Source organism: Netta rufina, assembly GCF_964035555.1.
Source record: "Netta rufina genome assembly, chromosome: Z".
In the NCBI taxonomy this organism is placed as follows: domain Eukaryota; kingdom Metazoa; phylum Chordata; class Aves; order Anseriformes; family Anatidae; genus Netta; species Netta rufina.
The window spans coordinates 68,826,288-68,970,136 of NC_140126.1; the positions used below are offsets into that span (position 1 = coordinate 68,826,288).

General features: G+C 42.1%; 3 protein-coding genes across 3 annotated transcripts in view; 2 read left to right on the top strand and 1 right to left on the bottom strand.

Annotated features, from left to right (window-relative positions):
- The first annotated feature begins 12,424 nt into the window (after positions 1 to 12,424).
- SVEP1 (sushi, von Willebrand factor type A, EGF and pentraxin domain containing 1) lies at positions 12,425 to 113,457 on the top strand. Its single transcript, XM_084305623.1, has 49 exons — positions 12,425 to 12,527; positions 13,712 to 13,888; positions 36,329 to 36,487; positions 36,731 to 36,910; positions 40,928 to 41,107; positions 45,758 to 45,955; positions 48,380 to 48,498; positions 49,919 to 50,048; positions 50,478 to 50,585; positions 50,807 to 50,938; positions 52,684 to 52,878; positions 54,039 to 54,160; positions 56,348 to 56,456; positions 58,342 to 58,533; positions 58,808 to 59,041; positions 59,574 to 59,735; positions 60,454 to 60,615; positions 61,411 to 61,572; positions 62,147 to 62,241; positions 63,446 to 63,542; positions 64,266 to 64,379; positions 65,215 to 65,328; positions 66,190 to 66,391; positions 67,974 to 68,131; positions 69,284 to 69,485; positions 70,133 to 70,308; positions 71,428 to 71,552; positions 75,239 to 75,362; positions 75,897 to 76,067; positions 77,964 to 78,137; positions 80,547 to 80,666; positions 81,303 to 81,479; positions 82,252 to 82,336; positions 82,656 to 82,847; positions 83,731 to 83,898; positions 85,611 to 86,283; positions 87,388 to 90,167; positions 91,381 to 91,606; positions 92,419 to 92,574; positions 94,193 to 94,256; positions 95,334 to 95,507; positions 96,497 to 96,670; positions 98,000 to 98,173; positions 99,686 to 99,862; positions 101,380 to 101,550; positions 106,379 to 106,474; positions 108,644 to 108,739; positions 111,214 to 111,307; positions 113,321 to 113,457. Exons 1-49 carry the CDS (start codon positions 12,440 to 12,442, stop codon positions 113,349 to 113,351), a joined length of 10,389 nt encoding a protein of 3,462 aa, XP_084161749.1. The 5' UTR covers positions 12,425 to 12,439; the 3' UTR covers positions 113,352 to 113,457.
- Positions 113,458 to 127,364: 13,907 nt separating this feature from the next.
- Positions 127,365 to 134,671, top strand: LOC311221421 (thioredoxin). Its single transcript, XM_084305438.1, has 5 exons — positions 127,365 to 127,517; positions 131,438 to 131,542; positions 132,181 to 132,240; positions 132,987 to 133,052; positions 134,457 to 134,671. Exons 1-5 carry the CDS (start codon positions 127,494 to 127,496, stop codon positions 134,517 to 134,519), a joined length of 318 nt encoding a protein of 105 aa, XP_084161564.1. The 5' UTR covers positions 127,365 to 127,493; the 3' UTR covers positions 134,520 to 134,671.
- Positions 134,672 to 139,264: 4,593 nt separating this feature from the next.
- The window catches only part of PTGR1 (prostaglandin reductase 1), a 10,469-nt gene continuing 5,884 nt past the window's right edge, over positions 139,265 to 143,849 (bottom strand). The window contains exons 6-10 of the mRNA XM_084304988.1: positions 143,307 to 143,424; positions 143,003 to 143,158; positions 142,040 to 142,145; positions 140,866 to 140,984; positions 139,265 to 139,874 (exon numbers count right to left, since the gene is read on the bottom strand). Coding sequence (XP_084161114.1) covers positions 139,764 to 139,874; positions 140,866 to 140,984; positions 142,040 to 142,145; positions 143,003 to 143,158; positions 143,307 to 143,424 — 610 coding nt within the window. The 3' untranslated portion in view covers positions 139,265 to 139,763. The remainder of the gene's footprint in view (positions 139,875 to 140,865; positions 140,985 to 142,039; positions 142,146 to 143,002; positions 143,159 to 143,306; positions 143,425 to 143,849) is intronic.

Genomic DNA, 143,849 nt, shown 5'->3' on the forward strand with positions numbered 1-143,849 from the left:
TTCACAAGATTAATACAGTGGGGTCAGAGCCAGGACACACATCTGCACACTGTTCATTGTCTGTGGGCCTAGCCTGAATTGGGCCTACCTTAGAAATTTATGAAATAATTACATTTCTCTCTGCCTTACTGGCCAGGACTGGCAAAAAGTTCAACGTTTAACATCATTTATGAAGCTAAGTGGAATTACCTGGTGGAAACCTACTTGTCAGAAATTGGTCTGTTTCTGCTCCCAGAATTGAGTTTTGCTTCTGTGTAACCAGAAACGTGTGGTTTGCAAGTCTGGTATTTAGCAGGCTAGACATTTATTATCTTCCCTTTAAGTGTAATTTGTTTTTAAAAGGTTAAAATAAAGTGTCTTGAAGAAGCACTGAAGGATACTACTACCTACGCTTTTGCCTCATCAGTTCAACAAAGTGGAGTGAGTTGATTGGTGTGAGGCACAGAAGAGAGGCAGCCTGATTTACAGCACAGACTCAAGCCTGGGAGTCTGACATCCCGACAGAGGCATTTCAGAGAACGCAGGGTCATTCCCACCAGCAGCACCTCCATACAGCATTGCTGAAGCTCTTTATTCCAGCATCTCCCTCTCCATTGGGTATAGCTGCAGGTGTATAGATAGACCATGTAATTCCAGACTCTGAACTGATGTAAGCACCTGCTTCCTCTCCTTTATTCTCCATGATCTTCCCTCTCCACTATCCCTAAATGCAATAAACTTGTTAATTCTGACCCGCAGCAAAAAATACTAGTGATCATTCTTCTGTTCTTCACTGCTTTTCAAGGAATTGTATATCACAGCGTGCGAGTCACTTACCAGTTCTCTTTAATCCTTTGAACTGCATGCCCTTCCAAATCACAGTTTTTGTGGCTTTGAATATACTCCACCAATGCATGCAAGTATTGCAAGTTAATGAAAGTATTAGAGGGTAAGTAACAGCAGTGCAAAATGTTAGAAATACATAAATTGTTACCAGAACCTGGCCTGAAAGTGTGAAAGTTTCCATCTACTCTTACACTTCTGCACAGCTCTTGGCCTAGAAATTTGCTTACACAGCTTTCTCTGAGAATGGCACACCAGTCCACAAAAGAATTTGGAGTCCCCTTTTTCTTTGATTTTGAGATGCTCATTGTGGAATATTGTTTGGTTTTTGCTTGGTGCACTGCTACGAGTCTGGGCAGTGGTACTCAAAGATGTTTGTGGTTATAGACAGCACAAAGAAAAACTTTGAAGCCGAGTGATACTTAGTCTTAAGTCATAGGCTTCATGAAAATCCATGGAAAGCACATCAGTTTTTACTAGTTTCCAGTTGACTGTGTTTCCTGAGTGTCCTTCATAGAGTTTTAAGGCGGAAAAGACCCTTATGGGTATATCACTTCATCACTCCTTTAGCTGCATAGAGTGCTTTGTGACTTCCATTTCTGAAGTGTGCCTCGTGGTGGTGCTGCATAGGGTAGAGGTGAATGATGAGCTGATGCTTTATGACTTTCTCATCTGCTTTGAGTAGGGGATTACTTGCTCTTGGATCCTTTCTGAAGCAGAGAAACGGTTATGGTGTTTAAGAGAGGTCCCAGGGAACTGTGCAAATAACCAGTATGTTTTAGTAATGGTACAGATTTTGCTGAAGTGGTGCATATTATTCATCTGAAGTCTGCTTTTTGTTTCTGTGAGAGACCCTTTCATTTTTACCTATTCCACCAGTGTTGTTTTATGCTAGTCTTGTTGATGCTCTTTAGTTATTATGTACTAAGCATAAAAAGACAAAGTCAAAAAAGTACCACTTTCCTTAAAAAAGTGGGCAACCGTAGGAGAATGTGCTCATTTCAGCACAAAGAAGGGTGTTCTGTCATGCTGCTGGGTCAGTACCACCAGGGAGTTTGGCACCACCAGAGCAGAAACCCACGTTACTAGGTATTTGTTTCTTGCCTCGTGATCATGGACCTGCTTCAGCTGGATTCCCTGCAGAAGCTGATCTAACTCCAAGCCTTACAATGTCTCGTGATCAGGACACATTTAACATTTGTCATAACTTCTAAGAATTGAGGTGGATGTCCCTGCCTGGAAGGACCTGCACTGCACAGTGTACAGCGGTTTTCCTGAACTGTGTTGTGTCAACCCTCTAGGTAAGTGAGGAGGAGAGGAGGTTTGGGAATGCAAAGAGAGGTGTGCCAACACCCACTGTGTTGCTTGTCTGCTAAGACAAGCCTCCCTTAAAAGGCAGACTCATTGTTTACAGCCTCTAGCCATTGCCTGGTGCAACAACATAAACAGGTGGAAGAAAGGTAGGACACATGAGATACTGCTGCAGGAATCGGCACAAGTCTCATTAATGCAACAGCAGAAGTAACAGGGCAATTAAATAAACCTTTGATTGCTATAGCATCTGGATTATCTTTTCATAAACGTTTCAAGAGTAGGTTACTTTTCCTGAGAAAAACATTTTCTGTCCTTTTCTCTCAGAGACTTTGCTGGAGTGGCCTGACACTCAGTACTCTCTGATCCACACTCCTTTAGAGTTAGCAGCTTCACAGAGAAATTAGTTGTACTATGTGCTTTTCTCCAGAGACACAGCCAAACCAGAAACATTACTAAGTGATTTGTTCCTAGGATAGGAAAAACATTATAATTTTGAAGAGGTCAAGGGGAAAAAAAGTTGTTTTATTTATAATACGTTTCCCAGCCTTACAAGAGGTCTTTCTAGCAAAATACATCATTTGTAGCAGTACTTCCTGACATGAACCTCCGCGTTAATATTCTGTTTGTAATACATTTTGCATGTTCTGTGGCACATTTTTAGCCTCTCTCCTCTAGTTCCACTTGTTACTGGTATTTGGAAGTTAGATTTTACAAGCAGGACAGAAGAATGCTCATGGCTCGGAATTTTCTGACTGTCCTAGCTGCAGAAATTAAAAGCAGTGTTGCTCTTTAATAGCAACAGCAACCTTCTGCTCACATGACGCATGTCCTTGAGAAAATCTGAAAGATGTTCTGTTAACAGAGAGATGAGGTTGGACATAATTACTATTTGCTGCTGTTATTGTCTTGTCTTCCTGCTTCCCCCGGGCTGTTTCGCTAGAAAGACCAGGGGTAAGACCCAGTACACCAAGACTGGAGTGCTAAAATTCTCAAGCGTAGGCTTTGTATGGGCCCTACTCAAGTTTTTGAGCTACTTCTCTATGAAGTGAACACAGTTCAAAAGAAAAGCTCATGTTAAAATTAGACTGTTTCCCAGTCTCACCTGGTAACTTCAACCGAGAGGATGAAGAACCTCCGTGAATCTGACGGGCAGCCTATAAAAAGCTTTAACATGCGGGTCTGTGCTGATTTGCTGAGCATGCACAGTATAAACAGTGAAGCAGGATGTCTAGCTGTCTGTCTTGTTTCTCTATCAAATACTCCCACACACCCCGCTGGGCTGAGACAGCTCTTACCAGTGATAACTGTGTGCATGTTGCTTGATTCCAGCAGTCCTGAAGCAAAAATTCAGAAGATAATTAAGCAGTGACAGCTGGCAGTAGATAGGATAGGTCATGAAATGTGTTTGTCCTCTTGGTATTAGTTATTCTGTTCAGCTTCTTTGCTGTATTTTTAGAGAAATTAATGTTTAAGACAAACTCAAAAAAGTATTTGGCAGATGCACCAGTCAATAGTGGTGTGAATACTTGTCTGAAAATACCCGAAGATTAATCATGTATTCAGTAAAATATTTTGGAGTCCCTTTTTTTAATTACCAGCAAAAGACTGGAGCATACCAGAGAAATCAAGTAACATCTTGGTTATATTAATGGTGACAATTGCTGAAAGACAAAGAGCATTAGGAAAATCTACATTTTTCAAATGAAACTCAGGTCTATTAGTTACTGTCTCCGGGAGAACAGGTGTATTGTGTTTGCTACAGTTTGGAGCTCAAAGCTGCAAGCCATCCAGATGTCCAGGTCATCAGACCTAACAGTCCCAGCACTTGCGTAGAGCTGAACCTAGGTCAAAAACTGCATGTGGTGGCTTCTGTGATTGCACAAGCAGTGGTGGTTTGTGGATTGTGGTTTTTGGTTTTGTTTGGATGGTAGGGGAAAGAAATAGTCTTTATACAAAGACGAAATCAGGTTACTCAGGACTGTGTCCATTTAGGTTTTGAATACATCCAAGGATGGAGAACTTAAAATGCTTCCGAGAAACCTGTGTGATCACCTTTAGAGTAAAAATACTGTTTTCCACTGTTCTAGTGAAATTTCCTGTATTTCATTTTGTGCCTGTTGCCTGGTGTTTGCACCTACTGCTACTTCTAAGAAGAACTATTGTGAGACTTGCAGACTTCATACCCTGCCAGTTACTTAGAGATGCTGGGCAGTTAGGTACTGTGGGTAAGAAATACTAGATTTTTTTTTTTTACAAAGATCTGTTTAAGATCACCACTTCCTTTGTTAAGATTCTTGCAGTGTGTTATTGACGAGAGATTACAAAATACATTCTCAGATACTCAAACAACACATTTAAGCTGGAGAAGTTTAAAGGATGAAGGAAAGATGACCACATGCCATGAGAGTGACCCAGTGCGTAAAGAAAAGGTGAAAGTTGAAGACGGTGAAAAAGGATAGGAAAGACAAAAAATGCATGCATAGATTACACACATGATTTTGATGACCCATCAATTATGGCCTAAAAGAATCATGAGAAAATAATTGATAGCTCTAGTATATTGTTTCACTGAAGGAAAAAACATTGAAATGCAAGGCTAGACCAGCACAAAATCACTGCATTTAAATAACTTTTTTTTTTTTTGTCTGTTTGTTTTCTTCATCAGCCTATTAGTTTTAACACTATTTAAATATCCAGATTCACCGTATAGTTATGTATTTTCCCTAAACTCTGGATGCAGTTCCTGCTAGACAAATATTCCAGAAAACCTTTTCTGATAATTTCTTAAATGGAGGTAAAAGCTTATTCTCTAGAGCTTGTGTAGCAGTGCAGAAGAAGGTGGCAAAAGGTACAACTGGGAAGCAAAATCTCTAACTACAGATTTTTTTTAGTGCATCTCCTGAAAGAAGTAACGAAAGCTAAAGGGAGGATAAGATTTGACTGAGCAGAGCAATGGAAGTAGCAGTGTCCAGTGACCTAAAGAGATGCTGGTGAAATGAGATGTTTGCTGTTTTAGAGAGGGGGCACAGGAGATGTAGAGGAACAATATCTGTATCGTGATTTAGAGGACAATATTTTTGTTGCCACCTAGGTCTGCATTACTCCTGTGACATGACCAACTTGGGATTCCTCAGGATCTCTGTGATGAGATGCCTCAGCTCCATCAAAAACTAGGGTTGATCATGGTAGTGATTTTTTTTTTACTTTCAGAATATTCATTTAGATAAAATTTCCTGCCGGGCTTGGACTTTCTTCTTGCAGGAAGAATGAAAGCAAAGGAAACTTGAAACACGGTGAGATTCACAGAAGGATTTAGGTTTACCATGTCCCTTTGTGAATGATACACAGCTCCTTTTCTGAACCCATCCCTAAGAAATTAAGACATTTTTGTATTTGTAATTATAGGTCAAATCTGTACAGTTGTGCGTTTTTTTTTGTTGTTGTTTTTTTGTTTGTTTTTTGTAGTAAAGAATACTTTTCTTATTTTAGTATACATTTAATGGTGATTACATTGTATTATATATAGTTAGTAATATTTTTAAATGGGAATTTTTCTATTTTAGAGTAAATAAGTGATCCTTTGAGAAAAATAATCATCTAGTCCTGTTGAACTCTCATCCCTTGGTTTGTGGCTTCTCTGTAATTCCTAGGGTGAAAACAAATACAATGTAAGTGGTCTATTGGTACAGCAGAGATAAATGGCTTTGTGATAAGGGGCTTTCTGCTTCACTTCTGAGGCACAGCGATGGTTCTTCCTGTCCGACAACAGATAACATTCCCTTTGTAGACCTGACGTAGGTTATTCCCTGCACGGTGTACAAGGAGCAGCATAGTTTTTGTGATTAATCTTGGATAATGTGATTGTGAAAGCTAGGTTCCAACTTAAACCTTTTAAGGCAAGCTCCTCCTGGCAAGGATCCTGGGTCTGACTGATGTTATCAGTTAGTAACGGCTTAGTTGTGTAAAGTGAGACAGATTAACCCATTTCAGTTTGTTTCCCTGTAGACATATGTATTAGCGGCAAATTCTGTATGGTTAAAATCCTCTTTAAAAGCCAAATACCGAATAAGGATGGGGATTAGGCCCAGGATCAAATGTTTATGGATTAGATGCAGAACGTGTAATTGAGGCGGTAACAAAGAACCTCGACACTGTCATTGCTGTGGCAGTTAGGTGGCTGAAGAAGTCTTTGGTTTTGATTTGCTTTTACAAACTTAATATTAGAAGCACAGAAACTGGAGGTTTAGAGGTGTTCGTGACTGTAGCTTTAGAGTTTCATTTTGCCTTGGAGTAGTGACTTTCTACAGCAGGATTTTGTACGATAACTTTTTATTGCACAAGACTTCATTTTCTAATTCTAAGGGCTGTTATTGGCACAAAGGAAATGGTGTGTCTGCCAGATATTTGTACACACTAAGCACAGATTGAATACAATACAGATGGTAATAACTTTTTGCTAATGTGAAAAGAATGTTTTATTTAAGATCTGGAAGAACTGCTGAAACTGACTGATCTGTCCTCTGAAGGAGGTGTAGACAGGAAAATGGGTACTAAAACAATCAAAGAGAAGGTGTTTCTAGTGGCCCCATTTTGCAATCATCATGAATATTAATTGTTTTCTTTTGATTTTACTTATCCCTTAATGCTAATTTGTAGTAGTGATCAAAATTGGCCGTGTTCTCAATCATGAAGGTCATTCGGCACTTTATTTCCAGTTATGGCTGGTGCTCAGTGTTTCTGTTAAAATCAGAAGCAGATGTGGATCTTCATACCGAAGAAGCAGGTTTCCAGGATCCTTTTAACCTCCCAGTACTGTTCAGTGGGCTCTTAAGCTTTACTTATTGAAAAACCTGACAATGTATGAAAGGCCTGCAGAGCCTGGTCATGCAAGAAAAGCATCATTGCATTGATATGCTCCATGAAGTTGATGGGAACTGGCTAAATACGTGGAGCCACTGCATGCATGCTTGAAAGTTGAGGGGTTAAGTGAACAGAAATCTAAAAACAGATGAAATTTCTGTATAAAAAAAAAAAATGTGTTTCAAAGGGACTTTCCGGAGAGGAAAGAGTAGAGGTGTTTTAGAATAGAGGAAGGTATTAAAGTCAGGGTTAAAGGAAGCAAAAATGTGGAGTGCCACACAGACATTGGAGAGAGGGGGCGAGTGATGCATCTTTGTAGTGACTGTGCATAATGCAAAGGCTTTTCAGAAGACGTGACAACAAACTTCTACTTGGATTGTTAGCTGCTCTGGATGGTGGCCTGCTCTTTATGCCACTGTACATTCTCAGGGAGAAACAAAACACCATCTGGGCCACCAGTCGTATACAAATGATGTAAAAAAAGACGTCTCTTTTTTTTTTTTTTCTTCAAATGTTGAATGCTTCTTTCTCTTGTTCTTTTCCTCTGTTGTTATGCAGCAGGGAATATGTATCTAGAGTTACAGCTGCAAGACTTGTGGGCCAAGCTATTCAGTGGCTTTGATTTGTTTTGATTTCTGGGGTCAATATGTAGCAACCCTGCCTGTCAGTTCCTGTGCTCAGTTCCTCTGCTCAAATCCGTTGGTGCCTGAATGCTTTAGTACCTCCAGTAGCATCAGCACAGCTTCATCGCTCCCTTACCCACCAGCTCTGTGTGTGACAGAAGTGCTGCCCCAGAGAAGAGGTTGCCCTTTCAGATGAGGGGGACAGAAGAGCTACTGGCTGCTTGCCATATCTCAGGCTCGTACAGCTAAGGGACATTTGACCCGTAGTAAATGGTCTTTTCCTGACACTTCCCACTTACTGTAACCCACAACGTTCATTTTTAAAGAGGGCTTGATAAGCTATTGCTCATGGGACTTACAGCCCGTGAACCTTTGTGTACTCAGCACAGGATTTTCAGAGGGTGGCTGTGTAGTTTTATGGAGCAGAGATCCTTGCTAATTTAGATAAGTAGTCATTTCTAAGATACCTGTTGCCCTGGCTGTAATACTAGGAGTCAAGCTAGCATGTTTATTGGCCATACACACATGTCCCTCAATTTGGGGAAAATACAGAGGTTTGGTTGCTACCGCTTATGAGCAGGACTTGCCGAAAATGTGGTGCTGTGTATAATGCCATCTGCTACCTTCATATGCAGTTTGTGCAGCTTTGTGCTTTGCACGGAGGGAGACGGTGCTGAAATGATATTACTGAAATTAAAAGGCAGGTCCTGCCAAGACTGAGCTTAGTTCCCCCTTCTGTGCATGTTATGACATAATCGTGGGTTGAAATGATACTCTGCTAGACCAAGCTGCATGCAGGTGGGATCTTCCGAGAATTGCACTAGCAGCCTCCAGAATGTCTCTTAACCCTATGCAAGTTGTGGTTTCTTCCCCAGTTACACACATTTCACCACTTATACAAGCTTAGGGACATATTTTTTTCCATGAGGGTGATAGAGGCCCTTCATTTTTATAAATGCAATTGGCAGATTGAAAATTCATGCTGTCTAGAGATGCTACTGTTGGAAAAAAAAAAAAAAAAGAAAAAAAAAAGTAAATATGGTTGGAACATATGTTTTTTCTCATCTTGTTTTCAGAAAAAAGAGACATTTTTACTGAAACAGCTTAAGACAAACATCCTGGGGGGGAAATTTCAGCCTGAATAGTTAAAAGGTTGATAGAAGTTTAAGTTGCTTATGTTCTACTATAAATTAGCAGTTTATACTCAACATGTTAATTGAAAGTGTTAATTATAAATATCACTGCATTATTCTCTGCTTGCAACACTGCTTGTTTTATAGCAGCTCTTCCAGAACACATTGTGAAATGAGGCATTTGTATTTTTTCTTACTGGTGGTCTTCATATTGTCTTTTGCTTTGTCTTATCTTCCTGATTCTTTTCATTCTACTTTTCCACTTCATTCTTGTTTTCCACTTATGACACAGGAAAATGAAGAACAATGGGTTTGGTTTGCAGAGGATTGTATCTGCAAGAGAATTTGGTTTCACTCCCTTTGGGTTTTGCATACAGTTAGTAATAAAATCAAGCCCAACAGCAACATTTCACCTGGCAGTTTTTCAGACCACAGTGCCAATGGTCTGTGCTTTGATTTACCATGCATGTGTTTGGTTTTGCTTTAAAAATCTACCTGAAATCAAGGAACTGCAAAGTCAAATTGTTCTGAAATTTGGCCTGGCTTAGTGAGAAAGTTGTAAAATCTCTGCAGGTTCTTTGGACTGGCCTAACGTGTGAACTGGAATCCGGACAAGTTTCATTTTATAAGTCTTACTTTAAGATTTTGTAATAAAACATCATAAAATGATAGAACTATAGAATGGTTTGGGTTGGAAGGGACTTTAAAGATCATTTAATTCCAATTTCCCTGCCATGGGCAGGGACACCTCCCACCAGACCAGGCTGCTGAAAGCCCCATCCAGCCTGGCCTTGAGCACTTCCAGTGTTGGGGTACACCTTCTCTGGGCAACCTGTGCCAGGGCCTCACCAACCTCAGAGTGAAAAATTTCCTCCTTTCCTCCTAACTTTCCTCCTTGTCCTATCATCTCAGTTCATCCCCGTTTTCGGAATTTGTGTTTGCAAGAGTGAGTTAAATACACTTACTGCTCATCATATGATGACGTGGGTTTTGAAACATGCTGTTGATATCGTTGGAAGGTTTACCATACGGGGTATGTTTTATCGATCATAGCATGGTAGAATGTTATTGAAATGAACTGGCAATTTGCATGCTACCAATTTGAAAATCACTTATCCCTACTTTTACCTAAGTTCACAGAGAAAGGAGAGAATACACCTTCAGAATCACCTGCTTTAGGGCCTCAGACAGCCACCGGGAGAAACTAATGGTGGTCCCATATCTACTTACTCTCTGACAGTCTGTGGCTGAGTACGAGACTGGTAACTCTATCGGGTGGTTTCTGGTCCATGACACATTAGCACAGCACTTTTGGAGATGCTCTGCCTGTTGTCCAAGAACAAGCATAGGGTGGGTAGAAATTACCATTTGTGCACAGTCAAACTGGAAGGGTGAAGTGGGCAGGAGCCTGCGGGGCATGTTTTCACTCAGGCACTTTTGAGTATTGTTGTGAGTGCTTTGTATGAAGTATTAGGGAGTGATCCTTCAATCTGTGGATTGCAGCACGGTGAGAGGGGCTGTGGGCAGTTTTTAAGGCTGTGAGAGATGAGCTAATGTGTTATTGGCAAACCAGTAAGAGAGAAAAGGGCAACTCAACAGGGACAAACATAGCGTGTTACACTAGAGTGGAAATAACCAGCAGTCCGAATGCTTGTTAGGGAAAGGCTAGCAATAAATCAGAAGTGGGCATTACAATTTTGTGGATCATAACATAATAAGATGGCATTAAAATATGTCAAATCATATTTGTAACCTCACACTTGAAAGCAAAGCAAAAATGACCACCAACAGGAAAGCAGTTACCATTGCGGGAGGTACATGTGGAAGGGTTTTGATCCTTTAGGAGCAAGCAGTGTGCACAGAATTAAGAATACTGGTGTAGTTTTTGTTTGGTTTTGTTTGTTGTTTTTTGTTTGTTTGTTTTAAGCCACATAGCTGTTTGTTGTCTTTGACTTGGCATTCAACTCCTAAATGTATGGCAGTATAGTGATTATTGTCACTTCTGGGCTTTTGCTTTCCATTGATAAAATCACAGTTTCAAGGACTGCTTATTTCTCCAGGTTTAAGTTTGCTGGTGTAGTTGTGCTGGTAGTGAGGATTCTGTACCCGACTGCAGGGGCACACTGACGGTGCATTTAGAAAAGCAAGCCACCTGTGTATGTTCACTCTTTTGAAACTTTTTTAACAGCAGTTGTACCCATATTCTTTCATTTTTATTTGTTAATTACTAGCTTGTCAATGACTAAGAACTTGTTTCTGACCAGTCCCAGGTTTTTGTCTGTATCTGGAACTCTCCTCCGTAGAGGGAGACTTACGAAGCCTCATTAGCTATAGATATATTTTTGCATTGCACATGAGGTATCCAAAATACTTCGTTTTCAAGACTATTGTTTCTGACAGTATCTCTTTGGTCTCGCTATCTTTTCTTTCATACCCATACCTGTGTATGTACATGCTCTGTGGTGTGTTCTCCATTGATGTGTACACTGTTAAATTGCTTTTGGGCTTATTGGGGAAATCAGTCTTTCTCATCTGCCTTAGGTAGGAAGAAAACAACATAGCCACTGTTTTGCTTTCCAGACACTCAGTGGATTTCACTTTTTAGACAATGAAATGGTAGAGGAAGGGCGGAAGGGAATGTGTGGGAAGACAAAATTTCCAGTGGAAGCTTTAACCATTCATAGGTTATTCATGTGAAAATTTGCTGTTGTATGTGAGAGCTCTTTTCAAGATTTATATCTGGTTTTGGCCAAGTCTTCAACTTTCATTGATATGCTTATCCTTACAAGATTTCTAGTAGACCCACTGGGGGAGGGGGGGGGGCATGTTTTGAGCAAAATAACACTTAGTAAAATATTTGTTTTTCTTAGTTATCCCTTACAAACTGCAGAAGATTTCTCCATATATCACATACTGAAAGTCATGATAATGAGGGTGGGTGTGCCGTGGTATGCAGGACATTTTCAAGGTGTGGCTTGGTGAGAGATTCGTGTCTCTGTCAAAATAAGCAAGTTGGGAACCAAGTGGCATTCATATGCTGAACAGAAAGATAACACTGACCACACTGCCAGCTGGTATGTGTCTACATCACTTCCATGGTGCTGAGACAGCTGGTAGCGTCTGAACTTCTGTTCTTGGACTTGGTCTTGGACTAGATTTTCATCGTGTTATCTATTCAAACTGCAGTCTGAACAAAGTTGCTGAAACACTGATCAGTATCGTTGCTGTCTAACACATGGATGACTTTTATCAGCCAGTGTGAAAGTGTCTCATTTCAGATCATGTCATGATTTCACAGCTGTTATTGGGAAGACACTGACCATCTGAAGTGTGAGTCAGTGTTTGGTGTTGTCTAACCACAGCCTCTGCTTGCAGGTGGTTGTTCTTTGCAATGGTGAGTAGTCTTGCAAAGACTTAATCCAGCTGTGTAACCAACTAAAAGGAGCTGAATCAGGGATGAAAGTAGATTAACTGCTGCTAACACTTTGCTGAGGTGTGCCATTTCGTTTTCTCTTCCAGCAAATACTGCGGCATGCGCGTGGCAATTCCACAAAGGTGATATTTCTCATTACTGACGGATATTCCAACGGTGGAGACCCAAGACCCATTGCAGCATCCTTGCGTGAATTTGGAGTGGAGATCTTCACCTTCGGGATATGGCAGGGGAATACCCGAGAACTGAATGACATGGCTTCCCATCCAAAAGAAGATCACTGTTACCTTCTTCACAGTTTTACTGAGTTTGAAGCACTGGCACGCAGGGCTCTTCACGAAGGTATTAACCTACAAAGTCCTACAGACAGCACAGGGCTGAATATAAAGTACTGCCTTGTAACTGCGTTGCATGTAGTGCAGATTCCATTTTTTTTGTTGATATTTCCTCTTTCTAGCAGAGGTGTCCATTCCTCAGGTAAAAGAATAAACTATTAGTTAGACTAACCATCAGCAAAATGTAACATAAATTCTCTTCCCTGGTATATCCATACTTCAATTCTACTCTACATTTTGCCCAAGGAGAACATAATATGGTCTTGGCACAGTGCAACTTTTCTTTGAATAGATGAACCTTGTTGTCTGAAAGAGGCCCCCAATACGCATCTTAGGACTAGCCTTACTACCTAGTGTGTATTTTACACACCAACAAAAGCTAGCCTATTCAGAAATAATTCAGATCCCTGTTTATAAAGGTAAAGACAGTTTATTTTAACAGCCTTACGTATTCAATAACACTGAAACAAGCAAGGGGTGGAAAGAGAGTTTGAACTCTGCTTTTATCCTTTTTCAGTCTACTTTATTGTAAAACAGAATGAAGGTTCTACTCATGAAGAGCAGAAGAAATTTAGCAAGTGACAACAAATGAGTAGACCTTCATACGTAAGCCAGTCCTGCTTGAATGAGACATAACACATGCGTCAGACTACCAACTAGCATTTATTTGCAGTATTTAATTTTTAAAAGCATGCTGCTTTTACATAAGTAGTATGCTTTACTGCTGTTCTGTTTATTCCAGTTAAGGTTTAACTTTTTGTGTAAATGCATGAAAGGAAAGATTTTTTTTTTATATGACCAACTGGTTGTACATCCCATAACCAAATGCTCTCCTGATGCCGGTGACAGCATCCACCACAGCAAGGATAGGCTGTCTCAGCAGCTTTGGCAGGGGAGGAGGCTGCCTTCTGGCTCTGTTAGAATCAAGCAAAAATTTGGGATCTTTGCATCACTGGTTTCAGCGAGCATTTTTGCAGAATAAGAACACCATTTAATTTTATTATTTATTTATTTTTTTTTACATTTTATGTCAATAAGTGTTCTTCATGCTGCCATCACTACAGTTTAGAACTGGACATGGAACCTGTTTTTTTCTTTGTTTGTTTTTTAAATATTACACTAATGACATAATGTGACACTGGGGGGGTAATTGGGGTTGGACTTTTTGTTAATAAATTGATATAATTTCAGACCTGCCCTCTGGCAGTTATATCCAAGAAGATATATCACATTGTTCGTATCTCTGTGAGGCAAATGAAAACTGCTGTGACATCATGGCAAGCTGTAAATGTGGCACTCATACTGGCCAGTTTGAGTGCATCTGTGAAAAAGGATACTATGGGAAAGGACTACAGCATGAATGCACAGGTGAGTCTCATGTCTCAGTGCTTGTGTTTCTTCTCTGTGTGCCCTGGATATGTAGCTAATTCAGTCTAGGGAGGCCAGCTCTTTGGGGGATTATGATTATCAACCTGAATCAGAATGGGTTTCTGGCTTTTGGAAGACTTTCTGGCTAAAGGTGTATAAGAGTTGTAGCAGTCAAACTCCCCTCCAGCAGCAGCCAAAAGAGATATCCAGGAAAGGTAAGAGTAGGTCAAATGTTCGGACACATTAAAACATCCCTAAAATGGTTATCACCAAAATGTTTTGACTGCAGATTTACTGAGTTTGAAGTAGTATCTTCTGCATTTAAGAGCTCCTGGTGACTTTTTCCATCATGAATTTTACTGATCACATTTTGAAATTCCATAAACTTTCCTGTTTGGAGAGGTGCTGTCTATGTGCATCTGTGCAGGATAAATACTTGGTGAATACTACAGTCAATTAAATGTCCTTTAATTCTCTCATGTTGTCTTTCAGTAACTAAGGAGGAAGAAGGCATTTCAGTCACTGAACAGAAAATTGTCATCAAATTTCGCTAAGATTGTTCTTGTTACTGCTTTTGGAACAGTCCTCTTAATAATATTCATTTACAGTGTACAGTTGAAAAAAACAACATCTTACAGCTCTTTATTGCATGCCAGGATAAAAACATGGAGACAAAATTCTGGCTCTCTGAGTTCCCTGAAAAGTTGTTCATAGGAAAGGTGAAAGCAAGGCTATATTACTAGGCAGATGACTTCAAGCTAATTTATTTATTTTATTAATAGATAGGATTTCCTAGGGAAGTAGCAGAGAAAGTTGAGCCACTGGTCTTCAGTGGAGTTGTGTTTCAGCTCTGGGGGATACCAGATGCCTTTGTTTAATAAGAATATAGATAAACAGATAAATATCAGGTTTCAGTATAAAGTTTCTTTTTACAGACATTTATGAGTTCAGTTGAAAGCCTTCATGTAGTCAAGATAATCTGATGAAATAGTTGTTCACATACTGCAGTGATTATAAGAAGTGAAGGGAAGCTGTGCTCGTAGGAAAAGATAAGCAGGTTTTGTCCAACTCCATTGATGCATATGGGACAAAAAAATGCCAAAACTGTCAGCATATCTGAACTCTGTTATATTTGTTTTGTGAGCTGGATAAAAGGAGTACGTATAATCAAATATTTCTCATCTACAAACAAAATACAGTGTTTACATTGATTTTACATCCTCATATTCTCACTTAACGCGCTTCATGCATAATCACATAATCTATGGATCATGGTTGTATGGCTGTGTTTGAGTGCTGTGCGACTTACGTTGAATGTGATTTTCATCACATGCAGAGGGCTTCTTCATGTAACTTGTAAGAGCTGATAGCTCTGCTCAGACAATAGACACAGGCAGGTTTGTGACTAGAAGCTGAGGAATGCCTTCAAGGAACATTTCAATGCAAGCTGTGATGGCTGTATTCCTGCGCTAGGAGTAGTAACGAATACACTGGGGGAATCAAGATTACACCTAAGCATACAATGAGGAAAAGCTATTGCCAGCCACCAGTGCAAGAAAGGACTGAGATGTTACAATGTTTGTGTTGGGAAGTTTTATCGGTTTTATTTTGCTCCTTATGGATTATCACAAGGTAACTGTTAATTTTCCTTGTGCCTCTGGGTCATTTTTACCATTTTCTGATTAAAAATGAAGTAGGTAAGTATTCAGGAATCAGTAGGGTTTTGATTGCAAGATGAGCGGAGGAATTTAGCAGAGTCACTGGCACATTGGATCAGAATCTCGCTTTATGTAAGTGATAGAGTTTACTAGTGAGTTCACTTAACTCCAAACAAAGATAAGCTATTACATTCTGCTTATTTTCAGAGCTAATTCTATTTTTTTTTATAAAGTCAAATTTTCATTTTAAGTTTCTTCTGGAATTCCAGTCCATTTTGTTCACCTCAGCTGAATGTCCTAGTAACCTACTGAACAAAATAAACTCAGCATTTCTGCTTCTACCAATAGCCTGTGTCATTAAATACTGTTCTGAGCTATTCCTGAAGACAGAGGGACTATCATTAGAGTTAATGTTATCCTTTGTATACAAAAGGAACTTCTGATGGGGTAAGCTTACCTTTTGAGTGCCATTAGAAATGGTAAAAGTATGACTTATGTTTATGGATATTTGACAACTGCAGAAGAAAAGTTTCATTTTATTACAATCAGCAGGTTTTTTTAAATTAAGTTTTTAAAGGGGATTGGTATTAGATACACTGAAATAAAACTATGATTGCAGCCATTTGCTTTCTGTGTGAAGATAAAAGGTGCGTATGTGTATTTTGTGGAGAATTTGACCAGAGTAGTTCAAGCTTGTTCTTTTAAATATGTCTGATCAATTCAACTATGGTATTCTTCCTTAAGAGAGACAGAAACAAAAGGCAACATGTGTTCTTTACATAAAAAAGACATTCTGAAATCTTCTTTTCTGAAAAGGATTCCAAACCATTTTTTTAACATTTCCCAGCTGAGGATAGCTGTGGATTTGTAAAGGACAAGGAATCTTAAGAATGCCTCTTAACTTTTCTGCAGTGTATAATGAGCAGGAGGACTTCTGGCAAGTTTACATTGTCAGAACTTACTTTTGATTGGTTAAACATGCAGATACCATACTAGCCCATGTTTACTTAATGAAGTAAAATATTTTTAAATGATTTTTCATTAAAGTGGGAAATTGTTCTTATTCTGTAGTATATCTGTTTCTTTTGCTATATTAGTTATTTTCTGTCATTATTTTCTGTATGGCCTTGTGCTTTTGCGTTATGCCACTTTATTGATGTTTATGGTTTTAAATGTGAAGCACCAAAATAGCTATGTACAAATCATAACAGGACTTTAATTTCCTCATTACCTGAAAAAAATACCCTAGAAAGCTTCCATAAAATAAAATAGGAGCCACGTGCTGTGTGCTGGAGAGCAGAAATTGGCTTCAGTGACCACCTCCTGTTCTTTGCAATATTGTTGATGATGTGCCACAGAAAGAAGAACAGAGTGACTGTTCTCTGCTTTAGAAAACAAACCAAACAAAAACCTCTTGGCCCATATTATGAGCCTTATGCAGCCAGGGACATCTGTGACAATTATCAGAAAAGGAGAAAGAGGAAGAACAGAGACCGTATCATAATCAATCACAATTATTGTATAGTACATAAATACCTTTTCTTCAATGTCCTCACTTCTTTTTTTCCTTCCTTTCTTTGCTTACAAATGTTACGTTTCAAACTAAATGCAACCAAACAAAAATACAGATGTCAGCAAAAATATATGTGACCTTCATGGTCTTCCATTCCATCAATAAAAAGATGAGCTATTAAAGGTAACTGCTTGGTCCATGGAAAGCTAAAATGTCCAGATGTATCTTCTGTCCATTTGTATCTTCTCTGTCTTAGGAAGCTAGGTAATATGTCTTTTACACAGCCTTTTTCCACATTTTTCAGTGATACTCTCCAGAGAACGAGGTTCTTTTCTGGCAAGTGGTCTGATGGATCTAATGACCTTATAGGTTCATGATGGGGAAACTAAAGGATGACAACCACAGGTATCAGGGAGGGCAGGGAACTGCTGTCTTACAGCCAGTCATTTCCTTTATTGAACACATGGACCACATAGTTCATAGCACAATGTGTTCATGAAGATGACTTACAGTTGGCAGGGCAGAATTAGTAAATGTAGTACTTACGTGGTATGCTAGTTATTCCTTATTTTCTTTAATTTTGGTCCACTACATGTCTATAATTACTGAAATGTAGAATTTCGTCATATATATAAATATTCAGTAGCTTACCTGGCCTCTGCAGTTTTTATGAGTATATAGTATTGTTGGTTATCATCTGAATAGCCACCAGGCCAGCAGTTTTGCTTACAAAACAGGACATCAGTTAGATCTGTAAAAAACTTTTCCAGGGAAATGTGAAATCATGTGAACTGTGACCTTTTTCTTCTCTCTCTCTCTCTTTTTTTTTTTTTCCAAATTTTAACTCAGAACACATTCACTTAAAAGACTGAGAAGAATTTCAAAAAAATGCAGGAGGTCCAGCAAGGCAGGGGGTCTACATTTTGCATTTTATGATTTCTTGGATTTTGGACCCTATTTTCATGTGAGCTTTTTTTTTTGTTTTTCTTGGTTTTTTTTTTGTTTGTTTGTTTTTTTCATGAGATTTCCAGAATGTTCCTTTTGAGAATGCAAAGCAAAACCTGATGTTCATGAGTTGGACAGCTCTCCAGTTAGGAAAAAAAAAAAAAAAGAAAGAAAGAAAGAAAGAAAAGAACACAAGTTGTGCATAATATATTACTAGCAGTTGTTTTTTTTAGTGAGATAGGAAGAACTATAATTCCAGTAGTGATTGGAATGGTCCATTCAAAGAAAGCAAAACATCTGTTCTGCCATTATGTGTTTTTCTTACCTCCCTTCTGTTAGGAGCTTCACCCTGCCTGGAAGCCGCGTCACCCTTTCTCCTCTTTCATTTTGTTGAAGTGTTTCATTAGCTATCCTGCAGGTGTTCTGGCTTAATGAATCTTTGTCAGCCATATTGCATTTGTCATACTCTGTGTGGAAATTCTCTTTAGAAGTTGACAGAGCTGCAGATTTTCTGCATCTTAGAACTTAGTTTCTTGCTCTCTCACACAGCAGTGCCATTTCATTCTGTCATCCATTGAATCTGTGTCTTAAAACAGATAGGATGTTGTTCTGGTTCTTTTACTCTCCTTTGTTTTTAAATTCTGAATCAGAAAAATACTCTTCTAGCATAGCTTACACTGAAAGTTTCTGCTGAGGCCCAATGAAAACTGACAAATTGAAGGAGTATCTCATCAAGGGAAATGTCATATGGCTGCTGTTGTGCTTCCTTGTGCCATATAAACCTGTAAATCTGCATAAGTAAAAAGAAGCAAACATTTTAAACTAGATGAGCTGAAGGAACTGAGATTACAGCTGGGTAAAGAAGTTGAGATATACATGCTTAATAAAGCATTCATTAATGTTTACAAAACCTGGACAGTTTGGAGAGACTTGGAGTTAGACTCATCTACTGTAGAGACAGAACAGCTGGCCTGGAGAATCCTTTCTCCAAGTGTAACGGCTGTCAGGGATATGCTCCTGTAATTATTACCTTACAATCACAATCCCCTTTCTCTCACCTATGGGGGATGGGATACCTTCGTGTATGTTACTCTGTAACTTGTAATTTATTCTTTAAAAAATACTTCTCCCAGGTGGAGCCTTTTGTTGCAGCCTCTTTTGCCTTGGATAATACGCAGAGTTTCCGCTGTGAGTATATTGTGTTAAAATCACTGGCTGTCATGAAAGGAGAAAACAAGAAAGCAGGGATCTAAAACAAGGGAAAGTTGCAAAATACCAATGACTAAGCGACAGTGAATTGATGTTTAATTAATACTGGCAAAACTATTCCTCGCTGGCATTCTGTATATTTTTTCTTTTTGTTATGAACCTTTTTTGGCTCTTTATGGGTAACAATTTGAGCATAACATCACGATGGATAAATACAGAAGAAAAGTAAATGAGCTTGTTTTTCTATTGAAGGTATCATAACATCGTGATGGGTAACTACAAGAGAAATGTAAATGGATCTGTTTTTCACATCTGCTGAAAGACAAGTGGAAGAGAAGGGTGGATTTAGGAAACAACAAGTACTATAGGCAATGATATGAAAGTTTAGGAAGTTAATTTTCTTTAAAAAATATTTAAGACCAGAATATAATGTAAAAACATTCATCGTTATTATTTACATAAAGACTAAAAGAAATGGCTTTTATAGATAATTTATTTGGAAGATAAATCTGGAAGCATGCAGTCATGCTCTTTAGAATTTTTAACATTAACATCTTCTTTCTCAATTTTTTTGCCCCTGAAGTCCAATATTTCCTGCTTTGCTTTTGGAAATTCAAATGCAGATTCTCCTGCTTGGTATGGTACAAAGCAAAGGCTGAGGATGAAAGGATTGAAATCTTCTAAGATTTCTCAGAATGGAGCACACAATGGAGATACAGTACTTTGGTTAGGTAATTTAAAAGCATTACAGCAGTAAATTCTTGTCAGGAGGGGCTTCTTTTGTAGGAGTGACTCCAACAAAGATGAATAGTGTCTTGCATGATGGTAGAGTAGGTTTGCATTTTACATGGATTCCAGCACCAAACTAGTTTATTTCTGACCTGTACAACCTGCATCATGAATGTAGGGCAGTGGAAGCTTCTTTTATTGAATTCAGTCCTTCTGCAGAGATACAGTAAAGGTTCATAAAACACAGTAGGTATGAAGTGATAACAGGTTTTGTCAATTATAAAGTCAATTATTATTGTCAATTATTTAATTCTTATAGTAGTAAAAAACCTTTGATCTGCTTTCCCCATGTCTTTGAAGGCAAACAGTAGCAAAAATTTGGAATTTTAACCCAGATTCAGTCCACCAGAAAAACTCTTTAACACTTAAGTTAGACAGTGAGCTTTCCAACCCACTGTAGAAATGGGAAAATTTTAACATCTAACCAATGACTGTGTAAAAAGGGCGCTTTCCTTGATCAATTTGATACAAGGTTTTTGAGTGAAACAAGTAACCTGTGCAGCTACGGGTGCATTTTATCCATGTTCAGTTTTAATAAACTTATTGAAATTAATTAGGATTATTTCCAGTAATGTTAATGAGTTTGGGACTGAGTCCGTAGAAGTGGGTGACTTATTTTTTTCTTCATCCCTAGGTCTTAGGTACCAACTTATATAAATCTTGTTTTGCAAAAGTAAAAATTTTAAGTAACACGATAGCTAGTGTGGATAATGGTGATTAATTGGTACATAATTTTTCTAATTCTGCACCACGTAGCTTGTTTCCTTTGCACTTCCAACTGAACAGTAGGAAAGAAACACAACCCTAAAACTAAGCAAAACCCACCAACTTTAAAGTTTTCTTTGTTTCTGAGGGAATTCTTTAAATGTGAAGTTGTAGGGTAAAGGTGAAACCCCCAACTGAATTTTGGCTTGTACAGACCAGAAAAACAGAGGTAATTTCTAAGTCTTCATACAACATTAAAAATGTATCAACCTTTCCAACTAGTTGTCATCTGAGGCATTAGAAAACAAGTTTCAAATTCAAAACAGACTCTTTTGTATTGAGTATGGAGATATTTCTGAAATACATGTGGCAGAAAATTGGGAAGCAATGCACAATTTTCCCTTATTTTTCTTACCTTGGAAGTGGCTTGTCCTGGTCACCTCAGAATGTCATGCAAATAAAATCTCTGGCCAAAGTTTTACATGCAATTAGAGGAGAAAAAGCTGCCATATGTAGGGCTTGGGAAGAGCAGAAGCCATGCTCTGAATAGACACGTTATAGAAATAGACTCCAGCTTTCTGTGCTGCCCCAGCTTAGGCTGCTTCTGGAGTGCCTGAGCTGTCCTCTCGCCACAGTATAACCAATACAGGTGGCTGTCACAATGAAGGCTCCAAAGTGTAAATACTTCACAGGTAGCTTTATCCTTTAGTTAAAAGACTGTAAAAGCTTTAGTGTTAAGCCTAGGCATGGCCATGAGTCCCTAGACAGTATAAAAAGCAGGCTGTCTTACCTCCACTCTGATTTTACACTGTTCACTGTTGGAGATTTTATGGTGGGAAAAAATCCTAGGTTAAATGGGCTCCGAAGCATCAACTTTTAAGTACTTGGAACATTACCAGGACTTAATTGTGCTACAAGTTACTCATGAGATCTAGCCTTAGTTTTTGTACCTATGAGGTTGTGACAAGGTGTCAGGATTCCTAGCATCTTTAAGTTGCTCTGGAAAAGCCTTACCAAAACTGATTCACTTAACCAGACTAGAACATAGAACTGTTACTGTGACAAAATCGGGCAGTCTCTGTGTCTCCGGATCTGAAGTTGGTTGAATTGCATATGGTGTGTTTGTTACTTGGTCAAATGAATTTGACATTTAGCTCTCAGAATGAGTTTCCAATAGAACATGGAGTGTGGGAATATTTTCATTTTATTTTTAAATCCTTGTCTTGACTTGCACTGTGATTGATGTTCACCGTACCTAGGCCAGTGAATATTGAAAAGTATTCTGTAACAACAAGCACTATTCCTTGTAGCATTTTAAGCAATATTTTCTACTTCTCTTGCAGTATTAAGCTCATATATTGTCTAAAACGTAGTTCAAATCATTGTGCAAGTATTCAGAAATGGTCTTCTGATAATTGCTCTGGAGTTACCCAGTTGCAGCTAACAGGAAAAAGAAAATATAAAAGCAAAGCTGCACAAAGCTCATAAAGTGATAACACACAGCTAAATAAATCATTTTTTGCAGATTTTGACATAAACAAAGTCTTTCGGGGGATATTTACCCAAAAAGTGGTAGAGACATTCCTCCCACTGTCTTCTCTGCATCTGAGTACCACCATCATAAGAGAAGAAAGTTGGTGGAAAGAAGAGATGGGATGGCTTTTCTCTTGCCTCTCCTGTTCAGGCCTGCCCCAATGGCTCTGTGTCTCTGTGGAAAGTTATCTGGCAGGTTCCTCAACTCATTTCACAACCACTTCCAGGGAAGAAATCCTCTGTCTATGTCTTCCACAGCTGTGCTTCTGCCTTCTTCCCATTGCACACATTGTCTGTTCCTTCAGCCATGCTCTGGTTCTACTCCAACAAAGGCAGCTGGCAGCAAGAAGAGTGTGCTGCAAAAAACTCTAGGATAAAAAGGGGTAAAAACCCACTTAACTTGGAGCAGAATTAGGGCAAATAGGTTGCAGACACTTCATAGGCTTAATTGGTCTGTCAGAAAATCAGCAGCCAATAACAGATGGGAAGTTTGGTCTGCTGTCTTGTAAGCTGCTTTGTTTTCTTCCGTCACCCCAAAACCCGCTGCAGATGACCCAACCTTCCCACCCAGAAGCAGTGCTGACTGCATGCAGGAGTGTGACAGGGCCTCTGGGGAACACGAAAGCAGCAACACAGATCAGTTTCATCAAACAGGAAACTGGTTTCTCCTGGTTTTGTTGGTGTTTTGATGAAAACAAAGATCAGGACTCTCCACAGAAGTGGGAACCTCTTCAGGCCAAAACCCTTGGGTTTAATTTGTTACCACGCAAAACAAAGCCAGACCAGCAGCTCACACTTCCAATGCAGATGTTTTAGTAGGGATCACATCTGAAGGTAGTTTGAACACTTGATTTTTTTTCCCCCAGTCTGAATTTTTTAAAATTAGGAAGCATTTTCCTCTGTTATTCACCTTCATAAAAATGAGAAGAATGATGAAGGTATTTTTTAGTGTATATGGGGTGTTAAGTTGAGCAAGATTATTTTTATAGAAGTTTAGTTAACTATATAATCTGATTGTAGTTACGTGATTTATTTAGAGTCTGAAACTGACGAGTTTGAAGAAAAAAATCATCAAGCACTACATTACAGTTACTCATTAGTGTCAAGTGTATAAGACTGACAAAATCTCCATCTGTGTAGGTGTGTGCAGCTGCACTGATTCTGTGCAAAGCTGCACCCCTTGTAATAACGAAGATCTGTCTCCTTCTCCTGGCCATGAGGAAAATCTACCATTGTTTTTTTTGTGTGTTTTTTTTTTTCCTTCTTTTTTCTTTTTTTTTTTTTCCATGACAGCAAAAGAAACATTATGAGGACAGCTAAAAAATAAGTGGATCTTAGGCCCATGAAGTTCAAACAAAGGATGTTCCCTTGTAAATGCCGTAGTAAACACCCATGCAAAGCTTCCATCTCCTTGTGGGTTACAGTTTGTTACTCAAACAAGAATACCAGAAGATAAAGTATGAGAACTTTCCTACACTGTGGCTGTTAATTCCACATGTTCTTTTTTTTCACAGCAATTATTGCTATTAGTTCCAGTCTGTGTGCTGGTTGAGTGCTTCACAGAACAGTGCACAGTGTAATGTTCCCAATCCTGAATTCAGGCTTCCCTTCAGCTACGTTTTTCATGGTTTTATGGCAAAAGAGTGCTTATGACATTCTTACTGTGCTCCCCCAGAAAAACTCTTATCTTGAAATACGCACAGGTGGTATTAAAAACTATCTAGGGAGAGATAGGAAACATCAGCATTCAACTGGAACAAGGAAACATCTACGCCTTTGTGGACTGGGAACACCTTATGTCACATTAATTTAAAGACATGTATTTATATTCTGAGTTTAATGTCTGCATAAAAACCCTTGGAGCTCTGTATGAAAGTGTTGGCCTCTTACTATGTTTTATCTTCCTGACCCTCATTTCATGCCGTGCCCATCTGCTGCCTGCAGAACATCCTGTGAAGCCTGCATAGGCCTGTGAACTTTGGTCTGCTGCAGTACTTTAACACCATAGAAGACAAGCCCAGAGCATGAGGTGCTTCAGAAATTGCTCTTTTGAGTAACTCAGCTCACAGGATTGGATTTTTTTAAGTACAAGGAGTGTGGTAGGCTGGATAGCCTTATTCTGTCTTGGTGTCAACACAGAACCTAAGGAAAATTTCCTATACCTCATGGATGTACATCAGAAGAGCTACGTATAGTTGAGCTGGTGTTCCTTTTGGTCTTCCGTTCTTATCACATGGAGTCACTGACTTTTACACCTCTGACAACATCCCTTTAATGAAACTGAAGTATATTAGGTAGCTGGGGGTTACTTCTATTCCTGTCTCTTCTAGTACATGTCAGGGATGCTCCTTTCCATACTTGTGCACTGTAATGGCAGTCCTAGCCATGGTGCCCAAAGGGTTTGTGTAGAACCCCTTACTGTCTTCTTGTCCCCCTACTTCTCTTTACTACCTGTCCCTCAAGATGTAGGTGATGGATTACAGCAGTTACTTGTCTGTTTTTTTCCCCTGAGACTGAAATACAGGCAAGTATTAAAGGTAACACGTCCAAAATCTGTAATGTGATACTTCATTCACAAAACTGTCTGTAAGGTCTTAAAATTCGCCTCCAGTGATGTTAGGAATTGATTTATTCTCATTACTTTTAGGGTCTCTTTAGGGAAGCTTCCCATGTTGAAATAGAAGGTGCAGTGCTTTATGCATCCCTAGGCCAGAGAAGAAGTTTGCTGTCTGTCACTTAGATCCCTCAGTCGTTCATGTGCAGCAGAAGTGCAAGACGTTAGTGCAGAACACTTGGCTTCAACTCATAAAAAACAACAGGATATTTTTGGATAGCATTGATTATTATGTGAACTTGTCTAATTAAAATCAAATGCTGTTTAGAAGTAGATCTTGCGGCTTACAGTCAGTGGTGTAATAATCATAAGTCGATTAGGTCCAGTAAGCAGCAAAGTAATCATGCTTATGCCTTTTTTTTTTCTCTTTTTGCTTCAGATTGCAGTTAAGAATTCTTGTTCACCAATGTGCAGATAACCTTGTTTGTGGCAAAAGTTATCAAAAAAGAGCATGCAATTAGTAAGGAAGGTATGACCAGAAGCATGGCAGACCTTTTTCCTCCCAGAATGTACATTGGACCTTGCTGTCCTTTAGAAAGGGAACCAGTGATTCTACTTCCTCAAGGTGGTAAAAACACTCTTGAAACAGTGAAGAGGCTGGATAAGTAGGATACAGAGCACAGTTTCACTTTCAGGCACAGACAGACTGAGTACCAGGCAGTTCTTGAAAGAATCTCATTGTTGGCTGCTCCTCTTCTGGCAGCAGCCACAGGCTGTGTCAGGCTCTTTTAAACAACTGCACTTCAGCAAAGCCTCCAGATGTTACAGGTTGCTGCTTCAGCACGTGTTTGGTTAGCTCTGATGGCAAGAAGGGATCTTACAAACACATAAACTCACTATCCAGGGATTTCTGCTTTATGGGAGAACTCCTACATTGCAGAGGGTTACATTTTTCTGGAGGGGCTAAGGGACAGAGACCAGGCAAGTGCTGGTTAGGGAGGAAAAGCAAAGTTGGTGGTCAGAAGTGGCTTTGTGAAGGTTCTTGACAGAACAGAGCTTTGTTAAGATTGATTGCTGAGGCTGTGTATGTGGTTGTGCAACACACTGCAACAATATTTTTTTTTGCCATAGCTTTTGTGGTTGGTAGTAAAGTGTAGTTGGCTGGTGGGGCACGCGACCAAGTGCTTAAAACACAATTCTTCAGTTCAAATGCTTCAGCAAGGGTCAGATCCATCCTTAAGGAAGAACTTCCTTCCTATCTCATATAGAAATAAGAGTGGAGAGGGACAAGGAAAAATAGGCAAAATGGGATGAAAAGACTTCTTTTTTCTCTGAATATCTTCTGAGGAAGCAGCAGTTAATACAAAGTTATGTAGTTGTTCTCTTAGCACTGTCATGTTCCATAAACAAGACTCTGTTTTGATCTACATAGTTCAGATCATTTTGAAAGAATTCAGGGGGTCCATAAGCGTTTTGCACGAAAATTGGTCAATGGAATTTATAGTATTTTTCACAGTAAATCACGGGTACCGGTAATAATTCCAGGAATTAAGTAGAAACTCTAACATTAGGGGTACGGCACTTTGCTGAACTCTACACAGGGATAGCTGGGTTTGTTTCACAATATGTGGAAAAAAAAATTGGCAAAAACATCACTTTTTATTGTCTGATTATTGGCCTGAGCCATTGCATGTGCTTCAGTTCTCTTGAGTTAACCAAAAGCTGTCTGACTCTCACCCTGGGCTGCTAAGTAAATAAACATGGAAATAGTGACATATGTTCTCCATCTGCACAGTCACGTGCTGTATCTTCTCTGCTCAGAAATGTTACTTAATAGGAGTATAATCGCTGTTGTTGAAAAGTGTATTTAAATGATAAAAATAAGGGATGTAGAAAACAAGCCAAATTTGGCACCTAATGTAGTAGTGACACTTTATTGAAGGTCTGGGCAGAAATGGCTTCACTTTCCTGTTTATAATAACTTTTACTTGCTACATTCCCCATCTGTGATTCAGCAGCTGGAGCTACTCTGATCTTCAGACAAAGGAGACAGAAATAGGTGTCTTTTTTTTTTTTTTCCTTGATGATCACATGCAGCAACAACTGCTGGGAGTGGTGTTGGAGACAACAGCAACAGGGGAGCATTTCACACTGGATGAGTAAAACAACCCAGGACTACACAGGATTCTGTTAATATATTTTACTGTGAAGCAAATTTGTGATTTCTGCCTGTATGAGGAGAAAAGCTGAGGACTTGGTGTCTCTGGCTCCTCTTGGGTTCCTTATGCAGCTTGCAGCTCTCAGGAAAGCCAGTTGGCTTGTTCAGTTTGAGCAGTCATATTTTAATCATCCTCTTAAGTCTGAAGAATAACTGAACACAAAACTGTCAGGAGGTGAACACGGTGGAAATGGATCTTTAACCACGAGGGGTGTTCTTCACTACAGAAAGACACCGGCTCTGGGAAGCCCGGGGTGCATGTTTTGTCAGCGTCTAAATCCCAAGCCCTTATTTTAGTTAAAATTACCTTTCAGAAATCCCGGGAGAAGGTGATCTGTTGGTTTAGCCCTGTAACGTGTAACATGAGACTCTTGCTCTCTGCTTCTGGAAGAAAGCGTAGGCTGTGCTGAGCAAGTGCTGGCTGAGCTGCGATGATTTCAGCATGTCCCACGAGCCGCAGGCACTGGAGTGGATGCTTGGTTCAGCTTCTTCTGGGTATAGCACATCAGGAGTTGTTAAGGAAACATTTTTTTTTCCCCAGCCCCAGGTCAGGCTTCTCCGTTTCCAAGTGCTCCCTCTTCCCAGTTGTGCATAAAGGAGGACTATTTCGTGCTTTCCAGCGTGTTTCTCATGCAGAAGTTAACGGAGCAGAATGTAACGCATCCCAGGCAGAGCTTTTTCACTGCTCTGATATTTCCACTATCACTCGGGGTTTGGTCTAAGCCTAATTTTGGTCCTTTGGGCACCTAATACCTGTTTATTAATCCTTATTAGGGAAGTGATAGATTGATAAATTTATTGGTACAATGACAAGGAAAGGTAACAAAAATATGGAGTGACTTTTCTCCCTGCATCTGATTTTAATCCCCATCTGCAAGTGTATCTTGGTCATCCCTTTTTGCCTTCTGGCCCAAAACCCTTTCTGTCAAAAAAGTGAAGAGAGGATTTATTTGATATATTGTCTAATGGGTAGACCAAGCCTAGGAAGAACTGGGCTTCCAGTGCCTTCAAACCAGACATTTATTACATCTCTGAAACAGTTATTTGCTCACCTGTTTGTAGCAGAAATTAAATAAAATGTGGGGTTTTTTGTTTGTTTGTTTGTGTGTGTGTGTGTTTTTATTGGTGGTGGTGGTGGTGATTTTTTTGTTGTTGTTGCTTGTTTGTTTTTTTTCTTCTTCCTTTAACAGAACCTGCTTTACTTCAGCTGGTTTGTACTTCTTTACAGCTTGGAAAAGCAAAGGTACAACTTCATAGCACATGCGTCAAAATGGCAAATAAGTGCACCCAGGACAGGAGGATAATGTTCCTTTTCAATGTTTATTAATTTAAATAGTAGGAAGCTATCCAGAGACCAGGGCACTTAGAACAGGCACTTACAGTAGCCTGTGCTCTCACATCAGCAGTGATAAAGTTTTACTGAGGAATGTGTGTCTGTGATTATGTGAAGACCATGTCCAGAGAGGCCTCTGTTCTGAGTGAATCATTTTCAGACCTGCTATTATCTCCCTTTTTAAGTTTGATTGTGTGCAGAGTTTTGGACACAAAATTATCACTTGCACAGAAATGATTTCATAAATAATTCACATGGTAAACTTTACACAATCAACTGATTCAGTTTGCCAGCAACTTTTTAGTACTTCTGGGGTTTGTTGTTCGCTTTTATCATGATACGTGTTAGAAATGTGCAGGGGCATAAGGACATAGATCAGTGTCCACGTTCTGTAAGTCAGAAGCTGGCATGGTCTGATACCCATACCTCATAGGTACATTCATACTTGGCTTTGTGTGTGCTCTCCAAATGCATCACCAAGACTACTTCTTTGATGTCTATACAAATGGCAAACTTGTGACAACTGTCTAAAATGCCACTCAGATCTCGACCAAAAGAGCTTTATTTTAGCACATGAATGCCATTTCTGTTTGTAGTTAACCAGCAAAGTTCCTAAGCTTCACCATTAACTTTACCTTACCTCTGTAAGCTTAGGCTCACAGTTCTGCTTCTGTAGATTGTTTTGGTTTGGCCCTTCACTAAATGCAGGCTGTCTTCTACCACAGCTAAAGCAGAGCTGCCTCAGTACAGGTTATGTCACATGCTGATTAGTGACTGTTAATGCACCCTGCATTGCTGAACGGGTTTGTAGAAACCACAGCAGTGTGTCTATGCACTAGTGTTCTAGTGTTTCCCAAAAAGATTAAATGGACTTTTCTGTTGTGAAAGTGTGTGAAATGGAATTTCTTGCAAAATTACATAGATTGCACAAGTTGTCTCATATATCTGGAGAACTTGTAGCTTGAATGAAGCACAAGTAGGCTTCTTTTTGAAGATAAGTTGCAAGGCAGAATCAAGATTTTCTTTTGTATTCCTGGCTAAGCCACATGCTTTGAGACAACTAAGTTACTGTTACTGTATATATGGTAGTCTTTATTTTTAACTTTGGAGGGAATCAGTTTTATTTTTATGATCGTAAAACGTTTTAAAACACTTTTAATAGCTGTGTCCTTGCAATGCACATGTATTCTTCAAATATGAATTTACTTAAGACACTCACTATGCTTTTGACTTACGATAATTGTTCTGATCTAAAAATGTCTTTAAACTGGATGAGAATGGATTTTCTAGATGTTCTCAGTACTACTCATATTACAGTAGGATATTTTGCAGTTAGAAACATTGCTTTGAGGTAATCCTATCTAAATACGCTCACCCTGAGCCTACGCAGGAATGCTCAGCACTGTTGTGGCCCAGGGCCAGACTTTCCTGTGAAAGTAGATCCTTGTAAGCGTCATAACTTTTACAAGGTGCTATCGCTCTTGAGCTTTCATTCTTCAGTAGGGAGATTATTCCCCCATGCTCTGTATGGTCGGGGTGCTGAGATGGGATGCTAGCCCAAGGGACTGCATTTTCTTTTAGGCGCCTTTCCAGTTCTCTTGCCCTATGGGAGAGGATCCAAGACTCTCATTTTTATTGTGAACACGTTACTTCTGATGAAACTTTGTTAGGGTTGTTTGAAGTGCTTGAAGATCTAGAGCTAGATCATCACAAAGTTTCATTCCAGATGCTGCAGCCTACTTGGTAGTGCAGTATTGCATTTCTGATGTCTCTTAAACTCAATTAAAAGGTTTGGGTGAACTTGTCTGCTCCCTGTGTATGATGTGTAAAAGTAGCTGAACTTTGGACTTGATTCAGCCTGCTTCCCTCAATGAGAGGAAATTTGTAAATCTTATAAAGAGATGGAGCAAAATACATCAAATGAGAACAGAGAAGACATCTAGCTTGTTAAATTGCTAATCACATTGCTATGAGAAGAGATGTGTAAGGAATACTGACAAAGAGCAGATGGATGAGCAGGTTCAGAGCTGTCTGAAATTAATGCAGAGCACATGCTGAGGATAACAGGAGGTATTAGAGCTGGAGAACACACTGAGACTTAGTAGAAATCCTTTTCTGATCCCTACACTTAAAGGTAAGCACAAGGTTTTCTTTTGCAGTCTTTGTACAAGCCATACATGTCAAATGTTTAACTAAAGCCACTTCCTTGCATATTTCTTGTAATACTAGCATGCTACTGGCTCTTTTTTTTTTTTTTTTCCTTTTTTGACATCATACGTGTTGCAAAATGCAGAACAGTGGATTACAGTATCTGCCAAAGGTTTCAATTTTTTATTACTCATTAGCTTTCCAAATGCACTTCGTGGGCACAAAGTGCCTGATCTGACGTACCTTTCTTACAGAAGATTTTAAAAAAGAAAAAAGGAAAAAACAAACAAACAAACAAACAAAAGCTGCAACTTCTAGGACCAGTCTCCAAGACAGGGATGCAGGGTATGGTAAGTCTTTGAGAAGCAAGCTTAAAGATCGTAGTATACAGGTTCAGAGAGGTACATTTCAATGTCCAGAGAAGTCTGTTTTTATAGTAGCCCAACTAAACATTTTTGAATACAAGGAAAGAAATCCACAACCCTAGTTTATTGTTTGGTTTAGTAGAACGGACCTGAAAATGACAACATCTCTGGCCATTGGTGCCCTGAGTTTGCAGAATACTTTGGTTACAAGAGCAGGCAAGAAAGATTACTGCAAAACATATGGAAAAGGCAGGGGACTGGGGAGTTCTGTGCCATCAAGGCTCCCATCATATGCCTCCCTTGTTATGCATGTTCTCCCTTTGCAGGAGCCACTCAAAAATGCAGCAGCAGCAGAATGGTTTTTGGAGGACGGATGGAGGGCCAGGTAGCACTACGTGTTGGTCCAGTGAGACATCCCACACCTGATGTGCTGCAGCAGCAGGTGGTGGGAAAGCATCAGGAATTCTGTTTGGTGTGAAACAGGGATCTCCATTCGCTCCACGCAGGTTGAATTGCAGCCCTAGGCACCTCCTTCCTTCATTGTCCGCCTTAAGCTGACGCCATGTGTTTCCTAGTAAAGCATATTTTATTTGGCAGGCCATTGTCAAGGGACATACAGCCCTTCGTTCCCATTGTTTCTTCTAATGGAGGTTGTGCCTGGGTCAGACAGTACTTAGTCGTGATGAGAGATGAAGATACCAGTGTGGAAAGATTCAGCACATGATGATACACTGTGAATTCTTTATACTTGCTTCTTCATGAAAGTTTTGACTTTTATTTAGTAAAATAACTAAGCTTTATAGTGAGGCCCTATCATGCTACCCAAGTTTAAAAAATAAATGATGTCAAATATTGCTACCACAGTACTTATTTCGTAAGCGAAAGTCAAGGTGACAATTTTTTTAATTTTCATGTTCATTTTGATATCACCAGGGCACAAGAATCTTAGATTAGGTAAAGCAGTGAGGGGTAGCCCACATGCTCAGGCTGAAGTTCTTCTCCTCCAAAGGCGTATTTGAGTTTTAGGTTGTCCTGGTGTTGTGGACTGTAATTAAAAGTAATTCTAGGCACACAGTGGATTTTCCCTGTAGCTTCCAAAAAACGAATAAAAATGCAAGACATTGTGTGCCAGGACAAAGGTCCGCATAACCAAAAATCTCCTGTCTATGTACGTTCAGTAACAAAAATGGAGGAAACAGGAAAAAAATCGTATAAACATCCAGCAATCACTGTTGAGAGATCCTGTGACATATGATTGCATTACTTTTATTAGACAGCAGCAGAACAAAATCAAAATAGATGTTCATGGTATACTCTGACTCTGGGGCTGATTCCGCACTTCATTACGCTTCATACTTATCCGTATAAACAGTGTCATAAAAGTAATTACAGTGGCATACAACCAATGGAACTGGAAAACTAGGTTTGCTTTCTTCACTTAGGAAGTTCGGGGATTAAGCTAAAGTCATTTTTGTGTTTGTGATTTGCATCGGAGTATCATTTCATTTAAGCTTTACATATGCAGGGAAAAATGAGAACTACAACTACAGTCAGTACAGTATATAGAAAATAGAGCAATAGTGTATACAAATAGAGCTCAGGTTGATGTGGGAGAGAGCAGGATATAGCCTGGCTGATTCCTGCCGTATCCTGCTGAAGATAAATCCTTAATCGGATCCTTCATTAGCATGAAGGGTGGAAAAAACAGCTCAAGCCAGAGATTACTTACTAAATGTAGTTAGTGGAAGAAATTATGCATTGAGAAAAATATGAAATCCCTCAAATTAATCTTTCAAATACCTGGAGTTTGACTCTCCTCTCTCTTACACTGGGATAAATCAAGAATAATTCCATTTCAGTGACTTAGACATACTAGCATAATTGGAGAATAAATTGAGCTTGCCTGCTCTCCCAGGATTTTAAAAGATTTACATTTTTAAGGCAAAATTATTTGCACTTCAAATTTTTACTCATACATTCAGAGGAAGAATCATGACCCCATGTCACAGACTGTGACCCTTTAATATATGATCTCTACCTGCTTAAACCCTGGCTGGAGTCTTCTTGCCACTCTGTGGGTTCAGTATCAGTTGGCTTAAGTTTGTCTCTGGTTTTAGTATTCACTGCTTAAAAAAAGCCAAACTAGATCTTCATGTTAAGTGATCAGTGAAGCTCTGAAACGTACCTCGTTCTATGTAGTCACTTTTACAGTGTTAAATTCGTGCTTGAAGATTAAAACATCAAACTAGTCATTATTGTATACAGGCAGAGCAGAGTTCCTACTGAATTTGAAAATCTGTCTTTTGATTTTTTGAGGATTTCCCAAACCTTCCACATCCATTGTTCAGCTTCACACAATGCCTTCACATATCTTTGTACTGTCCGTGCACCTCCATTGACTGAAATGTTTTTATGCCTGCCCTGTAGGTTTTTGTTTCTAGCAAGCCTATGTCATAGTTGCTTTCTACTGATTCTCTTCTACATGCAACTGAATATATTTTTTGATATATAAAGAGATAAAGTGTGTTGCATTGGTAGCCTAAGTCATCATGCCGTATAATATTCCAAAACAGAACAGAACAGTACCGGATTTTCTTACTTTTTTTTTTCAGTTAGTTGTATAACTCAGGAGAGCATAACTGAGGAGGATAATGCAGGAGGCATGCTACAGTAAGCATTTATTATTTTGTTCTCATTTCCTATGAGAAGATGAATGCGCTGACATTACCACAATAGAAAATGCATATGGTTGGCAAATGTCCACCATATTCTGAAAGCAGGTTGTTGTTGATGGCAACTTCAATGTGAGCCGTCTTTGTGTGCTTGGGAAGTGTAAGATGTGTGCCTGTTTGAGTTATCACACTAATCCCTGCTACCAGATAGCCTTTCATTCCTGTAACAAAAACGTAATCCTCTGCTGTTACTCGGTACTCATTGTTCTGGTCTGAAGAGGGAATTAGATTAAACAGAAGGCAATTTCTTGTTCCTCCCCTTGCTTCTGGACAAAGAACAACATGGTTCCCATCTAGGCAGTACTTAAATCTTTTGTTGAGAAGATCGTGCATGTGCATGTGCATATTTGCACATTTCATGAGTGTCCTCTCCCTTTAATGGCTGATACAGTTAAAATTGTTTCCATATTTCTAAAATTCCTGCCTTTTTTGTCATTCTTGAAGGTGCCAGATCAATGTTTGTTTACACTGGGGAACGTCCACACACTGTTTTGAACCTTTTTCCACCATCGTATTGTTGGCAAGGGAAAGCAACCTTTAATAAAAAATGTAATTGTTTTTACAGATTAGCACTGGAGAAAGGTGATCTTCAGGCAGTTTTTGTGGGTATAGAGGGTACGTTGTTGAGTGCGGACTGGTAACTAGAATTCTGGTACAATTTGGCACTACTCAACCCCAGAGAGGTGCCTGTGCGATCGATCAGTCACAAATGGGACCACTTGTATTCTTCAGATGAGGTTCCCTGACAAGTTCTTTCTCTTGCTGATAAACGCGTCATTGTATGCAAGGAGAAGATGCCTGCACCGAAGAGAGGAGAGTAGTAACTGTCCAAGAGGAATGTCTTTGAGGGGAAGAACAGGTGAACTGTATGAAGGGGATTTTTTTGCAAATGCTTTACTGAAAGTCCCAGAAGAAAATTTAAGAATTCCCAGCTCTAATTCTGCTTGGATACTTTTCCCTTTTTTCTCCTGAAAAGCTGTCACTTCTATTTATACGCTTTACTTTTGGGGCATTTTTGTACTTTTTTTTAAAAGTGTATTTAAAATACATATCTGTAACATTGAAGCCAATTTATAATGCTCATAGTCACCCCTTAACTTGTAACCACTATGACTGCTTTCTTCAAAATAAAACTGCAAATTTTTCTGAAAGTGAAATAAAAATATTATCTCTGGAAGCCATGCAAAACACCATGCTTTTCTTGGAAAGAAGTGCTAACTGTTCATACAGGTTGTTCTTTACGACATCATTCAGAAAATTTGATTTATTATGGTTGAATCTCCCTTGATGGGTTGAGGAAAAGGAGGCTAGAGTTTCTGTTGGTTTTGGGGGGCTGTTTTTTGTTGTTGTTGGTTTTGTTGTTTTTTTCCTTTTCAGTTGCCAAGAAAGCAGAATGCTGTTTTCATTACTAAGACAAATGTCAGAGTATTTTAGCATATAGTTACATAGTTTACAAAACAAACATAGCTGGTCCAATATCTACCAAAATACAAGACTGATAATGCCATAATCTTTGAAATCTGGGAAATGTAGTTCAACAGGAGAAACTAACTTTAGAGACAGATTACATCTTACCACATAACGGAGAAGACACTTGAAGGCATTTATGGTCAGGCTCAGTCACCTGATGGCTGTGGAGCTGTCCATTGCCAGTTGTCTGTACCATGCAGAGGTTCCTCAGACGGTGAAAAGTGTCTGCACTTAGGGCAGGAAATGAGAGACTGACTTACCTGCAGTCTGCAAGTGAACGTATGCCCATTAGAAAAATTTATAGACAATGAAATTAATGAAGTGAGAGGTTCACTAGTAAGTAACCTCAAAGTATTTGCTGAACTTTACATCGGGAGATATGTTTTTCAGCTCAAGTACCTTTGAGTTCTGTGTCAAATGGCAATCTAACCAGTCAGCACTTCACTTTATTAGCACCTGGTAAATAGTCACTCTCCTGTTCTCACATCAGTTTTGTAAAATAAATAAAGATAATTATTGTAATTTCCTGAATAATGGAATTCAGAACAAAGAGAGACTTATCCCACCCATCTGAAATTCTCATGTGAGAGGTCACTTTTCTGTATGCATTTTCCCTGTCTCTGAAGATATCTGTAAATCTCTTTAAGGCTTGTGCATTGGAGTAACACAGAGTTACAAATGTTAAATGGGATATAAATGTATAGAAAAGCATCTGGGAGCAGTTACTTTGATTAATTGGTTCATTGTTTGTGGTTCATACATTACTGAAAGCACAGTGTGTAGATCATCTATAAATCATAATGTGTAAATCAAGGGCAGGCATATTTGTGAGCTTCTTTGGCTAGTTTGGTGCTAAGAATTTGTGTGCATTAAATTTTGGTGTAGTTCTTCTGTAGGCTAGGATTTTGTCCGAGGTAACTTTGTACAGCTGTAAATCAGGAGTGTCTTCATGAGGTCAGTGCAGGTTTTATCGGTGGAAATCTGGTGTCTTCTGGGACTGTGCATCTGTTGAAGAGGATAATTCATGGACTTAACCTCAGTCCTCAATCAGACATTAAAGAGACCTTCAACAGGTTCAGTGGGCTTTAGTTCATCTCCGTACAACTCTACAGGCTTTAAGCTGAGAACATTCCTTCCCTAAGTGACTGGCTCTATGAGGAAGGATGGAGGAATGTAAAAAATGTAAAGCAACACATTGGAGAGGTAATACAAGCTGTAAAATGTGGTATCCTGAACTTCTTTTCTTCTTGTTTTATTTTGCTCAACAGCTTGTCCCCCAGGAACATACAAGCCTGAAGGTTCACCAGGTGGAATCAGTACTTGCATCTCCTGTCCCGACGAGAATCATACTTCTCCACCAGGAAGCACCTCCATTGAGGACTGTACATGCCGGGAGGGATATCGTGTCGTAGGACAAACCTGTGAAGGTAAGTGTTTCTAGCCAGAAACTGAATGGTCCTGTAATCCACGATGCAGTTCTGGGACAGCGTCATTATTTATCTTTGAAAGACGAGTCAAATTACATGCAAGATTTTGTGTGTCTCTCCAAAACAGCAGAAGTACCAAGGTGCAACTAGAATTGGAAATGGAAAAAAAAAAATGTTTTCCTTCAGTAGCCTGCTACATTCCAGCTGGTGTGATAACTCTGTTGTGGTTGTTTAATTATTTAGTTGTTCACTGCCCTGAACTGAAGCCCCCTGAAAATGGTTACTTTGTCCAGAATGTCTGCAACAATTACTTTAATGCGGCCTGTGGGATCCGGTGCAAAGCAGGATTTGATCTCGTGGGAAGCAGCATCAGGCTTTGTCAGCCAAATGGCCAATGGTCTGGATCAGAGGCTACTTGCAGAGGTATGGATGTGTGCTTGAAAAGTCATTTTCTTTTGGGATCGTTTGTTCTTAATAGTGATTTACTCTGATTGATCCCTGGTTAGGTGTGCAGGTCTGACACTCTTAGATGAAAGAGTCACCTCAGTCATTCTGTTTCCCTCCTTCCTAAAATGATAAGAGGATGTCTACAAAAGAGAACGTAGAGCATTATTTACTAGGTAGTTAGTCAAACATACAGCAAGACCTTGCCACACAAGTGTCTTACAACGGCCATCAGTCTTCTCACATAGCCAGGCATTGGCTTACAGTTCCTTCTTATGAAGAATTAAAGTAGGAAGGCCTTGAGTGTAGTCCTCTGAAGATTTTTGAGTGGAGTTTCACAGGGAAACAACTGACAGTATCCTAGGAGTTTGCTGTAAGGGAGCATCTGCTGGAAAAGTAATAAACAGAAAGATTGAAAGGGAGAAGACATGGGAAAGAACATGCTTAAAAGCATTCTTTATTTGTAGAGCTCTTACAAGTACGTAGGAAGACAGTTTGTTTTTTTTCATCACTTGCTTTTGCCTGAGGTTCTTGGTTGTTTAGAAGAAGGTGCATCCTCATGCTGTCCTGCCTGGTATTTCCCCCAAGGAGGGCCTGAAAAAGCAAGTAGCAGCCTTCATCTCCTCAACAACCACAGTTTATAGTTTAACATGTTTAACTCAAGTTGCATACACTTGATATTGGTCTGCACACCAGAATCTAGTAAATGAGAAGCAATCACCTCCTACAACTCTTGTCCTGGCCATGAATTTTGGGGAAGAAGTGGAGTAGGTTCTTGGAGGCTTTAGCACTTTATGCTACTACCAACACTGCAGCCCTTAAGGAAACAGCAACTGACGATTCTGAAAGTAGGGATCTGAGGTGCAGTTCCTTGGGGCGTTCTTAGAGCAGTTCACTTCTACTTACATTGAAGAGCTGTTCTTCAGATAATCTGGGAAAACTGTCTTCTTATATAGCTTCCAGTAACAGAAGACAGAAAGGATAAGCTTAAAATAAAAAATAAGCTGCTGTCCTGTACCTCTAGGGTGCCTTAAGAAGGCAAAAACAAAGAGATCAAAACACGGGTTGAAGATTCATACCACTTTAGGTAGACTTGGGTACTGGAGAATAGCTCCTGCCTGTCAAAGCTTTTGTTGCACAGTAGTGTAGAAAAGCGGAGAAAGCTGCAGTCAATGACAAATAAAGGATCCTTTATCTTCACTGTCTTTACTCAGGTGGAACTCTCTAGTACTTGGGAAAGCTTCTAGAGCAACTAAAAATATACACCTGCTGGGTGTAGGTGCATGATCTTCCTTTAGCTGGGGTTTTGTTTGGAAAAGTAAGGGAAAAAACTGCTTCGAGGTATTGTCTTGATGTTGAGTCAATTTCATTTGAAACATTGAAAGGACATATTTTTGCCTTTCTCGTGCCCCTCCATCATCCTGAAGACTTCCAATTAAAAAATATATATATTAAAAAATCCTACCTTTACATGTGCTGGATCTGCTACTCTCTATTCATTCGAACTATGGAAGGGAGCAAGATCAAAGACACGGTTTATAGCTGTCTTGTTAATCCCAGGGGTATTTTATCACATAAATTAGGACGGGACCTTAAAGGAAAATCCCTTCTCACTGCTTTGGATTTTGACATTAAACACTCCTCAATTGCTCTGCTAACTAAAATCTGCTGTGCTATTGGAAAGCAATTTATGCAGTTATGTCTTGCAATTAACTGTGACCCATGATAAAAAGCCCTATGAAGTGTGTATGTAATCCTGATAAATGTATTAGGAGAAAACACAGCGCAAGCAGAATATACCTTTGTTGTTGTTTTCCCTGACTTTAAGGAAATTTTTACTGGTCATGGAAAGTGCCTAATTGACAAGAGGATGGATTTGTGTTTTAAGACATGAAAACATAACCAGGATAATGTGGGCTCAATTCCCAGTTTCCAGCAGAGCCATACTGAAACTCTGAAAGAAAGTGAACACAGAAACACTGCGGAGGCAGGAGCACTGGGGAGTACAGCTAGCGTGGTCAGAAGAGGTGACTAGGCTTACCGAGTAGTGGAAGCACTCTCCATAGACATTACGTTGCTGAGGTGCTCCTCCTCAGTGCTCATAATTCATTCAGCCTTCCTCAATAATAACCACAGGGCTTCAGGGCTTGGTAGGATTTGCTTCCTTGTACCACAAGTTGGTTACTAAATGCTTCCATAGAAACAATGAAAGAGAAAGCCTATTCTCTTCTGCATGAAGCATATGTGATTCAGCTGCAAAATGTCATTCCTATTCACTGCACTGCAGTTAAGGTGCAGCTTATTAGAAAGCTGCTCAGAAGTGTTGAGTGTCACTAGCAAGATGGAAATTTCAAGGTCTTTTTTATACTCTTTCATGCACTCTCTAGTGACTGCCTGTCTGTATGTGTGCATGAGAGGAATAGTATTTTTAAAGAGTGAAGATGAGACAGTGGTAATACGAAGATGTATCAGATGCATCTGAGTGCCTTTTTTTTCTTTCTTTTATATCCAATATACCTAGGTATTCCTGCAGATTTTTTTTTTCACTCAGATTTCCTATAGCTATGTTCACATACAACATTATTTAATGAGTTTTTTTTTTTTTTTCAGCTTTGAGGGGCTTGTGGTTATTGCCATTTGTACACATGATTTCATTTGAAGGAGAGGTCAGCATATTTCCCCTTTTATTCGTTTTAGGGAGTATCATGCTCAGTTCAGTCCACATGTCCAGCTGCCGGCATGTCTTGTCTCATCAGTATGCACAGTAAACAACTACTGGGAAGACGAGAGAAAGTTGCCAAGTTGGCTTACTTTCAAGTGTCTTTGGAGAGGAGCTTGTGGTCTGCCTCCTACCAAGCAGCAGCTAGGATGGTTTACTTGGTAAAATTGGCATTCCTACCGCAGCAGAGAAGCCGTCCACAGCTCTGAAGCCATACATTGTGAGAGCTTGCCCCCTGCCTGCAAGGTCAACAGAAGCTGTGGAAATAGTCCTGAGAAAAGAATAGTTTAGGGAGCTGCAGCCTGCTTGATTACATTTTTGATCAGCCACACTGTTTGCCTTTATGTATGCTTTTCTCCCACTAATAACTTTTGAACCAGTATCCTCCAGCCTTGCCTGAGGATAGTTTTCAATGATACAAGTTTTCCATAGCTTTGGAAAATCAGCAGCTAGTTAGAGAAGAGAGGCATGAATTGTTGAGGGGAAAGGTACAGTAGAACCTCAGCAGGCATCTATCTACTCATTTCGGCTTGCTGTCACCCTGTCATGTATATATATTATCATCATCATCGTATAATTATGTCCAGTCAATGGGTGTGTATGGCTCAGCTGTTCAACGCAGGTGACCCCAAAGGTGTGTGTGTACAGAGGGTAGCAAGGGGATGAAAGGAAAGAGCCAGGTACTGGCTGAAGAGGAGAAGGGGAGATAAAGAAAATAAATCGAGGCCTTACCAGTGCCTGCATCAATAAATTAAGGAGTGCCTAAGGATGTTCCCAAGCACTGGGACACAGCCATCTGCTCTGTTAAGCTCTTAGCTTCTTCCCTGGCATGCCCTCAGCCCATACCAGACTGGCAGTTTGGAATTTCCCAAACTGTCAGGCACAGCTGGGGAATTAGAAACATAAGAAAGATCCAAAATTTTCCATAGGATTGCATTTGCATGCAATCCTGGAGGCTGATAGACTTTACTAGAATAGGTTACCTGGTGCCAAATGTCTCCAAAGGTTGGGAACTTTCCTGGGGATAACGAATTTGCTAACTTAATCAGAATTTAGGATGGTGTAGAATTGTGTTCCTAACCTCATACGTGTTACATAAGACACTCTCTCAAGAAAAGGAAGGCATCAATCGTTCCAGCCCTAATCCGTAACTCTGTTCCAACTTCTGTAACTAGTGTACAAAACAGTACCTTCCCTATCCCTGAAAACCTTAGGACTAGAGTTACTCCCTGGGTTCTCAGTGTTGCAGAGTGAACTTTTTTTTTCCCCCTTTGCAGTTCGGACATGTCCCAAACTTCGGGCTCCTGAAAATGGTCAAATTAATTGTTCAACAGCTGACGTCTCCTATAAGACAGTATGTTTACTGACCTGCAATGAAGGCTATGAAATAGAAGGAAATGCCAAACTCACCTGCCTGGGAACCTCACAGTGGGATTCAAAGGAGCCAAAGTGTGTGGGTAGGTATCTGGTTGCACTCAGTTCATGTCAGAGCAAAGCCTTTCCTGATGTGCTGTCATAAGTGAGAAACTCTAACAATTTCAATAGCTGATGAAGCCAAGGTGAGAGTGAGAATTTGTTTATGGGTGTTTCATACAGATTTTAAAGTTTGGGAGGGGTGAAACCATTTGTAAATGGAATAAGCAGGAAGATTAACATTCAGATCTAGCACAGACAACCAATAGCCAAAAGGTTGTTGAATCTGGCGAGTCACTGTGATGTGATAAGTTGTAAGAAACACACATCTTGTAGACTTACACCACAGATTAACTGTGAACAAAGAGGTTTGAGTTACCCTCTTAAAGCTAAAGGCTCAGGTGTGTCAGACAGGCATTGTGAGTGCCAAACAGAGTTGTGGCTGTTGTTTGTGATGAACTCACAGCAGGAAATAAGTTGAGAAATATTAGGAACCAAAACACTAAGGCAGAATTCAGAGGTCACACCAAATGTGCAGCAGTAGGTAGGCATATATTGCTGTTCAGACACTTTCAGTTACACAGAGAAATAAAGGATTGTAGATTTCTGAAGTACCCAGTCGAGACTACTGACAGGTACTGAATTCACTTAGAAGCTTAAGAGGAAGAAATAGCAGCTAAAACACTTCTGAGGTTAGACTGCAAGAAAAAGAGCACAAGCTTAAAAGTCCAACATTTCAAAAGCTGATCTGGTGCCGACTAAAGCTTGAGTTAAGTACATGCCACCTGGCTCCAGTTAGGGTAATGCTGGCAGGGTAATTTGGGTTGAACCTGTGACTATTTTTGAACTACAGTCCTAAAGATGTGGACTTTGCTTGAGACAAGAATAAATTTCTAACTGTAGATATGTGTTCTAAAATCAAAAAGTATTAATTTATCAGGAGAGTTCATTAAGAGATCCTAATCTCTCTTCTGTTGAAGTCAGTGTAAAAACTTCAATTAACTTCAAAAGGAAGGGACCTTGAAATCCTGTTGGAAGATTATAATTGGAAGATTAACTATATTCATCAGTTGAACTCATCCTTCCTAGCTTAGCATTTTGATTATTAAAATCCATCTCTTCCCTGTATCAGATTTCTTCACACCATGCAATTTTCCTTCCGTGCCCGGATTACCCTTGGCAATGGCTTATTTTTGCTGAATCTGAAAATCCAGTATAAAAGTAAGCTTTGGTTGTCCCAGAGGGAAACGTGTGAGCTAGAAACAGCCTCTGCCATCAGGCTTCCTGAGATTCCTTCTCAGTACTGGTGTGTGGAGTTTCATTCAGAGAAAGATATAAACGAGGAGACTCTTAAGAGCATGTCCCCTTCAAAACGTATCCTTCGTACTCATTTTCAGAACGTTCATCATTATCATAGAAGTGTTCCCTATTTATTTTTAATCCAAGCAGTTTCTAACTATTATTTGTCATCTGCTGGATGAAAGAAACCAAACATCCTTGTGTATTTATGCATATGTAGTTAATAACTTATCTATTTCCAACCCTTCTGTTGACAAAATGAAGTGGGATTAGGGTCGGTCTCCTGCCTTGGAACAGATCTCTTGGATCGCAGGGTACACTTGTAGCTGTTTTTCTGAGTGCTTTCCAGTTTGAGTGGACATCAATGCAAAGTTTACCATATTTAAAAGTTAACTCTGTAAGACTGTACTACAACCGTCTGTAAACATTATTGCCACAGTGTCATCACATAATCTGGATTGTTTACAGGCACTTCTGTGAGGTCTGTTTCATATACGTTTTTTTCCAAGAGAGTGGAAGTTAATGCTTATTTGCTATTTGCATGTATTTTTAAGTCTTTTTTTTTTTCATGGTGTTTGCAATTAGCTAGCTTTGCGTAGGTTGCATTACATTACAGACTGCTTAAAAACGAAATACTTGCTAAAAGGAAAGGCTTTATCTTCTGTCCAAATTGAAAAAAATATATTTCCTCAGTCATGTTCTTGTGTTTCTTCACCCTGTGATGAAGGCCTAATATTAAGCACATTAAAATTAATGAACTTTGCAGGATACCGTTCCCCTTGCTTTGTTCAAGTGTCCATGAAGAAAGATAAAATCCGGATGGCATCCAGGGTGTTGATGCCATCTAGTGTTAAAAAAATTAGTACTCCACAATTCTAATAGCGGTTGACCGATAACTTTCCCTGAAATGTCTTTGTAAAGGGGTTGAAGGAAGGAAGCGTGATTTGCTTGGTAATCTATTTGTTAGTTACTGTATTGAATCATCTTGGTCTCTTAGAATCATAGACCAGCCCAGGTTGGAAGTGACCCTGAAAGATACCATCACTCTGTTCCTCAGAGTCCGGACTTCCTGGTCAGCTTTATCAGACCATGTAACTGAGCACAAATAAAAAAGCCAAACAACAATAATACAGCTTATTTGTTTGTTTGTTTGTTTGTTTCTGGTAAAAACCTGTCCCACTTTAAACAGATTCCCTGTGGCTAGATATGCCAAAGGTTATCCTGAAACTTTGTTATTTCAGGATTGTGCTCTGCTAGGGTCTTGCTAGTACACTTGGAAACATCTTTATCAGGACTGTTACCACTTAGCCAAGAGCTGTAGTTTTCTTTTTCCTACACTGTGCCTTTTACAGCCTTGCTTCTACTTATTCCCTGAGTACCATTCATCTTAATGCTTTTAGCTTGTCCTTTCAGACATTGTTTTTTTCCAGTTCGTGATCTTTCTTCTATTTGTCAGTATCCTTCCATGGTGACCAACCAAAGATTAGATTTTATTTTTTTTCTGATGGAGTTGTTCTGCATTTCACAGCCAAAAGCATCTACCTGCAGTGAATGTGTTAACATTTACAATCTTTGCAGCCTGTTGAAATATCTGTTCTGAAGCTGCAGCCTGTTGCAGTTATTAATTGCTTAGACTTAGACACATTTTCAGTATTGCGAGTTTAGAGGACAGGAAATACTTAAAATGCTTAGAGTATTTAAGATTTGTTTCATGCAGAAGAACCAGTTTTCAGTGACTGCTGCATATATGGGGAGAATATATGCCCCTTCTTTGGGAAAGAAAAAGGATATGTACTGTTTTGAATGTGAATCACTTCTGTGTCATTAAACCATCGCTAAGAGATGAACAGAGCTTTGCCTTCTGTAGCTGTGTTGTTTTGTTCTGTGTGTGTGCCTTTGTGTAGAAACTTTCCTGCTTTCTTCACCAAATAGCTAAAGAGTTACAGTTCTTCTCATTTGCTATAGTCAATGAAGCATTTTTCTTGTGTCTTTGTTCATTACCTGTTGGAAGAATCACTCCTGAAAGTCTTCTTATCGGAATTAATGTGATAAACATTTTTGTCCTGTTTGTTAATGACTGCATGTTTGAAGTAAAAATAATACTCCTTGTCTCACATGGTAAAAACAACAGCTCAAAACTGAACAAGGCTGTGAGAATTGGACATGTTTACATACATTGCATTGTTTGGAAGTTTACACTTCAGTGCAAATATTCTTCAGATTTTGTATTGAATTCTAGTTACAAAACAGTTCAAAACCTCAATTCTAAGCCTCAAAGCAATCATCATCCCTTCTTAACATTGGAGGGATGTTCAGCTGCCTTTTATTGTTACCCTCAATCTTTGCATCTGGGTCTGAACACAGTCAAGACCAATCCTAGCTTCACTCAGTTTGAAGTACAGTAGGCAAAATCACATGCCATATCTCTGATCTCAGGTCAGCTCATGGCATGGTGTCCTTTTCTGTCTCTCATCCTTATTTACATTATTTCATTTAATGTAAAAGCTGTACAAGAAGGCAACAAATGCAAGACCATTGCTCGAAAGAGCTGATTTCCATAGAAAGCAAGGGAATGCAACTTCAAAGTAATCATGAAAGATCAAGTTGTTTAAAAAAAAAAGGTGGCTGGGGGGGAGGGAGAGCGAAATATAGTGGAGCCACATGAAGAATATCTTTGTGTCTCACTGAAAAGCATAAGCAGGAAAATCATAGAAACACAGAATCATAGCATGGATTGGGTTGGAAAGAACCCTAAACCTCACCTCATCCAACCCTCATGACGTGGGCAGGGACATTTCTAGATCAGGGTGCCCAAGGCCCCATCCAGCCTGGCCTTGAACACTTCCAGGGATGGGGCATCCACAGCTTCTCAGGGCAGCCTGTCCAAGTGTCTTATCACCTTTATCGTGAAGCATTCCTTCCTTATTTCTAATCTAAATCTACTCTCTTTTAGTTGAAAGCCATTCCCTCTTGTCCTGCACCTATACCCCCTGACAAAGAGTCCCTCCCCAGCTCTACTGTAGGCCCCCTTTAGGCACTGGAAGGCCTCTCTAAGGCCTCCTCAGAGCTTTCTCTTCTCCAGGCTGGATCCCAACTCCCTCAGCCTGTCTTTACAGGAAAAGTTCCAGCCCTCTGATTGTCTTCGTGGTCCTCCTCTGTACCTGCTCTAACAGGACCTGGTGTCCTGGATGCTGTTTACTTCAGTAAGCACTGGAATACAGAATTTGAGTAGTTTCTACTGTTTTATACACTCACAGTGCATGCAGACTCGTGAATTAAAGGTCTGTATGTTTTGTGTTCCCTCTGAGTTGCCATATGACTTAATTTGCAGATTTGTTGGAATGTACTTTTTTACATATGTCAGTTAAAAGATATGTCTTAATGGTCTCTTGTAGAAATGCGTTGCCCCACCTTCCAGAAACCAGCAGGAATAACAGTTTTCCCTCCAAGATGTGGGCTGGAACCAGCTGTTTCTGGGACTGTGTGCCAACTGAGCTGTCCCCAAGGATTCCTCTTGTCTGGAGCTAGAGAAGAACTAAGGTGCATTTCATTTGGGAGATGGAGTGCAAACATCCAGGAGGCTCATTGTAAAGGTAGAGACCAGCACAAAATACTTCTGTGTACACATGCGCAGAATTGAAGGGAAACAGGAATAGCTGAGAAAAGACAGATTTGAACTGGGGAAAGCATGATTTAAGCAGTATGTAAGAAGTGTTGTCCATACCATTATAGCTTGGTTCTCAAATTTACTTGAGTTAGTAATACTAATGTGAAATACAAAGTTTGCTTAAGTGCATTCTTAAAAGCGTTCATTGTTGGCTGTCACTCCTTGGATGAGAAGTACAAGAAGGATGAGGTGTGGGGACACTGCCCGCTAAAAGGCCTGATGTGAAGATAAATTTGAAATTTCAAAGTAAAAGTGAAAGATCTTAGCTTAAACATAGTCAGAGTGGAACCCACACTCCTATTAAAACAGCAGTAACAGTAATGCTTCCAGTGATTTAGCACAGATTTATGTAAGCACTGTAGTCTGAGCAGACCTGTACTGACTGTGCAAGTCCTGGCTGATACACAGGGTATGGAAGGATGCTTCTTTTCAGTTGGCTCTGACCTGACTACAGCTGTAGACGTGTCCTCAGTAATAATAGCACACAAGAGTCAGTGCCAAAACTGATGGAAAGAAGTGCACAGAGTCTGTAGAGGAGCAGGAAATCGTTGCATGCATTTGAAGGGTCCTGCCGTGTTTGCCTAATTCTAGCATTGTAAGGTAATTTATTCTCTTACATGCATGCACACTGAGTTGGAAGGAGTTTGGCTTTGGATTACAGGACACAAGTGAAAGTGTAATTTGTCTGGAAATAGGCTATTCACGTCTTTGTGAACCACTGTGCTCCTAGAGCTAATGCTTCCACCCCAAACAGGGGCCTTCACCAGCCACTGCATGAAAGAACAGGACAGAAAACAGTTATGGCAGTCGTCTTGCCAAGTCACTACAGAAACTGAGGTGGGAACTTTTTCCTCTGCAGTGGCCAAGGAGATTTTATCCTTTCCTTTAAACATATCATTTCCCACTCTGTGATGTACCACATTGTTTTTCTGAATCTCTGTGTAAACCTGTGCCAAACCACAGTTTTTAATATTTGATGGGATCCCAGCACAGGGCTACGAGCTGAAGCATTTGGATCAAGATAAAGCAGCATGGCTTGGGTTCAAGCTTTTAGATATTACCAGTGCATAAAACCCTAAAGTAAGAGGCACCAAGAATCTCTGAAAGTTATTCTTCTCTAGTAAAAATGAGCAGTGGCCTCTCGGTTGCTTTCAGTCTTATTATTGTCTCTCTCTATTTTGCTGCCAAAATATTTTCCCAGTTCAAAACAGCCATTTTCCTTCTGACTTATTTATTAGCCTTTCTACAAAATTTCACTTTTAAATGGAATTTGCTCCAGCCTGAAGGCTGTGGTCAGGGGAGTGTGAATTATAACTGGTAGTTATTAAAAGAGTTCACTTCTACTAAAATTTTCATCAGAATGAGTTCAGAGGAAGGCAAAACCACTTGTATTTATTGCTTTGCACTCTTAATTACAGGGGTTTAATTGTCTGACTTATGTCTTTACTGGAACTATGTAGTAATAAAAATGTAAGTGGTATCAGTCTTGAGTTGTTTTAAAGCCTCCTGGGCATGGATGAGTTCAGAGCTGAATGCTGTCCTTGTCTCATGAGTCTTGAGACCATTTATCAAACAATACTACAGCAATAAAATAACTTGACCACAAATGTTTTGAGAGGCCCTGTGCCAGGGAGATGAAGAAATACTTTGTCGGAGAAACTTTGAAGCTTAAATGTTGGTGGTGATGTTACCCATATCGTACCACCAGTACTTTGAAATCATTCCACATTGTCACATATGTCACAATAAGAGCTCATTAGTCCTAGTCAGTACCTTGTAGAAAGCATTTATTAAACAACATTTCCAGTAACTGTTGACAGAAATCTTGTTAGTGCTTCTTTCAAGTCAGTTCCACACTATGTTACGGGGCATTTGAGAGTGACTACTGGCTTGCTCATGGTACATATCCTGTCAGAAATAATTTTCTTTATGTCACTGATGATCAGAAACAAGTGTTTACACCTGTATGTGTCATGTGTGTGGGCAGTGAAAGGATAGAGAAGACATTCCTTCTTAATGAGTAGATGTGTGTAATGAATAGATGAATAATGAAACAATTAATTCTGTCTTATTTATGCTTTGTTTTATGGTTGTATGCAGAAACCAGAATCTCATTGTGTTAGGTGATGTTCAAAAATAAAACAAAACAGTCACTTCTCATGTAGAATTTACTGTTTATATAAGAGCCAGTAAGCAAGAATTAAAAAGTGGCAGAGACCGTACCTTTGCAAAAATGTGTATATATTCCAGGCAACACAAAAAAGCAGTAGTTATAACGACTTGAAGTCTAACAATTACATAGATTTTATTTCTATAATACCACATATAAAATATTTGTCTTCTGGATCAGATATTGAAGCTCCTTGGATCCGCTGTCCAGAAAACATTGAGACTGAGACCCTGGAACATCAGAACTCTGCTAATATCAGCTGGCAGATCCCAATAGCTGAGGATAACTCTGGAGATGAGGCAAGTTAAAACCTTTACATTTGTCTGGGTGCATTCTTTTTTAGCTAGTTATTTCCAATTAATTTTCTGAACCACTGGAATTTCTTTCTTGTGACAAGCAGGAGTAGAAGACAAATCTGCTGAAAACCTTGTATATTGAGAATTCAGCATTTTCTGTCCCGTTTAGGATTATGTAGTCACAGGACACTCTGCATGGTTGATTTATGTGGTCAAAAGGAAGAATGTGCCCTTGTTTATAAAATGGAGACAGCTGCTTTAAAATTAGCTCTTAGAATGTGAAGGAGTTTAATAAATGCTTCTCAAAAGGAAGTAAACCCGTTCATTAATCTAAAAGGCTAACAAGAGCACACTGTGATAAGTAAAAACGCATTTCAGCTTCCCAAATGAGAAAGAAAAATCCCATTTTCTTATCCTATGCAAGGTTCAGACATGGGCCTTTGGCTACTATGGGTATCAGAGGTCTAGGAATGGAGTTTAGGAAAATTTGCTCCAGAGCTATTTCATAAAGAGTAACACTCCCTACAGGCTCAGACATGATCAAGTTACAGCAACTGTGAATGAATTATCATGAGTCAGCAGAGGAAGAGTGGCTGTATGTATGTATGCCCTGAATTTGCTGCAAACGCAGGAGATTCTTGCATTTGGAAACTGTGAGCAATCCCAGGAAAAGAGGTTTAAGTTCCCACAGGTTTTGGAGCAGCACAGCCATAGTCAGATACTGTAGCTCCACTGACCCAGAGTCATTCACTGAGCTGTAGAATTGAAGTGCCTTCACCCACAGTTGTAGCTGGTTTGTCAAAGCCACAGTGGCTCAGATGAAGCCAGTTCTCTTCAAGAGAGGTTCCTTAATGCAGTTCAAACCCGTATGAAAGAGCTGTAGTCAGCAAGTAGGTGCTATTACTCCAAAAGCAGGGTTCTTCTGCGGTACTGGAATGTATTGAAGCATCTGTGGGCTATTAACTCATACAAATATGTAAATTAAAGCTGCATCTGCAAGTACTCACAGCACACAACCGTCTGCCCCACACATCTCCCAGGTCTGCTGCCCTTGCTGCTGGAAACATGAACTGCAGACAAAGCAGGTTCTGAGCTGACACAGTTTGTGTGCAGCGTAAGGAGCCTGTCTCAGACTGTCTTACTGCACAGTGCTGCAAACTTCAGCAGATCAGGGTCCAAATCCTGACTGAGTAAAGTTGCTATAAGGAAGGTAGTCTTGGGAAGGGAAGAAAGGCACTCTCTTGCAAAGTCCACTCTCATTACTTGAAGAGGCTATTAGCATTATGCAAGAGCAGGGTCAACATTAAAGGATACCATTTTGTGCCCATTTCTTGTAACATATGAGTGTTATGAATACTGGCCTGTTTTGTTTGTTCTTGTTGTTGTGGTTTTTTTTTAAGTAACAAGTGTCTTCCTATAAAAGGTGTCAGTGCACGTTACCCCAGCTTTCATACCACCGTATCTCCTCCCGATTGGCGAAGTTGCCATTACTTACACAGCAGTTGATAAGTCAGGCAATGAGGCAAGCTGTACATTCAGTGTCAAGGTTATTGGTAAGTGCTGTTAAAAACTGTTGGGGAAGAGTCTGTCATGGTTGAAACCTTCTCATTTTGTGCAGAAAAAGATGGTGGATCACCACGGCCTTTCTGTGTACCTGGATAAATCCAGAAATAATGCCATCTCCATAAATGCATTGCTTATCTTGGGCCACAGTTCACATAGCATGCAGTCATTGCTATGTAGAAAGCAAACAGAATGCAGAAACCATGACTTCAGCCAAAGAAATTGTATTGTATTACTGCTGTGCCATTCCCTTAGTGTCTATGAGATGTAGCAGTTACTCACAGGTGCACACCTAACTTTATTGTGTCTTCTGATGCAAACTTAAAACTGCTTTTTACTTGACTTCTGATTATACTTTTCACTTGAGTGTGGCTGCAGTTCAGTGAGCTAATGTCATGCTGTCCCTTCAAATTCTGTAGATGCAGAACCTCCTGTAATTGACAGATGCAGATCTCCACCACCCATACAGGCAGTAGAGAAGGACTACCCAGCAACATGGGAAGAACCACAATTTTCAGACAATTCAGGTGAGATAGTGCACCCAAAAAACGCACACAACTGTAAAATTGTAGAGAGTTTCAATCTGTTCACTCTTGGAGTTTGTGATTTTATTATTATTATTTATTTTTAAGAGCACATCATTTGGAAGAGAAGACCTGCTACCATTTCTTTCTCCATTTGTTGAGGTTGAGTGTGAGCAACCATGTTTAGCTCACCGATATTCTAAGTTGTCTTTTAACTCTTCTAGGTGCTCCACTGACTATTGCTAGGAGTCACGCACCTGGAGATCTCTTTCCAAAAGGAGAGACAACAGTTCAGTACACAGCCGTGGATTCCTCTGGCAATAACAGGACATGTGAGATTCACATTGTCATCAAAGGTTTGTTGTCTTCTGCCTGCTGGCACAGTTCAATAACGCGTTAGTCATGATGTGGTACTACAGCTTGGTATTCTCAGACCAGCAAAAGTGTATGGCTTTGTTGTAACTGAATATCATAAACAATTCAAGTCAACTCCAACCTTCATTCAGTCTCCAGTTTTCTTTTGGGTATTCCTAGTTTCAGTTGGAGTAACTTGAAGGCAGTTAGGATATCAGTTAGTACCTGTGAATAAATTACCTAAGCAGCAAGCAGTGAATTTAGCCCTATAAGTTCAAATTAGGTGTAAAAACGATGAAACTAGTATTAATTAAAGCAGTAAAACTTCTGGTAATGGATCCAGAAGTGACAAATACAGTGTGAAATGAATTAATAGGTGTTACTGAAGCCTAACTTGAAATCCGTACTTAAAAAGGAAAAAGATATGGAAATATTTTTCTAATCACCTACAAATACTGTAGCAGACACTAGAACATGCTTTAGGTTTTAGAAACTGTCTTTGTCTATATATATATACTTACATGTTTGTGTTGCTTGCACAGACAGCTTTTCCCCACAGTTTACGTTCTTCTTTAGAACACATCAGTAATTTGGCAGATAAAGAATGAAAACTGTACTCTCTCTCTGCCCTCTGGTGCTTATGTCTCAGTTGAACATCTGTATAAACAAATGGTATTGAAGAGAGTGTCTAAAATCCAGTCATGTAGACTGGACTTCTGGTTATAGCTTTACAAAAGGTAAATTGCAAATGGTTGTGCTACTTGCAGATTTGCTTTTGTAACTCTTAGCAAGGACAAGCCAGTTTGTAGAACTGGTGTTATTTCAAGTCTGCACCACACCAGACTTTTTGTGGTCTCTGTGCTCCTAAGATGTTTTCCGATGTTCACAATCTCATTCAAATTTGGACTGAACATAGGTTAGAACTGAGATTTGATTTGGTTTAACCCAGCGGGCAGCTAAATGCCACTCAGCCACTTGCTCGCTCTCCCCAGGTGGGATGGAGGAAAGTATTGGAAAAGTAAAAGTGCAGGAAGTATCCTGGCTGTGTCCCTTCCCAGCTCCTTGTGCACCCCCAGCCTCCTCCTGGTGGTACAACACAAGGAGCTCGAAAGGCCTTGGGCAAAGCTCTGTAAGCACTGCATTGCAACAACTAAACATCAGTGTGTTATCACCAGTATTTTCATCAAATATCCAAACCACAGTATCATGTGAACCTTTATGAAGAAAATAACTCTGTCCCAGCCAAAACCATGACAGGTTTTGTAGTCAGTCAATCCTGAGATAATTTTGATAAGTCTGCGTGTTGTTGCAACAGTGGAGAATGGACAGTGCTCAGTTTTAGAATTCAGGGTGCAATACAGTTTACTATAATTCATTATATGACAGTTCATGTAAAAATTTAGATTTTTTTTTTATTACTTCAGTGGGTATGTACTTGAGTGAGCAAATTTGAAGTACAGGTGATTTTGAGTCTTGCATTATGGAGTTTTTTTTTTAATTTCTCAAATGTATCACAATATTTTTTTTCTTTTTTAAGTTTTCACATTTCTGGTTTCAAATTCAAAGGCAGAGTTTGAGAATAATTTAGTAGTAGTCTGATTCAGGTTTTTTTGCAAGTAATGAATACCACAGGCTTCAACTGCAACTTTTTGGAAATGCTGTTTTCCCATGTGTTTATTTAATTCACCAAATTCATCAATAAGCATCTTTGTATTTTTTTTATTTGTTTTCTTTTTACTCTTCATAGGTTCTCCCTGTGAAATTCCTTTTGAGCCCACAAATGGAGATTTCACATGCACGTCAGATGAAAAAGGTGTTAATTGCACCTTGCGCTGTGCAGAGGGTTACAGCTTTTCAGAAGGATCAAATGAAAACTACTACTGTGCATATGAGGATGGTGTCTGGAAGCCACCTTATTCTCCAGAGTGGCCTGACTGCTCTTGTAAGTCTAACTGTTGTTATTTTTAGCCTGTGTTTTTTGAAATGAATCTGCATCTTATCAAGCAATGTGTTTAATGCTGAAGTAAATGAAAATATTTTAGAAATTACAACTGTAATATGATATAATGATATGTCTAATGATAATGATAAAGCTGTATAATGATAACTAATCTTCTCTGCTTCCAAATTGTTACAAGCATTGAAAATGAATGCATGGAAGTCCCTAAACGTATTATTACTTCAGAAGATTTCTAAAATACAAAAATAGTCGATTTGTATCCTGGAAAGCACAAGATAACAAAGATGGCAAAGCAGACAAGGCTTATCAATAGTTTGTCTGTGAACACTAACAGTGCCTTTTCAACAGGAATTTCAACAGTATTTGCAAATTAGCAGTGCAAATGTATTTGTAAAATCAGTGCATGCTGTAATTACATGCATACTTACCACCAAATCAGAAGCTTGTATGTTTATCCTTTGAGAGGAACACATACAAAACTTTAGTTATGAACTGTCTCAGCTTCAGTGACATTCTAAAAATAAGTATATGAGATCTAGATATGAAGTTAGACTTGGCATCACATTGCATCCACTTCAATCAGAACGGATTCTTTGGTTCCAGCAAATAGCAGTATTTCAGCTGTGAGCAAATGGAAGTTATGTTTCATAGCTATTTAGCAACTGAGATGCATAACGTGGACACTTAGGAGCTTTGCTCCTTTCTTCATATTTAGCCTTGCAGCATTAGTAATAGTTCTTTCAATATTTTTTTTTCTCTCTCTCTATAGAAATAAGAGTGCAGTTTAGGATTTTGACAGCTCACAAGTTTTTCCATTAAGAAAATGCTGGAAAATTAAATTTAAGAAAATTTCCATTAAGAAAAAATATGCCATTTTCCTTTAATATCTTACAGCTTTCCCATTAAGCCATTGTGGAAATTTGATGTCTGTCAAGGGGTAATTAGTGTATTTTCATATTTGTCTGCATTGGCTGAGATGTGTATGATATTTTAGGGAAACAGTCATGTTTTCTTGTATATATACTGTGAATTTGAGTTGCTGATTTGAAGATAATGCTTCTTAGCTTAGTATATTCCAGTTTTAGCCAGTCCTCTGAAACTATTGTGCTGACCAATAAAAAATCTGCTGCAACGTTTTTCAGTAAATCGTTTTGCAAATCATGGGTTCAAATCCTTTGAGATGCTCTACAAAGCAACACGATGTGATGACAACAGTCTTCTAAATGGCTTTTCTGATGCCTTCCAGAGTGCACTTGGTAAAATGGTAGGTTAGTAAATACTACTTCCTTTTACATACTTTTATTAAAAAATACAATTTCTTGTTGCTTTTCCCAGCTAACTAATTTCAAACATGGAAAATATAGTGGCAACTTGGAAATGAAATCTGTGTTTTTTCAGAAGATGACGAGTCTCCTTTAAAAATAAAGAGGATGCACTGCCATTTTAATGTAACTCAGTTTAGTCTTCAATGTGAAGTTATTTAGGACAGAATTTATAGAAGTGTCTGTGTAGCCTATGGACCTCATACACAATAGATTTTCAGCTGGATTCTAAAGAGAACATGTGCATTTTGAAAAACCCACTAAACTGTCCCCTAACCTCAGTGTTGTTTGTGAAAGTGATAATAAAATATCCTCATTTTGTACATAATATGTATAGCATATATTTAGATAATACAAATGGATATAAATGTATAGAGATAGATAGAATCCACATTTTGTGCCCAAGTCTGGGCACTTAAGTGTTAGTGACTTAAATCATTTTCTCAGGTTTACTTTAGTTTCTGAATTCTAACTCTTATCAGTAAGAACTACGTAGTGATGAATTTGAAGGGGTAGCATGTTTCTTCTCTGCAGTGTCTCTTGCTTTCCACTTCAACGTTACAATTCTCCCTCTGCAAAGCAGAAGCAGCAGGCCTTTGAGCTATGGTCTAAGGAGCTGATGTCTGGGCCTAGCATGATAGCATTGTTCCAGAAAACAACACTGGACAGTTACAGTTTTTTTGCAGGCCAAGGCCCGTATGCTAAAAGCTTCGATACTAACTAAAAAGCATTATTAGCACATCCAGCTAATGGGCAGCCTCCTGCAACTTTAGAATTCATGGCAGTAACCCTGGTCAAAAGGCTCAAAACTTAAATGAAACTTCCAATAATCTTATACACTTCGACCTGAATATTTGTTACTCTCTTGCCTTACCTCAGGTTTGTTCTCTTCCAGTAGAAAAATTTGCTAAGTTTTAAAAGGGGGGAAAAATTAGCAGGAGCCATCTTTCCAATGGAAAACAATATACAGAAGAAAAAAAAAAAAAAAAGCAATCCCAGAACACATACTAGAGCCCAGCTTGCTTGAAATCATTCTGGAAAAAGCAAGAAAGAGAGATTTTATCAAGAACAATGTATTCATCTGTTCTTATTTTATGTCCCTTGCCTTTGTGGAGAGAGGAAGCTCTACAGAAACCTCTCCAGTATTGTGAATTTTCTGTGCTGTGGTTTCCAGCTATATCACAGTGAAAACTCAGCAATTAGAAAGAGTAGGCCTTAATTACTGCAACTTCCCACCAGCAGAACTCTTCAACACTGTGATGGGCAGCCGTATTTCTCACCACTGAATGGTTTGCTTAACCAGAAATGCTTCTTCACTTTATAGTATGTTTCAGGATGAGCTTTTCCAAGGTTTTGAAATCATTTTTGAGTTATGGCCTTCAGTTTGTGGTGCAGTATGCAACTACTGGTTTCCCAGACCAGGAAGAAAGAAAAGGAAATTAAGTAAATCACATGCAGGCATCCAGAGCTTACATCAGTTTTCCTGAGCAACTACTTTTATATCCTATTTGAAGGACTGTCCTCCACAGATGATTTTCTCTGTCTTCTGAGATCTCTTGGAGATATACATTGAGTACCTTCCCACAGGCAAGGAGAGATGGGTATGAAGAAATAAGGTTTGAAAGCTAGAAGCAAAGTGATGGCATTATTGCAAACCTGACAGAATTACAAATTACATTAGCTGGAAAACCTGTAGGTGTTTTCAAACCTGTGAGCACATGCCATTTTTGAGAAGAAGAAACACGCCTGAACTTTCTGCTGGATTTTGGGGTTACCTATGCAAGAGTGGTTAACACCATGGACATAGACAATCATAGAATCATAGAGTATCTCATGTTGGAAGGGACCCACAAGGATCATCAGCTCCAACAATTTCACTTATAGAATAGACCTTTTACCAAAAAGAAAAAAAAAAATGTATGCCTCCAGTTTACATTTTAATTCCTGGTTGTATAAATAGAACATACTTGTTTCAGCAGACCTTGCCAGTATTGTAAGAGACATGAAAGGAGATGTGTAGTGTCAGAGAAAGGGCAAGACCAGTGCTTTATATTGTAACAAAGTTTCTTTAAGTTGGGGATGAGCTATGTGATTTTATTTTTTAACATTATTATTCTTTATGTTGGAAGGTCCCATCGTTCTGTAATGATGTTGATGATGTTGACTGCAGATTGGAAGAGCAGACACAGAAACATTGCTTGGAATACAATTACGATTACGAAAATGGATTTGCCATTGGTAATTACCCATTGCATAGGTTGTTAGCCATCCAGACTTCATGCAGTATAATTTATTTTGTTCTGAAATACTGCAGTGTGTTGTGTGGAATATCTAATGAAAATAATTGTAGCATTCAAAATATTAAGCGATTAAGCAATAGACTTTCTTATGGAATTATGTGCTCTCTGTTTGCAGTACTGCTTTCTATTCTTTCTTTACTTTTTTTTCTGGGAAGGAAAAGTTTAATGAGATGCCTCATGGTAGGAAGAAAAGCATGTACATACATGCACATGCGGAATGCCACAACCTTGCTTGGTTAGCCTGGAAGAAAGCAACTTTGTTTAAAATATACAGCAGTTTCAAACCAAGAAAAAAAAAAAAAAAAAAAACACAACAGGGATTCTAGGGATTGTTAAGAGAATGAGGACCCTTTTCATCCTTCATGCTGGTTCCAATCAACACAGAGCCCTCAGAGTGTACAGTCAAAGCATAAATTTGCAAGTTAGCTGTGAAATAACTTCCCATAAGCAAGGGTAGCTTTTTGCAGGATGACTGTAGGTATGCTGGTGTGAAAGCCGTAGCAGCCTTACTCCTTGCTCCCACTTTACTTTTCGCCAAGTAAGTTGTCATTTTCATTCCAATCCCAGACAGGTTAGCATCCGTGTTTCACTTGGCTTTTCTGAGTCCCTTGGGACTACTTAGAGCATAAAGGCTAAAAGCTGATAGTGAGCTAACGTCATCTTAGCATGAGGCATTTTGGCAGATCAACGTCAGAATACAGTCTTTTACAGGACTGTGGCTTTTTTGTAAATTCATAGTGGGATTACTCTGGTACAGCTTCCTGCTTACTCTCACCTTTTAGACATGCTTCACTCAGTTTGAGAGGACATTTGTTTGTAATCAGATGCAGGGAACTCAGGGCTCAATTTGCAGTTGTCATCAGGGAAAAAGCTGTCGACAGCTAGAACTAATTTGTAAAGTCACTTGGTGGAAACAGTATTATGGAAATGAGGTATAGGCTCCTATTCTCTTCTGGTCAAGTCAGTCTCTTTTCAGAATAACTTTGATACTGTTTTTCTGATGTTTCTCATGATTCTACACTGGGGAAGCTGGGGAGCAGAGCTCTCCTCCAGTCAAGAGACAACGGTTTAGAAGATCTGTTATTGAGTAATCACATAGAATTAACTTGCCTTAGTTTTCACTGTATATTAAGCATAATCTAGATGATTTACCTGGTAATTGGCAAAATGTTTTTATACCTTTGTGTGTTTTCAGAAAGAGCTAGATTAATGAAATAGACTAGGTACCTCTAATTCTAGTCATGAATAGGCAAATTACTTACAGATCAAGATAGTTGAAATCATGTTCTAGATGAAGAACATTATGCAGAGGGTGAACTTAAACCACTGTGTGTAACAGGAAATGTCTGTCTTGGGTGACAGAACACATAGGGTGATGCTATCAGCCTTTTCTGAGAAGGCAGACAATGGTACAACTTTTTTAGGAGTTGTGAGAAAGAGATGTAATGGAGACATCCTGATAAGGGCATACTAGCTGTAATTGAGCAGTAAGAGAGAGAGCAATGAAGAATGCTTTAAGATGTGGCTGGCAGGTGAGGAGACTGAGAGGAAGAGAATTGCTGTTTTTATCAGTAATTTCTTTTGTAACTTTTGTAGCAGAATTTCTGTAAGGCTTTGACTAAATACATGGATTTCAGGATCTCTATGGTATCAAGAGTGAGACTTTTTCTTTAGTCGGAATCATGGTACAGTAGGCACTTGTGCAGAGGCAAAGATAGCATACATTGTCTAGAGATTCAGACAGGCCCCATTCTATTGGGGATGTACTTTAGAAATACATATAAATATGACAGGCACTTATTTTCCACATTTTCTCCTGGCAGGAGCTGCTGGCTGGGGAGCAGCAAACCAGCTGGGTTATTCCTATGATGATTTCATTGACACGGTACAGGAAGAAGACCTATCCAAGCATCTCTCTGCTTCTGCAAAGGCAGCACCTACTCGAGTCAAAAGACATAAGAAACTGAATGTTCCAATGACTGACCACAAAATCAAGTTAATATTTAACATCACAGGTAAGAGAAGTAAAATATATTCCTTCTCTTGTAACTTCTTTTTCAAAATTCTTGTTTCTAACACTTACAGAGAAACTTCAACTTCAGTTCACAAAGCCTGCTGGAGATGCAGATGACATTTTTCCAGAGACATTCAGAGCCCCATTTTGTACATGCCTGCTTTCCGCTTTGAACTGGCAAGCTTGAATGCTGCACTCTTAGTACACTTCAGAGTACAATGGAAGTGCTGACTGTAAAGTGTGTGTGCTTGTTGTGTTCTCTGTTTAAATCCCAGCTAGTGTGCCACTGCCTGATGAAAGGAATGATACACTGGAACTGGAAAACCAGCAACGGCTTCTTAAAACTCTGGAGACCATAACAAACAGGCTGAACAGGACCCTCAATAAGGAACCCATGTATTCCTTTCAGTTTGCATCCGAGCTCATTGTAGCTGACAGCAACTCGCTGGAGACGGAGAAGGCCTTCCTCTTCTGCAGGCCTGGTTCTGTACTGAAGGGGAGAATGTGTGGTAAGACAGAGGACTTGCTCTTTATACGTGTTTAGAGTCCTTTTGAAAAGCAAGGTTTTAGAGGATACTTGAGAAGGTAATGGTTTGACACAGTCCAATGCTTGTGATCTCCCAGAACAATAAACTGCAAAGATGCTTTGTGCAGTTTGACTTCCAGGGGATGTTTATGTTTCTAACCAAGACTTGTGGAAAAAGAATGCTTTTGTACCCAGGATTCCACTCCCATGGGGAAATCAGGCATATCCACACAGTTGGTGATACTCAGGAAAATAGTGCTTGATATGCAGTCTTTTAACCCTACTTGTTAGTCTTGTTGATGAGGAGATAGGGAATTGGATGCTGTTTCTGTTCTTCACTGTTACACAGTGAAGTCTTCACGATGCTCCAGACAGACACCACATGCAAGCCTATTTATTGAGGAACAGAGTCACATTTCATATAAACAGGATTTGATTAAATGGGAGCTCCAGGAGCAAGACAAGTATGTATAATTACGCATTCTGAGGGAAACCTTGTGTTTACAACATTACAGTCAACTGCCCTTTGGGTACCTATTACTCCCTGGAGCATCACGCCTGTGAAAGCTGCTGGACTGGATCCTATCAAGATGAGGAAGGGCAGCTGGAATGCAAAAGTTGTCCATCTGGTAGCTATACTGAGTATCTACACTCCAGGAGCATCTCAGAATGCAAAGGTGAGAACTTTGTCTTCTTCAGAAAGCCACTTCTGAGTGCCTGGTCCTCATTACAGGAATGCTGGGATTAAATTAAACTGTGAAATGAAAAGCAGTCCTAATAGCCCACTGATGCATGTGTAATGAAAAAAAGCATATGTAGTATGCAGAATGCCCTGGCAGATGTTTTAAGTGTAAGAAGAGCTGGCCTCTAAGGTTTTGTTTCATTTTTTTCTCTCTTCTGTGAAATTATGAGCCCATTTTGCATGGACTAGTATACTTAAGATGATGCCATTCTTGTTTTTACCAACCCCCCTCATGCTATGGTGATGGAAGATTAAATTTTTGCATCCCACACTACAGTGCTCTGGCATTAAGCATCTCGGCACCCCTAACTCTTTGCAACCAATTTGTTCTGAAAAAAAAGTTATGAGTTTTGTCACCTGATTATTGTTTTGTCATTAATTTTGCTCATTAAAAATGAGTAACTGAGTTGTATTAAATCATGTGTGAAGGTGGTTAGTTAGTAATTCACAAATACACTAACAGTAACTTACTGAAATTTCTGTTTGTTTGTTTTCTCTTTGTAACCATGAAGCCCTTCAGAGTAGAGGAAACTCTAGAAATAACAAGTATAAAAAGTCTGTGATGTGTACTGTGATTTCAATATCATTTCCAGAGGTTAGGAGCCATGTTCCCTGTTGGACATCACTTAGTCTTTATGTATTCTACTTCACAGCTCAGTGCAAGCAGGGCACATATTCATCTAATGGTCTTGAGACCTGTGAAACATGTCCACTTGGCACATATCAGCCAGCATTTGGATCCAGGAACTGCATCTCTTGCCCAGAAGATACAACAACAGTAAAAAGAGGCGCAGTAGATGTCTCAGCTTGTGGAGGTGTGTAACTAATGGGGCTGTAAAATTTCTAAAACAAAATTAAAAAAAAAAATGCTGTTTGAACATCAGCTAATGTAATCCAACTCATCAGCCTGAGATATAAGTCAGCTTTTGTTTAAATGTGGATCAGCAGCATTTCCCAGCAAAATCTCAGGCTGTTTCCTGATACTCTGTTTGTTTGAATTGCCCTCCTTCTAATTCCCAAGATGGATTCTTATCTAAAGATGAATAAAGTGAATTCACTGAAAGATAATTATATGAAAATAAATAAAAACTTTTTCCTTACGGAAGAGAAAGGGAATGACAGGATATATGTCACTATTACTTCAGGAATAGTTTCCACAGTTTCTGTACAAAATCTCCATATTTTGACACAGTTTGTGTCATTTACTTTTTGAAGAAATTGTCCACAACTGTCTTTGGAAAGCTTTTTTTTCAGAAAGAGCCACAGAAGCAATAGTCTGCATGGATTAATGGTACAAAAAAGGCTTGTCTTGTCCTTATTCCTTCTTCAAGAAAAATAAAACAAACAAGGTGTGAGAGAGAAAAGGAAGTCGCTTTTGAAAGTTGTCTCCACAGCAGCATAAAAAATAAAAATAAATACTTTCCAGATATTTTTGTAGTCCTTTGAGAACCACATTTCACCTAATAGCACAGTTAAGTCAGCTTCTTTTAGGGTTGTTAATTACCAGTAGGTTTCACCCTACTATTTGAAGTCTATAAAGGAATAGTGAGGGAAGAAAAGAAAATATGGGAGAAGCGATCACTCTGAAAAATGTCCTCTTTCTCTTGCAGTACCATGTCCTGCAGGAGAGTTTTCTCGCACAGGTTTGACACCTTGCTACCCTTGTCCCAGAGACTACTATCAGCCAGACCCAGGAAAGTCCTACTGCTTGTCTTGCCCCTTTTATGGAACAACAACCATCATCGGTGCCAGATCCATCACGGATTGTTCAAGTAAGCTAAACTATCTCTCCTGAAGAAAGTTAATAAAGGGAACCTCTAAAGGGTGGCCAGCACTAAACTTAACAGAAAACGTCCTGTTCACTCTCAGAACAAATGCAGAACTCTCCTTTCAAGCAGTGACATTCCCTTTTATTTTTGCTAACTGGTGTTGTCTCTATGCTAAATGGAAGGAGTAACTCTGATATGTACCAATGCTTATTAACAGTGTATAAATATAGAGAGTATGTTGTGTGTATGTACATATATATACCCTTGTATACATGTGTGTACATGAATGTATATATATACGCACAACGTATGTATGTGTACAGAGTGTATATGTATACACAAAAAAGTATGTATGTGTCTGTGTATGCATGTATAAATACACATAAAATATGGGTACAAACACATATATATTTAAAATCCTATGTGGTTACTGTAAATCCTGGGTTTTATTCCCATAAATCCACTTTTTTCAGCATCTCTTTAGATGAGTTGTTAAAATGTGATTGTGATGCCCTCATAGAATAGGGACCTCACCATACAGAATTATTGACAACATTTTCATATTTTTCCTCTTTAGGTTTTGGCTCTACTTTCTCAGCTGCTGAAGAAAGTGTGATGATGATACCAGCTTCTCCAGAAAATATCAGCAAGCAGTACAAAGTTAGCAGTCAGGCAAGGACAAGATATATTTACTAACATTACCTCTAATGAAAGAAAATGAGTGCCTTATGCCAGCAGTAAATGACTAAGGTTTTTTAAAATGTACTTGTAATGCTGACTATACTTCCTGAACAGATGACAGTGATAGTCATGAAGAGAACCCTCAAACTCTCTTCATGATCATAGATGTTCAGCTGAGTAACAGTGGCTGCATCAGCTATTGACAATCTTAAATTGTGGGCTTGAAGTCTTCACCTGATGCATGAAATATTTGTCATAATTATAAAAGACATACAAACTCTATGGAGGAGGCTCACCCAATCCATAAAAAGCAGGTTGACTGTGATCAGTCGTTTGATGGCTTCCATTTGGTGGATTCCAGAAGATGCCAGCAGGCATGCAACTTCCAGTTGTAAAATCATTGTTTTGCTTATTACAATATAGATACACTTGACAAGAGGCGAGCAGAGTTTTCTTCTGCTCTGGGTACCCACTCTGGAGTATGGGCAAGTCCTCACATGATAGAAACTTCCTCTAGTAACAGTATTTGCTATAGATGCTGCCTCATTGGTACCATCTCCCCCCACCCAGTCTGTAACTGAGACAAGGCTTCTTTGTATGAATATGAAGTTAAGATATTGTGTTACTGGAGCAAAGTTGATGATAAGTTTGACCTGAACCATTATTTAACATATGGACAGGTGACAGACTGATCTCCCATGACTGTAGTTGACTATTTACTCAAGGACTTTATTTAATTCGGATTTGCTACCTGAGAAAGCATAATGCCATACAGTGAAGTCCCCCACCAGTTCATCTAATGACCAGTAGCAGGAAGTGGTTAGCCTGTGTAAAAGGATGCAAAGCAGAGAATTCTAATATAAAACAATATAAAAAATATAAAACACAGCATAGCATAAAACATGACCTCTCAATCATAGCTCAGAAAGCTCTAGGGGAAGAGCTGCAATGATCATATGCTGGTAATTAAAAGGTCATTTAAAAATAGTCATTCGTACTGCTGCTGTTCTTCACTAGAAATAAGAATGATTGGCATGCAGGGGAGACAAAGAGGAAGCCCTAAAAGTTAATGCCAGTCATGTTTTTGTTCCCAGTCTTCCAAAGTGACTATAGAGTGTGCAGTTTAAAATGAGAGTATTTTGTTCCACGGGTATTTCTACATTTACTGTAATTGTGTTATTCTTGCTTGTGGCAGGTGTTTCATGAGTGTTTCCTGGAACCGTGCCGCAACAATGGGACATGTAAACAGTTGGGAACTGGATATATTTGCATATGCCCTCTTGGATATACAGGTAAAAAGTCTGAAAAGCAGGTGGAGAAGCTAACATGACTTTAATGCCTTTAAAGGCTCTATGCCTTTAACATGATCAAACATAAAGGAGCAGAACATTTCTGTGCAAGAGTATAGCCTAACTAATCGGAATATCCATCACAGATTTCCTGTACATAACCATTAAAAAAAAAAAAAAAAGAAATAACTCCTTGTGTTCTTGATGAATTATACAGTTTTTGACAAAAAGGAATTTTGAGTGGGGTTTTATTTAGCAGTGATTACGTTAAGTTCCAAGGACTTGAGCAAGAATGCATTGGGCAACATTTTGTGGATTTCAAATCTTTTTCTTGGTCATATTTATGATTAGCAAAAAACAGAAATTTGCACTTTAAACAGCTAATTCCACCAGATATTCCTTTACTCTTCCCTGTCAGCTTCATAGCTGCTCCAAAACAAGCAGACAACTTATTATCAAAAAGTCGCTGGTCTGTGTTATTTGAAACAGAATATTAAGTGCTACCATCTGGAACTGATCAGACTGTTGTCTGATACACTTCATACCTTTTTAACAGCATTTAGTTTCAGGTCTGCGTTAAAACACTACTAGAAATCCCGGTTTTCTTTAGGTTTCATACTCAATTGATCAGTCATGTTTTGCTACATTAAGTAGTCATGACTTCTGTGTTTCTGAACAATTCCATGTTTTGTTTCCGTATTCTCTGCCCTTTATTTTTCATTCTAGGCTTGAAATGTGAAACAGAAATGGATGAATGTAAATCATCTCCTTGTCAGAACAATGGATTGTGTAAAGATGGCGTTGGGACCTTTGTTTGCCATTGCAAACCAGGCTATTCTGGTAATTTAATTGTTTCTTCTTCAGAAAGGCATTGTTTCTGTGCTAGGTAGATAAAACACAAGGGCTGTACTACTTATTTCACTGAAATTCATGGAATTTTAACAGGAAAGCCATCTGATCTACAGGCCAGAGGGAAGTTCCACTGTATGTGAATAGTTTTTTAAATAAAAAGACAGTCTCTGTGAGTATGTGTACACGTGTGCTTCTGTTCTGTGATATTACTTTTCTGGAAAAAAAGGGAATGAAGATTAGGGAACTAGTAAATACTCGCAGGAAAAATGCTTATGATACTGAATATGACCTGATCAGACAGAGCATTTATGGAGTTGCTTTACTGCATCCCTATGAGTTAGAGAATACTTTCTTCGCTTACTTTTTTCAGTAGTCTTTTTAACTGTCACATGCATGCATGTTGTAGATGTTGAAATATATGGGTAACTGACATGCTTAAGTACTTTGCCAAAACAGTACCATATTTCTGAATGTTGAAGTAAACTGTTGAGGACATCCTTTTGTGAGCAGCTTTTTTAAAAAGGCCTGATGTTTTCCATCAGAAATTGACTCCATTATGTTTTTTTCCACACATTTATTGACACTTGTTGATTGTTGTTAAAACTTCATAAAGACAAACCACGGACTTACCACATTTCACATTCTAGCAGCTATATAATGCAGATGATCTCTGTGTATGTTTGAAGCAGTGCAGACAAACATGGAGTTTATCACCCGATCTCAGCAAGAGTTACAGTGCAGCTCTGCCTTTCATACTCAGTCACCACACCATGCAGACCTTGACTGCGTGTTGATCATGCCTTTTCACTCTTGCTGTTTGAAGGTCTCCTGTGTGAGGAAGACATAAATGAATGTAGCTCCAGTCCATGCTTGAATGGAGCCCGCTGTGTTGATGACAAGAACAGTTACCACTGCACTTGTGCAAAAGGGTTCACAGGTACACCATTTTTTGTGAAAGCCAGATTTCACTCTTTCTGACCCCCAGAAATATCTTCCTATCCTGGCCAAAGTATTTCAACCTTGTTGCTGTATGTTATGTATACGGTTTGTTGATTTGGGTGTATTAGCTTCTCTAGGTCCATGTAATCTCTTAATGTCCTTGCAGTGCAACTCTGTGGTTTCAGTAGATCTGCCAGGTGATTGGTCTTCTTTGCCATTAACTTACTGTATGGTGTTGAGGAAACAATAATACAATTTACATGGGTTGCATGAACTGTTAAAAGTATATGAACTGTTAATTTTAATTTCATTTTCAAAAACTTTCATTTTATTGTTACAGTGGACTAAATGGTCTATATTAAAACTACTTCCAGTCCCTATGTTCTACTGCTTTCATAGATGTCTCTAGCAACCAGATTTATCAGTTGATTGTCATGTTGCCAAAGAACTCCACTATAAAATCACATGCAGTTTCTTCTTTCTCATGTGCTTGCAACATGGAGCTCTCTCATGAGAGCTGTGGTTCCAGCTTAATGTTTTTTGTAGTAGCTTTTCATTAGTTGATCAGAATAATTACTATGATGATTTCCTTATTCAGCACAAATTACTCACACAGTGAGCAATATCCATTTAGATTCCCAACATTAATGTTAATGTCTACAAATGCAAAGATGCTTCCTGTAACCCTTCTTTGCCTGCTTTACCTCAGTTAATGGAGTAAAACCCAATCCTGCTTAGCTCCCGTGGTGTCTGCTGTTTCCCAGAAAACAGGCAGCAGTCCTTAGAAACCAGGGAGGGGCCAGTGATCTTTCTCAGGTTAAATCAAACTGGAGCTGTTACTTTATTCTTTTCTTCTCAGGTGCTCACTGTGAACATGAGGTCAATGAATGCCTTTCAAACCCGTGTCTTAATAGAGCTATTTGTGAAGATCGGGTTGGCAGTTTCTACTGCAAGTGCCTCCCAGGTTTTACTGGTGTCTTGTGTGAAAGAAACATCGATGAGTGTCTCAGCAGACCCTGTAGGAATGGGGCTACGTGCAGAGATGGTATCAACAACTTCAGGTGAAAAATATATGATTGATATGATTGTCAGTGTGGAAAGTCAGATCTGTCATGGTGTTTTGGACTTGTTAGATTTCAGCAAGGGATTTGGCAGTTTGGTCAACTAAAAGGAGATTTTAAAAGGGAAAAAAGTAAATCCTAGTGTCCCTACCCTTTAATTCCAAGGAAGGCAGCAAAGAAAATAGGCAGTTTGATGTATAAGCATGCTGGGATCATAATATGGTAGAGTGTGAAAGCTTCATTGTGGTTTAACCCTGAGCAGCAGCTAAGCCCACTGTAACTGCTTGCTCACTTCCCCTCAGTGGGGTAGAGAAGAAAGTAAGAAAGGAAGAAGTGCAAAAACCCATGGCTTAAGATAAAGACAATTTGATAGGTAAAGCAAAAGCTGCAAGAGCAAACAAAGCAATATAAGGAGTCCATTCACTGCTTCCCGTTGGCAGGCAGATGTTCAGCCAGTTCCACGAAAGCAGGGCTTCATCCCACATGAAGGTTTCTTGAGAAGACAAAAAACATAACTGTCAACATCCTGTGCTTCCTCCTTCTTTCCCCACAGTTTTATTGTCCCACATGATGCCACATGCTGAGGGACATCCCTGGGGCCAGCTGTCCTGGATGTGTGCCCTCCAGGCTCCTTGTGCACCCCCAGCCTCCTCACTGGTGGGACAGCACGAGAAGCTGGAAAGCTTGGCCCTGTAGTTACACTGTAGTTAGGTACACTGCTCTGCATCTACTAAACCTCACTGTGCTGTGGGATGGTTCTCATCCTAAATCTGAAACACAGCACAATACCAGCTACTAGGAAGAAAATTAACTCTATTTCAGCCAAAACCAGAACAGGTGTGAATATTGTTATTCCCACAAAAAATCCACTTTCCCAAACCTCAAGCACTTGTCTTTCTTTCCACTAGAATAGGTATCTATATTATCTGGTAAGACTACTTCTCTGGAGCCTGAATAACAGGGAGAGATATACATGCTAGGAATAAAGAGGTGAAAATATTAACACATTAACACTGATAGAATCTTCCAAATACTTCTGTATGCTTTAGGGTATCTGAGCTTAGATCAGAAGTTATGAATACCAATAAGAAAGTCATATCCTGGATCACTGTAGAGACAGCTGTTGCTATCTGGGTTTAACAAGTCTTTCCCTCCCTGAAGTCCCAGAAGTTTTGGTGCCTTTCAGATATCTTGGTTTTCCATCAGTGTAAGCAGTTCTGTGCCTGCAAAGTCAAATGCCTCTTATCTATAATTCTACAGACTCTAGAAGGCATGCTTCACTCATAGGAATTCAATGACTGCATCCCCCAATTTCATATGAAGAAATGCAGACACTGTATTTAAATATTGTATTGTCCCTGTTAAGAGCTAAATTGGTGCAGTCTAATCTGCTTGTAGCATACTAGCATATTTAAAAGGAACAACCAAAACAAAACTCTGTTAATTCTGCAATATCTCTTCTGCTGATTTTTCAGTATATGCCATTCCCATTGGCAGACCTGGCCTCATGGCCTTTTTTTTTTTTTTTTTTTTTGTAATTACAGCAGGAACATTTGAAGTGTGCTTTTCTTGTCTTCCACAGGTGTCTGTGTGTGACAGGGTACACAGGACCAAACTGTGAAGTGAACATCAATGACTGTGACTCCAGTCCCTGCTTAAACCAAGCCACCTGTGTGGATGCCTTGAACTCGTACGTTTGTAAATGTCCCCCTGGCTTTACAGGCAGCAGGTGTGAAACAGGTACACAGGACCAAGTGTCAGAAAAAGGTGGCTTGACTAAGTGGGCAAGATTTGCACTGACTGAACTGATTTCATACAGCTTTCCCAGAAAGCAGATAGGGTGGTGGGACTCTGAAAGGCTGAGTGGAACTTGTGACTGCAGTATTAATAAATGTAATTGCACACAAGTAACACCATGTGTGCTAAGTCATATCTATATGAATTTCTCTTTTCTAAGGCCCAAGTCTACCATTTTGCAATCTAGGTGGTCTGTCAAATGTAATTTGTGTTTGCTCTGTGTGTTTTAGTTAACTAGCTCTTTGTGTTTCTTGTATTTTATGTAAGACTTTGCATCACAGAGCTAGAGATTAGGGTATGGTAGGCTCAGTTTTAGAAGTTCCCTACAGTCAGCCAAAATGGATAACACCTGGTGCAATTTCCACCTGGTTATTGGTGGATTTACACTACACAACCACAAGGCTCAACTCCATTTGTCTTTGAGTTGAACAACTAAAATTGTACTGTTACACTAGTTGGTGACTCTTTAAACAGAAGTTGAGGGACTGTGTTGGTTTTACAGAGACAGTAGAGGACAATACAGGTCTTTCAGACAACATCCTATGTTCGAGTTTAAATAGCACCCAGATTTCAGGAGAGCTCCAGTTGGTATATTTTCATGTAATATTCTGATAATACATGCCACTCCGCATTGACTGTGAGCAGCACAAAATTGTTCTAAATCAGTGTTTCAGTTCAGAACAACAGAAATCTTTATATATATATATACATATATAGAGAGAGAGAGACTCCTGTAGGTGAAGTGGCACCAGCTGATCACCCCTTTGGGTTGCTGGGTGGCAGATGAATATGTCAGTTCATTGGCAGATGGCTGAAAAGCATATCCAGTGCTGTGCAGGGTTCATGTTTGTTCTTTTTTAGATTATCAGCTTCATTTTCAGTTGTATTTCTTCAAATCCTTTCCTCTTTTTAGCCTTGGAAAGCTCAGTATTCTGGCTGATGCTAAACTGCTGTACATTCTTTCTAGTTCTGACCAATTTAAAGGGAATAATTTTTGTAGATGTGTTCATTTTATTACATTTGGTTAGAATCAATTCAATACTGTCTCTGCGTTTTCAGGAATGGAGCTCTGAAAGCTGTTTGTCTTTGTTGCAGAACAGTCCTCTGGTTTCAATCTTGATTTTGAAGTCTCTGGTATCTACGGGTATGTCATTCTTGATGGTGTTTTCCCATCACTTGGTGACATCACCTGTACATTCTGGATGAAATCCACTGACACCACCAACTATGGGACTCCCATTTCTTACGCAGTGGAGAACGGAAGTGATAATGCATTTCTTCTGACTGACTACAATGGGTAAATCACAATTCTGCTTTTCTGTGGCTTACAAATGTCTTGGAACTGATTTAAAAAAAAAAAAAAAAAGAAAAGAAAAGAAACACGGGCCAAAAGTCTGAATATCAGCTTTGCCTGTCTTGGAATAGGAAAACCTGCATCCAAAATCTGGATGTAACTGGAGTTTCCCTATTGTTTTGATTTCTCCTTGCTTTGTTGCCAAGTAGAAGAGTAATTGCAAGAAATCAGTGAAGTTTAAGAAGCAGGATATTTTTGTCTGGACTACATTTACATCATATTTAAATGACACATTGAAACGATGATTGGATAAAATTGAAGCTTAGCACTCAGGGTACGTGCAGTGTGATGCCAAAAGCAGAGATTGACTCAAAAGACAACTTTAGGAATCCACTACGTAGGCATGACTTGAATCTTCACATTTTGGAACAGGAAGGAACACATTACTTTATTTCATTTTATTTTGCATGTGATAGTGGTAAATTCCAAGTTCTCTCAGAAAGTACAATTATTTCAAGAGAGATTTCTTGTGAGATGAAGACAAAGTTACCTTGTTTAGCAAATAACATTTCTTTGAGTCATGCGGGACTAGCCATGCTCTTCAATTTGCTTCATGCAATTGAGTCTGCTTTCAACTTGCTTCCACGCAGCTGGGTTCTTTACGTAAATGGGAAAGAGAAGATCACAGACTGTCCTGCAGTGAATGATGGTAACTGGCATCACATTGCGGTCACATGGACATGCACGGATGGGGCATGGAGAGTGTACATTGATGGAAAGCTGTCTGATGGAGGCACTGGGCTCTCTGTTGGCTCAAAAATTCCTGGTATGATTTATTTATAATGCACCAAATCTGTTGCTTTTACTCTGTTTTTATTGCAGAATTTTATGTACCCACAAATAAATGTTTATTCTTGTGTTTTTAGAATGTTTTCAACATTTAGGCAGGGATCTTGTTTGCTGTTCTTGCTCATGAGGACAGTTCCCTCAGCCTTTCTGAGGGCCAAGTACAGATTTCTAGAGTTAAGTAGTAGGTAGCTTGTTTTGGGGTTTTCGGAGTTTAGTCCACAAAGGAGCCTGTGTTGAACTGTTTTCGGAATGGCTTTGTGAGAATGTTTCTCACACAAGAAGGTTAACTGTCATTTCTCTTAAAAATGTGTTCTCAGAGTTGATCAGATTAACCTTTTCCCATTACTCTTGGACATCTTTTTAAAGTTATGTTTGTACGTCTTCCTAACAGGATGGTTTTTGCTATTTCATTGTTTTCATTGTGGTCAGCAGTCTTCCCAGTAATATCAGAACACATGAAAAGGAATACCTTCAGGATCAAACAGCTGTGAAAGGCCTGATGTTAGACTGTTTTCAACAGTGTTTTCATACCACCACATTCAAAACTTAGAGTTTTTTAAAACTCCCTTATATAAAAAAAAAAAAGACATTTTAGTCTGTGCCCATTGTGCTTGTCCCTATACTTGCCAATCACATTGGAGTTATCTTGGAGACATAACCCAACAAAGCATGCAGGCTCAATTATATTTTGCTCTCCTGTGGCATATGTAATACACATCCACATAATCTGTGGTGTTGGTCAAGGAGAGAAAAATTTAATTTGTGTGGATGTCAGAATGCTGACTGTAATCAGCTGTGTGCTTCTGAAGGTTTGGAATCAAATTTGTTCTGCCTGACTTCCTAAGGTTTCTTTAAAGCAGGAAGTTCAAACTAGCACTGTGAAACATGCCCCACCTGCTCAAAATTGCATTTTCTGTTGCCCTGTAATACTCCTTACAGTGACTGCTGAGCTAGAAGCAGTCTCTTAGACCAATACTGTAAAAGTCTTACTAACATAGGGCAACAAAAGTTTTGTTTGGTTGTTTCATCTTCCTGTGGGGATTGCAGCCATAAGGTGGTGTTTCCTAACACTCTTACAATTCTCTCTTGATTCTAGGTGGTGGTGCACTTGTACTGGGACAAGAGCAAGATCAGAAAGGAGAAGGATTCAACCCAGCTGAATCTTTTGTGGGTTCTATCAGCCAGCTCAACATTTGGGACCATGTCCTGTCTCCACAGCAGGTAAGTCCCTGCCTCAGTGTTTGAGCAGAGGAATCTAAGCATAGGATGGACATTTGAAAAGGCAGTCAGAGTTAGCTTACTGGACAGACCCCTGTCCCCACTGAATTCAGAGGCGACCAGATGAAGCTCTCTCCTAGTATAATGTGCTTAGCGTAATGAGTAACTTTAAGAGTATGTATGGTAAAATCAACACTGAAGTAACCTACTATTTTGACTGAGCCTTTCTGTGTTAAGGGGCTTTGAAAGAGAAATACACAAAAGACATACACAAAAACTCGTAATCTTATTAGGAAAGGGAGAGACCTGATGAAAAGAGCTCAAGGCCTGTTTTACTGGTTTCAGTTCCCTCGTCCTGCCGTGTGGAAAGGCACTGTAAATATTCAGAGAGGAAGCATCAGGATTTCAGTCAACACATTAGACAACATGAAAAACCTGTTAGCTGTATAGTCCCAGGAAAAGTCCAAATATCAGTAGAACTGCATATTAGACTGTTTCTACTCAGGTACCAAAAAAACAGGTTTGGAACTAAACTTACACAGAATTAAAAAAACTGTGGAACAAAGGGTGTCGTCAAGGACGGTGATCCCACAACCTTTTTGACAAGTCTTAGTGCTCAATCATCCACAGAGTGAATATTTTGTCTTTAAATCCAGCTGGGATATCACTCCTCAATTTATGACTACTATTTCACTCTCCCAACCTAAATAATTCTATGATTCTATGATTCTGTCTCCTTGCTTACCTCCCCATACCTCTCCAGGAGCTGCTGTTAGGTACCCCAAAACCTTCTCTGTCCCAGGCTGATCCAGCCCTCATCACACAGCCTCTTCTCACAGGTCAAATGTTCCAGCTTATCACGCTCTTGATGCCCTCCCCTGAACTTGCACCAGCTTGTCAATGTCTTCCTTGTACTGAGGAGCCCAAAATGTGATTCAGTATTCCAGATCTTGTCTAATAAGTGCTGAGGAGAGGGAATAATCCCTCCTTTGGCTTCCTGGCTGTGATCGTGTTCACATAGCCAACTATGCTGTTGGTTCTCATTATTGCCAGGACACACAGCTGCTCCATGCTTAGCTCACTGCCTGCCACAATGTCTAGGGCCTTTTCCACAGAGGTGCTCCCTGTCCAGGCTTTTCCCAACATGTATCATTCAGAGGGGTCTTTGTCCTTCCCATTTGTTCTTGTTCAATTTCACAAGGTACACGTTGGCCCACACCTCTAACCTGTAGAGGTCCCTGTGGATTCATCTCTGCCCTTGAGCGTACTGACTACTATCTCTCATTTGATTTTTGCAAACTTGATGAGAGTGTGCTCCATCACCTCTTCCTGGTCATTAGTGTTTCAGTCCTGAAGGTAAGAAATTATGTATCTGTTGGTAACAGTTGAATATCAAAGACCAAGTTCAAAGTCAGGGGCATTTCATGGGGGAAGGGGCTCAATAATAAATAATGAAAAGAGCAGGAAGTAGAAAAGAACAAAGCAAAATCTTTGTTTACAGCATCCAAATGTCTTCTCTGTTTCTTTATGTTGTCTTCTTTTGTCTTTCTTTTTCTCTTGTCTTCTCTGTTTCTTTCCTTTTGTTTACTACCTTGTCTTTCTGCTAGGTTCATAACTGCCCAGCAATCAACTACTACTACTCTTAGTCTTTGGTGTCATCATGTGTTGCATTGCCAAAACAAATCTTTAGGGATTTTTGCACCAGCAGTTGTGAAGATAATGAACCTACATATGATTTTACAGGATACACTTATGAAGAGTTTAAGTGGGGTTTTCTGAGTCTTTCTTGGTGTTCACCTCTGTTTAATGCTATTGACAGGCTAGGTAAAATTCCCATTTGCTTCAAAATGCAGTACAGCTATGGTGAGGAAGAAAATCCTGCCTGTCATTTGTGGTATTTGTGTTTATCTGAAAAGACAGGTGTGTGAGCTGACAGGGAACTGAGCCAAGTAAGCTTGCAGCAAGGTTTTTACCTCGTTCATTTTAAAGCTTGGGATAGTAAATCGCTATAATTATCTCTGCTATTATCAGTTTTGTACTAGCCAGCTAGAACTACTCATTAAGTCTTACCTTCCTGTTCTTGGCCATAAAGGAAAGTAGGGTGACAGAATATGCTGTACATTGAATAACAGGAAGGCTAAGTCCACTCTTTGAGATCTTTGTATACTTTAGTTTCTCACCCACTTGCCCATTTATTTTCTACAGCTAAATCAACAGATTGGTTGTTTCATTGGTGAGTAGACAGCAGTAAAAATATGAATTGTCTTTAATCATGGAAACATAGAATAAAATCATAGAATCATTAGGTTGGAAAAGACCTTCAAGATCATCTGGTCCAACCATCCCCCTACCACCGATATCACCCACTCAACCATGTCCCTAAGCACCATGTCCAACCTTTCCTAAAACACCCCCAGGGACGGTGACTCCACCACCTCCCTGGGCAAGCCATCCCAATGCCTGACTGCTCTTTCTGAGAAGAAATTTCTCCTCATTTCCAAACTGAACCTCCCCTGGCGCAACTTGAGGTGATTCCCTCTTGTCTTAATGAACTGTGAGGTCCCTTCCTGCTCTACATTCTCTTCTACACAGCTTTGAAGGGACGGTTTCCTTACCTGCCTGACCCATGCTGGAAAATTTTCCCTGCAGATTCCTCACAGATTGTTTGCAGCTCCTGGTTGTAACTGTTTCTATCACCACGGACAGTTGAAGTGAGATCTTTGAAATAGCCTCTGTATAAACAGAGCATATCACTCCCTTCTTCAGCTAAGTTGTCTTTAAACCCTGATCAGCCTGACTGGAGTTCAGGAGAGGAGTGATGTGAGAATAACTCAGTCTGAGGTTCATGGTACACCTTACCTTCTGACAAAGGCAGTATAGTACACTGCTTTTGGTAGTTCATTTCATCCAACAGAGACTGGACAGAAGCCAATTAAGGCTACTGGGAAAGGCAGTTTCCCAGTTGTTCACCAGGAGCCAGGCACACGAGGGTTTTAACCAGCTAGCTGTGCTCTGAAGCTGCACTACATGTATTCATGGATAAGCTCTAGTGAGATGCACCCAGGCCACTGAGTTGTTCCTCTTTGCTCTTCCTTTTTTTCATGGTGTTGAAGAAAATATTCCTTTCTCACTAATCCACCTTAATCCTGGTTAACCTCTGGGACTGTGCTTCCTTTTTACCCCTGGAGTTACAATGAGCAAAGGTAATGCAGTGAATTCAAAACCCTGGACTTTCATAAGAAGTTTTAAAATGCTTTTACATAGCAGAAGCCTCTCTGAACATAAAAGTAGATGGCCTCCTTTTTAACAATTGTTAGAACATCAAGCTTCCTCTTCAGGTTGCATCCTTATATGTACCTTTTTCTGTGACATAAATACATTTCTTTTTTTTTCACACTAACAATCTCAGTTGTATTTCAAGAATCATGTTTTATACTTGGCTTGTATGACAAGTATTCCATTAGTTATTACTTCCGTACATTCCTGTCCCCATCTAGCTGGCTTATAAGTAGAGAATTACAATTAGTGCAGTCAAAGCGGTCAAAGGCCTCTTGTGCTAGGAGAGAAGAACATCACTCATTCAACAATTTGTTCTCATGTTGCATGCAGACATGGAAGGTATTTCTTTTTAATATTCTTTTCCTACACGTTCTTTAATCAGCACATAACCATCTGTTTTAAATCCATAGGTAAAATCTCTGGCTACATCCTGTCCAGAAGATCTCCAGAAAGGAAATGTACTAGCCTGGCCAGATTTCCTTCCAGGAGTTGTTGGAAGAGTGAAGATAGATTACAAGAGTATATTTTGTGCTGGTTAGAACTTTATTTACTAGAACCCATTTCATCTGAACAATCTTGTAAGACTATTTCTTGAAGTTAAATATGCTAGCTTGCAGCCTTTGCCCTACTAACCTTGAATAAATTATTTTGATAACTTAACAGTTGGAACATTCAGTCCTTCATTCCTCAAATTCCAGGGTTTTGTAACAAAAGTTCATTGGAATCTCTGACAAAGATTTATTACTTCCTGAATTGAGATAGGGAAGAGTGAAGATGGTGTTTGGTCAGAAGGAAGTTTTTCTTGTCTTTTCTTATAAAAATAATTGGACAGTATTAAAGTACCTGCTGCCTCCTCACCTTTTTTCCTACCGATTCCTTTCCTGATGTTGCATTTTGATGACTCCAAAACCTTTTGAAAGGTTACATCTAAGTAGGATGTAGCTTAGCATAACACTTCCCCAAACTTCCTCCTGGATAAACTTATACAAGATCAACAATCAATTAACAAATGTGTTCCTTTCAGCACATAGCAGCATCTCTTACTGTATGCCTGTATTTTGTCCACAGACTGTCCATCTTTGCAAGGATCCATACCACATCTGCGTGCCTCTTCATCTGATTTAAAGCCAGGGTCAAAAGTGAGCCTTTCCTGTGACCCAGGCTTCCAGATAGTGGGAAACTCTGTTCAGCACTGCCTTAACATGGGACAGTGGACACGGCCTTTTCCACGCTGTGAAAGTGAGTTGTTTCACTGGGCTGGCAGGGTTAGGAAACATGAATTTCTGTTTGGACCTTATGACTGTTCATGGCTTGTTTATCCCTTCAGCTGTGATATGGTTGAAACCACCCATGTTACAGATGATATCTGTTTGATATCATATGATACAATATGTATGGTATGATATCATCAAACATGCTTAAAGCTAAACTGATTTTTTACTAAGCCTACTGCCACCTGATTCTGCCAACTTTTCTGTCAGCTTCTAATGCTTGTGACAGAAATGAGTCCATTTGGATCAGCAAACTAATTGTCTGTGCTTGCCTCCCCTGTGGCACCAGGAATGTGGAAGAAGCACAGGAAATGCTAGAGTATCTGAACTTTAAGTATCACTGAGAATGTCTGGTTTGAAATAAAAGCTCTTGCATTAGTGTGTTATAGAGCAGTTTCTTAAAAGGTGACAGGTATTTCTGCCAGCACTTAGAGGTACTCCAGCACTTGCAAGATTTCTGCTAATACATTCTGCTAAGATTTCTGCTGCATACATGTAGGTTGCCAAGTTTCTTTGTTTCCTGCTTTCCTAGTCCTGTCGCCTCCTTTCTGTGTTCTCCTCTTCTATGACTGTACATGTGACTGTAGTTGCATACGGTGGAGCTGACTGTATTTCTCATTTCAGCAGAACCATAAGTTAACTGCAGAAGTAGGTATTGCAGATATACTTAAAACAAGCCCTTTTCACTAGAGCATAACTTCTCTGGCAGAGACAGCTATGCTTTTTCTTGGTGTGTTACCAATGACAAGGCACCAGAACCCTGTTAGTGTTGTCATCCTGGCTCTGTATTGGGCCAGGCAGTTTTCCCCATTGAGCACGGAGCTTAGAACAGACCTGCCACAAGAATGGTGAGTAAATGAGGGCCCGGCTCACCTTTCTCAGCCTGCTCCCCGAGTACCTGATTAATGAAAGCAGGATGAAGATAGCTATTTCTTGCAGAAAGAACCACAAAATATAGTGGACAGTGTGGTATAGGCCTGGTCAGAAAAGATTCTTCTACTGTTTGTAGCCAGCTCCCTGTAATCATTGCCTTCACCCACCAGGATCCTGTTCCTCCTTCTGCTACCACACACCCCCAAATCCACAGATCCACATCCCCTGACAGCCTGGCTTTGTTACAGGCTCTGTTCTATCCCTCTGCATCAAGTACTTGGCGTCCAATACCATGGGCTCTGTACACTCACACTGTCTTGCTGTGTGATCCTTACAAATGCCCAGGGAGCAAGGAATTGCTACAGTTCTTGTGGTTACAGCGATGGGCTGTGTAACCTCTGGGATAAGTACACGTTGTCTTGGTTGAAATGGAGATACAAGCAGCTCTGCTAGAATAAGTAGCAGCCTCCGGCAGCCAAGTACAGTGACACCTTCTGCTGGCACAGCTGGGATCAGCAAGGATCATTTACTGTAGTCAAAGGCAGAGTGATGCCAAGGGTTGTGAGGTCAGTTCCCATCTCTCCATCATGGCTAGTTTTGCAGTGGTCAAACACGGTAACACTCAGATTGTTTTCCAGTGAAGGGAGACTCCATGCAAACTTAGTTTTTCTTTCTCCTTAAAATTCACTAGGATCATAGATTATCAGGGGAAGTGTCTTGGGACTGAAAGGTGTCTGCTCAGATGTTAGTCACAGATGGCTTTTCCAGAACTTGCAGAGCAGCAGGAGCTGGAGAGTGCTGCTCAGTCTCTGTCAGAGAAAAAAATGAAGGCCCTCCACTCAACCAGGAATCAATTAGCTACCTCAGAAAAATTTGGGGCCTGCTTGTGGATGGGCTTCCACAGTTGTTGGATAGAAAATCTCTCTGGTGGTGGCTCTGGTGTGGAATTATTCTGAAGTTGACCTGTGCCCTTTTTTCACTCACATTGCAGGAATCAGCTGTGGAGTGCCTCCACCTTTAGAAAATGGGGGTTATGCAGCTGAGGACTTCTTTGCTGGCAGTACCATTACCTATCAGTGCAACAATGGCTACTATTTGTTGGGCGACTTCGAGATGTTCTGCAAGGACAACGGGAGCTGGAGCAGCATTTCACCATCTTGCCTTGGTGAGACATGCCATCCATATGGCTGCATGGGCTGGCAATCTTGCACTTCTGTGCCCTTGGGTTTGGGTGGGATTTCACTCTGAAATTGTGAAAGCTAGCCAGAATCTCAGAAATTACTCCCCAAAATACTCACATTCCTGAAATCCTGTGCTCAGCACTGTGTCAAAACAGGACTCCAGTCTGGCACCTTTCTCTCTCAGTCCCCTTGTAAGACCCAAATCCTGTACTTCCTACCTAATAAGCCTGCAATGCACTCCCAGCCTCTCTCCTTACAGGTTCATTTAGCCCTGGAGCCCTTGCATTTAGCCCTGGAGTCCAACTTGTGCATTTCCCTGCACTTCAGTACACCTGTCAGCAAGCAGCTGCAGCCTTGAGAAGGCTGGGAGTGCAGTTACGGGCACAGTTCACATAATTTACCATAATTTTACCATAACTTACCTCCTGGTCAGCTGGATCTGATGTACCAGATGCAGCCACAGGAAGGGAAAGGTGAGACTAGCATGGTACTGCATACAGAGGGCTGGTGGTAGGGCCATGTCTCCAGCAGATCCCTGCTGGAATCCCCTAGCTAGCTGTACTCAGGTTACTTCTCTCTTGGTCATGCTTAACGGGTGAATTGCGTGAATAACCTGGCAAGGCATTTATGTTTGATGTGACTGGTTGTTTTTCCTAAATATATAGGTGCAGAACATTTATTTTTTTTCAGTCAAGATGAGCAAAAGCAAAATGAAAAGCCTCTTAGTTCTGCCAAAATTGACTTTGGAGTAGGATCCCTCTTGTTTTGTATGATCTTGTCCATCAAGACTCCTCCAGAACCTCCAAGCAGACCATCCAGACTGTTGTTCCTCTCTTTGCTGTTCACCTTTGCACTTTATACAAAGGTCTAAACATCAGCAGGCACAAAACAAATGCTGCAAGGCTGTCCGTGTAGTTCAGCATCTGTGCAGTATAGAGAGTAATTTGGGAAGGAAGTGCCCTGTGCCCCACCTTCTAGCTTGTCTTCTCTCTGATAAAGCAGAATAGACATGGAAAATGGAAAAAAAAAAATAAAAAGAAAAAAATAAATAAACGAAATGAAAACCCTGGCCCATACTTTACCTTTTTTATTCACACTTCAGACAGGTGCTAACAAAGCGTGATACAACTCTAGGGCATTCCTTTTGCTGTTACAAATCTGATTCATAGTGTCCTTCCACTCTGCCTTGCCTTCCCTTTACAAGACATTACTGAGGAACAGTCATTCCATTTCTGCTGTGGTAGCACTTTGCATTCTCTTGATACTTGCATAATTGGCAACTGTTTTGATTTAAAGGAGCCATTTTTATCCTGCGTGTCAGAGAGAAACTCCCTTTCTTTTCAGAGCGTTCTCAGGTTCTTTCATGCTGGCCAGACTCATTCAGCAGTGAGGAATGAGCACACCAATTCAGAAGATCTTGTTGCTTTTTTAATTCAGTTGCTTTTTTTTTTTTTTTTTTTTTTGCCTGGAAGTAGGCAAAGAACTCTAGCTATGTGTTTGTATACTGTACCTAGTTCAACAGCTGTCCTGTAGCTGGGCTTAGAAATGAAGAATTGTTCTCTCTCTTAATGGTCTGATTTATATGGGGAATAATCCCTGATGCCAGCATTTTTCAATGAGATACTTTGAAATTGATCCTTGCAATTTATTACTCATTGTTTACATACCAAGAACACTTCTGCTCAGTCAGGATTTGAAAGCTGATATGAAATAATCTGGAGCCAGCAATATTTTTAGCTGTACAGTACCAAGTGACTTGGAGCATAAATCATTGGTTGACATTTCTAGGCATTGTTATCATACAAATAGATAATTATTATAATAACTGATATGCTTTGAACTAATCTTAACTTTTTTTTTCTGGCAACTGCGGGTTCTTCTCTTTCCTAATCTAGTGTAATTCTCTGTAGCAACAATGGGGCTTTGCTTGTATTTTATATTCAAAATGTTTCCTATATTGGCTAAGCAGTTGGGAAGTTTGAGGTGTAGAGGATTTTCCAAGTAAGTATTTAATGCAAAGTCATTAAATTAGTATCTGTCAAAAACTGCCTATTAGTGTCTGTCAAAACTGGTAAACAATAACACATGAGTTACAATGTCTTCGCATGAGTTCCCTACCTGGAAATAAGGTACTTTGTGTGGAAGTATTGACTGATGGTTAATGGGGATTTGTCTCCTGTTTTCTCACTTTTATAATATTTTATAGTTAATTAACTGGAAATGTAAACACTAATTTAACGATTAAATGTTATTACTAGTACATCAAAACTGTGACTGAGTGATTTTTCATTATACTATTTAAACTGATTACTGTTAGTGAGACAGATGTTTGAAGCAGATGCATATCACAATTACCACCCTAGAGACATCTTTATTATGTTTCTTTTTTGTAGATGTTGATGAATGTGCTGTTGGATCAGACTGTGATGAGCACGCATCTTGTCTTAACACAAATGGATCCTATGTTTGCACTTGCATCCCTCCTTACAAAGGAGATGGTAAAAAATGTACAGGTATGAGAAATAAAAACATCAGGCTAGCCTTCCAGGAGTCTATATGGGCTAGTATCCTGTCTTCTGTTGTGAAGAAGACTGACTTCAATTATTTCAATAACTGAATAATTTATAATTATTCAAATTACTGTTGCCAATAATTAAAAGGAGGGAGGTACAAGAGCAAGCATGTTCTCATATCCAAATCAATTTAGCCTGAATCAGGCTGGAAATATTAAGCAAGGTGGCTTTGTGTCAGCACTGCAAGATGTTGGCATAGGTTGGCATAAAAGGTGTCTGAGCTGATTTCAAGTTGAGGGCTGGGCATGCTGGGCTGGGCTTTCTCTCGCAGGGGGAAAAATGGCTGCAAGATGTATTTGTTTCTGACAGTGAATGCAAGCAGCCACAGTGCTCATACTGTGAATGCAAACTCAGTTATAGAGGGCTGTATCAAGATTAGCTTACTTGCAAGAGTCTTCAGTTTCTGTCACTTACATACATGACAGGGAAAAGCTGGCAAGCCTGTAAATTACTTGTGGGTATTTTCCACGTTTGTCTTTCCTACTTTCAGAAGATTCCCAAGGATATCTCCTGCAACTTGTTCATGAAACCTGGTACTTAGTGATGTTATTAAGAGTTTTCTCTCTTCTTTCTCAGAGCCGGTGAAGTGCCGTAATCCAGGAAATCCAGCGAATGGACGTTTGTACGGGGACATTTACAGTGTTGGCAGTGAAGTAACGTTTTCCTGTGAAGAAGGGTTTCAGCTGACAGGAGTGACTAAACTTACGTGCATGGAGTCTGGACAGTGGAGCCACCCAATACCATATTGTGAAGGTGTAGTTGCTGGGGAGAATGCTGATTGTAACATGCATTGTGGTAGAGTTGGAAGGGGAAGAGACCAGAGAGTTGAGAGACTTCAAAGACCTTGACAGCTAATGCAACCTTGTCCCAACAGTCTTGGGCCACAAGGCTGAAGTCTCTTTCGTCTTTAAAGATATAAGCACCGGCTGAAGCTTTTCTGACAGTTGTCATGTTCATGGTGGCACTCTTACACAGATTCTCCGAAGTGACAAAGGTCATGTCTTTCTCTTAATGTAAACTTTAAAACTGTCTTCTCCAAGCAGCCTCTTGTTTTCAAGGAGCTTGTGGAAACTTAATGTCTTAAAGATCATTAACAGTATTTCAGTTGATAAAAAGCATCCAGGGAGGACAGGCTACAGCACATACATATACATGGCGTAATTGTGGAAATAGTTTTAGAGAAACAGAGCTAATGAGGTGAAACAAGAGGGTAAAAGGAAGAGGTTACAAAGAACAAATGAAAAGGATTTTTTCCATAGGAAGAGATGGAGATGGAGTCCTCTTGATGCTAAAGTGTGTGGGTTTTGGAACATTTCCAACTGCCAGTTTCCAGTTAGTCAAATTTCTCCACAAGGTGAAGACAAATAAAGAGCCCTACATGTCAGTTATAGCTTAGCCAAGAACCCACTGTTTTCAAGAGCTTTAGATCTCTTCAAGCCTACTTAGTAAAAACAAAGAAAATCCTGACGTTGTTATTTTTGATTTGTGTTGTATCAACCTCTCCTGTGATCCTGTCTTTTTACAGCTATATCCTGTGGAGGCCCAGTTATTCCAGAGAACGGTGTCATTTGGGGCTCAAATTTTACATACCGCAGTAAGGTGATATACAGGTACGAATTCCGTATATTATTTATTAATGACTGAGCTTTATTAATGACTGAGCATCCAGCAACAAATGAGAGTTAATCTAAATTCAGAGAGAGGTTGAAATAAACGGGGAGGAGGAAGATGGGATTGAAGTAATGGAAAGACATTTATTTATAGTTGTGGCTGTTCACTAGCAAAGCTGAATGTTTACTGTGCTAATTCTCTGCCCTACGGAGAAAACTATCATATGAGGGTGTGGATAAAGGGGTGTGAAAGGGGTGGCCAATGAGGTTGTGCATAAAAGGCTCTGTATTTGATAACACTTACTTTCTTCTCACACAGATGCAATGATGGGTACCGCTTAGTGGGTGAAAAGGAAATTGTCTGCCTTGCTAGTGGCGTTTGGAATCTTCCTCCCCCCTCCTGTGAAATGGTGACGTGTCCTAGCCCACAGAACATCAGCAATGGAAAATACACACTTAATGGCACAACCTACCTTTCTTCTGTGTCATACACCTGTGACAATGGATACAGGTAAATGCAGAAACATTCCTGAGTCAAATGCAGACAGCATGCTTTTGCATTTAAAAAAAATTCTGAAAGATCTAACTTACATGTGAACTTCTTTATATCTTGTAAGTAATTCCTGTTTTCCATACTAAATTGGAGCAATTCAGGAAGGCCATTCAATATCTTCCATGCATGTATATATATATATATATATATGTATAAAAAACATTTTCATTTTTACCATTAAACTCTTAACACATATTTTGAATATTTGTAAATCAGTTCTCATTATTTTTGAAGCTCTCATTTGTCCTTAAAGGTTATCATTCACCTAATTAGCTTTGGAGCATATGCAGTATTATTTTTAGTATTGTTTTACAATGCCTTTGGTGAAAGAATCTTCTGGAATTTCCCCATTTACTCCTTGACAGCTCTGCAGTAGTTACTTGTTTTAGGCTTTTATTCTGTTTTACATTTGTAAGCAAATATATCAGAAACACATTTTTATTAGGCTGCAGTTGAGTGTTTAAGTCCATGAGTGAATCAGGTCTCAGACTTAAGCCTGGTTGCAACCTTCAAGATAGGAATGGTGTTGGTGGTGAATTTTTAAGCTTTTGTATCTCAGAAATGGACAAAGCTACAGCAGAAGTAAATGTGTGTGTCTGCACAGTGCATTGAGGCTCCACAAGAATTCCACCAGCTTTCTCCTCCAAATATCTGAAAAACAGCTTTTTTGAGAGCATCAACAGTGTGTTTTCATGCATTGGAGATTCTGGCCTCTGCTGAAGTCAGACTCGCTTTGGCTTCACTGAGGCGAGGAAATCAGCGGGGAGCAAAGCACCTCTTGCTCTCTCTGTTTCTCACACAGCCTGAAACAGCAGTCTTAATAATGATCTTTGTGTCTCAGCCTTCAGGGACCCTCTGTACTTGTCTGTGCATCTTCAGGGAACTGGAACAGCACACCGCCAGCTTGCAGCATTGTCTCTTGTGGGTCCCCTCCTGCCATCAAAGATGCGATCATAAATGGAAATAACTTTACGTTCGGAAGCACGGTCTCTTACACATGTAAGGAAGGGTATGTATATTCTTGCTACTGGATTAATACATGGGACAAGTAAAACTGGTGCAGTCCACCCAGGCTTACTGGCAAAGCTGTGTGCTCTGTTTCCTCATGACTTCATAACTGCTCATGAATTCATTTTCACTTCTCCTGTCTTGACTGTCTGGAAATTAAACGTGAAGGAGACGTTTTGTGGGCTGGCAGGTTAGTATGGGACACCAAGACATTTCCTAAGGTGGTCAGCTCCACATCAGCTGAATACTCCCTAGAAAAGAAGAATGGAGAGGAGTCAGAGGGCATGATAGATCAGTCTCTTGGACTAGTCCAGACCCAATTTTATCAAAGATATGGCTCCCCTTTGATGGTCTAGCATGAGTGTAACGCTGGCCTCTGATCCTGGAAGAACCTTTGCACGTGTATCTTTACAGCCTGTAAGCAGTTGCATTGAATTTCTTGAAACTGTTCTGTCCAAAAGCCAGAGTACATAGGAAAAGCTTTTGCAAGGTCAGGCTGTAAGTGACTGGAGGATTTTGTGCTTCTTGATGAAAAAGATAGATTAGGCAACAGCATTTTTTCTTGTAAACTAGTTTTGCAATATTATTTGAAACATCATTGAAATAAATCCTCCTTAGTCTGTTTTCTTGACCGTATTAAGATTCAAAAAGCTGTTTCTTTTTCCTGTGCAAGTATTTTAAATAGGATAGGATATCAACATTTAAAGAGGGTCACTGCTGTCTGTGTGACAATCGATAGAGTGGATAATATTAAGGATTGACACATAATTTCTCTGGAATCCAGTCACAAGGCTCTGAAAACGTATCCTACAGACAAGACAGAACACTTTTACAGAAGTTGCTGTCAAAATCTGACCAACCAGTTCCCAGCCTGAAGCTGGAGTTACTGGGACCTTTGGAATAGATATTGTTTCTTTGCTTTTGGTAAGAGACATTACAGAAAATTTAAAACTGAACAAAAGATGGTCAAAAATAACAAATTGCATGTTCAATCTGCAGGAATTTAAATTAGTTGATAAGCAGCAGGGAATAATGCCTGTCACTGCATCCCAGAGACAGAGTAAAGAAATGTAACTGCATTTAGAGTAATCACACAGTGGAACTTCGTTGTAAAATATTATATGTTTTTTAAATCAGGACTAAAAATATTTGCTTTTATATCAGTTTCTACAGTGTTTTTTTAGGAAGTTGTTACAAAATTGCTATGTGCATTATTGGCAACAGCATTTCTAGGATTCTCACCGAGGAGCTTCTTATTGTTTGCAAGTGTGAAAATAGATCAATACAGCTGACAACAGGAATCCAAAAGACTTTTACGGGCTTTTCATCTCTTCCTCCTCCCGTCAGTTCTGCTAGAGGGGAATACTTTCTGAGTGGGATAGGTTCTTTGAGGGTTGGACAGACTATCGCAGCACAATACTAGGTTTGTTGTAATAGCGAAATCAAAAGGGAAGTTCAGAAATGGTAATCAGATGGACAGACCAGAGAAGAGCATTATGCTCAAGGCCTTCTGAGTTCTCCCTTGTGAGATTCTCCATACCTCACCTGTGGACACGTTGGCTTTGGGATTTTATGTCTGAAATCGCTGTTGTAAAGAATCCTATTTGTTTATCTTCTTGGGTGCTAGCAAACTTGTTCTGCAGGGGCATCAGGAAACTGTACATTTGACAGTGCTTGCTTTTTTGACTCCCTGTGTGGTTTCCTTATCCACAGTTACACGTTAGATGGCCCTGCAACCATAGAGTGCTTAGCCAGCGGTGAGTGGAGCGTGAACCACCAGCAGTGCCTGGCAGTATCCTGTGATGAACCACCCCATGTGGAAAATGCATCGCCGCAGAGAGCCCACCGCCTCTTTGGTGATACCGCTTATTACTTCTGCTCGGATGGCTACAGCCTGGCCGATAACTCTCAGCTGCTTTGCAACGCAGAAGGGAAGTGGGTGCCTCCCGAGGGCAAGATGATGCCCCACTGCATAGCTGATTTCTGTGAAAAGCCGTCCACTGTCTCATATAGCATCCTGGAGTCCGTCAGCAAAGCCAGGTTCGCAGCGGGCTCCATCGTGAGCTTCAAGTGCATGGAAGGCTTCGTCCTGAACACTTCAGCCAAAATTGAGTGCCTTCGAGGGGGTCTCTGGAATCCTTCTCCATTGAGCATCCAGTGCATCCCAGTTCGCTGTGGAGAACCTCCCCACATTGCCAATGGCTATGCCAGTGGGGCCAACTACAGCTTCGGAGCAGTGGTGGCTTACAGCTGCAACAAGGGCTTTTACATCAAGGGGGAGAAGAAGCGGACCTGTGAGGCCACCGGCAACTGGAGTGGCAATTTGCCCACATGCCACCCAGTGTCCTGTGGAGAACCACCCCAGCTTGAGAATGGCTTTATTAAGGTATAAAATGAGTTCTCTCATCTGCCTGGTAGCATAGCACAGTGAATGTCTTCATAATTGATACTGTGTTGTATTTTTTTTCCTCTTCTATTTTGCTTTGCTGTTAAAGTTGTGGAAAGATGTGACTGGATGGAACAAATAAGCAGAGGGAAAAATGGGTGGATTTGTAGAAGAATCATGTTTAAAAAACACAGACACTTCTATGGTATTTCCTCTCGTAAAATGGGTTTTCAGTTAGGAAACTCAGGGCATAGTATTACAATCAATTGATTTCCTTGATACCTCACTCTTCACGTGTTCACTTCTTGGGTGGCTTTCCAAGAGCCATCTGGAGATGTATGACGTACTATTGCCAGTTCACAGGCCTTGCTCTTTTTACTGCTGTGAAAAATATTCAAATTTGAAATAGGTACATCACTTTGGGATAATTTCTCTGCTTTGGATGCAAGAACATTTATTTACTGAGGTCAGAGCTTGTCCTTTTTTCTGTCAAATTGCATTGCAACAATGCCTAAAATTAAAGATCTCCTTGTGGCAGCCCAAAGCTGTAAAACTACTCAATCTGTGTTAAGTAACCAGTTGCAGAGCTCATCCTGCAACTTCGAGGAGCTTCTCAGCTGCCTGCTCAGGACCCTCCAACTGCACACGTGGCACTTATAAAAGCCTCCTAGCAGTAGTACACCTGAAGGCTCCAGCCTTGAATACACCTGTAAACTAAGGAACCTGAGCGGCAATAGGGTAATAGTTTCCTAGCAGCTTCTCCCAATATGTTTATCTTCTGTCTTCCTGTCTGCATAACTTTTAACCTTACAGGTCAGGGAGGGAGAAAGCAGGAGGAAATACTTTCTAGATTTGTCTTTTAAGCCTTGAATTTTCTCTTTTCTTTTGATGTTGTGGTCAGATTCCCTGACAACAGAGTGCAGTATTTGAGGCAAGATGTGCTGTGCCTGTTACTTACGCTTGTTTCTTTGTAGACAGCCTTGACCGCTGCCTGGGATCCAGCTATAACCTAGAGTGAGAAAACAAAAGTAATGCTATCGTTCTCCCTGTGTGCCAGTCATGCATCTTCATTTCAGATATGTCTGTGTCTCATCTGTTTTACAGGAAACAACTGGGCGCTTCTTTGAGAACCAGGCCAATTATCAGTGCAAGTCTGGCTACCACCTGGTTGGGAGCTCGCTCTTTATCTGCCAAGCCAATCGGCAGTGGTACAGTGAATCACCTCCTCGCTGCGTTCCCCTCAGCTGTGGAAAGCCACCACCCATCCAGCATGGCTACTCCAAAGGAGAAACCTTTGATTTGGGCTCCAAAGTCGAGTTTTTCTGTGATGAAGGCTACGAGCTGATTGGAGATGTGTCTTGGACATGTCAGAAGTCTGGGAAATGGAACAAAAAGCAAAGCCCAAAGTGTGTGCCAACAAAATGTCCAGAACCACCCTTGGCAGAAAACCAGCTAGTCTTGAGGGAGGTGACTAACCAAGTTGGTGTCGTGCAGTTCTCCTGCAAAGAGGGTTATGTTTTGCATGGTTCCCCTGTGCTGAAATGCTTGCCCTCTCAACAGTGGAATGATTCCTTTCCCTTCTGCAAGGTCGTACAGTGTCCTGCACCTCCGTACATCCCCTTCAGCGACCCCTTGACTTCATCCCTTCTTTTTGGTAGCACTGTGAAGTACATCTGTGTGGATGGGTTTTTACTGAAGGGTGAATCTACTATCAGATGCCAGGCTGATGGCTCGTGGAGCTTGCCTTTGCCAGAATGTATTCCTGTGGAGTGCCCCCAGCCAGAAGAAATTCAAAATGGCATCGTTGATGTGCAGGGCCTCACCTTCCTCAGCACAGCTCTCTATACTTGTAAACCGGGCTTTGAACTGATGGGGAACACAACTATCCTCTGTGGAGAAGATGGGCAGTGGCTTGGAGGAAGGCCAGCTTGCAAACCCATTGAATGCCCAAGGCCTAAGAAGATCCTCAATGGCAAATACTCATTCACGAACTTCCACTATGGGCAGACTGTTAGGTATTCTTGTGACAGAGGCTTCCAGCTCCAAGGGGAGGAAACGCTGAGCTGCCTGGAGACAGGAGAGTGGAGCACAGATGTTCCCTCCTGCAAAGCCATAAATTGCCAGCCCCCTCAGCCTATCGAGAATGGCTTTGTGGAGGGTGCAGATTACAGCTACGGGGCCATGGTCATTTACAGCTGCGTGCCTGGCTTCCAGCTCTCTGGCCTCGCCATGCAGACGTGTGAAGAATCAGGCTGGTCTAGCTCCACTCCATCTTGCCTCCCCACCGACTGTGGCCTACCTCCTCACATTGATTTTGGGGAGTACGTGCAGGTGAGGCACGGGGAAAGACGCTCAGACCAGGAGGGCGTTACAGAGAGTCCCTCCCTTTCACACATGCTGCTGGCTGGCCATATGAAGGACTTCAAAAGCTCTTCGAAGGAGAACGGTGCAATGCAGCTGACCACTTTCTTGTTTGGAACTATCATTTTATACTCGTGTTACTCTGGCTATGAGCTCTTGGGAAACCCCATTCTAGCTTGCCAAGAAGATGGGGTCTGGAATGGCACTGCCCCCTCCTGTGTTTCCATAGAGTGCACAATGCCGTCACCTCCGGAGAATGGAGTTTTATATTTCACAGAGAACACGCTGGGTAGCGTGGTGCGGTACACCTGTAAGCCAGGGTTTACACTTGTTGGCTCGGACACGCGGCTGTGCTTGCCAAATCGGCAGTGGAGCAACAGTGCTCCGTACTGCAAAGCAGTAACATGCAGCTCACCCGCCCAGCTGATGAACGGGAGCATAAGGGGGGAAAACTACACGTATGGGAGCGTTGTCTACTATGAGTGTGATCCTGGCTACCAGTTAAATGGCCCCGCAGAGAGGAGGTGCCAAGAAAACCAGAAATGGGATGGCAGTGAACCGATTTGCATCCCCATTTCCTGCAGCCCACCGCCAGTTTTGGAGAACGGTCAAGTGTCTGGGGAGGAGTACACATTCCAGAGGCACACCGAGTATAGCTGCAATGCAGGTTTCCTGTTAGATGGGGACAGGAGTAGAGTCTGCCTTGCAAATGGGAGCTGGAGTGGAATTGCTCCAGTTTGCAAAGCTGTGACCTGCCCCGTGCCTCTGCCTCTTGCCAATGGGAGAATTATTGGCTCAGATTTTGGCTTTAGGAAGGAAGTGCAGTATCACTGCAACGAGGGATATAAACTGCAAGGAGCATCCACGCTTACCTGTCAGAGTGATGGTACCTGGGATTCAGAAGCTCCACGCTGTGAGCCAGTCATCTGTGGGCCTCCTGAAGACATCTCCCACGGCTTTCTGAACGGCTCAGACTTCACCTACGGGGAATTTGCCCAGTATGTGTGCTTTCCTGGCTATGAGCTGCATGGTAATCCTTCACGGCAATGTTTGTCCAATGGTTCCTGGAGTGGAAGCCTTCCATCCTGCCTCCCCTGTGAGTGTCCTGCACCACAGATCCAGAACGGGGTTGTCCTTGGTGAAGATTTCAGCTGTGGGAAAAGCGCCCAGTTTCAATGCCTGGAGGGCTTTAAACTGCTAGGGCCTTCCGAAATCACCTGTGAGGCAGCTGGCAGGTGGAGCTCTGGGTTTCCTCGGTGTGGGCAGATTTCCTGCGGCTCCCCACCCGTCATCCCCAACACGTTTATCAATGGGAGCAGCTCTGCAGATGAGAACACCATCGTATACACCTGCTTGACAGGTTTTGTCATGCGGGGGAGCCCAGAGCTGACTTGTGTGGAGACAGGTGTCTGGAAGAAGCCATACCCAAGCTGTGAGCTGCTAAGCTGTGGCCCACCACCTTCTGTCCCCAACGCAGAGGTTCTCGGGAACACTCATACCTATGGGAGCAAGGTCCAGTACAGGTAGGAACACTGCTGCCATTCTGTTTCCGTAGAGTCTTGTAAGCAATGAAGATGGGAAGTTTATACACCCTTTTTGGAAGACCTGGAAGAAAAGTTATGCCTTATCATATGCGTAGAGAGACAAAGCCCACATTCCCATGCCCATAAAAAATTTTATTTGGACCACTGATAAAACTCCAGCAAGGTATTTCAGCATGTTGGGCCGCACTCCTCCACCACCTTAGTTTCCTTTTCTTCTTTGCTTTCCTCCTCTCCACCTCTGACACTCTGCTCTGTAGGGCATTTTTATTTTTGTTATCCCTTTTGGCATGCCATTTACCTCTCCTTCCTGCTTCAGCTACCAAATGTAACACAGAAGGGCTGGTCTCCTGAAGTCCCATTTTCTGTACTGCAGCATTGCACTGTCGACAGGTGCTGTTGATGCAGTTACTCCTGTGTCATAAACAAGAAAAATGGGTTTCTGCTGGTTTCTTGGAGGGTGCACACTGCAGATCCTTTTCTCCAAGGTGAGGACTTCCTTGGCAGAAGGGGAGATTTTGGGCCGTAAAAACAATAAACAGTAGGGGGCAGAACTGTGAGATTGCATGTGGATGGGTTTAACAGAATCAGACATTGCTGTTCATCTTTAACAAGATGAAGGGGGTCTGCCAACCTACAACTAAACCCACTGCTGGCCAGACCCTGCAAGCCAGCTGAGTTGATCTTGGTGAAGCACTGCATGGCACAGAGTAAATCAGCCTGAAACTTCTAAGCAAGCAATCTGTGGTCAGCCTAAGGCTTGGTTTACTCTTGGAAGAAAATGAGATTGTCTTTAGAATTGTTGGCTGCAAATGGGATATCCAGCAATCGGGAATCAAGAAGCTGCAGTAGCATTTGGCACTCACAGTTTACTTAACCAAAAGCCCTCCTCACAAAGGGAATGGCAGGGACTGCACCAAGGCATTTGGTATTGTCTAAGCACTAAAGCTACCAACTCACTTTCATCAGTGGTGCTTCAGCAACATGAAGCAGCTGGAGATGAAGTCTGAAACTTCCAACTCTTGCAACAGAATAAACTCAGTCAAGGCATGCTTCTTGAAAGGTTCCTTTGAAATAAAAGAAAAGTCACCAGGTGTGCTTACGAACAAATAATGTTGAAAAATGTCTTTGTAACTTGTGGAGCAGTTTGTCCCTAGCTGTTTCCCTGTGCTCAGGTGTTAATACTCGGTTGCAGATGCCTGGAAGGTTACACAATGGTGACAGAGGTGGATGTATGCACTTGTCAGGAAGATGGACAGTGGTCTCCTCAAAGTATTTCCTGTTGCCCCAGAAAGTGTCCACTCCCAGGAAACATCACCCATGTAATAGTACTTGGGGACAACTTCACTGTGAATGCAAACATCACTTTGTCATGTGTAGAAGGCTATACTCTGGTGGGAGCGAGCACATCTACATGCAAGGTATAGTATTATCTGCACTGTTTTATTTTGCAGGCTCTGTTGAATTCAAGAGTCATCCTCTTACACTCATTAGCTTTTGGCTCTTTATTGCACACAACAAAAAAAATGCAAAGCATGTCCTGCAAAATATAATATATATGCCTTCTTGTTCACCAGTAAACACATAATAGACTTTCAGAACTGGAAATTAATAACTTCTTCTGTCAATAACTAATGCTGTCCTTCAGAAAAGCATTTCTTTTGTCACATTTAGGAGAGTAAATCATGAATCATTTTTACTGGATTAGTACTTTTTGTAAGCAAAGGATCTCCTCTTCACTCTTACAAAGATTTGTTGAAGTAAGAGCAATTGTGTTTGATGCTTGTCTGTTCAGGTATTAGACCTCCTTTAGGACCTGGGCAGGCAGCTGAAGCACTTAGTCATAGTATGAGACTTTCAGCCAAGAGAAAAGTACAGAAAACATGGAACTGAGCACCTGCAGTTTCATTCCACTCCTGATGGGTTCCTGAACTATCAGATGACCTTGTATAAGTGAACTTGCTTTTCAGGTTTCTATTTCCCCTTTTATATTTTGTTCCTTCTGTCTTTCAATGCTGGGCATTCCTTTCATAGCTGAGCTCCAGTTTTTGTTGACGTCTACTTATATTACTGAGTTTCTTTAAAGATTTCACAGATAGTATTACATTAACTACATCAGTATGCCCACAGCTATTGGATGTTTCTGCTACAATTTTCCTAACTTTTTCATTTAGATACGAATTTAGCATATGGACTGATGCATTCACACTTTTTAATCCCGCTTATTTTTCAGGAGAGTGGTGTTTGGGTGCCAGTGTTTTCTGATGACATCTGTGTTCCTGTGTCATGTGGGACCCCAGAATCTCCAGAGCACGGATTTGTGGTTGGCACCAAATTCAATTATAAAGACGTGGTTCTTTATAAATGCGATCCTGGCTATGAATTACAAGTAAGCAAGCTCAATCTCTAGCACTCCAGAGCTTTAGTTGTCCGTTCTTCCCTGTTCTGACATAATGACTGTGAGAATGTATTATGCCTGCTCCATATGGATATATTTCCTTAGCTGCTATAGAAGTTCAATATCTGCTTTTGTTGTTGTCTATAGAATGCTCATGGTATGTCTGAGGTATTACCTGAATTAGTTAACAGTACAACTGAAGCAAATATAAGCATCCTCTTCAAAGGCACGTATTCAGCAAACACCTTTCAGTGTTGTTGTTTTTTATAGCTGAAGTTTATTTCAATCCTCAAAGTACAGCTTTTTTTCTGTGCATAATTATACATACTTGTGACCATAAATCATGGAAGAGTAAATTTCTCGCATGTGCTCTCTTGAGCTCGCTCTCTGTTCTCAGTTAGATCATCTTCTTCCCTTTTCCAGTCCCATAATATTCCAAGCTCTATGTCTTCTGCATTCTGCCTTCAAAACTCAAAGCTCCTGATAAATGGCACTGCCCTCAGTTCTGTGATATTGCTAGATGATTTGGAAGTGTTTTGTCTTCTTTGATAAAACAAAGATATTGCAGTTTGTTTAATGGCAGCTTTATTCCCTGGTGTAGATGTGAACAAAGTCCTTTCCTGTCTATTGTTTTTACTATGAGCATTGGGCTATTGTTCCTTGCTGAGCTCTGGAGCGCTACTGATACCCAGTTGTCGGGACTCATGCTAGCCAATTCATAGCAGCCTCATTTTCAAAATCACAGTGAGTTCAGAAATGAAAATTCATTGCTGAGGTACAGCATGGCCTTCACCATCCCCAGGTGATGGCAGGATGTGGGACAATCCTGTCCAGATGTATGAGGTAGCAATGACAGGTGCTGTCTCTTAACTCTGCACTTCATGAGTACCAAACAAAATGCAGAATCGTGCTTCATTCATGCAGTGGTGACTGATAATAAATACAAACTTCATACACCCAGACAGGATTGCATTCAGTTGGTCTCTCAGTATATATAAAAAGAAGAGTTTAGAGAATTCACGGGTAACAATAAATCTAATTTCCAGACAGAAACAGGGACAGAGAGGACAGATATGTAGAATTGCTCTATTTTTGGTGGTAGTAAACCAGTGCTTTTGTATAGTGAAAAAGATCGATGTGTGCTTTGTAGGCCAGCTTCGCCACCTAGTGTCAGTGTGTTTCCCTCTTGTTAGAGGTCCTGTGTTTTTATCTCCAGAAAGAAAATACATTGGCTGTAATGCCTGGTGAAAAGAACGCAAGTTAGATTTTCATTAAGTGAGTACTGGAAGGAGAAAACGTGCCATCATGACAATTTCTGGGAACAAGAATGGCAAAACTGACAAAAACAGTGATACTCCAGGGAGAAGGACAAGGAAACTGACTGACCCACTAGCATTTGGTTTGTAAACAGTACCCTGCAGTTTGCAGGAAGGAGTTCTAGCCTAAACTCTCCTCATCAGCTTGGGCTACAAGCATTTAATTCTGTCTTTATGTGGGTATATGTACCCGTTGGGAAGACATGCTGGCCTTGCTGTATACCAGAGCTGTTGGGAAAAAAAAAGGATTGCTAACTGAAGCTGTTCTTTGAGCAATGTCTCTTGTTTTGTAGGGTGATACGGAACGGACCTGCCAAGAAGACAAGCTTTGGAGTGGCACAGTGCCAGCATGCAGAAGTATGTTCCATCTGAGTTTGTCACTTGATGAATTTGGTCGAGGGTGCTTTTAGCCTGAAGACACTTGTGGTCATTTTGCCCAATTTATAACTCATACTGTCTTCATATGTCTAAAAATTGTCAGTAAGTACCACTGATAGCACACTGGGAGACGTGCAGAATTGCTGGTGTGCACAGGTACCTGTGTTAAGGAAATCACTACAACTTTCCACTGCTGTGCCCCTGTACCTCTAAGAAAGCTGGGCAAACAGGTAGCAAAGGGGTTGTTGTTCAATCCTTCCGTTTACGTATACTTTACTTCAGACATAGGGCTGCATGCTTAGAGGAGCCTTTGACACATTCCTTCTGTTGTTTCAGCTTTTTGCATCTTTAGATAAGTTTAATGGAAATTGTTAATGATGTTAAGAAGTTTAAACATTTTCTATTAACTGCGTGGTTAAATAAGATGAGGTACAGGGGGTTCAGAGAAACAGCAGAGTTTCTCTGAAACTACACAAAAAAAGAGTAGCAATGACAACCTGAAGAGCTGTTGTCTTGTATCAGGTTATTGATACAAGAGATTACGGTCATATTACTTTAACAGATTATTGTCCATCTTGGAAGAGTAATACCCGAAATTTAAACAATGCTGCCATTTGAGGTCATGGTTTCTCAGGTTGCTAAGAACCTTTGCTAAGAACCTAAGAACCACAGTTGCCCAGAGCTGTGGATACTCAACATCCTGAACTGTAGCTCTATGGATGCTCATTTTCAAAGGTACTTCAGCTCTGTGTGATGTCTGATTCCCTCTGCCTGCAGTGCCAAAACAGAAGCTGTCAACAGAAATACTTACATGGAGTTCAGCTGTTGGCTTCAAGGCCTCCTGCAAATAAAGTCACAATGGATTTTGTCTTTGAGCAGTATCTGAGGGCACCAAATATTATCCTGCTGCTGTTCTGCTACTCAGGAGCAAAAAAGCTGGGAATGCCCATATAAACACAGTGTTCTTTCCCTGTTTGTCAGGGTAAAAATCGTGGAGGAGCTAGAAGCAGGACAGGCTGTATGCACTGGGTCTGGAGTATATTTCCTATGTTACAGTGGTATCATGTGGGCCCCCAGAGGAGATAGAAAATGGATCTGTTCAGGGAGAGGAGTTCTTGTTTGGCAGTGAGGTTTTTTACAGCTGCAACCCTGGTTTTGAACTACAGGGACCAAGCCAAAGGATTTGCCACGTTGACAAAAAGTGGAGCCCCTCTGTTCCTTTATGCAGGAGTAAGTAGCAAGCACAGCGACACGGTGGCAGTTTCCCAGGAGGGTCAGGAAACTAACTGGCATCGTACTTTTGCTGTCTTCCACCTGATCTCCTGCTCCATTTGGGGGTGTAACAGGAGGAGCCAGCAGAAAAGCCAGCTGAGAGGTTCTCACCAGCAGCTCCTCTCCCATCTGAAGGGAGCTCCTCTTGACATGAGAAAATGAACAACCATAGAGCTGTGCTCAGGTTACTAGAGGAGTGCGGCCTGCTCTATTTCATTTGCTTTGCACTGTGGGTTGCAGGGCCTTGAACACCATGCACTGAGGTGATTTGTCTCTGTAATGTCAAGGCTAATATGTGTTGGTCCCTGGTATGTCTGGAGATCAAGACTCTGCTCCTTAGGATCAAATCTTGGTCCTGTGAAGCAGAAGGTGATTAATTGCAGGAGCAGGATCTATGACTTATTTCATACAAGTTATAAATAAAATCCTCAAATTTTGCAATTTCTACCAATAAATTATTTTCCATCTTTTCATGGTGATGTCATAGTCCTACTGCCTGTATTCCTTTCTCTTAGCTTTGACCAATTTGCATGGTCTGTGCCATAAGGACAGGACAGGGGACAAGATCTTCCTTAACTTCTGTCATTTTTCTTGGGGACATCCTGAGGTCGTCTTTCACTGTACAGGGAGCAGAGAAGTCTGGAGATGCATCCTCTGGGTTAGTCAGAAGAAATATTCTGGGTCGCTGGATCACTGATCACTTACAACACTGTCAGATACACCAGGGCAGGGTCTCTCTCAGGTGTCTGCAGCCTGAACCCCAGGAGAGAGGGCAAGCAAGGCATTACATAACCTTTCTCATGTCGTACTTCACAGATTCTTTCTTCCCATCTTTCCTTTAATTCAGTCTGTGAGTAGAACTGAATAGTAGTCTGTGAGTAGTCTGTGAGCCAGACAGAATGGGCTTTGTTGTTTGTATAAAACCAAAATTTTTTCTTCTCTTATAGGAATTACTTGTGGGCTGCATCCTTCGGTAGAAAAAGCAGAGGCCATTTCTACAGGAAGCACGTACAGAAGCAACGTAACCTTTGTGTGCAGCGCTGGGTATCACCTTGTTGGACCCCAGAATATCACATGTCTTACCAATGGGAGCTGGAGTAAACCTTTACCATCGTGTGAAGGTAAACATTTGGTGTCGTGGCCTGGCACGTTCTGATCTGGGATAAGCAGTACCTCCCCCCACGTGCATGTATATCACATAATCCAGGGAGTAAGCTGCTTTCTGGAAGCAATTCTGTAATGTGTGTTAAAAATTGTGCATGATAAATGAAACATCTCAAAAGGAACAGTGCCTATTACCAAACCATAAGGAGGTTTAGACATCATCTTTCCTTAGGTCTTCATCTGCAGTTTTACAATCTTAGTGAGAGATGACACTGCTTATCATCTGAGAAAATCGAACCATTAACTAAAGTTGATGGACTGTGAGGACATGAAATTTCTCCCAGCAGCCTTCTGAAGTCAGTTGCTACTTTGATATTCTTCCTCTGAATTTTGGGCCCCAAACCCAGCAACAGGATTGTCTCAAGGACAATATCAGCAGCTCTGCCTTTATCTCCACTCTCCTCACTTGAATAAATGCTGTGAGTGAACGATGTACCATTTTGCACTTTAGTGCTTTCATATGCTCCCTCGGTAGGTCCTGTAGCTTATGCCAAGCAGATTAAGTGTCGAGCAAGAAGTGTCTGTGTCATACAGAGTGTCATACAGAGTTGGTGGAAGCAAGGCTGTCAACATAAAAATGGAACAAAAACTTAAGGTCCCAAACATGACCAGATAGCCACTGTTGTTGGATGACTCTGTTCAACGTATAAAGTGTATAGAAGCATAGTAAATTCCAGTATCATTAAGTATGAGTGTTCTCCTTTCCTGGCCTTTTAGCTATGAAAAGGCAAAGTCTGGGCTTCACGCTATTCCTTTCCTTTCAGAAGTACATTTGTCCATTTTTTGCTCATCTCACTTCCTTGGGCTGTCTGCCTGCTGGCTTCAGAAACACAGCAGAGAATCTTGAGGGGAGCAATTAGAAATTTAAGTGTCAGCACCTTCCATCAAACCCATCCTGCATCTCATCTGGTATTTCTTGTCTGTCAAAAAAGGAGGTTGCAAAGGGCTGCAAGTTTCTGAGGTCTCTCTTAGCAGTGAGAAGGAACCATCTCCATGTTCTGCCCTACAAAACCCCAGTACGAGGCCATAAATGTGTCCTTCCCTGTCTCTGCCAAATGTTGCTGACCTGATAAACGTGTGGCTGTGGCTTTTCTCTATCACTGGGAGGAGCTCCTTCCCTGACTTGACTGCGGTGCCTTACTGGGGCTACTGAACTGTCCCTCAATGCTCTTCATGGTTTATTAGTCTGTGGCTGCTACTTTAAACATACTGTGTGAGTAACTCAGGAACTGTTGGAAGTCCAGGTCTGATATCAAGCTGAGTTAATGAGAGCTCTTCCTTTGCAGAGACCAGATGCAAAGTTCCACTTTCCTTGCTGAATGGGAAGGCGATTTATGAAAACAATACAGTTGGCAGTACTATAGCATATTTCTGCAAGAGAGGATACAGCTTGGAAGGAGAACCTGCAGCAGAGTGCACAAGGGATGGAAGATGGAGCAATCCCTTGCCTCTCTGTAAACGTGTGTGTTTGCTTTGTAATGAAAAAGAGGTCTCAACTTTTAAGCATTAAAGGCTAGGTTGCTCTTCATTTAAGCCGACAGTAATTGAGAGCAACTTCTGCAGATATTTGTGGAGATGCACTGTAATTTTCTTCTGGAGTGGCCATGAGCAGAATTTGTCACTCATAGTTTAAAAAATTGGTTTGACCCGCATTAGGAGATACATTGGTGTGCATCCTGTTTTTACAAAGGAACAAAGGAAGCAGTTGCTGAGAGATGTTAAAGCATTATCTTGTCTGAGTGTATTTTTCTGACAGTAAAATAACAAGCTGTGTTCTGCATAACTCCCTTTAGTTGGAAAGCTGACATTAAATGGAGTCGATTGGATTCAGCCATTTGATATATGAGGAGCAGGTGAGAGAAAGGCATTTGTTCAGCCTTTGGAAGAGATGGCAAGGACTGACCTTATCGTTGTCTGCAAATGACTACTGGCAGGGTGTAAATAAAAAAGAAAGACTCCTTTCAGAGGGGCTCAGTGGTAGGGTGTGAAGGAGTGGACCCAAGCTGCAACAAAGGAAGGTCCAATTAAGTGTTTGAGGAAACTTTTCACTATGATAGCAGTCAAATTCTGGAACAGGGTTCCTGCAGAGGATGAGAAATGTCCATCCTCAGACATACTCAGATGTCAGCTGTACAAGGCCTAGAGCAGCCTGACTTAGTTGGTCCTGCTTTGAAAAGAAGGTTGGACTAAATGTCTATATAAATTATCCTGTGATTCTATGAAACAGCATCTTATACACGTGTATACCGTGCATGCACAGCCACAGTAGCCATCATTGTTGCTGTATCTGTTTGTAACTACTTCTAAGATCTACTCTTGTCTCAAGGTAGTAATTGAGACATTTTAGCTTTTGTACAACAAAGGACTCAGAGGATTTTAGTTTGAGGAATGTGGCATTAATCTGTGCTGCAGGTAAGGTCCAGCCTTTTCCACATTCATGGTGAGAGCAGTAAACCATGCAATAAGACCTCAGCAAGCTTGCAGGCAGTAATAAATAAGGTTATCAGAGAAATTCAGAACTCTAATGTCTCTACGCAAACACCTGGATTTTATGCTGTTTTCTATTGATCCAGGCTCTCAGAACAAGGAGTGGAATAAGTTTGACTCTTTTTAAAAGTGGAGTAGGTCTCACTTTTTTATATAAAGGCTATGATAACCAGGAAGGACAGGAGAGAATGGTGTGATTGTAACATATGATACTCCCCACTTAAGTCCTTAAGTATGTCTTCCACTGACTTCAACAGAGTATTTAGGAAGTCATGTGACAGCAGAGAATCAAATCTTTTAACATTATTTTATAACCCAAATCTCGTAACTTTTCATCAAATTACAAATAGGACTTGTGAGTAGCATCCATTTCTATTGCTCTTCATATGATCTGATTTTGAAATTTGCAGAAATAAAGTTCTCTCTTTCTTCCTTCCTTTCCTCTCTTTTTCCTTCCTCTTCCCTCGCACCTTTTCTTTGAACAGCAAACCCTTGCCCTGTGCCTTTCATAATCCCAGAGAACGCCCTTCTCTCCGAGGTGGATTTTTATGTTGGGCAGAATGTCTCCATCAGGTGCAGGGAAGGCTACCAGCTGAAAGGGCAGGCTGTGATCACCTGCAATGCTGATGAGACTTGGACTCCAACAACGGCTAAGTGCGAAAGTAAGTACAGGTGTTGGGGTTCTGCCAGGACACGGTCTGCCTCTGTAGGGCTGGTGGCACGTCTGTGTCACACAGGAGGGTAACAGCACAGACGTATTGGCAGAGCTCTCTAGCTGCCTGGCAGAGAAGGACCTGGGAGTATTGGTTGGTAGTGGGCTGAATATGAGCCAGCAGTGTGCTCAGGTGGCCAAGAAGGCCAACAGCATCCTGGCTTGTATCGGAAGCAGTGTGACCAGCAGGGCTAGGGAAGTGATTGTCCCCCTGTACTCAGCTCTGGTGAGGCCGCACCTCGAGTACTGTGTTCAATTTTGGGCCCCTCGCTACAAGAAGGACATGGAGGTGCTCGAGCAAGTCCAGAGAAGGGCGACAAAGCTGGTGAGGGGCCTGGAGAACAAGTCCTATGAGGAGCAGCTGAGGGAGCTGGGCTTGTTCAGCCTGGAGAAAAGGAGGCTCAGGGGTGACCTTATCGCTCTCTACAGGTAAAGGAGGCTGTAGCGAGGTGGGGGTTGGTCTGTTCTCCCATGTGCCTGGTGACAGGACGAGGGGGAACGGGCTAAAGTTGTGCCAGGTGAGGTGTAGGTTGGATGTTAGGAAGAACTTATTTACCGAAAGGGTTGTTAGACATTGGAATGGGCTGCCCAGGGAAGTGGTGAAGTCACCATCCCTGGAGGTCTTTAAAAGACGTTTAGATGTAGAGCTTAGGGATATGGTTTAGTGGAGGACTGTTAGCGTTGGGTCAGAGGTTGGACTCGGTAATCTTGGAGGTCTCTTCCAACCTAGATGATTCTGTGAATCTGTGATAAAGAACAGAGTTTTTATCTACAATTGTCCTATGGAGAGCTGGGTTGCTTCTAGAGACCCTGGCTCTTAAAAGCTGTATAAAAGAGCTATATCTTCTTTCTAAGAGAGTTATTTCAGGAAGAAGACCCAGAATATGTCTACAAATTGATGCCCTAGATGCACTCATGCTACTGGCCTTTAGGTTCTGCTGTAATTTTCTTTTCCATTTACCTTTTGCAAGCAATGCAGCTGGGCTTGATTATTGCATACCCGGAATGATTCCAGTGAGATTATGTTGAGACAAGGGCTGTAGGGAGAGGTGTTCCTTCATTGTATTCATTGACACTGATACAAGGCATGAAGTCATTTTTCAGGCTTTTTGGCTTCTTAGAAGCGGTATTGATTAGTTGCATCACTTCCCCCTGCAAACCCAGTCTCATGTATTTCCTAGGACCATCTGAAAGTTTCTGCGCTGTCTGGTAGATATAGTCATTGTTGCATTACTTAAAATTGCTGTTGCCGGTCTTCTCCATGCTTTGGTCTTCTCCATGCTTGCTGGCACGCACGTGGGAGTACATACAGTTTCACCCTGTGGGTACCTGCACTGTGGAGAAGCCCTGAATTTTCATCAGAGGTGTCTTAGCATCTCCTGAGTCCTGCGGGCAAAGCACGGAGTTGGAAAACATGTCATGCAGGCATTGTAGCTCACCAGCCTCTGGGTGATTTCTTTTGTTTAGAGATATCTTGCGGGCCCCCAGCTCACATAGAGAATGCTCTCATCCATGGTAGCTTCTATCAGTATGGAGACGTGATCACCTATTCCTGCTACAGTGGCTACATGCTGGAGGGGCCCCTGCGAAGCATTTGCCTAGAAAATGGAACATGGACAACACCACCTACCTGCAAAGGTAAGTAGTTTTTTGAAGTAAAGTATTTCTTAACTAGCCATAAGCATGGAGGTGTCATCCTAGCTGCAGCAGAAACAAAAGCCAAATTCTTGCTGGTTTCAATGCAGCTGTGATTTCGCCCCAGGCATTTTAAGTGCAGGGTGTCACTTTTTATTTCCGGGTAAAAAAGAGGACTTCCTGAATTTTTCTCTCTAGTCCTTGCTAACCCTATGGTTTCTCTTCCTACAGTGTTGTATCCCACACTTTAGATTCTCTTTGCCACATCTTTTGTAAGAAGGATACAGAACTAACTAGTCATCTTGTTGACATGCTAGGCTGTTTCAAATAAAGCACTCCTGGTCATTTTTTCAAGCACTGCATAAAAGACAAGTAGGAGATCAAATGGGTGCCTTACCTTTCCATCCTTGACTTCTATAAATTACAGAATTAACTGTTTCACACTGAAGATTCATATAAAGTATCAATTTAAGCAGAAAATGGGGGAAACCAACACAGAACATAGACAAACTATACAGTTAAAAACAGAGATAAGAATATTCGAGCCCTAACTGAAAACAAAGGGTAAGGCATAGCAAAAGTGTCCGAAGGTCACACAGTTGTCATGGAGGAGACCTTGACATCTGCCATTTCCCCACCAGGAACTTGACTAGCCCTCCTGCTGCCGGCTCACTATGTAGCTGTGTGAGTTAGCTGCAGCCTGAAATCTTACCTCAGATAGTGTTACAGCCATTACAATATGAACTGAGCCTGAGGTGTTCTGTTCAGAAAAATGAGCATTAGAAGTCACATTCCCAAAGCTCGAGAATTCCTGCAGAAGAGAAGAGGTGCCAGAACATTGATCTGGGAACATCAGAGTCGCAATCGAAGTTGTCAGGTCTGCCTCTGCTCTTGCAAGTGTCTCAGCATCCCATGTCTAAAATTGAAGCAGAAATACTTCCTTCCTCCATCGCCATCTTTCTGTTTGGATCAGAAACCCCTTGGTGCTGGAGGTTTCTATACAGTGCTTAGCCTGAGTAACCAGGGTCCCTTTGGTAGTGTTTTTTTGTTGTTGAATTCTGCCAACAAAACATGAATGTCAAGACCCAGATAATTTGAGTTGCCCTCCTGTGTGAAAGCAGGCACTCTGTTAAAATGCCAAATGCAATAGCTAAAATTTCCTTGCCTAAAAAATCACAGATTGGCAGGTTGTTTTGAGAAGGCACATTGCCTTCTGAAGTGGAATTGTAACTCCTGAGCATTACAGGAATAGAGAAGCTGCTTCTGAAAACCATCCTTTTCCTAGTAATGTGCTCATGGTTTGGCATTGCCCCAAAGTGTAGGCTGTTGAGCAGCCAAGTAGAGGAGATTTATGGTAAAAGCACCTGAGTTATTTCAGATGCCTGGAGTTATCCAAAAGTCCTTTTGGAAACTAACCCTCACAAACAATCAAGTCCTTTCTGAAAAGCTTACTAAGTACTTTACTATTTCTTTCTAAACTGTGGTGGCTACAGAATTCAAGGGATCTCTGCACAATAGCTACTCTATCTGAGCTAGGTATTTATTAGCAATTTATCTTTTTTATGTTATCTCCAGACTATAACACTGTGCATTCTTCATCTGCCTCCTTAATATCATCAGTTTTACTTCTTATTTACTAGTTTTTAGTTACACAGAATTTAGTTACCTTATGCCAAGGGCTGTAGTCTTCTGCTAAAAGAGATTCTTGACATTGTTGGCTAACAAACCGAAAGGGATGATATGCAAAAAAACTGTCAAACATCCTGTTTCCAATACCACTGAATTCATGGGACAATTCAAAGGAATAAGTGTTGGGATTAATTATTTTGAAATGCAAAGTGATGAGGTGGACAGATGATCAGGGTAGTGCAAGTAAACGAAGTGGAAAAACCTGTCTTGTGGTATATTAAGGGAGAAAAATAACAATTCCCCCCACCCCCCTTTCACCTAAAAGGGAAACTAAAAAGGACCAAAGATGCTTCTGAGGGGACTGATGTGTTTTCATGACACATTTCAAAATAATCTTTCAGAACTGCTTTATAATTCATTTGGGGGATTTGCCTAACAAAAGGGCCTACAGGACCCAAGCCTTTGTGGTGCACATCAGAAGCAACATGAAAGCACTATTTGCAATGATTCATCCTGCATTTCTTCTCTTTGGCTCTGTGAGCTGATTATTAGTATGTCCTAAGCCTGCTTGAAACATACTGACCCGGTTGAACAGGTTAGTTAACGTAAATATTGTAATTAAAAAGCAGACTCTGTTGGCTTCTGTGGGAGAGCTGTAACCACAGCTGCACTTGGCTATTGCAGGCCAGATTCTGATCTGAGTTTCAGGGGTGAGAAGTATTAGGCTGGATCTGACAAATGTAAACACCTGTGGGACTCATCAGCCTTCACAGATTCACACAGCTTGTCGAACTAACTCCTCTCTCTCCTCTCTGAAATGCTCTAAAATCTGTGTCAGGAATTTGCTTTCTGCCTGCATCTTGTTGGCTGGGAGAGATCTTCTGGCATGGTGCAGCTAACCAAAAAGTTGGTACCCAGCTAGCAGGCGAGCATTCTGAGGGGCAGCAGAGGCATCAGGAAACTGTTCACAGAAAAGCTTTTTGGCAGAACAGAAATCTTTTTTTTTTTTTTTTTTTTTACCTCTTCTTACCCAAATTTGTCTTGCAGCAGTGCAATGCTTGGAAATAACTATCAGCATGGATTTATAAAGGGTGGAATCTCAAAGATTAAGATTGATACTGTGGATGTGAGATGTGCTACCAGAACCTGCAGTTAATGATTGCCGTTTTCTCTCTAGTAGATCAGGATTGCACTTCTCCTGCTTGCTTTCACAGAAGCAGAAAAAGAGAGTGAGATCCAAGCTTAACTTCTCACTCCAAGCTTTTCTCTACTTTTGTCTGCTGAGTGAATAATAATCCCTACAGCTACAGACACATAGAGCCTCTCTCTGTGTAAACTGGTGTATAACAAGAGCACACCTAGGAATGGTACTTACTAATTCAGAGTTTCACAACGAGGGGTCCTTGGCAGAAATCCAATAGAAGCATACCTCGGATTGAGATCCTGAATCCAAAGCAACTTCTGTAACTCATGAAATGTCCACATCTTCTCCATCAACAGTGTGAGAGAGAATAAATTCCAGAAACCACGTAAGGGGCAGCCTTGAATTTAACTTCGTTTTTAATTTATATACCAGCCCTTTACTTACCATCCCATTATACTTTCATTGAATATCTTTTCAGTGTTCTGGATCACAGACACCTTCAAAACTTCAAATGCTTTTTGATTCAACTTTCATAATTTTTCATTGCACGGAAGAAATCTGTTTGGCGCACTACTCCACTTCAGTCAACACCTAGAGATGAGCTGTCTGTATATTCTTAGATATCTTTACAACAAAGATCATTCCAAATACCTCTGAAAATACTGCAACTTCTGTGAACCTGTCAGGGCATAAGGTCTCTTCCCAATCTCGTTACCAGATGACATTTGATGGGAAAGTTCTTGAGTTTTTAAGAAAGCTAAAGCTTCAGCTAAGGCTTTCAATGGACTCCAAGCTGTAACTTGCAGCTTGGCATGGTTTAGTTGCAAGAGTGACTCAAGCTCTGCTCTGTCAGTGCAAGATTTGCATTCTTTCCAGTGTGGAAGTCAGGTCTGAACCAGTGTGCTAAACCACTGCTTGTAGTTAATACTAACATTGAAAAAGATCTGAAATACTTTCAAAGCCTAAACACATTATTTTGCTCAGCTAGTAACTAATTAAAGATAGGATGCAATTAACAGTTCAGACTCAGTTTCCTGAGGTTACTCTGTGTTCATAACTACCACTAATTAGAAGTTTGTCTGATTACTTATTTGTTCTGTAGTACCGTCTAGAAGCCACATTTTTTGATCTTATGTATATGGCATGTACATCAACATGAGAGGGATTGTACTTGCTCCAATGATCTTTAATATGTTTGTACTTAGCTTGCCACCCAGTTTTTTAAAGTAGTCCTGGTTTTCCTGGAAATACTAGCCAAGACACAGCACAATGTTGTACAAAAGATGATGATAGAGTCCAAAGCCTGTTGAGTTCAGGCAACTTATTGAGGTGGTGTGTTAGAGCCCGCTTCAAATTCATCACTTGTGTGATCAAGTATTTATTAGCAGGTATGTGAGCCGTGGAGCAACAGTCAGCATGAATGCTGAATGAGGCTTATAATCATACTTTTGGCTCCACAGGTAAACACTTTGCTGTGCCACTGTTGCACCCAGTGTAGGGCACTCCTCATTACTCTGGATGATACTGCAATAAAAATTCCATGTGCAACCGCAGTGTTTTATCTCGCTTTTGACAAACCCTGTGTTATGCCAGACAGCATTATCTTGGTGCTTCATACCAAGGTTAGAAGAAAGCTTGATTTTATCAAGAGGAGGAAAAAAGTGGGTAATAGTTTTTGTGGGGGGAGAATAAACAAGTAAAGCACAGTGTTAGCCTTGAAGCGTTGTCCAGATAATTTACCAGACCATCCTAAAAACATTATTTTTCATTCTTGTCATTGTTTAAGGACATTTTTAGGTTGTTTTAATGGTAAATAAAGAGGAAAGTATTATGTATTGTATGCTTCCCTCCGTACTCTTGCTCACCGTACCTAGTCACATGCACACAGCTAGGAAACGATGTCGCCCTTGAAATCAAAAACAAGTTAAACTTCTGAACTTTACTGTGTTTGTTTGTCCTACGTGAAAACTTACAACTGCAAAAATCTGTCTAAGATCCTGAATTATTGATTTTCTAATTAACCTTCTTGAGGTGGTCATGAAATTGTTCTGTTTTCAGCTGTCTGTCGGTTCCCGTGTCAGAATGGTGGGGTCTGTGAGCGACCAAATGCCTGCTCGTGTCCGGATGGCTGGATGGGTCGTCTCTGTGAAGAGCGTATGTATCATCCATTAAGTGTAATTTTTAAGGATGTTGTAGGTAGGACAAATGAATTTACTGCCAAGTGGGAAAATTACAGGCCTAAGAGCCAAAAACATAAAAAGCATAATTTTGTTCTGCTTGACAAATTAGACTAGAAATGACTAAGCAATTGCTTGTTTCTAGACAAATGGCCATCCTCTAACACCTATAAAAAGATAATACAGCTGTGATAATAATAGCTGCTCAGGTAATACGGCTGGGGCACCTTTTCCATCCTGTCCTTCCTGACCTGTGTTCCACTGCCCCACAAACACTGGGCCGGCTTTTCCTGGCCTGGGCCATTGTGTAACTAGAGAACTGGATCTGTTCTGGTTGGGAACAGCCAAATCTGACCTCTGGGCATGTCAGAACTTCTATGGGCAGCAGTGGAGATGCCAGGTTTTGCCATATTTCCCATTTCCTTGGCAGTGCTCTTTACAGAAAGGATTGGTGAGGTCCACAGCCAAGCGTGCGGACTCGGCCCTGTATGTTGGGCATTTTCAGCAGGAGAGGGGTTGAGCCCGGTGCCTGGCAGCATTGTGTTGGGAATGCCACAACCGATTTCCTTACCTTAACGTTAGCAACGATACCTAGTGCATTCGTCAGAACCAGAAGACATGCCCCTAGACATTTTGATCTGTCATCCCAGTTCTGACCCTGTTTTCCTTTATGGGGAAAATGAACAGACAGCTGACTGGTTAGATTACAGTTCAGGCAGACACAGGCAATAGCCCTTTTTTTTTTTTTTTTTTTCTTTGACAGAGGTAGCGAGGAGGAGAGGCTTCCCACAATTGGTTAATGCCACCTTGATTCTGCATTATTGCTTGTCAAGCAAGGTACAGCGGTGAACAGAAAAGTTAGGTTTAGTCTTTGGTGCTGATGGCCTGTTCTGGAAGTCAGAGGGCTTTTTGAGTGCTAGCACTGAGCACTGATCTGTAAGGGCCAGGCCCCAGGTCAGGCCACAGGATTTGGAAAGAATTCATTCACTTCCTACCTTACGGTACATTTCACAGATAATAAGAGAGGTACATCTTCCTGAGAAGGGCCTGACTACCTTGAAAAATGTGCAGAGCACTACTCATTTAGTGATACAGACAAGAGTGAATCTTGGTGATATAGATTAGTCCCGTGAACTCCCATAATTTCATTATTCCTTTCTTACCCAAGCTGACTGTGCCTTCTCAGCTTGATCTCTGCTATGCAGCAGAAGAGGAATAAACTGTGTCCATCAGTCCTCTGCAGCCCCCATTCATCCTCCCAGAATAAAACTGCCCTGCAAGTGCCTCACATGGGTCCAAATTTTAGGCCCAGCTCAACTCTTGCTCCTGTGAGAGCATGTTCACACAGGTACTCCATTCAGTTAGGGTAGTAGAGATGGTAATTTTATGAAGGTCCTTAAATCACAGAAATCACAGAATGGCTTGGGTTGGAAGGGACCTCAAAGATCACCCAGTTCCAACCCCCCTAACATAGGCAGGGATGCCACCCACTAGATCAGGTTGCCCAAGGCCCCATCCAGCCTGGCCTTGAGCACCTCCAGGGATGGGGCATCCACAGCTTCTCTGGGCAGCCTGTGCCAGGGCCTCACCACCCTATGAGGGTAGAATTTCCTCCTAACCTCTCATCTAAATCTCCCCTCTTTTAGTTTAAAACCATTTTCCCTCATCCTGTCTGATTGAGCAAAGAGTTGCTCCCCATCTTTTTTATAAGTCCCCTTCAAGTACTGAAAGGTACTTAAATCCTTTATGTACATAAACCTTTATGTACAAAAGTAGATAAATCACAAGCAGTTTGCATATTGCAACATTTTGTAGATCTCATTGGCACAGCATGGGTTGGTTGGTCATGGGCCATCAACTACTTGGTATAACACAGCAGTTCTCTGGTGCCTTTGTTCCCCAAAGCTTGCAGCCACAGTCAGCCCGTTGCACCCAAAATGCCTTGTACTGCTGGAGACTGGGAGGCTTGTGGTGTCACCTGTCCCAGCATGTTTTCCCTGGCCCAGACCAGGGCTTTCCTACGAGCAGCGTGTAGTTCCCTTGTTTTGGATGTTACACTGTGGGACCTTAGGTTCTTTTCTTACACACCCTCCTCTTCACTTGCCAGAGGTTATTATTCTTACTGGTTCTCTTCCCTTCTCCTCAGCAATATGCATTCTGCCATGTCTCAACGGAGGTCGCTGTGTGGCTCCTTACCAGTGTGACTGCCCTGCTGGATGGACTGGAGCACGATGCCATACGGGTAAAACGCCTCTTACCTAGATTTTTCTCCACACTTTTTGTGACTCCTCTGTCAATGTTTAGCACAGTTTACTGAGGACTCTGTAGCAACTACCAGGCTTCTCTCAGGAAAACCCAGCCCTACAATAATATTCCCTGAGCGTTGCTTTCCTCAGCTGCAAACTATTTTCAGAGTAGTCCATGATGCGTCTTAACAATCCTCAGAGAAATTTAGTCCCAGAAAGGACAAACAGCATTCAGAAGAGGGCTGTCTGCAAAAAGTAGTACAGTGGAGAGAAGATAGTATATGAGCTTCTCAAAAAGAGCCTGTACATTGTTTTATGTACTCACTCATCATTGTACAGATTTCACCACTGGACTCAGAAGCAAGTTGCAAGTTTTGCTGAGGCTTCTCAACACATAGCTGTATGGTGTGGGGGCAGGTGAAGCTGATTTGCAATGAGGGGTAACATTTTGAACCAAGGTTTGGCATACTTGCCTCCACAACAACTCTGAATAAAAGGCAGCTTCCTAAAGGCTTATCCCTATGGAAGTAGCCAACAAAACTCATAGTGACAGAGTGATCACTGAAATGTCTTTCAATCATTACTGAATCTCAATCATTAGTAGATGTTAACTACTTTATTATTATTATTATTATTATTATAGAGTTTGCTCACTGTATTTTTGTTGTTCAGGTGCACCTTAACTGAGGCTAACAGGGCCTTGACATGAAAGCTGGGCGTTGCTTTCCTGTAGGTCTTTCGAGTGGTTAATTGGGTGAACTCCAGGAAGAATGCATGCTATTGTTAATGAATGTTCATGTTCAGAATTTCAGAGTAACCAATTTAACTCAGAACTGCTGTTTTTTGAAGGGACACTAGCCTAGCACGTAATGCTGTATTTCCTCAAGTATTTCAGAAAGTTTGCAGCTGTAACAACATAAGTACTTGAGGAGAACAGATGGCTTTTTTAGTTCTGGGCCAGCAATTCAAATTTGTTCAGGCTGACTTGCTTTTCAGTAGCTCAAGAAAAAAATCTAGTGGACAACTCTATCTGTGCCAAAATCCATTCAACAAAGTACACAAGCACCGTTTATGAAGTTACTACACCAACTCTCGTTTCACTTCCTGGTTGTGACACTGTACCATAACAGAGCAAAGTGAAATGGGAAATATTTGGATTACCTGCTGGTCTCACGGGAATAATTAGATACATGAGGTGAGAGGTGAAGATGTTTCATTCATATTCTTCATTCCAGAATCTGAAGTCATTTTCAATATGAGAAACCCGGCACACTTAATTGCACAGGGATGGTCCCTCTTTATAACCTCCTGCCATTGTTTGCTTGTGTTTTGGCCCAGAGGAAACGAGTAGAGTATTTCCATCTCCTTTACACATTCCTGGGATTACTCATTTCCATTTCCTGTAATTCTATTCTAATCAGTGTTTCTAGTGATGCATATTACTGGCAGAAGTACCACCCAAAGTTTGTCTTCCCTGGTGTCTTTAAGTCTATCCTCTTAATATGGTGTTATCTGCTTAAAAGACTTCATGCTTTTCAGCAACCTGGTGTTAGAAATGTTTGTGTAGGAAGGAGCTCATTAAGAGAGTCTCTGAATCTGTTGTGTAAATTGTGTGGTGCTTTTATCTCCTCGTCTCAAAACTGATAGGAAGACTCGAAGCTTTCACTTTCTCTGTGTGGCTGCCTGATACCTTGGGTTTGGCTGTCACACAGGAGCAGATGCAGCAGTTTCCCAGCTGACCCAGCACTGTCATATGAGGAAGGCTAGCGCTTGCTCTCCGGTTCAAATGCCCCGTACCACCTAGTCACACGTCTTAGGGATATCCAGTGCCTGTCAGGAACTTGCTGTCACACTCTGCTTACTTTCCCTGTCTCCGTAGAGGTGTCACTGTGTGAATGAACTCTTACTCCTTGCCTGCTGTTGATGTGTAAATGGCTTTTTGACCTTTAGCTCCCTGTTTGTTCTACCTCTTTCTGGACTTTTTACCACATCTGGTTTCTGCTTCTCCTGGCTGCTGCTCAGCCATCACATTCCTGTCAAATAAACATCTACATTTTCTTCCTAGAAATGAGGCCTATTTTTCTGTTGATTTTATGACTTTTCTCTTCTAATCCCTCCTCCTGCTCCCACTTGCATTCCTTTTCTGCCTCAATCTGGGGCAAAAAGAACAGAATTTTTAAAGGCAAGATAAAAATGTGTACTGGCTCTTCCATGCAGCTCATACAGTGCAACAGACCGCAGAAGCAGCAGAGAGGTTTGAATCACATTCAGCAGAAGTGAGCCTCTAACACCGCCCTTCCCAGAGCAAACCATCTTTTACAAGAAACCCAAAGCTGACATTTACTGCTGTAGCTTTGAGAGCAGTCTGTTTGTAACAAAACAATGCAGGCTGGATTTCCAGCGTGCCGTTCCTTAACAGCTTGGAGTTGGTGTTCTCATTAACACAGTCTGTGTGTGCATTTGTACGCAGCTGTTTGCCAGTCGCCTTGTTTAAACGGTGGGAAGTGCATACGGCCAAATCGATGTTATTGCCCCTCATCATGGACTGGACATGATTGCTCTAGGTAAGTGTTGCTGAGTGCTCTCCCATGGCTATGCTGTTTGGCTCTTACTGAGCAGTAATTTTCAAGAACTGCAATTAATTTTGCAGCAGAGCATCTCTAGATCCTGTAAATCTGTGGTAACTGGACAACTTGCTGTTTATGGGCAGTCTGGAAAGACCTTAGAGACTGCTCTGCCAAGTGGTTGCCAAACATACAGAAATCACAGTCAATGGTGCATTTATGTGTGAGCAAGCAGGCAAACCTGCAAGGTTTAGCCTTATTGTAATGCTGTAAATGGAGGTGTTTGCTGTGATGTAATACAGGATGTTCTTCAGGAAAGTCGGGTTGCCTGCTCTCTGCAAGCATTCAGTCTGAACTCTGTATGCCTCAGCTTGAAGCCTAGGGTCATGCAACCGGCCTTACAAATGATAATTCTTCTTACGCTCAGTGTTGGGTGGTATCATTGTGTGGAGCAAAATGCAGTGCCTCTGAGTCAAGTCCCAGCTCAGACTGCCTGACAGTGCCATCCCTGTGCCAGGAGCCACAAGGACTGGGCGTAGATCTTGTTCATGTATGCTGCCTTTTGCAGAATTTTACCTGTGCTTGTGCTTTGGTTTGCTGATTCATGTCTAACAGGGCCAGCAGCGGAGGTCTTCAAACCAGGAGTTGCCATCACAACGTGAGGCAGCATTTAAGTCTTAATTGCAGCTTTGTTTTTTAAAGATGATTTGTGAAGTTTGGGCATTTGGCTTCCAGGGGAGTCTGAAGAGGACCCAGCTTACCTTTGGGAAGCTGCTTTGTTCCACACTGCCATTAAGAGCCATTTACGGCCCTGGAGACAGAAGGCAGGAGGAATTGTAAGGGTGTTGTTGTGGTCAGGAATCAGATATAATAACACAACATGCAGCACGAGGTCTCTGCTCCCCACATGGAAGATTATTGAGGGCCATGAAACACATACTGGCAAAAATATCTGTACCTCAACTCCTCTCCAGCCATGCCTGCCTGTCTCACTGATCTGCCATTCATCTTAAGGCTCTGGATGAGGTACCTGCTTCAGCAATTGTGTTGTCCAAAATGAATAGCTTTCCTTTGTGCTTATATATATATATATATAAGCGAAGCAGCTTAAATTTACTGCCAACAAGCAGTATTTGGCTTTAGGCTGAAAGTTACAGATACAAAGTCTGATAATATTTCCATTTAGTATACGAGGCAGGTGAGCCCAAATTCACTGGATTTATCTGCCAAAAACTCTAGAGTTTAACACTGAGAATAACTCTCTGAGAGTTTCAGGCTGTTACCAAACTGGACTTCTCTTGTTATTATTTTGTGTGTGTGTGTGTTGTTTGGTTGGTTTTGATTTGTTTTTTGTTGTTGTTGTTGTCTGATTGTTTTTTTGTGGTGTGGTTGGTTGTTGGTTTTTTTTTGGTTTGGTTTTTGTTGTTTGTTTTTTTTTGTGCAGGTCCACAGCTACCAGCAGCATTGTGAAACCCAAGAGAAGGTGGACCATTGGCCCTGTAGGCTTGTGGTCCAATAGCTCACCCCTTCAAGGGTTGTTTGAGAGGAGACTTCCCACACAGAACCGGAGGGGATGAGGGAAGATGGCAGAAACAGGCAGTCGGATCTGTTCTGTGTTTTGTTAAACATTGGCCTCGCTCCCTGTGGCTCTTTACAGCGTAGGATACTGTGCTGAGGACTCAGAAACTATACAGGCAGAACAGGAGTAAGTGCCACGATAGCAAAGATTCACTGTTGCTGGTTAACTAGGTGTGATTTACAAGGGGAAGTTGAAAGGGCCAAAAGCTTTTATCAGCATCCAGGAGTAGACGAGCTCCAAACCAGTCCATGATGAGTCACGGTTTACATTAGACATCATCTCCCTCCCTTTCCCTCTCTATGTAGTGCCTTGAGCTACAGCCCTCTAATCCCTGGTGCAGTTTCAGACACCTTCACCACATGCCTCGCTGTTGATCTTCCTCTGCATGCTCACCGCAGCACTGATATTATTTTGTTTGTTTTGTTTTGACACAGGAAACGGAAGGCTGGATTCTATCCCTTTTAACAGCAGAGCAGCAGTTTTACACTCAGAAACCTTTCTTCAACCTAGGTACCAGGGCTTGGAATCTAATGCAGTGTAAATCACATCCATCGCTTCCCTTCCCCCCAGCTCCCTTGTTTTGTATTTTTTTTTGTGATATATTTTTTCTATACACTCCATTTTAAAAGAAATCCTCTGTATTTTCCATTTACAAAAGTATTATCAAATGTATGCTGCTACACACACACCATACACACATACACATACCAAGGCAAAGATTCCTCCTGTCCGCTGAGGAAGGAGTTGTGTATGGCGAATGGTCCCTCCCATTTCTTACACACAGTAAGCTAATTAAAAAGTACTATACTGCCAACCATGATTAAACAGAATAATGTGGCAATCGTCTGCTTATCACCTGCCACGGCACATTGAAGTCCAGCAATCCAATAGTAAGGAGTAGTTACGTAAGGCTAACCAGGCAGCTAAACGTCGCGTCGGGCCTGTTTCTGAACTCAACGCTGATGTAAATTAGAGGTACATCTGATAAAGCCCATATTGTAACCAGAGTTTCTGGTAGGCATAAGAACATGCTGTAATGTTCGTTATGTGACGCTAACGTCCTTGGAAAGTGACTTAATGGAAGGCGTTGACGTGGATTTTACCTGAGACTTGTTGGTAAAACAGTCAAAAGTGTAAAAGAGATGAGAGAACATCATTTCATCTGGAGAAAGGCAGGCAATGTCTAGGCAACAACAGCCTCTGAGGCTTTTTGATTTACGGGCAGCTCAGGTTTCACTCTAGGGCTGGTAATCCAGGGTGCAGCAGTGGGCAGCGGTCAGACCGCCGAAACCGCTGCGTCCCACTTGGAAGGGGACTCACCACCCCCTGCCTGCAACCAGCACCCCTTTCGTGAGTAAACTACACAGCACATGTCTAGCAGCTGCCTGAAGTTTGGCTAGCCCTGGAGGAGGGAGAGAAGGCACAGTAGTGTTTACAGGCAAAACTTTGCAATGTGCTTACAGAAGGGTGGTACTTGCGTCATGCAGAACCCTCAGAGAACTGGAAAAGGCCTCTCTTGAACACACACACATGGGCAGGAATGCCCGGCTAGGGAAAAGAAATACTGAGAGCTCACATGCTGTCAGATTTCTCTTTTGCACACTGCCGATCCCATTGCATGTGAGAGCAGCGCGTACTTGAGCGCTGTCATTAAGTCATGCTCTAATGAATCGAGGTGCCAAGGCTTACCCACGGTTAAGCGGTGTGGTGAAATTGTAAGGTGGAAATCACACACATGTGTTGAGGTCAAATGTTTGCTGATTGTCATCAGATAGCTGCAAGTCTGACCTGTGAAGGAAGGTGTTAGAGTGAGAACCTGAGAACCATTTGTCAGAAGCTCAGTTTTTCCCCAGTAATAATAACAAAGCATGACTGGCAGCCAACACCACAAAAGAAGGAGTAAGAATATAAAAGAAAATAAATTTTGTTCTCTGCAGCATTACTGCTTAGTTACCCTCTGGATTATGAGTGTGCACACCCTGCCCCACCCTTTCCCCCTTTATGAATTTACCTTCCTTTTATGAATGCATGAGAGAAATGTGATATGACACAAAAATGAGCTAATAGTTACGGGAGTAGGCCACTAGAAAATACTGACACATAACTGATGGCTGTTACGACCAAACAAGACCAAGACCGAAACAAGTGAACGTGAAAACCCCAGAGGAAACAAGTCAAGCTGTGAGCCAGGAACAGCTTTCAGCCAGCTGGAAGAAAAGCAAATAGGTAAGGAAAAGGAGTTGTTAAGGGGACGAGCCAATTTTTTCTGCAGCTTCCTTCCCGGTGGGAGCTGCAGCCAGCTGAAGAGTCGTTCCAGCTCCTGCAAGCTTCTTTTTTCTCATGGATAACACGTAGCCACAATCTTCTGGCTCCCAGCTCGACAGCCATCAGCGTTTACAACTCTGGTTCAAGGTGGTGTTTAATAAATGATACCCACGCTTCATCACATAGTCGCCACCACGTGTTGGCACTTACTTTCCTTGACCTTCTTGCTGCTGTGAACAGTGGATGAACGGGCGCCGCAGTGAGCAACGTGGGATACGTCAAGGGAAAGAGTGCCTCGGCCAGAAAAGCAGATCTTTATTTATGTCACTCTCACGTTTTTAAAAAGTCGGTGGTCCCGTTTTCAGTGTGCTTCTCTGGTACGTGCCCTCACTGCCCTGGTGATCTCCAGAGCAAGACAGCTGTGGTTAGGAAGGTGCTCGGAGCTGGCAGGACATCGCTGGAGACTTTGGGGGCCGAGGGTTGGCTTTTAGCACTGCAGCTTCACACTAGTGACTAGTACATGGAGTTTGGGGATATACTCAGTCAATACGTTTCATAAGCTGATGTGGTGGTAGGACAGAGTAGCTGAAACTATAGGCTGTTATATTAGTGCTGTTGATGATGCTTTGATACTCGCTGGAACGTTTTCCCTTCCCCGTTCTGTGCTGTATTGTCATTTATGTCACTGCTTGTGTGTGTTAAACGACTTCTGTGTGATGCACTTTACACTGTAAATAAAGTTGCACCCTGTTTAGTACCCATATAGAAGCAACATCGCTTTTTTATTTTCATAGCACCTAGCAACAAAAATGTGTAGCTACCCTTTTGAACCTGCTGGAAGATCATGAGCACTGTGGAAACAGAGCTCCGCTCAGGGGAAAAGATGAAATAATTGCCTGTAATCTTAGATACATGTGCTGGATTATCCCAGATCCTGAGATTAAAATGCAGTTAGCAGGTGATTTTTCAGATCCCCTCTGCTGTTAGAGTGCATTCCGAAACCCATAGGGGCTGAGCCTATCCTTGGCACCAACAGATGCTATAAAACCTGCACCGCTCACTGCTGACTCCAGATGGAGATTCAGCTCACATCGTTCTGCACTGGCAGTGGAATTTTTAAAGCCACGGAGACTGAGAGGCGATTGAGGTAGAAAGTGTGCAATAACAGAAAGGAAACTGTGACTCCCACACCACACCTCCACACAATTATACGACATCGCAGTGAAAAGATTAAGGGTGTGGGTTTTGTGTTGTTTTTTTTTTTCAGGTAAATTAGTAAGCCTTTCCATGCTTTGATAGATGGGTGTAGTAAGAGGAGATTTCAGAGTGCCCAAAGCAGAGTTTCAAAGCCTTCCCGTAACCCGCCAGCCCAGACGGAGACATGAGGTTACGGAGAGCGCTGCGAATGAGGCCCTAAAATCTGATGTGCATCTGATAGGAAAGAGACAAATCTACAAACAACATTAATCCCCCAAATACTGCTGATAATCCTGAGTGGGAACAGCAGTGGGCTGCCCTCGCGCGTGGGCTCTCAAGCCGTAGAAGCAGAGATCACAGCCCTAGGTAAAAGGAGGAGCAGTGGGAGCAGGGCTCTCGCCCTGCCCTGAAAGTCAAACAGGCTGAAAAGCTGGAGGGAGCTGCTGACACTTGTACCTCTCTACAAAAGATGCTGCTCCTCACGGGGTGATGGATGTGGATCTGGGGTGCAGGATAGGCTGGGGACGGACCGGGGTGACCCCCTCGCCCTGCACACGTGGCCTGGTGGAGAGGACACCCGGTTCTTCCCTGCGAGCACTGGGCTGTCACTTCATCTTCCCCTTTCATGGGAAAAACGACCCTTTTTTTCTCCACCAAAGCCCTGCTGATGAAAGCAGGTGAGATTTAAGCACGATTATCGTCATTACTCAGGGCAGGCCTCCCTGCAGAGCCCCGAGGGGAGCCTAAATACCTTCAGGCAGGGAGTGTTTTCCCATGGGGGAGCCCAGGGGCTCAGCTCCGGACTTGAGATCGCTTTTTTGGGGGCTGGATGAAAGCACGGGCAGGAACACGGCCTTGCCACCCCAGCAGCTCACCTCAGGAGTCCGGTTGGATTTTATTAAATAGCTGGGGTAACGATCTGGGGTTAGGGATAGACAGCTCATTAATTAATCCTGCTGGTAATGAGCAGGGAGGTGCTGTGAGCAGCTGCGGGAACAAATTACATAAAGGGAGGATGATCGTATTAAGGGGGAAATGACGTGAAATTAAAGTTGGGAATGACAAGTCGGTGCTTCCTGAGAAAAAAAAAATAAAATAAATAAATGAAATAAAACGAATGTGCCCCAGGCGTGAGGGCAGGCCTCTGCTTTGAAGAAGCTGCTGCTGCTCTCTGGATCCTTGCAGGGTATTCACAGAAAGAGGAGAAGGGGCGAAGGGGAGGGATGCGGACAGCCTGCCTGGGGATGCCCTGGCACCGAGTGATCTGCCCTGATGTGCAGTGGAGACGGGGAGATCCAGCCTGTGCTGGGGCTTCACAGCACCAACTGGTCTCTCGGGCTGTAGGGGGCTGGCTCCCAAGCTTGCTGTGCCCCTTTTGTGAGCCAGGGCAGGCTCTCGGCTGCTGGATCTTTGTGGAGCCACGAGGAAAGGGGCAGGATCTCGGGCTCCCTCCAGCAGCACTGCCCATGGGACTGGCACAACCCGATGGGGAAGGATGGCAAATGTGCATCTGCTGCCAAAGAAGACCCCTAATGAAACAGGGCTGGAAAGAAATAAAAATAAATAAATAAAAAGTCAAAAAAGCCTTCAAAGGGAGCCAAAACCACTCTTCCACTGCCCGCCCGATTATTTTGCACGGAGGGGGTGATGGTGTCCAGCTGGCAGGCTCGGGGCATGCCGCTGTGGCTGAGCACCCCCCAGGCACCTGGGACAGGAGAGGTGATGGCTTTTTCACACCCTATGGAGGTGCTTTTCCCTTTTTTTTCTGCTTGCAAGGAGGGACTGGGGCTCCCCAGCTATGCTGCCAGGGCAGGAACGGATGGTTTGCACAAGGTGTTCACGCTTGCCCCTTTTCAGCCCGATCCCTTTTGTTTTTCAGATGGCTTTTCCAGTCTGCCCAGCTCGCTGTCAGCCCTGCTCCTGCGCTTCAGGGCAGCACCTCCCAGCTCAGCACCACCTGCTGAGGTCCCGTCCCCATCCTGCAGAGCCTTGCCTCGAGGACAACGGAGCTCCTGGCCGGCAGTGCTGCGGGGACAGGGTGCTGCAAGGCGCTCTCCCAAAAAGCTGCTGTTTGAGGAGAGGCCCCAGCCCCACGCAGGAATGCCCTGCCGGTGCATCCGGGCTGCATCTGCGCAGGGCCGGCCGCATTTCTGAAGGGCTTTTGCCCCTCCTGCAAGGGGAAAAAGCTTGCCGGCACTCCCTGCGAGCAGCAGTAGCATGTCAGGGCACGAGGAAATCTGCGGGCTGCGGAGCAGCTCCGCGTGCCGCCCGGCGGGGCTCCTCCTTGGAGCCAAGGTGCCTGAGAAATAACCCGGTGCCTCCTTGGAACAGCCTCTGTCCCCCAGCCGAGCCACTTACACTCAGGAGGAAATGGTTTTGAATGGTTTTGAGAATGGTTTTTCCCCAGAAACTCATCCCCTCTGCCGGAGAAGGGCTTTGCTCGGGAGCGCGCACAGAAGGAGTACACGCACTTCTCCAAAAACCCATTCAGCTCTAAAACAAGAGGCTCAGAACTTGTTTTTTCTCATGCAAAGGCACTGCCTTGTTGTCTTGTGCTCGTACAAGCAGGGTAAGGTGACCCAGGCTTACAAAGGAATTTGCCGCTGAGGGATGAAGAGGTATTACTGCACCGGCCAGAAATATTCAGATAACTGCAGGAAAATACAGTGGTGATGCGGCTGTGGGTGACGGTGCCCTGTCTTGCACCATCAAGTTGCTTTAGAGTTAGAAGAAAACAAACCTTGTACAAAAGAGGAAGGGGCTGGCCTTTTCTTTAAACTACTTTCTTGGTAGTGAAACAGCAAGAAATAGAGGAGAATATGGACAACAGGAGGCAGGTGAGAAACATTCATCATCGGGGCTGTAACTTGGGGACCCAAGTGGAGTCTCCTGTCCCTGTCTGCAGGCACTCCTGGCCACTGCTGGCATCAAGGTAGCGAGATCTCTGGGCTTCTTTGCTAGCCCAGCCTGGCCATTTCAGTGCCCAGGCCTTGGGTACAGCGCTGCCACCAGCCTCACACCGCTCCTACAGCTTCCTTTTGAAACCTCTCCCTGTTTTCCAGCACCTTTCCAGGAGCTCCCAGAGATGGAGGAGCCAGAAACAGCTTTCTAGCAAGCTCACCTGCTCCCTATCCCTTTTTTAACACCCCTAGTGGAATGGAAAATCCCCGCTGGAGAACACGTCGAAGAGCCAACACCAAGCAAAAACACTGCCCTTCTCTGAGTCAGTCAGCAGCTCCTCCGTTCTTCATCTCCTTTCACTCGTTAACTTCCCCGTTTTGGGGTGGCTGTGCTTCAAGAGTCCTCCTCGGGGTCCCCATCCTGCTCGCCCACACTCGAGCAGGATCTGGGGAAACAAAAAGCAAAAATAAGTTTAAAGCAAAAAAAATAAAAATAAATAAAAATAACAAATAAAAAAAATACAAAAATAAAAAATAAGCAGGATTTGGGGAAACAAAAGGGATTATTTTCTGCAAAGAGGCTGACCTCTGTACTCGGTGAGGACTCAAAGGGGAAAATGAGCCTAACCCTGTGCATTATGCGTTCTGGATTTTGCCTTGGAGACACCTAAACCTCAGACGGGCAGAGGGGAAGAAAAGCATTTTGTTAATGCCCAGGTACACGAGGCTGGCTTCCTGGGCTGCAAGCAAAGGAGTCTTCGGTGGTTTTGAAGCAACCAAAACGAGGATGTGGGAAAGAAAAAGGCAGCCTTATCTCCTGACAGGCCTGTGCTCTCCGGTGGGGGCTGCAGGCTCCTGGTGTATCTCACCATGCCACATTCACTGGCCGTGACCTCCTCGCTGGGTGGAGCGTGGCACAGAAAGCCCTGAATAATTTAATATTGACCCAGCAGGGAAGGAAGCAAATAACTCACAGATTGTGATCGAGGCGGCTTTAGAGGAAAAGGAGACACCTCACTGCAGAGGAAAAATGTTGTCTGAGGCCGTGACTGCTGAGAAAACTGGACTTTGCTGCATGGTGTTGCTCCTGGATAAGGTTTCCAGAGCGTGTGCATGGAGCTTTGTACCATGGCTTCTCATTAAAGAGAAAAAGTCCCCAGGAAATTGGCTAAAGAGGAAGAAAACATAACGCTGGGCTTGTTTTGCTGAGTCAGAATGATGCGAGGGTGCTCGGAAGGAACAAACACTGGCTTTGAGTCACCCGATAAAATCGTGTACCTTGACTATCTCTCCAGTCTGCTGACAGAGAATAGCTTCAATAAGCAAAATCCTCGGTAGCCTCGCTGATCTTTCCTCATAATGTACTTTGTTTGCACGTCCCCTGCTTTGTCCTGTGCCCTGTGCATGCGGGCCCGGGATGGAGTCCTGCACAGCTCACCATGTGCAGGACTTCTCTAACAAAGACAACTGATGTTGAGGAAGAATAAATCACAGATCACAGGACCACAGAACGGCTGGAAGGCACCTCTGGAGATCGCCTGCTCCAACACCTGCTCAGGCAGGGACACCCAGAGAGGAAACATCCCTCTGGGTTCAACTGCAAGCCGTGTTTGTGCTTAAAGAGCAAAGGATGTAAAAAGGGCTTTTAAATTTGGTGAAATTTAAAGGGGGTAGACCTGGGGCAGAACATCCATACACACCCCCTGCCTCCAACACATCCCCACTGAGCCTGCAGGGCTGCGGAGGTCACCAGGCACGGTGCTCACCAGAGTGCTGACAAGTGCTGGCTTATTGCTGGCGGCTGTGGGAAGCCCATTTAGGCCATTTACTCCAGGAGAAGACTGGGAGATGCGGTGGCCTGCAACCCCAAAGTCAGTTTGGCAGTGGTTAAGTGGAGGAAAACAGCGGCTGAGTCATCTTTACTTATGATGTTGGACAAAATCAGGTCTCAAACATTAAAACAAAAAATCTCTGCCCCCCCTCTGGACTGTAGGAATGTGAAATGTCGCCAGCTCTCCCAAGTAAAGCAGCCCCATCGGCTGCAAGAGGCTGGCATGTCCAGAGCCAGGCCAACAGGCAAACTCATTGCTACATAAGAGGGGGCTCTCAGCGTGCGCCTCTAACATTTTTGCCAGTCGTTTTCCCCATCACTGAGTGGTAACAGGGCGTAGAGAGACTGAGCAGGCAATACTAACACACCAGCTATAACACACCTGCTTTCCCCTTCATTTTCTCAGCAGCCTTTGCCTCCTGCCCCGTTCATACTGGTGGCCAGAAAGTGTGGATGAAGGCCAGAGGTCTTGCTGGAGCCACCAGCTTTGTGGTGATGCCAGGGGTGACAGCCCAGAGCCGGGTGCCTTCAGCACCTTGAATTCTCCATTTTGGCTCCTTTGCCAAATTTCCCCAGAACCCCTCAGCCAGCTGCCCACCAGCCTCACTGTTAACAGGAGCAAGCCTCCGGGTCCAGGGATCACAAAACACAACAGCAACAAGCAAAGTGAATCTGCAAAGGCATGCAAGCACTGATGATTTGCCGAAATGTGCCCCAAAATCAACGTCCCAACCACTGCCCATGCACCACTGGGTGTCTCAGCAGCCACTCTGGAAGAGACCAGCACGTGGTCCTGTGATGCTGGAAATGGGTTTTGCTGGGAGATGGTGAGCAAAGCTGGGGAGCAACCAGAGAAGGGGGCCAGGCTCTCCAGTGAGGAGTTCCTTATGGTCCCATGCCATTCCTTCCCTTTTCCAGAAATAACCCACCCTGCCACACAACAAGCATGCTTGCTGTCTGAGAACGCTGATGGCAACTGGGCCTTTATTCCAGCACTGAAAGGAGCAGTGAGTCAGGAGAGCCCTTAACTTCGTTAAGAGCTTGAAGGACTCCAGAACTAATTTGCCTGTCTAGACCAGCGCAGTGTCTGGGTGCTGCCTCTCCTCTGTTGTTGCAGCATCTCTCGCAAATGTCGAAATTAGAGCATGGTTTTTCAAACTCAGAATTTCCTTTCTCTGTGTTGCATCACCAGCTCTCATTATTTCCTTTCTGCAGCTTTTTCTTCTCTCTTTTTTTTTTGCACTGTCCAAACACTTCTTGAGCTCTGGCAGCTCGGTGCTGTGACCACTGCCCTGGGCAGCCTGTCCCAGTGCCCGACAACCTCTGGGTGCAGAACCTTTCCCTAGGTCTCTTCTTAGGTCTCAGAAAAGCTGCTCACCAGTCCAAGGCATCACTCAGGTGAAGCCCTGCAGGAACCCTGACACCATCCCAGGACACAAGACCTTGGAGAAGGTCACCTGAACCCCGGTGTCAGTGCCCAGCCCTCTCGCCCTCAGCCAGAAGCATCTTGCGTCAGGTTGGGATGCCCAGGGCCTGTTAATAAATGTCACATTTCTCAGAAAGCCCTGAGAAGTCATTGAGGTGTTGCCGGGAGAAGAATTGCGCTGCTATAAACCCGGATTGTTTGGCTCCTCTTAATTAGCCACAAAGTCAGTAAACATTAACTACGCAGGCGGGTCATGTGATGCACGTAGATGGTTAGGTCCCAGATGAAGGCTTTAATTTATCTATATATTTATTTATTTTGGGGGGCCCTGTTCTTGGAGGTGGGCTCTCTGGTGTCTGCAGAAAACAAAGGCAAGGCCCCCTGCGTTTCCCTGCACACGCAGCACAAGCACCATGGTCAACCTGAAAGCCTCCTCCCAAAACCTCAGGCAGAGGTCGAGGTTCAGCCCAGCTTCACAGGGAGGCTGGAAAGAGACCCAGTGCTTCTCTCTCCTTCGGGCGCTGCCACAGCTCTGAAGAACCATGGCTCGGGCCACAGAGGTCCAGACTTGGTGGGGAAAGCCAAAGTTTTGTTTCCTTCTCATGCTCGAGGTACACGATGGATGAGGCAGGTTGAAGGGGAGCCTCTCCGTCCCGGGGGTCTGGCTGTGTGCCTCCTCCAGCCTTCTCCTCATTGCATGAATCACAGCCACCTCTGAGCACGTGAAGAGGCAAGTGAGTAGGTGCATGTCTCATGAGGCTGGTAGTGGTGTTTCTTCCTGTCTGCTTTAGGGCATCCCAGCCGAAGACGAGTCCTCAGCTTGTTTTGATCTGGCTAGTGATTTTGGTTGCCCTGGTTTTCAAACGCTTTATTACAGGCACCTTCAGGGAGCCTAGGGTTTTTCAGGATGTGGGAATGTGGTGGCCATCCTCCCACCCTGCTCCTTGCTCTAAAATTGGTTGTGTGAGACTTCTGCAGGTTGATGCTGCGTAATTTGCACATCCAAAAATGCAATTGCTTTGAAACCTGTCAGCTGGAGCGCTTCCGCAGTGTAAACACAGGCTCTCCAGCACCACCTGCTCAGACACAGAAATGCAACTGCATGTGTAATTTTTGGGGACTGGAGCTTCTGCACGTCTCCCTTCAGTGAGGATTACATTTCTGTCCCTGAACCTCCATGATATCACAGGCTCTGTGTTTTTTAAGCTTAGCTGCGTGCCCGCACACAAACACCTCTTAACCCGAGTCAGCTTCCGCTGCATCAGGAGGTGCAGCACACTTGTCTCTGGGTACAGAATTGAGATGCTCCAGGGGAACATGCGGTACTGGAAGGACAGGGTGATACGGGAATATCACACCCTCCTGTTAGGGCCCTGGACAACTCTACAGCCTCAGCGTGCAAACCACATCAAGCAGTACTAAATCATCCATGGTGGGTGCATCGCTGCTGAAGGCCCAAGTCCTCCAATAGCTCTGTACCTTGTGCAGAAGAAAAGCTGAGAGGTGCCAGCATCTCTCCCTGCAGAAAGGAGAGAGACAAAAGAGTTAAAAAAGATGAAAACAAAAGCTACAGGAGAGGTCAAGAATGAAGTGAAAAGAAACACAGGGAAAAGGCTAAAGAGAGAGAAAGGGAGACAAAGCAAACCAGCCATGTGAAAAGAGGAGGGTGTCAAGTCCTTGGAAGCAAAGTTTGTAAAGTACACCAGTTTGTAATATGGATAGGATGTGGAGTGAAATTAAGAGCTGAAGCTCCATTACCTACCCACTGCTTCTCAGATGCAGCTTCCCGCAAAAGGCATTAGGCAAGTAAGTGTCTACCCTGGAGACTGGATTTGACATTAGGACACCTGAATGGCAGTAGCCAGAGAGAGCACAAGGTGAAACTACATAAGCCTGTCTCCAGCATGCATGGATTATTTGCTTTCTGTTATTGAGCTTTTAAAAAGCAGTTAAGGGAAATTACGGCTTGAAATTCTCTGTGTCACTTTGCAAAGCATCCAGGCGTGACAGGGATCCTGCATGCTGCATTTGGCCCAGATGCAGATGCCACTTCATCGATAACATGCTTAGGAAAGCTGGGTGGTCACTGAGCCCAGGACACTTCACTCACAGGAGGTGCACTTGGGATACAGGGTGCTGAGGGGGCCTGGCAGGTGGTGGTGGGGCTGAGCAGGACCCACCAGTCCCGGGACAAGCTCTGCCAGTTCCCTGGAAGAGCAGGGCTGATCCTGGGAAGCAGAGTGTGTGCCAGCCTGCTTTCCTTCTCCTCCTCCTTTTTTTTTTTTTTTCTCTCAGTGTCTCATCTCATCTTTCAACCAGACATGCTGTGCCAAGTGTTTAAAAGACTCCGGGTAATTGCGCTGCCGGTATGTTATCCTAGGAGAGAGAAGCGTGCTTGCTCTGTGAGTTAGGCTGGCACAACATGCAGCACACCTATCTAATTATTAAATATTTATTGTGCCTTTAATGGGTCAGTTACAAAAGCAGTATCTTCCCGAAGAGCAGGCTGGAAGGAAAGGGAAAGTGCAATTAAAGGCTCCTGTTTCATTGCAGTGTCAGGGCCAGATGAAACACTCCTACTTTCCATTGAAAGGGGCTGGCCTTCCTATGATAAATGTGATGTGGCTAATTCTTGTAAGCACTGCCTCCTGCAGATTCCTCCATTCCACCATTGCTTAATGCTGGATGTGCCTGGCCACCTGAGACAAGGCCAAAATCGTGTTTTCCATTAAATTGTCCCTTCTACTGCTTCACATGCTTGAGGATATCGGCAGATATCATGGTGTTTTGGGGAGACTCTTGTGTCCTGGGTATGCTCAGGGGAGTGTGAGACTTGTGAGAAGTTAGCACAAGCTGCTGGATCTCACTTCAGTGCCTGGCAAAGCAACAGAGAAGATTACTCAGAGGGATATTGAAAATCACTTGAAAGGCAATGCAGTCATCAGGCAAAGCCAACGTGGGTTCAGGAAGGGGGATTCATGGCTATCTAACTTCATGTCCTTTCACAACCAGGTTACCTGCCCAATGGATGAAGTGGTCCCGTGGCCTGCAGGTGCTGCTGACACCTTTTGAGGTCTTTTGGCGCCAGCGCCAAATTTTTACTGAATCCCCACATGGATGCTAGTACGGGCCAAGGGATGCCTGAGTCCTGCAAAAATACATCCCTTTGTGCTTGCCTACTCCTAGGTGGTGCTGATTAATCTACTTTGAGGGCACCCAAATTTAGACCTGACAACTCTCTCCCACAGCCTTTCCGTGCATCGGAGAGTCACAACTCACCCTTACTGGAGCAGGTTTTCCTGCAAAAACAATACAAAAAGGCTGGATTTCTGAGGCCTCTGTGGCCTGCCTGCTCTGCCCTCTGCCAGGGGGGCAGAGGGAGGAAAAGGCAACGCTGCCAAGCCACAGACACAAACCGTGCGGGGCTGGCTCTGGGGCCGCGGAGGGTGTTCACAGCCCGTGAGGATGTGTTTTGGGCAGCCTGTGAGGATGTGTTTCCAAAACATGGGGCAGGCACCGGGAAGCGCAGGAGGCAATAAATGTAGATTGAAGCGCTTCCGCGGCGGGGCCCCTCCGGCTGTTTCCACGTGGGCAATCGCTGGGCTCCTGCCAAGGGGGGAACCGCGGAGGATGCCGGAGTCGTCAAAATGGGGTTTTGAGGAGGATAAAGAGTAAAAAAAAAAAAAAATGTTTGTTGCTGCGCACACGCAGGGTGGGAGGGGTGCTTGGTGCTGCACCCTGTGCTTGTGGCGGTGGGAGACTCGGTGGAACATGGAATGGAATAGAATGGAATGGAATGGAATGGAATGGGAATGAAATGAAATGAAATGAAATGAAATGAAATGAAATGAAATGGGAATGTGAATGGGAATGAAATGGGAATGAAATAGAAATAATGAAATAGAAATGAAATGGGAATAAAATGGGAATTAAAATTAAATGAAATTATAAAATGAAATAAAAATAAATTTTAAAAATGAAAAAACGAACGCTGAAGTAAAAAAAAAATATGAAAAAATGGACGCTGAAGTAAAAAAAAAAAGAAAATTGAAATGAAACAAATTGAAACAATGAAATAAAATGAAATTTCAAAAGTGAAATAAAAATGGACACTAAAATGGAAATTAAAATGGACACTAAAAAATGGAAATTAAAATATGAAAAGTAAAATGAAATAAAGGTAAAATGAAATAAGGCAAAATAAAATGAAATTTAGAAAATTAAATGACGGGAGATAGTGAAATTTTCATTTTGGAAAATGAAGTAATGGGAAATGGGATTAGAAAAGGAAAAATAAATGAAGAAAAGTAAAATGAAATGAAGTAAAATAAAAGGAAATAAAGTAAAAAGAAATAAAGTAAAATAAAAGGAAATAAAGCGAAATAAAACGAAATTAAAAAAAAAAAAAAGGAAAGGAAAAACGAAATAACAAATGAAATGAAATAAAACGAAACGAAACGATGTAAAATGAAATAAAATAAAAATGGAACAAAACACGGTGAAATTAAACGAAATAAAATGATATAAAGCGAAGTGTGAGGGACTGACACGGCGGGGCCGTGCCCGCCGGGCCCTGAGGCGCGGCACTTCCTGCCCGCCATTACGCAGCACTTTTCTGCCGCCGCCACATGCGTCCCCCCCTTCCCCCCTCCCCCTCCACGCAGTGGTTTCGCCCGTCCCTCTCCCTTCCTCCCCCCCCCTCCAGGGAGGCGTAGTGGTCTCTCCCCCCTCCCTCCTCCCGGCGCCCCTGATGCCATCCTCGCCCGCGGGCAGCCGAGCGGCGCCCTCCGCGCCTGCGCGGCGGCGCGCGCGGCGGCGGCGGCTATATAAGGGCGGGCGGGCGGGCAGCGGCGGCAGAGCGCTAAGGCGGGCGGGCGGCGGCGGGCGGGTGGCACGGTGCAGCGCAGCCGGGACGCGCGTGCGCACGCGGCGATCTTGGCCCTCGGGCTCCTTTCTTGCCGCTGGGGAAGCCGCCGTGAGCCGTCGCCATGGTGAAGAGCGTGGGCAGCCTGGTGAGCCGCTGCGCGCGCGGCGGCCGTTGGGGCCGTTGGGCGGCCGTTGGGTGGCCGTTGGGCGGCAGTTGGGCGCCGCCTGAGGGGAGCCACGCGGTGGGGGTGGGGGAACGTGTCGTGAGCGGCAAGGGAGAGCCGGGCGCTGAGGTTTTAAAGGGGGGTGAGGGGGCTCGGAGCTCGGCCAGCGTCCTCCGAGCGAGGTCTTTTTTGGGACAGGAGGGGTCCTGTGGGGCTGGCCGCGTGCTGCCAGCCCGGGATGCGGCTGTGGGGGGGTGCTGTCCCCCGCGCCTGCTGGGCAGCGCCCTGCTGCAGTACAATGGGAAGCGCCGCGCTCCTCCCGTGGCGAACCTCGGAGGTGTTGACGTCTGACAGCTCTCGTGGCCGAATATACCTCAAACACCTGCGGAGGCAGAGAGCTTAAAGCCAATAAACTGCCGTATTTTCCCCAAAATGGGTTATTATAGAATTTCAGCCTCTTTTTTGTTTGCAGCCTTCCCCCCCCCCCCCCCCCCAATTTTGCCCTACGGAGCTGCAGAAGAGCTTTGAGTAAGATTTGAGGGTTTTGGTATAGTCTTGGAATGCTTAAAAATGGAGTCAGCAGACCTGGTTTCGCAAGGGGAGTGTGCTGTAGTGTAAAGGGTAATGCGGGCTTCCCTCCCCTGCTGTCTGTGCGCATTGATTTAAGCACGGAGCTGGACTCAGAGCACAGCTGTGTTGCTTGTCCACCGAGGGCACGGACTTGGGTCATGCTGACAACAAGGTCTTAACGTGGGTAAAACATTGTGCAGTGCAGCTGAGCTTTACAGATTAATTCTGAATTGCAGCGAGGCAAACCTGCATTCTGTTCAGAAGCTGTTCTGCTCAAACCCCTTTTTCTACGGCTTGCAAAATTTAATTGTTCTGTATGTGATTTTTAAAGCAGCATGAGCATGACACCTACCTAGATACGGTCTGTGACCTAAAAATGTCTTCAAAACCTGACCAGCTCCCGAGGAGTGGCTGCCTGCAGCACACTCCGCTAGTCTGCCTCAGGTTCCCAGTAGTGCACCCATGACTTAAGTATGTCACCCTGAGATGGATGACTTGTGGAAACTAACAGGCTTGGATGACGGGGCCACAGTACCTTTTAAAGCAGAAGCTAACAGGATGTAATAACCTGTTTAAAAAGCTGGTGTTGCTGAAGCCTTCCTCTTCATGCCAGCTGCTTCTAGTACCTGAGTCACAGCAAGTCTTGGCGACTCGCGGTTTGGGTGATAGGGCAGTTTAGTCTTTGGTCTGTTTATGCTAGTTCCTTTTTTTTTAAAAAAAAAAAAAAAAAAAAAAAAAGCACTAAATTATGTAGTAGCCATTGGCAGTCAGCTGATGATGGAGTTAATCCAAGTTCAAGGGTGACTTGATAAGTGTTGGAAGTGTTTATGACTGTGGTGCTGTGTTAAAGCTGTCTTGTGCTGCTGGGGGCAGTAGACTTCTCACAGCATTCTCCGTGGTCAGTAGCCTCCATTTTAAGGTATTTGCTGGTCCTGGGAATCCCTGCTGCACTGGGGCCTCTCATCGCCACCTGTTTTCTCTGACTTGGTCCTTGGAAACTGAGACTCGTTAGCAGAGAATGCAGCATGCATAATTCTGCTGGAGGAGGCTGCAAGCAAAATGAGGCCCTCCATGTGCTCAGGGAGGAGGTTGTAGCTGAATATTCAAAAAACTGGTCAGAGGTTTTCCCCACAGTGAGGTGAAAGTACTGCTAAGGAAGTTGTAAAGATCCTCTTAACAGTGTGACCAAGTAGGAGGTGTCCTGCCTGTTAACAAAGCTTTTCATATGAAAGCTTGTCAATTCACACAGTTAACACAGAATGCAGGTCAGAAAGGTCAAGTAGTTTTCTGTCACTGCTGTCTTCAGGGTCTTTAGGCTCTCTGGGAAAAGAATCAACACTTTCTCCCAGTTTGGTATCTCTTGACTCACGAGAGCCAGCACCCTTGCACCCTGTGTCTCTCCTTGGGCTCCCCACAGCGGCTTCATCTGATAGTGGAGGTGCCTCGTAGGGTAACCCCTGACTGCAGACCAGACAGGAGGAATCCTGTCCTCCCACTCCGTCCTTGTTCCGCACAATAGCGACCCGGGATGTGCGGCTGTATGACCACTGCATCCCTGGGCTGGACCTCCCATTGTAGAGCACAACAATTATGGAACTGGATAGAAGAACCAGAAATGAGGAAGGTGGTCTGATTGGCAGGTGCAGGAGCTAGAATTAGCGAAGAGCTGGTGATGATAATGCAGAGGTGTGGGAAGCCATACCAAAAAATCTAGCTGTATGGTTTGGATGTGTGAGGAGCGAGGCGTGGCTGAGGAACTTGAGGCTCAAGTAGCTGCAGGGAGCAGATCGCATGGACTGCGACATGCATGACCGTGGAGGTAATAACATGGAGGTGGGAACAGGGTGTTTCTGAGGTTGGGCTGCAGGAGCTCATTCCATGGTAGAACAGCAGTGTGGAGAGACAGGAGAACTGACTGCTCTCATCTCTCAGGCCGAGAGCAGGCGTCAGGGAGCGTTAGCTGCTGATCTTACAGCAGGGTAGGCTCTGAGCAGCCAAGGTGCAAGGGTGGAAGAGCTCAGCGTGTGGAGGCTGCGTGTCTGAAGATAGCTGCATTGGGAGGCTGCGAGAGCTTCAGTGGGAAGCTGTGATGCCTGATGTATTTGGATTTGCAGCAAGTTAGGAAAACTTCCATATGCTTACGAATACTGGTGGGGGTTCCTCTCCTTGTTTGTTAAAACTCTGACTAATTAGGCTGCTTGTGCTCTGGGCTTCTTGCCTGCACGGCATTCTTTAAGTGGGGAGATGTTTTACTAAGCTCCAGTCTCAAGTTAGCTGACGTTGGTAGGACCAAACATGGCAGGCATGGCAGCACGCATGTTGCTTTTAGTCAGCCTCTGCTGACAGCACGCCAGTGTGCTGCCCTGTGGGGTTGAGGAGAGTGAAGCAGCAACTCTTCGGGTGCAATACCTGAAACAAAGCCCACCTCAGCAGCTCTCCTGAAGGCTGCGTTGCTGTGAGAGCAGAGTTCAGCAATACTGGCGTGGCTCGTCCTTTTTCTAGAAAGAAGCTGTCAGGAAGTAGCTGATGAGCATCAGCATTTTCTGCTTCTGCCTGAGATACTTGTTTGCCCTCTGCTAGCATGCAAATAGTTATTGCTTTTAATGTCTTGCATTTCTGGTAAAACATTCAGTCTTTGAAAATACAGTTAATGGCACATAAGGAGCCCTAAATTGCACAGAACATAATCCAGAAATGACTGGTGTGACCAAGTGCAACAGACTTGTTAGTTACTTGTGTAGTCCACATGTGTAGCATTGGCTTGGCTACTGAAGTTACGCTTTGGTTCACTTGGCAAAGCAAGCTACTTATCCTGCGAAGCTGTTGCTCTAGAAAATACGCTGTAGAGTAAACCACACAACATCAACTTGGTACTTTCTGTTGGCTGGAAGAGGTATCAAACTGGAAGAGCGTGCAAAAGCTTGCCCTCAAATTCTGCAGAGGAAGGTGTTCCAGGAGAAAATGAAGTCTTTTCATCAAGCCACAAATGAAAAAAATTGAAATCTTCAAGATCATGAGGATCACATTAAGAGCGTAGCACTACTCAGTATGAGCTGAGGATTATAGGCCAGATTAATTTCTAGGCTAATTTCAGTAGTTCACTGAGTTGTGGTGACTGGGCGTTGTGGTATGTCCTACATGAGTCAGACACTGGTGGATGCTAGTCCTGATGAAGGCAACTCACACAGAAGCCATGTGCATGATGATACAAATAGCTCAGTTTAAGGGAAATCAGTGTGTGAAGGCTGAGGGAAAGCTAGCTTTGGGTTTAGATTTTTTCCTTTCACACAGAAGATAATGTCCTTAACATGTTCAATTTTTTCTTTTTATAGTCTGAGTTTGAGACAGAACTGAAGTCTGCTGGTGACAAGCTTGTAGTAGTTGACTTCTCGGCCACATGGTGTGGACCATGCAAAATGATCAAGCCGTTTTTCCATGTAAGTAACATTGTTAAGACCTGTTTTTGTCAGTGGCTGTGCTGAAGAATATATCAATATTTTGTGCTGCTTGTCAGTAATATGGAGGGAACTTCATTTGTCCGCATAATTTGCATTATTTTCTGGAAGGGAGAGAAATTGCAGAAGTATCTACTCTGTTACTATTTAGTAAAATATACCGGTCTTTGATACAGCTGAGGGCTGACACTGAGCTGCTGCTCTCCTAAGTCTTCTACACATCTGCCCATGGGGGTGTAATAGTTGCATTGTTTCAAGAATAGTGGAGTTGAAACAATGTTTCTCTTTGTGTATATACTGGCTGTAATTTCTTCCAAATGCACAGCAATAAGCTGCAGCACCTTTCTGTGATCAGCTGAAGGTTGTAAGAGAAGTAGAGACCTTTCTCCTGTGTTTATTTAAGGCTTCTCTCTAAGGAATGGGTTTCAACAAGTTTCATCAGTCTTACGGATATTGGAGCAGAAAATTATTTCTGCTTTGGTCAGTAACATAGCTGCTTTAAGACGATGTGGCAACTTGCACTGGAGGAAGGAGCAGCAGGGTTGCAATTTCTGTGAACATGTCTCTTACAAGCTAGCTTTCCTGGAGCACTAACTACATAATTTCTTCTTTCATTCTAGAGTTTGTGTGAGAAATTTGGGGATGTGGTGTTCATCGAAATCGATGTGGATGACGCCCAGGTACGGTCAGGGAGGGTATGCTGAGAGAGGGTTGCTGATGAGATCCACGCATGTGACAGTGAAGAATGTCTTTTAAATGCCCTTGGAGATGCTAAAACAAAACGAGATAGGGGCTTAGCAACTATACTGAAAAGAATGTTCTTCTCAGGTGTCCTTTAAGAATTCAGGCTGCTTTGTCTGCATAGTCTAACCCCCATGGCATGCATTAGATAGCTTGCAAACACTGGTGCTCTGTGCTTTGGGAGGGAGTGTTAGTCTCAAAGGCCTTAATCTGTTTTGATGCAATTTTTCCTAAAACTAATGGCTCACAACTGCAAGAGTGTCTGGTCTTTACACTGCCATTGGCACTGTTTCCCCTTTTATGTCTTGAATTAAGAGCAACAAAATGTCTGCTCTATAGCAATTCAAGCAACACTCAATAAGTACTTGAACAACGTCAGGTTGAAACAGGAGAGTTGCTGTAGAGCTCTAGAGCCTTACAAATAGTGTTTTGATGCAGAGGCCTTTTTAAAAAAAAAAAAAAATAGTCCAGGTATAGTGAACATGTTCTTGCTAAACTATGAATTAGATGCTGAGAAGAGGATCTGATAGGTTTGCTTCAGGGAGATGTTAATATCAGATGCTTTTGCTTCTTTTTGAACAGTAATGGCTTTGCCCTATTTCCCTAATCAGAAGGAGACTAGTGGGTTCTAAATTGAACATCCTTCAGATGTGCACAACTGAAAATTGCTTTCTGTCTCTTCCAGGATGTTGCTACACACTGTGAGGTGAAGTGCATGCCAACATTCCAGTTCTACAAGAACGGAAAGATGGTAGGCTAAACTCCCGGAGTTCATTTTCCTGGAAGGGGCAGGCCTCTTTCGAACACTTAACAGAGAGGATTGGGAGTATTAGATCACGTGGTGTGCTTTCTCTTTATAATGTATCTGGGGCACAGCTGGCATTGGGACAGTCAGGAGAGCAGTTGGTTTATCTTAGTGTTGCAGCAAATGGTAGCGTGGGCCACCAGCTAACTGATGAAGCAAGCCCTGTTGAGCAGGGTAGTGAGCTGAGTGTCACAGGTTGTACAGGTGGATCTTCAGGAGATACCAGGTTAAGTGTCCTAGACTGTCTCAGTGCCCTGCTTTTACTGATCTTGGTTAGCATTTATCTGGATGGAAATCATGCTGAAGCAGAGACATGACTGGATTCCATGAATTTATGCAGCCCTAACAGAAGCCTAGCTTGTGCTGAATATACACCCAGCTGAAACAGCTGCTTGGTGCTTTCACATAGACTGTACAACCTGTGGAGGGGAGGTCATCCCTCTGCCAGAGCCCCTCTGCATCCTCTGCCAAGGTGGACAGGTGGGATGCAAGGTAGTGACAGCACAGGGTGCTGGTTATCCACCTGGAGTAAAGACACTGTGAGATAAATGTGTAATCTGGGGCTATAGTTTGAGGAAGCTGAAGATAAGCTTTTCTAATACTAAAAAATGCCTGATATAAGATCATGGCTGAAGGCAATGGAATTGCTCCTTGAAAAGCAGGCATTAAATGTTCAGCGACCTTCCATTCAGATAAATATGGGGCCAAATGGTGAGTAATAATGAACCTTTGGTCTTCTCAGGATAAACTTCCACTGCTTCAAACAAAAAAATGGAAAAATCAATGTGTTCTCTGGACATGAGTATCAAGCAAGCTGTCTTATGGCCTGTTGTGTAATGCCATACATATATTGCACCCCAGCAGGCAGTGGAAGGCAGCCGGTGTTTCTGAGACATGAATGTAGCATGTCTTTGCTGTCTACGTTCCAACAGAGACAGTTTTCATGGAAGTCAGGCTCTGGGGCAGGTCATTCTGAGCAATCCTTCCAGAACACGATACGAAAGGGTCTGGAGCGATCCAAGGTAACTTTTAAGATGCGTCTGCTGAGAGGTGACACCCAGAGTTCCTTCAAGCCTGTATTTTTTTAGTTCTTATGCAGCACTGGTTCAGGATCAACTGTTTTTTCCTTTCACATGTCAAAGCCTCCCAACCGTGGTAGTCTGAAAGTGATTCTTAATAGAGTGCACCAGTTTTTGTGAGCTGAGTGGGAGGTGAATAGCGTAGCCCATGCAAAATGCTCCCTGTTTTGGGCGTAAGGAAATCTTAGTGGTAGCAGGGCTGAATAGATCTATGTTTCTGGCTGTTACACAACTAGATGTTATGCACTTCTAAAAATTGCTTTCTTTACAGGTGCAGGAATTCTCTGGGGCCAATAAAGAAAAACTGGAAGAGACCATTAAAAGTCTAGTCTAATCTCCAGCCATGGGGACACTGGAGCATGCCTGCTTCGGCTAAATTATAGCCTGTAACTTTTCTACTTAAAAAGAAATCGAGTCAAGCTATCTAGGTTAAATGGTGGAAACTTCTTGATCTATGTAAATGAATACAATAAAGTGTAAATTCTACACTTTTGGTTATTGCCTCGTGCTTGGGTGAAGATGTGAGCAAGTTCTTAATGTCACTGAGGTGCCAGTTTTGCTGTGCTAAAGGAATACTGTCTGGGTGTAAAGGCTCTTGACAAGCAACAATCTAATACGGGGTTACTGCTGAGCATGGGAAGTGAGTGTTGAAAGGTATCACTGATGGTTCTTTAGGAGAAGGCTGCTGGCACATCACCCAGCTGGTAGCTGCCACCCTCTGTCTGAAGGGTGGCTGTCTGGCTTGCAGGTACAAAAAGGTCAGATTGGGAGTTGTAGAAAAGTGGGTATCACCGATATGGATGGCTTCTTTTTAGTTAAAGGTTCATTTCTCAAGCCTTATTTTAGGCTTAGAAGATAAGGTTATGTGTGTATTAAGCATGGTACAAGTACCTGAACATGCTACAAATTCTGCCAGGGAAGTAAGGTAGGATTTGGGGCTGCTGCCTTCCTGCCATTGCAATTTTGCCTTGCCACTGGGGTATGATCTGGTTCTGTTGGCAGTGGTGTGCATATAGCCTCTGGGCTGGGCCACTTGCTTGTTCCAGATTACTGCCTAGGCGAAGGACTAATGAGGCAAAACTCATCATGTCTTAAACCTGAGATATTTTAAATCTGCATGTTCTTGTCTTCACTTAACTGATCTACTGCATTCTTACACTGCACTGGATACACCTTGTGCTAGACTGTAAACTGGACTCGGCAGTCCTCCAGACCTGTCAGTTGTCCAGATTAATTAACATGACAGCCTGTGTGTACTGTTTAACCGCTGTTTCCAGAGTTACTGAGGACTGCCTTGTCCCCTCCATATCAAAACATCTTTCTTGCTGGCCTGGGTGTTGTCTCCTGGGTAAGGCTCAGTAAACAAGGAAGCAGGGCTGTAGCTAGCAGCTACACCTAACGCAGCGGTTTGGGGAGCTGTGTTGCTCACAGACTGTCACGGATGAAAACGCAGGCCTTCCTGCTACATCTGTCCACAAATGTGGAATGAGTGAGCCTCTTTGTGGTGAGCAGTGACTCAGATCACACTCACATCACAGGCACGCATGAATTTCCTGCTGCTCAGGAGGGCTGTTTGCTGCCTCTGCTCCCTGCTCAAAGGATTTTTCCATTCCCAAGAAGTGACCACACCCTCTGGCTGAGGATGAGCCATCAAGAATTGTGGATGTAAGCTCTGGGTTGTGCTGATACAATGAGGAGCAGAATACTTTCCCTGCTGCTCTGGCTGTTTTACTGGCAAATGCCTGTTAAGAGCAGGCAAAAGAACTGTTATTCAGAAATCATGATCATGTTAAATTTGAGGTAATGCTGTGTTTAACAGGATGCAGCTCTGAAATATTTAGGTAATACAGAAGTGATGGCAAATTCAGTTGGGAATGGGGCAGGATCAGGAAGGTCCTGTGAGTATGTCATGTGCTCAGAAGGCTGCAAAGTAGCTCTTGCAAGGACAGCAAATCTTCAGCTTCCTCTGCTGCAGTATTTTCAGTTTCTACAGGCAGGAGCATGGGCTTCAGCCTGCTGAGAATGTGTATGTTGCCCTAGTGTCATAATTTGTGCTAGAATAGTTGATTTTATTCCAAGTAGCTGGTGTGGCGCTGTGTTTCCTCTCTAGGATGAGAACAATGCTGACAGCACACCGATGTTTAGTTGTTGCAGAGCAGCGCTCACAGGGAGCCAAGGCCTGCCCAGCTCCTTGTGCTGCCCCAGCAGGAGCAGGCTGGGGGTGCGCAGGGAGCGGGGAGGGGACACAGCCAGGACAGCATGGGGTGTCATGTGGGACAAACACGGGGGGATGCTGCTGAGGGGGGCTGGGATTGGTGCTGTGGGTGGTGAGCAATTGCTTCGTGCTCTTACTCTTGCTTTTATTGCTCTATTCTTGCTTTTGTATGCTCTTCTTGCTTTTATTCTCTTGTCATTGTTTTCCCTTTCTGTCCTATTAAGTGGTCTTTATCTCAGCCCACAAATTTTACCTTTTTTTTCTTGGTTCTCTTTTCCATCCTACAGAGAGGGAATAAAGGGTGAGGGAAATGTGGTTTGGGAACAGCTGTGCTGCATATAGCTGCCTGCTGGGTTAAACCACACCACCCAAATGCAGTGCTTCCAAGGAACCTCACTGAAAACTTGGGGCATATACCCAAACACTGGCCTCAATGTGCTCAGTGAGAACTCAATGAGCGTGGTTTTTGCTGGCTAAATGGAGCTCTGTCCTTCATTTGAAGGAACGAGACCAGTATTACCATATTTCAGAACATACAGCAGCTGGGTAAGTCTCCTTGAAATCATTTAGCTCTGGTGAGAAGCAGGGATGTGACCTGCTTTGATCCTGTGATCTGAGAAAATGCCTTTAAGGGGGAGACAGTAGATGACCAACTGACTTGAATGCACACCACATTTCTTACATATTTGGTGCAAAAAAAAAAAAAAAAAAAAAAAAAACAACATATAAAGGCTACTTCTGGGAGCAAGGGTTCCTTCAGGGAAGGAGTTATCCTCCCCTCAGGCAATGACTGCAGTCTCGTTTTATTTGGCCATTAAGTGGCTGAGATCTGTGCCTTGCTGCCAAACCAGTAGGGCAAGAAGCTTTTCTCCTTGTGCCTGTTCTGTAGCTTCCAGCCTCAGAGTGGACTGGCTGACAGGAAGAAAAATACTTCCTCATGCACAGAAATTGTACATGTGGCTGGGATGAGTAGGCTTTACTGGGTAACTGTGAAAGGAAAACCAAGACAAAGGGGTTACAGGGAGTGGACAAGGGAAAAATGCAGGGTTAGACTGCGATGAAATAGCCGTGCTCCTTAATTCCAGCCATGCTCCGAGCCCCCTGTGATATGCACTTGAGAAATAATTCTTGAGCACCAGCACATCACTGCCATGTCTCTTGCAGTACTCAGCCTAACTTCAGCTCCAGCTGACCATTACCTTTTCCTTCTTTCCCAGACCTGGATTATGTTAGGCTTGGATTTGATAGAATAGCATTTGAAATAGTTCTGATTTCTTGGTGTTCGTTCATCATAGCTAACCGGCTGTAGCAGGGACAAAAAACAGCTCCTAATACCTTATCAAGCTACGTGGTGTTCAATACTTGCTAATGCCAACCTCATAGCAGACAACTTCCCAACAACTTTGTTGTCCTTTAGTCCTGCAGATTTGGTAAGGATCACGCAGAAGAGCTGAGGGAACTTTGAAAAAGTTGTGTGGTGACACTGGGGAAATGCAAGTGGTGTTTCTCCTCCTCTCTGGAGGTGGTCCAGGCTGGTAAACAGAGAGGGTGCAGCAGTGTGAGAGCTGCATGAGGACTTGCTCCCACTTGCAGCTGGCTGAGAAAACAAGTTTGTGCCATGCAAGTCTCCACAAGGTGGCAGTGACTGTTTCTGTACTTTTTTTTTTTTTTTTTATACACGCACTCTGGGAATGCCCTGTGCCTTTTCCTTTGTGTGCTGGGGTGCTGGTAGCTCTAGGTAATGGGCTGGAGGAGAGCAGGGGGCGTTCTAGAACTTCTAGAAACTCTGGAACTCCTCTTCCTTTCCCGGGAAGCTTCTATCTTCAGTTTCAGAATGTTAATGTTAGACAAAGAGTGACAGCAAACAGTGTCTGCCGGCCCACAGTCCTTGTGCAATTGGATGGAAGACAGGCTGGACAGCAGTGATACTGCTAACGCTCTGCCTAAAAGCACACAACTCATTTATTGGCAGACAGGGCCTATCCCAGCACTGCACAGCTGTACCTTTGCTCTCCAGGGGACCCTGGCACCTTGTTAAAGGGCAGAAAAATACAGTTTTTGTGAACTTCAACCTGTGAAGTTCAGAGGTGGAGCAGGGTTGTTGTTGTTTTACACACAACACTATGTTTTTGTATTAGAGCTACCTTGCAAAATCAACTGCAGCTCGTGAAGCGTAAGATCTGTACGCTGAGCTGTATCTTTCCCTCGTGGTCAGCGTTTTATTACAAAGCAGGCTGAAGACAGAATTCTTCTGACAAATCATTTTACAAGGGACAGGAACCCCCTGTGGCTGTTTTTAGTTTGCTACAACTCTCAGCTTTACTTGAAACAAAAGATCACAAAATTAGTGACCTTAAAACAATTCAGTAATTTGGGACTTGCAAGTCTTCTGAAAATTTCTCAGTAAAGAACGGTGGAACAGAAGCAGGCTTCTTAGATGGAAGATTTGAAACCTCCTGGCAACAAACTCCCTTTTTTTTTTTTTATGTTGTTCCACACTGTGCAGTGGTATTAATTTTCTCAGAGGCCAATTGAAAGCCACAGCATTGGAGCTAACACACACTGGTGCTCTTTTCCCTTCAGAAACCCCTATAAAGCAACAAGCACCTCTCCTCTAGTAGTGGTTCTAAATCTTAAATGATCCCTTCCTGTTGACAGATAGATCATCTAACTCTGCCCTTGTAAAGACTCCAGGGCCTTTTACAGTCTGTCTTCAGAGACCAATAACAAGAAAACAAAAATCAACCACAAATTCCATATCTGTGTTTATTCTTCACCTGGAAAGAGAACTGTAACACAAGTGAAGTTTCCATTAATAGGTTTATTATTTCTTTCTTTCCATAGGCCCAGAATAACTAAGATGCCTATATTTCCTACTTTTTTTTTTTTTTTTTTTTTAATTGCCAGCCTTGTGAGGAAACTGGGAACAACTGCACACTGTTAGCCTGATCGTTGCTCCCTAATATTGTTTACAAAATTATATTCCCTCTTGCTGAGTTCTGGACCCAATCAATAGGTAAACATTAGCAATCAGATATGCTATCAGCTGAGAAACCTTTCAGAATGGCCTTTTTCTTCCTATTACTCATCTTAGATTTGCTCAAACTACTATTAAGTCAGTTACAATTCTGATAAGGTTGAACAGTTTTAAGGCTTTTTTGTGTAGCTTTGGGAAGCAAGTCTCAAGTTCTTCGAGAGCAAAGCCACTGGCGCACACACAGTTATCTGACCAATTACTAAGAGGTTATCTTCACCACCGTCCACCAAAAATATTGAAATATGCCTTTTGAACAGCGAGTTAAAAGCACTTATCTGAACAGAATCACATTCTCCTTTGCCTGCCTTCCCAGGAATATGCGACCTTCAGACTTTTACAATAGCTTTTCCAAGATTTTCTCCCCTTAGCATTCCAATGAAAGCTGCTGGCATGTTCTCAAATCCTTCAGTGACTTGTTCGTGGAACTTCACTTTTCCCTGTCAGAAGGAAGAAAGGAAACTGCTGAGTGTTCATTCATCAGCTGCTTAGTTTTCGCGATCTTCGTGAGTCTATATTGCCACCAACAAATATTCTCCAGCTTGTATGCTCCATCTGAAACATGCAAGCTGGTGCACACCAGGGTAGCTTTGCAAAGCTGGGTTTGGATATAGCGATTCCATACAAGAATCTGCTGTTGTAGCAAGATTTCTCCCTCCCCCAGCTTGGAGTCAGAAGAGGGAGCAAAAGTCACTGCTGAAAAAAACCACCAGGACAGATTTAGTGCTTCTCAGTCCCCAGACAATGGACAAGGAGATTGTTTCCTCAAAGTCAGGCCTGTTTCTGTCTGTAGTGAAGTGTGGAATTACAAATCAAAATGTCAGATCAAAACAGCGAGCCTCCCCAAATCGTCAATTTGTAAAAGATAAAAAGCCTTTTAGCCTTCCATGTTCACACTCACATATTTTTCACAGCCACGAATCAAGTTTTAAACTCAGCCTCCATTTAGAAAAATAAAATTAAAGAAAAAAAAAATCCTGGGAACTCCCTTTAGAGCCCAGCTCCTGGTTCCATAAGGGCACTGATTTTTGCCAGTAATTCAAGCACATGAGTACAATGGAAACGATTGCTTATACTAGAAATGAAAGGAGTTTTCTGAAGGAGAAATAGAGGAAATACTCTAAATAAGAAACTCTTAATTGCCAGAGAATTGTTTAGAATGGTTCTGGAAGGATCCTCTTCCAAAGCTTATATTTTTTCTGGGATTCTAAGTTAAGACCAGAGGCTAGTATCGCAAGTCTCAGTGAAGTGGAAGGCATCAGGCATATTCAGTATGGTTTGAGTGTCCTCAAAAGGCTCAAAGATCACGTCAGATAGAAGAAAATCATACCAGGACCTCACTTCACCAGCTACGACAAGAGACCCACCCTTGTAAAGAGGTAAGCCATGGTGCAAGTACACAGTAAAGAAAATTACCCCTTCCCTTCTTACCTCCAGGACCCATTTCAGCAGTGCCTTCTGACCTTCCTCCCGGCGGTTATTCCAGCTACTGACAATAAACCCTTCCATACGAAGCTCCTTGAAGATCATTGGAATCTGAACATACGGTCCTGTAGGAGAAAGGAACCAACCCCCAAGCTGCCTGTGATGCCAGTCTCATTTAAAATGAGACCCAATGCATAAAGAGAGCTTTTAGCCAGTGAAGGACACTGAATCACATTGTTCCAGCCAGAGGCAGCCTCAATTCTTTCCAAAAAGAATTTCCAGAATAATAAGATCATGGGTTCAGGGACACGGCCACCCAGGAAAACAAAGTCCTGAGCTGTTAAAGCTGTGTGAGGCCGAACACCCAGCACTTGTGAAAAATTTCATTCAGAAGTAAAAATCCCATTTGCTGAGGGGCTTCAGCTTAATCCTCAAAGTACTGTTTTAACTGATTATTAGATAGCCTGCTGAGCTCTGGTGCTCTTGGCTAAAGCTCAGAAAAAGTTCTCTCAGTAATAGAAATGTGTGATAATCTCCCCATCGAAAAAGCCTGTCCCATTTTTAAAGTGATGTGGGAGTCTAAAGTCATAGAGAATGCAGTTCCTAAGAACACTCATTTCTTCTAGAATGCAAATCTGGAAAATTTAATGCTGTTGAATATTAATTTCAGACATATTTCCCAACACTTTCACCAGTACATGAAACATTAGCACTGATGAGATGGGAGAAGAAAGAAACAAACAAGCACTCATACACACAGATTAAAACCGAGCTGTCTCTTTTAAAAAAAAACCTGGGGGAAATCCATTTTCTCATCTGAAAGTATGCATTGTGCACATGCCATTGTTCCACCACACCTGCTGCCTTCCACTGATCTGTATCTGCTCAGAGCCCAGGGGATTCTTATTTCACATAGTTCAGCCTCTCCTTCATTTCTAATCAGCTGATGTTCTCCATCTGATAGGAGAGTGTACTAAGGAGTGTGACTGCGTGTACATGTAAGTGTGGTCACACAACAGCTGCCCTGGAGCAGTGGTTTGTTATCTGAATACACACACACACACACAAACTCAACTAGCACGCAGAAACAACCAGCAAAATACCAAGAATCTCCCACTATGTCCCACTCTGCCATCACCAAATAGTAACTAAACTTAGAGGCGTGGAAGTAGGCACACACCTTTCTGGGGCACGGAGTCATTGTACTGAGAGATGGCTCCACAGACTGCAATCCTCCCGTGCTTCTTCATGTGGTTGATGGCAATGCTGGAAAATTCTCCGCCCACCTACACAAACCAGAGGATGTGCAGCATGAGAGAAAATCCTCTCTTTGGCATTGTTTGCCAAAAACTTGCCAGCATTGAGATGTTGTGCTGAAAAGAACGGGTTCAATCAAAGGTGGAAAGTTGACCTCCATTCCTCCAGACTGTGGCTGCAGCAACCCTTACTCTTAGCTAACACCTACGAGGACTACATCATCTTTCTAAAAATTATTTATGAACAGAGGGAGCCAGTTTTAACTCTGTATCTGCTTCACAAAGCTTGGTATAATACATACAACAGGTATACTAGGAAATTAAAAAAAAGTGGGCTCGTTCTCTGGCTTGAGGGTGAACTGACATGGTTTGACTGCATCCGAACTTTTAAACTCTCCCAGCCCATTGAACATGACGTCCACATTCAAACAGCCCACTGAGACCAGTCCACATAGCCTGTTAACACCTGTTCTAACAGCGAGAGGTGAGAAACCATAGACAGACTACTCTAGGAATTTTTACAAGCTTGCCTTGCAACTGCTTTGTTTACTGGTACCCTTGTAGCCTCTTGGACCACATAACCACATTCATCCTCTCTCCTTTTCCAGAAACAGCAGAGGACTGCGTGTTCCAAGGCGGGGCCAGGAGTAGACCTGTTCCTCTCTGCTCAGCCTCAATTAGCACTAACAATCCAGCTTTGCCTTTCAATGTTTGTTCTGTCTGTTACCACCCCAAGGCACCTGCAGAAAAATCTGGGAAGGGAACATGGAGGCAGTAAGCTTTTACAGAACCTATGTGTGACTTAGATGAAACTCCATACCGAGTTTCTGCTATAGTCTAAGGAAAATAATAGTCTGCTCAGGGCCAGGCCCTCTGTCTGAACTCACATTGTCAAAGAAACAGTCGTAGCCATCAGGAGAGGCTTTACTCAGTGCTTCATCCAAAGATGTAACAGTCTTGTAATTAAAGGCTTCATCAAAGCCTATTTTTTTTAGATAAGCAACCTTGTCATCTGAGCCAGCACAGCCAACCACTTTGCAACCCTGCAAGGAAAGAAAGAGAAACATTTCTAAAGGCCCTCACAACAGGGGATGCTTGCCCTCCTGATCATTCATGGCCTTGATCATTCATGGTCTCAGAAGGCCAGGTCAGCCTTCTGAGGTGAAAGGACAAGCAGTCCATGCCACTCACCCCAATTTTAGCAAGCTGCCCCACCACAGAGCCCACAGCACCTGCTGCAGCATTAACCAGCACTGTCTCTCCTGGCTTCATCTTGCAGACCTCAAACAGACCAAAATATGCAGTAAGGCTGTGAAGAAAAAGAAAGATGCTCAACAAGCAATAAAAGAAAACAGACACAGAGGTCTGCATTGACCACGATAAATCAAAATATCATCACAACCAGAGCAAGATTCAGTTTTCCTCATTCCTTAAAAAATACTATTAAAAAAAAAAAAAAAAGAAACTTTTTAAATTGGCTTGTAAGCACATTCACTTCTGTTATAAGGCTACAGACACTCCAGAAAAATAAGCCACACTAGTGGGAAGCTGGATGGTGTGGTAGAAGTTTGCCTTATGTGAAAACAGCTTTCCTTGGGCTCACAAGTTGAAGGAGTAAGAAGTAATGAGATCAACTGGCCCAGAATCCCAAGAGGTTTCTCTTTAATTTTTTCTAACTTCAGGTATAGAGCTTCCCACTTGTTCCTAACTGAAAGGGTGAATTGCTGCTGTCTA

What these genes read in the sequence shown, in the direction of transcription:
- SVEP1 (XM_084305623.1), top strand. Translation starts at nt 12,440, where the DNA reads ATGGCTTCCCATCCAAAAGAAGATCACTGTTACCTTCTTCACAGTTTT. An exon ending in GATTCACATTGTCATCAAAG is followed by an intron (nt 50,939 to 52,683) that starts GTTTGTTGTCTT and finishes TACTCTTCATAG; the next exon opens with GTTCTCCCTGTGAAATTCCT. An exon ending in ATGTCCTGTCTCCACAGCAG is followed by an intron (nt 71,553 to 75,238) that starts GTAAGTCCCTGC and finishes TTAAATCCATAG; the next exon opens with GTAAAATCTCTGGCTACATC.
- LOC311221421 (XM_084305438.1), top strand. Translation starts at nt 127,494, where the DNA reads ATGGTGAAGAGCGTGGGCAGCCTG. An exon ending in TGAAGAGCGTGGGCAGCCTG is followed by an intron (nt 127,518 to 131,437) that starts GTGAGCCGCTGC and finishes TTCTTTTTATAG; the next exon opens with TCTGAGTTTGAGACAGAACT. An exon ending in TCTACAAGAACGGAAAGATG is followed by an intron (nt 133,053 to 134,456) that starts GTAGGCTAAACT and finishes CTTTCTTTACAG; the next exon opens with GTGCAGGAATTCTCTGGGGC.